Source organism: Oryx dammah, unplaced genomic scaffold (genome assembly GCF_014754425.2).
Source record: "Oryx dammah isolate SB20612 unplaced genomic scaffold, SCBI_Odam_1.1 HiC_scaffold_6, whole genome shotgun sequence".
NCBI classification, from domain to species: domain Eukaryota; kingdom Metazoa; phylum Chordata; class Mammalia; order Artiodactyla; family Bovidae; genus Oryx; species Oryx dammah.
The window spans coordinates 34024527-34166713 of record NW_024070190.1 but is presented as its reverse complement, the minus strand read 5'-3'; the positions used below and the strand labels follow the sequence as shown (position 1 = coordinate 34166713).

General features: G+C 48.4%; 2 protein-coding genes and 1 long non-coding RNA gene across 3 annotated transcripts; 1 reads left to right on the top strand and 2 right to left on the bottom strand.

Annotated features, from left to right (window-relative positions):
• The first annotated feature begins 38763 nt into the window (after positions 1 to 38763).
• Positions 38764 to 109423, top strand: HK1 (hexokinase 1). The gene is made up of 18 exons (XM_040242205.1): positions 38764 to 38987; positions 57175 to 57337; positions 69157 to 69305; positions 74919 to 75038; positions 77017 to 77112; positions 77704 to 77803; positions 77917 to 78100; positions 83764 to 83919; positions 88252 to 88485; positions 90922 to 91226; positions 92134 to 92282; positions 92526 to 92645; positions 94308 to 94403; positions 96206 to 96305; positions 101192 to 101375; positions 103426 to 103581; positions 106730 to 106963; positions 108538 to 109423. The coding sequence occupies exons 1-18, from the start codon at positions 38925 to 38927 to the stop codon at positions 108680 to 108682; spliced, it is 2754 nt and encodes a 917-aa protein (XP_040098139.1). The 5' UTR covers positions 38764 to 38924; the 3' UTR covers positions 108683 to 109423.
• A 1317-nt stretch (positions 109424 to 110740) lies between these two features.
• On the bottom strand, positions 110741 to 122403 carry TACR2 (tachykinin receptor 2). Its single transcript, XM_040242206.1, has 5 exons — positions 121527 to 122403; positions 119773 to 119967; positions 115933 to 116086; positions 115086 to 115282; positions 110741 to 111818 (listed from the first exon to the last, which is right to left on the bottom strand). Exons 1-5 carry the CDS (start codon positions 121916 to 121918, stop codon positions 111602 to 111604), a joined length of 1155 nt encoding a protein of 384 aa, XP_040098140.1. The 5' UTR covers positions 121919 to 122403; the 3' UTR covers positions 110741 to 111601.
• A 1546-nt stretch (positions 122404 to 123949) lies between these two features.
• Positions 123950 to 132551, bottom strand: LOC120865188. Its single transcript, XR_005721328.1, has 3 exons — positions 132503 to 132551; positions 130457 to 130529; positions 123950 to 124715 (listed from the first exon to the last, which is right to left on the bottom strand). It is a non-coding gene; the product is annotated as an uncharacterized LOC120865188 (long non-coding RNA).
• Between the last annotated feature and the right edge of the window lie 9636 nt (positions 132552 to 142187).

The window sequence follows — 142187 nt, the reverse complement described above, 5'->3', positions numbered from 1 at the left end:
ATCTCCAATCTCAGCTCTGCTACTTACTTGCTGTGTGACCTTGGGAAGTTACTTGACCTCTTTGAGCCTCAGTTTCTTCATCTGTAAAATGGGATAATATTACTTATGATATGTTCTTATGAATTAGGGTCTTGACTTATTTGTAGCAGTGCCTGAGAAAGAATATGCTCTCAATAACTGCTAGTTACAATCACCTCCAAGTGAGTTGTTTAAGGGAAAGATTTGAAGTCAATTGATTAGAAGATTCATACTCTCTCATAAAGTCTCAGATGATACCAAGAAAGCATATCTGGAAACCAACAAGGAATCCGATCACTGATATGTGCAAATGAATCGTGGATTTGTTGTTGTTGTTGTTGTTGTTATTAAATTCAGGTAAATGACTTAAATTGACTTAAATTGAATGCCTTAAATTCAGGTAAATGACTCAAGAAATGAAGCATCTGTTTGGAAGTTGTGTTAAGATGTTGACTGTGCCAGGTTTTTTGGGAAGGGCAACTCTCAGTTTACACAGATGCTCTAAATTTGGAGGAGGGAGTTGAAGAGAGACTGTGTGAGTCCCAGAAAGAGGACTAATGGACTTATGGGGTAATGCCAGCTCCTAGAAGGAAGGAGGGTGTGCGTGCTGATAGAACCCCAGTGGGCCAGTGGAAATGCCACCAATTTCCACACGAGCTCTGGGCCTAAGCAGTTTCTTAACAAAAAGAAACACTGCTTTGAGTGACCTTCACACTGAGTGCCCTGGGCCAGTCCCGAGGGTTGCTTTCTCCCCTCATTCCCATCTCCTGGGTAACAGCAGATAGGAAGCCAGCAAAAAAGAGGATGAGAGCATAATCTTCTCGGTCATGTGACAGACCCGTGGTGGCTTTAAGAAACAAATACCAATGGGAAAGATGGACGTTTATTCTGTTAGGTTGCTTTGGTGATCCAGGGTAGTGTTTGAACTAGACTTGGGAAGCTGCCTGAGTATCAGAAAGAGTGCATGTAGAATGTGTTGATGAACTGCTTTGAATGCTAGAGGGCAACTTAGCTCCTGCAGACTCTCCTTGGGGAGGGGCTGGACCTGGGCAGTGTGATTCACTCCACTCCAGCCTTCAGGAGGGTGAGGAGTGAGGAGGCGTGGATGACATAACAGAGACTCTGGAGGACAGGCAGCTTGGGGACGGGGACAAGGTCTCGGGAGTCTGTGAGATCTTCCCCTGTGCCTGCTTCCCTGTGTCCTGCTGTGTGACCTTGAAGAAGTTACAGCACCTCTCTGAATGTCCTCATCTTCTTACAACTGAGTGTCGGTCATATTATCCCCCTTGCAAAAGAAAAGGATCAAAGGAAAAAATGTATAAGAAGTGCGAATATAGCATTATTAATTATTGGAAGGCAAAGTTTCTTTACAGCCAGCTGCCATTCAGGCCATGCTAATAGCTCCCTTGAGGGATACAAGTAGTTGGATGAGATCTTCACAATGACCTACTGAAGTAGACAGGAGAGCAGTTGTGATCAGGTGACACTCTGAGGCTTGGAGGGGTTGAGCATCTTCCCCGAGACCTTTTAGGTAGCAGCTGGTGGAACCAGGCTAGAGGGAGGCAGCTCTCTGACTCCTGGCTCAGCACTCTCCTATTATAGATGCTCTTGGAAGGCTCAGTTATTTATTGTGATGTTATAAAAACACCCCCAGGGACTTCCCTGGAGGTCCTGTGGTTAAGATTCCATGTTTCCACTGAAGGGGGCACAGGTTCAATCCCTGGTCCAGGAACTAAGATCTTGCATGTTATGTGGCATGGCCAAGAAATTAAAAAAAAAAAAAAAAAAAACTTTGTGGCTTACAACAATAAGCTTGAGATTCTGTGTTACAGCAATATAGGCTGGGCTGAGCTGAATGGCTGTAAAAGAAGGTCCATCTCATTTGTGTATCTTCTGCTCACTCCAGACACTTCTGGCCACCAGGTGGGTGGGGTTTCTCTCCCAAACCAAACAATTCCATGACACCAGAATTATAGACCATCCTATAACTTAATTCTGACACCATCTACCAACTCCATGGTCGAAGGGTTCAATTCCACAAGGCTACCTCTCCACCCCCACTTCAACACCAGTCACAAATCCAGGCTGTCATCTGTGCTTCTGACCAATTGACTCTGTAGATCAGAATTTCCCACAGTCCTCTCTTCAAGTTTAAGTTGCTAGAGCAGCTCACAGAACTCAGGGAAACGGTTTACTTATTAGACGACCAGCTTATTATAAAAGGATATAACCTGGGAATACCCTGGTGGTCCAGTGGTTAGGACTCCGTGCTTTCACTGCTGAGGGTGCAGTTTCAATCCCTGGTCAGGAAACTAAGATCCCTCAAGCTGTGTGGCATGGCCAAAAGAAAAAAATTTATAAGAGTGTTCCTCAGGAACAACAAAATGGAAAAGATCCATAGGGAAGGGTAGGTAGGAAGGGGCATCCAGCTTCCTTGCCCTCTCCAGGTACACCTTCCTCACTGAACCTCCATGTGTTCATCAACCTGGAAGCTCTCTGAACCCCCATCCTTTTAGGTTTTCAGGGAGTCTTCAATACACAGACAGGACTGATTAAATCACTGATATTAATTCATCTTCTAGCCCCTGTTCCTTCCCCATGGGTGGTGTGGCAGTGGGATGGAGAGGGGCCTGAAATTCCAATCCTCAACGGGTTGTTTCCCCCTGGCAACTAGCCCCATCCTCATTAACATAAACTTGAAAGGGGCTTGTGAATAATAAGGCACTCCCCTTGATCACTTGAGTTGTTCCCGGAATTGAAGCTATCTGAGGACAAAAGACCAAATATTGTAACAAGAGTCTCCCATTATTTTTATCACTTAGGAAATTACAAGGGTTTTAGGAACTATGTGCCGGGAACAGAGACAACGACCAAATGTATATTTCCTATTGTAAATCGCATTATCACAGTGGTACTGCAGATCTGAGGCACATGTGGCTGGTCTTGGTCAGACTCACTCCTGCATTTCTCCCTGGTTGGCTGGGGGCTGGCCAGCCACAGATACTCAACTGGGATGGCTATTTCTGCCCCACTGTAGCTCCTCATTAGCCAGTAGGCCAGCAGGGGCTTCTTCCCATGACAGCAGTGGCAGGGCTCCCAAGAGCAACAAGAGAAAGCCCCTTATGTGCAGGCACTTTTCAAGTCTTTTCCTGTGGCACAGTTGCTATTGGCCAATTGCCCAAGGCAAGTCATTGGTGAAACCTGGGTCTTTGTGTATGGGAGCTACTCAAGGGCATGGATTCAAAGAAACCTATCCACAGTTGCAACAATCTGCCATGTGTACAGTGATGAAAGGGAGAAGATGAATGCCAGGGCTCCAGTTTTTATTCAACCTAGGATTCTGTGCCATGGGCCAGAGGTTGGTGTTCTTACGCTGAGAAGTCTCCTTGGATTCCTAAAATATAGTTTTTCCCCATCACAGTGCACTACTGTTGGGGGAGTTAGTAATTTCTTCAGTTCTGTCTCGCCACAGCAAAAATTTGAATCGACAGACAGATCGGTGTTACAGCTCAACTTTACTTGGCATGCAAAGGAAAATACATCCTCAAAGCGTGAGGGTGGGCTGACCCAAAAAATGTGAAGAGAAGAGAAGCCCAATTTTGGCTCCTCTTTTTGTATGTTTTTTCCTCCTCCCACTGAGCCTACCCTATGTAAATTGGGCTAGCCAGGAGGGTTGTTTGTTTCACTGAGGTTGGTCCTCCGACCTCCCTTTGTTCTATTTTTGGGGGCTTTTCCTTTCTTTGTCTTTAGCTATCACCATTCTGAACTCCTTTTTCCTATTGTAACTACCTAACATTCCCCCCTCAAGAGATGGGAAGCCCAATTCTTTGGGAATTGGGACATCGAGGTCTCTCTGCCTACTTCCTGCCGAGCTGGGATGGCGAGGGGCATTAGGCCTCCCCTTCTTGCTAGTCTCAAGCCTCAGAGTCCTTATAGCAGTGTCCATCTAAGGCTGAGTGATATTTTCTGCGGTTGGGTGTAGTTTTATATATCCTTGTTAAACTGGCACTGCATGTTTTAGCTTGTTGACCTGGGCAGAGACAAAATGGGTTAAACAATTGATAATATATGGGGCAATCACATGCAGCATCACTATGGTGATAATAAGGATTACTAGAGGCATTCAGTTCAGTTCAGTTCAGTTCAGTTCAGTCACTCAGTCGTGTCCAACTCTGTGAACCCATGAATCGCACCATGCCAGGCCTCCCTGTCCATCACCAACTCCTGGAGTTTACCCAAACTCACATCCATCAAATCGATGATGCCATCCAGCCATCTCATCCTCTGTCGTCCCCTTCTCCTCCTGCCCCCAAACCCTCCCAGCATCAGGGTCTTTTCCAATGAGTCAACTCTTTGCACGAGGTGGCCAAAGTATTGGAGTTTCAGCTTCAGCATCAGTCCTTCCAATGAACACCCAGGACTGATCTCCTTTAGGATGGACTGGTTGGATCTCCTTGCAGTCCAAGGGACTCTCAAGAGTTTTCCCTAACACCACAGTTCAAAAGCATCAATTCTTCAGGGCTCAGCTTTCTTCACAGTCCAACTGTCCAACTCTCACATCCATACATGACCACAGGAAAAACCATAGCCTTGACTAGATAGACCTTTGTTGGCAAAGTAGTGTCTCTGCTTTTGAATATGCTATCTAGGTTGGTCATAACTTTTCTTCCAAGGAGTAAGCGTCTTTTAATTTCATGGCTGCAATCACCATCTGCAGTGATTTTGGAGCCCCAAAAATAAAGTCTGACACTGTTTCCACTGTTTCCCCATCTATTTCCCATGAAGTGATGGGACTGGATGCCATGATCTTCGTTTTCTGAATGTTGAGCTTGAAGCCAACGTTTTCACTCTCCTCTTTCACTTTCATCAAGAGGCTTTTTAGTTCCTCTTCACCTTCTGCCATAAGGGTGGTGTCATCTGCATAGCTGAGGTGATTGATATTTCTCCCAGCAATCTTAATTCCAGCTTGTGCTTCCTCCAGCCCAGCGTTTCTCATGATGTACTCTGCGTATAAGTTAAATAAGCAGGGTGACAATATACAGCCTTAACATACTCCTTTTCCTATTTGGAACCAGTCTATTGTTCCATGTCCAGTTCTAACTGTTGCTTCCCGACCTGCATACAGGTTTCTCAAGAGGCACATCAGGTGATCTGGTATTCCCATCTCTTTCAGAATTTTCCACAGTTCATTGTGATCCACACAGTCAAAGGCTATGCCATAGTCAATAAAGCAGAAATAGATGTTTTTCTGAACTCGCATTAGCCAACTCCAAATTCCCCCTCACCATGAGAAGCATCTCCCAAAGAGAGATTGTAGTCACCCTGAGAATTCTCTAGCTCATTCTTTGAGATCCTGTAGGAATCTGAAGGTTTTTCTTGAGGACTGTGAGGCTTTCTTTAACTTAGTTGGAGGTATTTACCCAGAAACAACACGTCTCATTCAAGATGTCTCAAGTCCTTCCTTGTTCAGGGATCAAGAGATCTCAGTTCAGTTGCTCAGTCATGTCCAACTCTTTGTGACCCCATGGACTGCAGCACGCCATGCTTCCCTGTCCATCACCAACTCCCAGAGCCTACTCAAACTCATGTCCATCGCATTGGGATGCATCTCCTGTCTATTTTGGAGTACAACCCTTGCCAAGCTGTGTTGGCTCTTAAGAGCTACCCTGAGAAATCTTACCCCTAGAAACTTGATTTTAGGGTTGTTCATTAGAATGGCACTCATTTGTAGTCCTGAATAGGTATCTGAGAGCTACCAGGAGTTCACAGGTATGTTGAGTATCCTATTCTGTTTTCTTCCATGGTTTGACTCATGAGTAGTGAATCAAGGAGTTGTGTCCTGGTACCTTGACTGCTGTGGGAGTAGAAAGTTTTACAGGGTAGGGGCCCTTCCATGTGAGCTGGAGTTTGAGCCTTTGGGGACCCATCTTTCCAGACTTTAATTAGGACTTGAGTCCCTGGAACATATAGTGGTGACTCTTTAGAATCTTTCAGGTCCTAGTTGACACCCCACAAATGTATATCTTGTGGAAATTGCCCAATGGGCCATGGTAAAGGCCGGAGGGTTTGAGCCTCTGGATCTAGGAAGAGGTCACTGACATAAACAAAAAGGTCTCCCATATAGCATCTCATCAGAACTAAGACCAACCTGTTCCTTAGGGTCAATATTGGTGTGGAGGAGAGCTATTGGTAAGCCTCCTTCCATCCCAGGGAGGTCTCCTGGGTTATCTTTTTTATCGCTGATTTTAAGAATTCGTTGACTCTCTCTACTTTTCCTGAAGACTGAGGCCTCCAGGCACAATGGAGATAATAAGCAATGCCCAGTGCTTTAGAGACCCCTTGGGTGACCTTAGAAGTAAATGATGTCCCATTGTCACTTTGTAATGATCTGGGCAGACCAAATCTCGGAATGATTTCATGGAGCAGTTTTTTTTACCACCTCCTCAGCCTTCTCAGTCCAGGTGGGAAAGCCTTCAATCCATCCTGTGAATGTATCTATCATGACTAGTAGGGGTTTATAACCTTGAAAAACTGGCATCTGTGTGAAGTCCATCTGCCAGTCCTCTCCTGGGTAGGTCCCACATCATCGGACAGACTAGGCCAGCTGGGGTCTTCGAGCTCCTTGGGGGTTGTTTAATTGGCAAGTGGGACAAGAGGAGACAACTTGCCTTATAGTTGTTTGGAGGCCTGTTCCTCTGAAGGACCTTTCTAGTAGTCTTTGGAGGACCTTTTCCCCTAAATGAGTGGTAGCATGTAAGGAGTAAACCAACCTCCATTGGAGGTTCCCAGGCAGAAAAAGAAGTCCCTTCTTTTGGAACCACCCTGTATGACCTTCTTGAAAGCCCTCACTCTTAGCTTTAAGAGTCTCACCTTCAGTATATGAAAGAGTTTCTGGCAAATTAGTCTGTAGAACTAAGGGGGCAACCCCTGTTAGGTCATGGTTCTGTAATGCTGCTCTCTTAGCTGCCTGATCAGCTGCTTGGTTCCCTCATGCCACTTCCATGCTCCCTTTTTTGTGTCCTTTACAGTGGGAGACTGAAACCTCAGTGGGCAGATGAACTGCCTCCAAGAGCCTAAGGATTTGATCATCATATTTGATTGGGGACCCTCAGGTGGTCAAGTGGCCTCTTTCTTTCCAAATAGCAGCATGTGCATGTAGCACCAGAAAGGCATACTTGGAGTCAGTGTAAATGGCTACTCTTTTTCTTTTTCCCAGCTCTAAAGCTCGAGTCAGGGCTATGAGCTCAGCTAATTGGGCTGAAGTACCTGGTGGCAAAGGTTTAGCCTCTATGGTCTCAAAATTGGGGACTACTGCATATCTGGCTCTTCTTTTTCCATCCAAGACAAAGCTGCTTCCATCAGGGCACCAGATTTCCTCAGGATCAAAGGATCTTCAGAGGATCCTCTGACAATTCCTCTTGGGGTTTTGTTCAGTGGTCCAAGGTTTCTAGGCAAGAGTGAAAGGGGAGAGAGGCCTCAGTGATAGGCAAGAGGGTGGCTGGGTTAAGAACCTCACAAAGGGTTATAGTCAGGCCTGGACTTGCCATCAGAACTACTTGATATCTGAGGATTCTTTGATCAGACATCCATATATGGCCTCTCCCATTCAGGAGTTGTTTCACTTGGTGGCTGATAAAAATAGTTTGCCTGCAAGAGAGAGTTTTAAAGCATCTTCTATCAGGACTGCAATAGCTGCAAGATTCTGAAGCAGAGAAAGCTCTCTTCCCAATAAGGGAATAGGACACTCAGGGACCACCAGAAACTGGTGGGAAAATATTTGTCCATCCCAGGAACAAAGAAGTGCTTGGGTGAATCTTTTTATAACTGTTTTTCCTGTAGCACCCAAAGTGGTACAGCTTTGGGAGGAGAAGGCTCCAGAGTAGGAGGTCAGGACAGAGTAGGTAGACCCTGTGTCAGTCAAGAAATTCTTGGACCTACCTGCCACATCCAGTTGCACCCTTGGCTCCAGCCCCATGATGGTTACCTGTGACAGGCAGGCTGGCTGGAGCGGGCCGCTTCAGTCCTGTTGAACCATCGTGAGGGAAGGCTTGGCGCTTGACCTTGAGGCCCTTGGGTCCTGAGGGCAGAGTGCCACCCAATGTTCCAACTGATGGCATTGGTAGCACATTTTAGGAGACTTGTCACAGTTTGGACACTCAGGCCCAATGTCCTGCCTGTGTACAGATTAGGCCTTTGCCTTGTGCTTTGTCCTTTAAGGACTCAGGGTTTGCCATAGGGCTTCCCTGGAGGGCGTCCAGCATGCTTTGTCTCTTTCCTTCTCTCCCTCTCCTGGCCTTGGCCTCCCTCTCCTGTTCTCTGTTATAAAAGGTATTGGTGGCTGTCTGGATGATCTCATCTAAAGAGGCAGCACAGTCCTGCTACTGTAGCTGTTGTAACTTTTTCCTGATGTCTGATGAACACTGGGACAGGAATTTGTCCTTTAAAATCACCTGTCTGTCATAAGAGTCTAAGTCCAGATTGGTAAACTTCTGGAGGGTCTCTTTTCGCTTTCCAGAAAGGCAATGGGGTTCTAACTGGGCTCCTGAGTTATTGCTGAGCCCCAGGCATAGCTGATTACTTTCTGCTGGGCTGCTTTTAGTCCTGTCTTTACACAGATTACAGAATGATCCCTTTCCCAGATGTTTTCAGGGTCATTATAATCAATTAGGATCTGAGAAGGGTACTGCAGTTTCCCCCACTGGGTATTTATCTCTTGACATGTGAAGTCTCTTGACATGTGAAGTCTCTTGACATGTGAAGCCCCATAGCATAACTTCGGGCTTCGTGTAAGACCCTAGCATGCTCAGGGTCAGATAAAGTTTTACTAAATATGACCGTGATACCCTTCCATGTCAAGTCAAAGGCCAAGATAATGTGTTGGAATGTATCTATATATATGCTTGGGTCATCTGTATAGCTTCACAGGTCTTGTTTGATCTGTCTTAGTTCTAAGAATGAGAAGGGCTTATGACCCTGGTTTGTCTGAATTCTCTAGTTTCAATTAAGGGACACACTCAAGTTGGCTTTCATGGAAGGGGTGCTCCTGGATATGGGGGCACGTTTGGATACAAGGAAGGAGTGCCAGGTAACTCGGGAGCCACGGGAGATGAGCCTTCACGAGGAGCTTCCTTCTCTTGGTTGTCTGTGCCTCACACTGTTTGCCTAGTAGGCTCACTTTTAGGGCAGACAACAACTCCATACTTAAGACAGAGTTCCTTCATATCTCTTAGTTGGAAGAAAATTTGGACATAGGGGATCTCTGTCCATTTCCCTTGTCTTTTGCAGAATAAGTCTAGCTGCAGGAGGGTATTGTAATTTAAGCTCTCATCCTCAGGCCAGTGCTCCTTGTCCCCCAGAGGATACTGTGGCCATGCAGTGGCACAAAAGAATTTTAAGCAACTTCTCCTTGGGGTTAGAGGATCGAACAGCTTCCAGTTATCGAGGATGCATCTCAAGGGCGTCTGTTGGGAAGTGGATGGGTTATTTCCCATCTGAAAGACAGTGATGACAGGCAGGAAAAGAAAAAAGAAAAAAAAATTAATAGGCTTCCTTCTATTTTTATGGGTGGACTTCATTAGGGGTGAGTCTTTCTAAAGATTATCCTACCCAGTACTGTTGCAACCTGAGAACCAGGCATCCCTGGGTCAGGGTGCAGATCCCCAGGTAGGCTGAGGCCTGACAGCCTCCTGGAGATCAAATCCCCAGGCAGGTCGAGGCAGGTCAGCCTCCCGAGAATTGGTTCTCTGGGCAGGTCCAGGCAGGTCAGCCTCCTGGGACCCCTGGACAGGCGGATCCCCAAGCAGGTTGAGTCATGGCAACCTTCCAAGGACCAGATCCCTAGGCAGTTCGAGGCAGGTCGACTTTCTGGGGACCCCGGACTGGAGCTGGGCATCCCCAAGGTCTCCAGCATGACCAGTGCTTGGTGGAATTAAGGGGACATGACTGAGTGACTGAACTGAACAGAACTGAATCTTGACTCATTGCTGGTTTGTCCACTGTGGATGGGAATAGATACCGTGATGGAAAGCAATCCAAGTCTGTGCCCTGAGACTGAGAACCTGGTGAAACAGCCGTAAGCCTTATCCTCTTATTGCTCTGAGGGAATGTAAACCACTGATTTCCTCTCCTAGTCTTCCATAAGAGCAGTTTAGGGTGTATTCAGTGGTAAACATTTCATTGTCATAGACCCACTCTAGGTAATAACAGAAGTAGTGACAAAGGTGTGGGTTATCTGGTCCTGTTAGAGGCATTAAGAGTATTTTAATAATAATCGGGATGGAGCAATGTTACCTACAAGAGGGGAGAGTCCTGGTTGCAGGAGTTAGTAAGTAGCTTAAGAACAAATTGATAAGAGGCAACAAACCAGGTGTTCCATAAAAGTGGAGTGGGGATTTCATCTGGGGGTATGTTTGTAACTTTAGGAGAAGGATCGTAAGGGTCTGGGCCCAAACAGCCTGCAGGGCTAACCCCCAAAAAAGTGGCAAACATTATCCCTTGAAGCCCAATTGCCCTTGAAGGGATGCCACCACCAGATGGACTTCTAGTAGGCATTGTGTGCCTGTCACCCACCCTAGCGGGTTCACTGAGAAATGCTGTTGTTGCACATGCTATAGGAAACATGGAAGATGAAGGCCTGAATAGCTAGAAAGATTGGATATTACACAGTATTTCTCTTGCAAGGGCTAGCTATCTTCTGTTTGTCCATCCAGAAGATTGCAGAGGCAACATTGTGAGCCCAGACAACACTGTGGGCTCAGGAAAAGAGCATGTAACAGGAGGGAAGGGGGCAGGGCACAACCTGTGAAAGAATGACATGGCCCAAGGGCATAACATAAACTGATTAAAATCAAATGGGTTCAAGATGACAAGTCAAATTCAACTAAACCTTGATCCTCAATCTGCAAGCTAAATGACCCACCCAGAGGTGCCAGGACAGTTCCAAGGCACGGTCTAAAGACCAAGGAGTTGGTGGTTCCCCAACTGTTGGGACGGTCCTCCCACTCATTAGCATACGAAATCACCCAGCTTGGAAAAACTAACCATACCACATTCCATGGCCACCACATTCACCCTCTGTGACAGCCCACACCCTGTGCACTGTACTTCTCTCTAAATCCGAACAAACCCACCTCTTACTTATCGCTGTGTCTCTCACTGATTTTTTTTGCAATGAGACATCAAGAGCCTGAGCTTCATTAGGTCTTAAAACCAGGCACCATGGGTTTTGGCCAGGCTCAAGTCTGAGGAGAGAGAACCTGAAGAATGGGAGGAAAAAGCAGTGGGAAAAACGTGCCTAGGAATCCCCTTCATAACCTGCTGGAAAATCTACTAAATACCTGACCTGTGCTCACAGTTTTCATTGGCCTGATCCTTGGCACAAAGAAGATTAAGGACAGAAGCACCCCTACCTGCTTGGGCAACAGCTCCAAGAGCGCAGAGGATAGTGGAGGCTTTGAGACACACTGGGGAGTAGCCTCTCCAGAGTCCCTCAATTGCACCCACGGCCACTCGCCCGTTTGCAGGGGGGTTCAAGGAGACAAGTAACAGGAGATTGTAAAGGAATTAAGATATTGTTAGCCATATGTCCTTCAAGCCACAGGGGCGAGGACGTCTACCCCAACCAGAGGTCTTCTAGAATCTGGGACTGAGCTGCATGCACTTTCTGCTGAGTTTGTTTTGGTTGTCCTGGTTTCCAGCATGCTGGGCTTCTTGTCACTTCCACTGCGCTGAGGTTTCTTTGCATTCAGCTTCCACCACAGGAGCTTTTGCTGATTTGGGCTTCTGCTGTGTTTGGCCTCTGCCTTGTGGGGACCAAGCTGAGTTTGTTTCAGCCAGGTTAAATCCAAGAAACGGCACCACAGATGTCCGGGAAGTTGGTAATTTTCTCCGTTCTGTTTCACCGCAGCAAAAATTTGAAGTCACGGACAGATCAGTGTTACAGCTCAGTTTTATTTGGCAAGCAAAGGAAAATACATCCTCAAGGCGTGAGGGTGGGCCAACCCAAAAGATGTGAAGAGAAGAGAAGCCCAATTTTGGCTCCTATTTTTTTGTTTGTTCTCCTTCCCCTGAGCCTGCCCTATGCAAATTGGGCTAGCCAGGAGGGCTGTTTGTTTTACCTGAGGTCCTCAATCCTGTCCTCAGACCTTCCCTTGTTCTATTTTCACCGGCTTTTCCCTTCTTTGTCTTTTAGCCACCGCCATTCTGGGCTCTTTTTTCCTATTCTAACTACCTAACACTATCAGTGCTCTTTAATTGTTATAAACTCTGCAAGGGCAGGGACTGTGTCAATCTTTTTCACTACAGTGCTCCTAACATCTAGTACAAATAAATACTCAGTGAACGGACATCTTTATAATTTCACCTTTGAGAATTACAGAGAGGTGTTTTCTCATGCTTCATAATGGGGCTATATCTGGCAGCTTGATGCCCACACCTGGGCCTCTCTGGGTCAGAATAATCTGTTGCCCGCTCTGAGTTGGTAAGGGTAAATATAACATTAATAATAATAATGGCCATATTTATTTAGTACTAATAGTTGTCGCTTATTAAGGACTTCTGTATGCCAGGCTTTCCACATTACTTAATCTGCAATGCACATCAGGAGAGCTCCTAGACTCTTTTAAACCTCCAGATTCAAAGACTGCCACAGGCCACACTTGGCCCCATTCTGCATGCAAGACTATAAGACAAGAACCACAACTTGCCTGCAGAACAAGTCTGAGAGCTTTTCTGAAGGAGTCTGTGTAGCAGTTCACAGATAGGAGGAGACAAAATCTCATCAGATAGCAGGATTCCTTTTAGCTTAAAATCTCCCTTCCCCACAGGAGACAAATTCTCTTGTAACAATTCCATGGGGACATCTTCCAGGGTCCCTGTGGACACAGGACAAGAATCACCTCTCTGAGGAAAGCCCAAAGCTATGGCATTCTATCTAGTGTTTATAGTTCCTCCAACCAAGAGCAATCTACCAATCGGGGATAATCTTTATCCTAGGAGATATTGCTTATAAATAAATTTGACATAGTACCCTTACCAGGTAAGTAGGGGAACAGAGCTAGAGCAGTAATTAAGGCCATGTTCTAGTGCAAATAGGAGTGTACCCTGGTGGTTTAGTGGTTGGGATTTAGGCATTCACTCTCGTGGCCCAAATTCAATCCCTGGTGAGAGAGCTCGGGGGCTTCCCAGGTAAATAATCCATCTGCCAATGGAGGAGACACAGGACGCTGGGGTTTGATTCCTGGGTTGGGAAGATCCCCTGGAGGAGGAGATGGTAGCCCACTACAGTATTCTTGTCTGGGCAATTCCACGGACAGAGGAACCTGGCAGGCTACAGTTCATGTGGCTGCAGAGTCAGACACAACTGAGCATGCACACCTGGAAGCATGAGAGAACTGAGATTCCGCAAGGCGTGTGGTGCAGCCAGAAAGAAAGGAGAGAAGGGTCATTCATTCTCACCTATTACAACCTCCACTTTATAGACAAGGCAACAGAGAGAAGTTCAGTAAGTAAAAGAGCAAGGATTGAGCCCAGGTCCTAGGCTGCATTGCTATTTTGTTAGTCTATCTAGCATTCTTTTTATAAAAATTGAATTAAATCATAAATTACAAAGCGAAATGTTTGTTGCCCGTAGGTCATATTTTCTCTGGACTGTGCCAATGATTGGAATGTCATTAGCACTAGATTGATAGAGCCTATTACCTTTTGTTAGTGCCTACTACCGCACAATTGCACTCATCTCACACGCTAGTAAAGTAATGCCCAAAATTCTCCAAGCCAGCCTTCAGCAATACGTGAACCGTGAACTCCCTGATGTTCAAGCTGGTTTTAGAAAAGGCAGAGGAACCAGAGATCAAATTGCCAACATTCGCTGGATCATCGAAAAAGCAAGAGAGTTCCAGAAAAACATCTATTTCTGCTTTATTGACTATGCCAAAGCCTTTGACTGTGTGGATCACAATAAACTGTGGAAAATTCTGAAAGAGATGGGAATACCAGACCACCTAACCTGCCTCTTGAGAAATCTGTATGCAGGTCAGGAAACAACAGTTAGTTAGAACTGGACATGGAACAACAGACTGGCTCCAAATAGGAAAAGGAGTACGTCAAGGCTGTATATTGTCACCTTGCTTATTTAACTTATATGCAGAGTACATCATGAGAAACGCTAGACTGGAAGAAACACAAGCTGGAATCAAGATTGCCGGGAGAAAGAAATATCAATCACCTCAGATATGCAGATGACACCACCCTTATGGCAGAAAGTGAAGAGGAACTAAAAAGCCTCTTGATGAAAGTGAAAGAGGAGAGTGAAAAAGTTGGCTTCAAGCTCAACATTCAGAAAATGAAGATCATGGCATCCAGTCCCATCACTTCATGGGAAATAGATGGGGAAACAGTGGAAACAGTGTCAGACTTTATTTTTGGGGGCTCCAAAATCACTGCAGATGGTGACTGCAGCCATGAAATTAAAAGACGCTTACTCCTTGGAAGAAAAGTTATGACCAACCTAGACAGTATATTCAAAAGCAGAGACATTGCTTTGCCGACTAAGGTCCGTCTAGTCAAGGCTATGGTTTTTCCTGTGGTCATGTGTGGATGTGAGAGTTGGACTGTGAAGAAGGCTGAGCGCCGAAGAATTGATGCTTTTGAACTGTGGTGTTGGAGAAGACTCTTGAGAGTCCCTTGGACTGCAAGGAGATCCAACCCGTCCATTCTGAAGGAGATCAACCCTGGGATTTCTTTGGAAGGAATGATGCTAAAGCTGAAGCTCCAGTACTTTGGCCACCTCATGCGAAGAGTTGACTCACTGGAAAAGACTGTGATGCTGGGAGGGATTGGGGGCAGGAGAAGAAGGGGACGACACAGGATGAGATGGCTGGATGGCATCACGGACTCGATGGACGTGAGTCTGAGTGAACTCCGGGAGATGGTGATGGACAGGGAGGCCTGGCGTGCTGCGATTCATGGGGTCGCAGAGAGTTGGACACGACTGAGCGACTGAACTGAACTAAACTGAGTGCCTGTGGAGCAAACTAAGAGGAACCAGGGATAAAACTAAGCTGGCTTTACACTCCCAGCCAGATGTCTCCAAACTTTTTTGGTCATTCACTCTATTGGTAACATACTTTTGCAGGCACATTCCCAAATGCACGTATTTTAATTATTTTGAGATTGTATACACATATAATTTCACATATGTGGAATGTTCAAAATAGGCAAATCCACAGAGAAGAAAGTAGCTTAGTGGTTGCCAGAGACTAGGGTGGGGAGAGTGAGCGGGGAATACCTGCTGATGGGCACAAGGTTTCTTTCTTTCTTTCTTTCTTTCTTTTTGGCTGCACCAGTCTTCTCTTGGGATCTTAGTTCCCTGACCAGACATGGAACCTGTGCCCTCAGCAGTGAAATCATGGAGTCCTAACTACTGGACAGCCAGGGAATTCCCTACAGAGTTACTTTGAGGGTGATGAAAATATTCTGGAATTAGATAGTGGTGATGTTTGCACAACCTTATGCATACACTAAAACCACCAAAGTATACACATACTTTGAAATGTGAATCTTTTGGTATATGAATTATATCTCAATTTTAAAAAATCATATACATTTAGTAAAGTACTAAAGTAATGCACACATTAAGACTAGCCTAAAAAAGTTACAGGGTGAGATTTAAAAAGTTGTAAATAAAAGTCCTGATAGCATCTTCAGTCACCCCAACAAACTGTCTGGTGTTCCCTGTGGACTTACTTTTTAAAACCATCTCTGAATAGGCTGTGTCCCCTAATTATAAGCCTTTTCTGGCTCTCAATAAAAGCCCTTTCTTCTTTCACAGCTGTTTTGAATTTCAGTAAATTTGCTTATCAATCAACAGGAATGATGGTTAACTAACATATCTTGAATATGCACTAGGTGCCAAGCTTCTAAGTTTATGTACCTCATTTCTATGTGGCTCTATTATTATTCTCCCCATTTTACAGCTGAGGAAACTGAGTCTCAGATAGGCCAAGTAACTTTTCCAGAGTCAAGGCTATTATGTGGCTGAATAGGACTCCAAACCAAGTAGCGCAAACCTGTAGGCTATGTTCGACACCTACTATGTGCCTAGAACCAGGGAATGCACTTGGGAGCTTATCCTTTGATGGAAGAGTTGGGGGGGGGTGCAGTTATCAAGTAAATGTCAAAGGACTGATATTTCTAAATTTTCTGAAGGATATTTGATAGCCAAGTTTGTGTCTTTTCTCTTCCAGAAATTCTTAGGATAAAGGAATTAAGTGTGAACTTTAAATGAAATTTTGTTTAGGTAAACAAATAACAAAGCAACCCCACAAGTTTTGTTTATGCCTCTGAGCTGGGCCAGGGAGGCTTTGGGGTGTCAGGGGTGCCCCAGATATCCTGCCAAGACCAATTCTGGCAGAATTCACATACCCTGAACTGTTGGGATTCAGTGGCTGCATGCCCAGCTTACGCCAGTGTTTAGGAGCTTGGACTCTTGGCTTACCCTCTGAGAACTGAAAAGGCCTCAAATTGTAGGGAGGCTTTGGATTTGCTGCAGCACCCTAATTGTTAGGCAAATCACATTATATTTGTAAGCTGTTCATGATAAGTAGAGATAATAATATTGCTATGAATTTTGACTTTAGGCTATTGAATAAGGATTCTTGAATTAGCCTTTCTGTATACAAATTCTAAATCTCTACTCAGTGTAACCAACAAAAAATGATGAGATCTTGATTATTGTTGTTGCTTAGTTGCTCAGTCATGTCCTACACTTTTGTGACCCCACGGACTGTAGTACAGCAAGCTCCTCTGTCTATGGGATTTCCCAGGCAAGAATACTGGAGAGGGTTGCCATTTCCTTCTCCAGGGGATCTTCCCGACCCAGGAATCGAACCCACATCTCCTGCATTGGCAGGCAAGAAGCCACTGAGATCTTGGTTAATTGACATGAAAAGATTTTCATAATAGAGTATTCCACGGAAAAAAGTAGATTTTAAAAGTATATTATAGCATGATTCCATCTTTGTATTCACATTGGTATGTAGTTATCTGGAGAAAAATATAAGGAAGGGGCAGGTGCCACAATGTTAACAGAGCTTGTTTCCGTAGGAATGAAGCTGATCTAAAATTTTAAACTACTTGTCTGTATTTTCTGACTTTTGTTGTGATAAATGTACATTGCTTTTGTAATTAGAAAATTATTTTTTTACACAGAGATACTCCCTGTGAAAGTTGCTCAGTCGTGTCCGACTCTTTGCGACTCCATGGACTGTACAATCCATGGAATTCTCCAGGCCAGAACACTGGAATGGGTAACCATTCCCTTCTCCGGGAGATCTTCCCAAACCCAGGTCTCCCACATTGCAGGCGGATTCTTTACCAGCTGAACAACCAAGGAAGCCCAGAGATACTCCCTACCCTGTTTGTTTAATTTTTAAAGATTTTTTTTCTTAATATGGACTATTTTTAAAGTCTTTATTAAATTTGTTACAACATTGCTACTGTTTTACATTTTGGTTTTTGGCCACTAGGCATGTGGGATCTTAGCTCTCCAGCCAGGGATTGAATCTGCACCCCTTACATTGGAAGGTGAAGTCTTAACCACCAGACCACCAGGGAAGTCCCTACCCTGTTTTAGACGTGGGAGAAGAATGATACTGTGATGAAGATCATGCTTCTGAAACATTGGAGTTGTCTTGGCTAATTTCCGTTCCTACTTGGTTCCTTCCCCAAAGGAGCACCCAAGACCAGACCTCTTTCTAAGCAGAGGAGGCTGAGGCTGGGATGAGGCACCACCTGCCGACTAGGTTCCTGGGAATTTCTTCTGGGATGATAACCTGCCAGAAACCTCACGACAGTTTACCTTTGGAGACATGGGCCTACACTCAGCCCCTAGTCCTCCGAACTGCCTGTTTAGCATCCCAGCTGGGGAGGACAGGAACGAGGTGACAAGCCCCTGACGCTGCATCCTCTGGGCTTTGCTTTTCTCCAGGTGTCACCGCCCCTGCTGCTGAGAGTGGAAGAGAGGAAAGGACCTCCAGACAGAAAGTGTCCTCTCCACCATGGGGCAGACCTGCCAGCGAGGATGGGTAAGAGCTCCTCTAGCTTTTCTCGACTTCACAAGGTCACATGCACCCCTTCCTGCTCAGCCCACTCTCTCTGGCAGGAGTTACATTAGGATCCATTTTACAATGGAAGCCCCAGACCAAGAGCCCTGCAGGGACTTGTTATGGAACAAGTCAGGAGCCCCTCAGATCCAGCCTTTCTCTGTGCAGTTTAATTTTCACCTGAGCCAGAAATATCCTGACCAAGGCGAGCCCAGAGGATTATTCATGTAACCCCTCTGTTTAATTGCTTCCTAGATAGTCATCTGCAAATTCACAGATGTGTGATGTAAACAAGACTGTGACTTTTTCTATCTAAGAGAAGACTTCCAGGGCTATTTTCTACGTTGCCATGTAAAAGCTGAAGCCCATTCTTGCCTCTTACAGACAGCTTCGCTGTTCCTCTGGATGTTGAAACAGATCCTGGAAGATGTTTACAGGACAATGTTCTGAGTGGGCTGGCTCATTTTAAATTAACTTGTGCTGCAGATGGCCCTCTGGGCAAGGACACACTTGCTCCTTTTCAAAGTTATGGAAATAGAGACACTGCGGGATTTTAAGCCCAACAGACAGTGGACAATTGCAGAGCTAAAGTCTTGGGGACAGAACTCTCTCACACCAGCATCTTACATCTTAAACACGCCTGTGGCCCCAGCACTCCTGGGTGTCAAATTAATTCCCAAATAGTGTTTGAAAGTGGGGAGGGTGTACGAGCTTGTGAACTGCTTTAGCCTCCAGGTGAGGGGCTTGGGCACACAGGAGTGGGGTGAGGTGGGGGCTCTTTCCATCAGTCCTGCAGGACTGGTTTAAAATGCACCCTTCATCATCTCTGAGATGGACTTTGCAAAGTGTAGCCCAGACACATCTTTCCTACCTTGCAGGGTGTTGAGAGAATTGGATTTAATCTCATTTCTAACTCCCAAGTGGAAGCTCCGTCTCTGTCTCTTCTGTGGAATCTGAGGCGCCTGTTAGGTTACAGTCAGAGACTCTGTGGGTCCCTGGTCCTCAACTTCCTTTCCTTCCCTTACCTCCTTTACTCCACAATGAGAACGAGCCAAGTTTCGCCTGCTCAGAGGAGGAGGAGGACCTCCCAACTAGGCGGTTTGTCTGGGGTGTCGTTGCCATCTCTCCTGGTCCCCACTGTCCCTTTCCTGTGCCCCTGCCTGGTTTTGCCAGCTCCAGGCAGAATGCCACTGAGTGTTTAAAACAGGCCAGGCCAGCCTTGGAGAGGGGGCACAAAGCAGCTGGTGTCAGAGGCGTCAGGTGGCAGTCAGCAGGCTTGGCCACTGGCACTTGGAATTTGAGGTCAATCTGTGGGTCTAGGATTGGTCCTCCATGGTACTTGGGGGCCCAGAGAGGGGGACATGGGCTCTGGGGTCTCAAACACAAGCTGAAAACTGCCAATTTGGAGGCTGCTTTGAGCTCTCAAGTAGCCCGGGAGGTGAGTTGGGGTAAGTTGGTGTTGTTGCCCTGTGCTTCTGTGTAAATCCATGATCTTTTCTGCAGCTGCTGCCAATTCAGGAGCAGTACCCCATGCCAGCCACTTCAGTTTACATTCCATTAATTTTCACAAAGGCTCAACAAAGCGGGTATTATTCCCATTTTACAGATGGAGAAACTGAGGCCTGAAGAGGTTAAATTACTTGCCTAATTTTGCACAGCTAGTCAGTGGCAGATCCAGGATATAAATTCAGGTCTCTCTGACCCAAAACCTGTGCTCTTTCTACCTTCACATCAAACTTAAGTCTCAGGGCAAGGCATGCCACTCAAACCATGACTTCCTCAGCACAGTTCTATTTCCAGTTGTTTCAAGCTTAGGGATGTTGTGCTTTGAATACTGAATTCCTACTCTTCATCTAACAAAGGGCCAAAAATTATATGGTTCATTCAGCACAGAGTGGGACACGACTGGAGCGACTTAGCAGCAGCAGCAGCAGTAGTTTCTTTTTGTTTGTTTCCCTGGCTATCCCAAGCCCCAGTCAGTATTTTTTACTGACCGCTCACTCTTCTTTCTAGGCCTACAAATATCTGCAAGATTTCATGAGAGCGCTTTCAAGGGAGCTTGTTCTCATGGAGTATCAATGTAAAACCTAGACTGTTTGGGTCCTGGGCATGCAGAAGACATGCCTGGATTGTCCTGGTCATTTGATGCCTTTTCTTGTTTTCCTAGCTTCCCTAGGACCATGATTTCTTTGTGTGTGTGTTTTTTTTTTTTTTTTTTAGTATTTATTTATTTATTTTATTTGGCTGCAGATCTTTGATCTTTGTTGCAGCATGAGGGATCTTTTAGTTATGGCCTGAGGGATCTAGTTTCCTGACCTGGGATCGAACCCAGGCCCCCTGCATGGGGAGCATGGAGTCTTAGCCACTGGATCACCAGGGAAGTCCCAGGGATGGTTATATAAAGGCTTCTTTGGTTTGGAGTCTGCTTACAAGAGGGCGTGGCTTCTCAATTTATAACCGCAAACATTAATTGAGCACCTACTCTCTACTTGAGGCAGGACAAGAAATGCTGAAAAGATACGGGTTGCCTTTCAGGGGGATGCAGCTTTTCCTGCTGGTTTTCACAGGGACTGGCTGCATGTCTGCTGGCTGCCATGCAACCTTCTAGAAACCTCGGTCTCCTTCCTCGAAAGGAGGATTTCCTCTTGTGCTCTGTCACGCTGGATTCCGTTCCCTCTCACCCACTAAGAGTGAGGTTTGCAAGAGTCCCAACGGCAGCAAGAGAGAGCAGGCCCCAGCACAAGCCATTTTTCAAGTGCTCGCATCCTGTTGCTACTGTCACACAGCCAGTCCCAGTCACTGTGGGCGGAGACAGCACTAGAGCATAGATACAGAGAGGTGAACTGTTCTGGCTGGTTTTTTTTTTGCAAACAATTTACTATTTATATCCTCCTTATCACCTCAGCTGCCATGAGGAAGAAATCCACATGAGCCTGTCTCGTTTGGCAGTTCAGTTCAGTCACTCAGTCGTGTCCGACTCTGCGACCCCATGGACTGCAGCACGCCAGGCCTCCCTGTCCATCACCAACTCCCAGTTTACCGAAACTCATGTCCATTGAGTCAATGATGCCATCCAACCATCTCATCCTCTGTTGTCCCCTTCTCCTCCCGCCCTCAATCTTTCCCAGCATCAGGGTCTTTTCCAATGAGTCAGCTCTTTGGATCAGGTGGCCAAAGGATTGGAATTTCAGCTTCAACATCAGTCCTTCCAATGAAGGACTTGATTGGCAGCAGCTCCCCAAATCTGTTTGGCAGGGGAAATTGTTAGAGGGTTATGGAAGGGCGGGGTGCCAACTCAGCAAATGGTCACTGTTTAATGCCTATAGTTCCTCCACACTCATCCAGGAAGCATCTCACCCTGCAGTCTTGGGGATGCAGTGGGGCCAGTGGTTCAGCAGAGACAGATTCCTGTGTTCCCATGGCTTCCCTACCCACCTCTCTAGCAGCTAGCTCAGCCAGCTGTGCTTTCATTATTGCTGAGCATGTCTGTCTTCTCTCGTGGACTGTGGCTCCCTGAGGGCAGAGCCACTGTTGGTTTTCATCTTTGCATCTCCACCTCCTAGCACAGTGGCTAGCACATTTGTAAATACCTAATAAAGGCTGATGTGAATAAATTCATGAATTGAAGATTTCTGAGCTTGGCTGCATTTCATTCAGAGGCTCATTTGCCGCTATAGGATATGCTTAGGTATTTCAAGGTTATGTGTAATTACTTTCACTTTCTGAGCATAATTGGTTAATTATAAGCACCAATGTGCTGTGAATGCAAGTTGCATGCCTCTATAACACCTTATCTTGTCCTGTCTTTAAGGGTGCAGAAACTGAAAATTCAATCCGGCCCCCGCTTACTGAAAGTAAGGTAAGAGACCTCAATGTTATTTCCATTTCCTTCTGTAATGTTTTCTGTAGAAGAGACTTAGTGTATGGCAATTCCCTTTGGAAATTCTGAACATGATTTTACTGAGAAGCCCTGCAGTGGATTCTGGGGTGAGGGCCCAGACCACCCCCCAGGGCAGAGGCTTTTGGAGAAGACTTTGTTCCTAGGCTACCTTCTTAACCTTTTTTGAATATTATTAAGTTTTACTGGAGTATAGCTGCTTTACACTGTTGTGTTAATCAGCCATGCATATAAATATATCCACTCTTTTTTGGATTTCCTTCCCATTTAGGTCACCACAAAGCACTGAATTAGGGCTCCCTGAACTATACAGTAGGTTCTCATTTGTTATCTATTTTATACATAGTATCAATGGGGTGAAGTGAAGTGAAGTGAAGTCGCTCAGTCGTGTCCAACTCTTTGCGACCCCATAGACTGTAGCCTATCAGGTTCCTCCGTCCATGGGATTTTCCAGGCAAGAGTGCTGGAGTGGATTGCCATTTCCTTCTCCAGGGGATCTTCCCGATCCAGGAATCGAACCCAGGTCTCCCACATTGCAGGCAGACGCTTTACCGTCTGAGCCACCAGGGAAGCCCCATCAATAGGGTATATGTGTCAATCCCAATCTTCTAATTCATTCCACCCACCCCCTTCCCTTCTTGGTGTCCATACATTTGTTCTCTATGTCTGTGTCTCTATTATCATTTTGCAAATAAGACCATCTATACCATTTTCATAGATTCCACATATATGCATTAATATACAACATCTGAGCCCTTTCTTAGAAGCAAAATGCTAAGCATCAGAGCAAAACACGGGGCTCGGCAGCCTTGGAGCTGTGTGGCATCCTGACTGCGGGAGACTCTGGGAGATGGAATGGAAGGGTCTCTTGCCTCTCTTGTCTCTTCCAGTGTGCTGGAGCAGGCTTGTCAGGAAACTGATGCCCACTCCTCCACCCCAGAGGATGAACAGGTCTCAGATCTTCCCTACTGGAATCACCCATGTGCTCCCAAAACAGAATGTTCTGTGCCATTTGAGGTGGACACCCCCCTCTCATTCCCCAAGCTGGCACTGTACAGTGTCTTTAAAATTGCAACAGGGAGTTCCCTAGTGGCCTAGTAGCTATGATTCTGGGCTTTCACTGTCATGGCCTGGGTTCAGTCCCTGGTTGGGGAACTGAGATGCTGCAAGTCATGCTGGTGCAGCCAAAAAAAAAAAAAAAACTGCAACAGAGTAGATCTGAGGTGGATTGCTTCATGCAAAGCTGGTAAATTAGAGCCCTTAAGAGCCAATTTGCTGGAAGAAAATTAGGATAACTCTCAATTTCTCCTGCATCTGGGTCCACTATCTGGTCCTATGTGAGGCTCAAGGCTGGGTTGGCATTCATAGCCACCTCTGCCCTGACCTTTATTCACTGATTGTACAGCTCTATTTTTCTCCTTTCCAAAATAAGTAAGAGTCTCCAGTGTTTGAGGATTTACGGTTGAGAAGTGAAGCTCACCAGAAGAAAGTTACAACATAGGGTGACATGTGACTTAAGAGCCAGATGACGGACTCAGTTGTGTCTTGGGAAGAGAAGGAAGTTTGGATAGAAGAGGTGAGATTTGCAGAGGGTCTTGATTGAGGAAGGAATTTGTAAGGGCAGGATATACATGCCCAGCAGAGAGAGCACAGCCTGTAACCGATGGAAAGGAGACTGGAGAGGCTGTCTGGTGTGATACTGGTGTGGAAGACACAAGGGGAGGCTGATGAAGTCGGGTGGAGCAGGCACTGGGTGTCTGGTTAAGGAACTCTAGCGACTGAGTGAGAAAGCAATGGCACCCCACTCCAGTCCTCTGGCCTGGAAAATCTCATGGATGGAGGAGCCTGGTGGCTGCAGTCCATGGGGTCGCTAAGAGTCGGACACGACTGAGTGACTTCACTTTCATTTTTCACTTTCCTGCATTGGAGAAGGAAATGGTAACCCACTGCAGTGTTCTTGCCTGGAGAATCCCAGGAACGGGGGAGCCTGGTGGGCTGCCATCTATGGGGTCGCACAGAGTCGGACACGACTGAAGCGACTTAGCAGCAGCAGCAGTAGCGACTGGATCCAAAAGATCTTTAGGCTGAGGCATCATGTGATTACATTGTATTCTATCTGGCAGTGTCAAGGAACATGAGCCTTGGGCATCCAGGAAACTCAGACATGGGGATGTGGGGATAACCCGTCTAGGGAGATCCCCAGAGGTGTGTGTGCAAGATAATCCACTCAGAGTAGGGAGAAAATATTACAAAGTCCCACTGTTACAAGTTCCATTGTAACCAATTTCTTGATGGTAACCTTGCTTGGTTAGACTTTCAGATGGTTAGTAGTATCATCTTGCACCTAGGGTCTTTCACAATAAGAAGTGGTTGTTAACGGCCCCTTGCTTTGTTTCCTGAACAATTTTAAGCGTATTATGAGGCTTTATATCTTCAAACTGCTTGGTTGAAGACTTTTTGTTCTTTATTTTTGGTTTTTTCATATGTTTTGTTTTTCAGTTTTCTGGGTAATGTTTTATTTTTATATAATCCCATACTTAAACTAGTTGACATTTTATGCATGATGTTATCTGGCTTTAACTAGACTGACCCTTACAAAACACGCAAGTGGCTGAGAAAGATTTCTATATAGAAACTGGATTAAAGCTAATGAACAGTGAGAGATAAGAGTGCTGATTGCTTTCCTATCTCTAATACAAGCTACTCATCAGTCACACCTTGGGGTTAAAAGAAACAAAAGGTCTGATCAAATAATAATAAGTAATCAGTCGAAAAAATTAAAGTGAGCAAGGCTATTTGAATTCTGTCTCTACTTCATATATCACTAATGATGAGCTAGTCTCTATTTACACAGAAGGCCTTGAAATAATTAGCTAGTGATACGTTAGGCCATAGCCTTTTAAAACGGTTTATTTCATCTTTATCTCTCTATTTTTATTAAAGTATAATTGACTAGCAGTCAAATGCATAAATCCTAAGTGTTAGATCAATATGTTTGAACACGTGTGTGCATCTATATGTGCTTCCCTCACAGCTCAGTTGTTGAAGAATCCGCCTGCAATGCAGGAGACCCCGGTTTGATCCCTGGGTTGGGAAGATTCCCGGAGAAGGGAAAGGCTACCCACTCCAGTATTCTGGCCTGGAGAATTTCATGGAGTGTATAGTCCATGGAGTCTCGAGGAGTCTGAGACGACTGAGCAACTTTCACTCACTCACTCATGCACCTGTATGGGCTTCCAGGTGGCTCAGCTGGTAAAGAATCTGCCTGCAATGCAGGAGACCTGGGTTTGATCCCCAGGGAGGGAAGATCCCCTGGAGAAAGGAATGACAACTCACTCCAGTATTCTTGCCTGGGAAATCCCATGGACACAGGAGTCTGGCGGGCTACAGTCCATGGGGTCCTCACAAAGAGTTGGACATGACTGAGGGACTATTACTCACACTCATATGCACCTATATAACCATCATGAAGTTCAAAATATAGAACATTTCCATCACTCTCCAAAATCTCCTCATGCCCCTTTCCAGTCACTGCTTCCCCATCCCCTGTCCTGAAGTTATCTTTGTTTTGATTTCTAGCACCATAGGTTGGGTTTCTTGTTCTTGAACCTCATGTAAATATAATCATACATAGGTGCTCTTTGGTATCTGGCTTTAATGTTTTTATATTGCTGCATATATTCATTCCTACATGATTTTATATATAGAAGATCCTAAGATCACACACACACACACACACACACACACACCCCAAAACTGTTAGAATTAATGAACATATCCAGCAAGGACAGAAAATCCATACACAAAAATCAGTGGATTTCTATACATTTACAAAGAAAATCCAAAATGAAATTAAGAAAACGATTTCATTTATAATAGCACCAAAAAGAACAAAACGCTTAGGAGTAAACTTAAAAGAAGTGTAAGACTTATACTATGAAAACTACAAAACATGTTGAAAGAAATTAAAGAAGATCTAAATATATGGAAAGACATGCCATGTTCATGTACATTGAAAGCCTTAATACTGTTCAGACACCAATACTCCTCAAATTGATGTATAGATTCAACACAAACCCTATCAAAATCCCAGCTGGCTTCTCTGCAGAAATTGACAAGTGAATCCTAAAATTCATATGGAAATGGAAGGGACTCAGAATAGCCAAAACATCTTTCATAAAAAGAAGAAAGTTGGAGGACTCATATTTCCTATTTTCAAAGCTTATAAAGATAGTGTGGTACTGGTGTAAGGATGGACATATAAATCAATGGAATAGAATTAAAAGTCCAGGAATAAACCCCAACACCTTACAATCATTTGATTTTTGACAGCGATATCAAAACAATTCAATGTGGGTTAAGAACAGTCTCTTCAACAAATGGTGCTGGGACTATTGGATAGCCACATGTGAAAGCATGAGGTTGAATCCCTACCTCATTCCATAAGCAGTTCAGTTCAGTTTAGTTGCTCATTAGTGTCTGACTCTTTGTAACCCCATGGACTGCAGCACACCAGGCTTCCCTGTCCATCACCAACTCCTGGAGCCTGCTGAAACTCATGTCCAGCAAGCCATATGCAAAACTTAATTCAAAAGACCTAAATGCAATAGCTAAAATTATAAAACTCTTACAAGAAAACATAGGTATGAATAGGTGACCTTGGTTTGGCGGTGTTTTCTTAATTTGATACCTGTTATGGACTGAATTGCGACTTCCCTGGTGGCTCAGACGGTAAAGCGTCTGCCTACAATTCGGGAGACCCAGGTTCAATCCCTGGGTCGGGAAGGTCTCCTGGAGAAGGAAATGGCAACCCACTCCAGTATCTTGCCTGGAAAATCCCAGGGATGGAGGAGTCTGGTGGGCTACAGTCCCTGGGGTCACACAGAGTCGGACACGACTGAACGACTTCACTTTCACTATGGACTGAATCGCCCCTGCTGCTTGCTGTTAAGTCGCTTCAGTCGTGTCTGACTCTGTGCGACCCCATAGATGGCAGCCCACCAGGCTCCCCCATCCCTAGGATTCTCCAGGCAAGACCGAATTATGTCTCCACAATATTTATGTGTTGAAGTCTTAGGCCCCAGTACCTCAGAATATAATCATATTTGGAGATAGGGTCTTCAGTAAGCTAAAATGAGCTCTTCAGGGTGGACTCTCATCCACCCTGACTGGTATTTCTACGACGATGAAGTCTGGATACACAAAGAGACATCAGGGGTCTGTGCACGAGAGAGAAGACCATATCAGGAAGCAGCCATCTGCAAGGCAATGAGAGAGGCCCCGGAAGAAACCAAACCTACTAACACTGTGGTCTTGGAAAGTTCTAAAATTTGGAAAGCTTCTAAAATTGTGAGAGGGTGAATTTCTGTTGTTTAAGCTTAACATCCAGTCAGTGATATTTTGTTATGGCAGCCCTAGCTAACTAATACAATACCAGAAGAATCCCTGGAGTGGAGACAACCAGCTGTCTATTAATGATGAGTGGATAAACAAACTCTGATACAGCTGCACAACAAAATATTATTCAGATATTTAAAAGACTGAAGTTCAGGTATGTACTATAACATGCTGCTGCTGCTGCTAAGTCGCTTCAGTCGTGTCCGACTCTGTGCAACCCCAGAGACGGCAGCCCACCAGGCTCCCCCATCCCTGGGATTCTCCAGGCAAGAACGCTGGAGTGGGTTGCCATTTCCTTAGAACCTTAAAAACATGCTAGTACAGAAGAACCTATTTTCAAAACAGAAATAGAGACACAGACATAGAGAATGGACACATGGATACCAGGGTTGGAAGGGGGTTGGGATGAAGTGGGAGAAGGGGACTATACGCACTGCTGTGTATAAAATAGGTAACGAATGAGAACCCGCCATATAGCACAGAGAACTCTACTCAACGCTCTGTGGGGACCTAAATGGGAAGGAAATCCAAACAAGAGGGGATGTATGTATAGACAGAGCTGATTCACTTTGCGGTACAGCAGAAACTAACACAGCGTTGTAAAACAACTATACTCCAAAAAATTTAAGAATGATGAGAAAATTATGGTAAAAAAAAGAAGCCAGTCACCAAAGAGTCTATGAGTCCATTTATACAAAATGTCCAGAATAGGCAAATCTGTAGAGACAGAAAGCAGATCAGAGGTTGCTCGGGGCTGGGGAGTGTGGACTTTGGATGGGAAGGGACAGGTAATGGCTATGGGGTTTCTTTAGGGGATGATGAAAATGTTCTAAAATTGATTGTGGTGAGGATCTCACAACTCTGCAACTGTATTAAAAATCATTGAATTTTATACTTTAAATGTGCATATACGGTAGTCAATTATATCTCAATAATATTGTTACCCCTAAAAAAGCATTTGTTTTTTATACCTGAGAAGTATAATGTATGGATATACTACAATTTGTTTATCCCCTCTCTTGCTCATTGGCATTTGAGTGGCTTCTAGTTTTGGCTATTACTGATAACGTGTTATGAATTTTTGTATACAAATCTTTGTAGGGACATATACCCTAATCTCTCTTGGGTAAATACCCAGGAAAGGTATTGCTGGGTCATGGGGTCGGTGTCTATGAGACTTTATTAGAAGCAACCAAACAGTTCTAAAGTAGCTGTATCGTTTAAACTCTCATCTGTCTCATCCATCTTCGTGTCTAGCATAGACATTTAGGCATGTTTTACAACATACTTATTAGTATGGATATGCATACATATAGGAGTATGCATACAAATAGTAGTAGGCACTAATAGTTGTAAAACGTTTTTACTACATTTGAGATACATGATCAAAACTTTTTTACTATAGGGATTTCTAAACAGATAAGCTCTGTAGCCTGGAGCCAAGAGAGAGTAGATACTGTGCTAAAAGAAATGTATTCATTTCCTAGGGCCACAAGAACAAATTGCCACAATCTTGGTGGCTTCAACAAACAGGAATATATTGTCTCACCCTTCTGGGGGGCCAGAAGACCAAAATCAAGGTGTCAGCAGGGCCAGGTTCCTACCACGGACTCTAGAGAACTTCTTCCACTGCGGGGGGCTCCCGGCATCCTCTGGCTGGGTTTCACATGGCATCTGCCTCTGCCCTCACATGGCACTTTCCTTTCTCCTCTGTATGTCTTGTCTTCTGCCTCTCAATGAGGACAGTCACGGGATTTAGGGCCCATCAGTAATCCAGGATAATCTTGAGATCTTTAATTTAATTACACATGCAAAGACCTTTCTTCCAAATAAGGTCACATTCACAGGTTGTGGGGATCAGGCCATGCCTTGGAGGGAGGGGGGTGCCATTCAACCCGCTCCAGTCCTGCTCCGGCAGAATGAATCAGAAGGAGAAGATGGATTCCAGAGAGTCTGTAGGTTTGATTTGTGTTGTGTTTGTTCTCAAGACCCAAGTATAAGTAGACTTGATGGGGTTTGGTGACAGATTAGATGTGGGGCATTTGGGAGGGGAAAGAGCTCAAGGATAGTGTTCAGGTTTCCAGCTTGGGTGGCAGGGAGTTGGTTCTGTCTGGAACATTCTTTTCCCAAGAGAGAAGAGAAAGCGCAGGCATGGCATACTCCCTCCTTTTATTCTGGTCTCTGCTCAAATGTCACATATTCAGAGAGGCTTCCCGTATCCATCCTATCTAAAATGATACTCAGATTCTCTACGGTTTTCTATTATAATTTAGTTTTTCTCTTTCAAGCTCTGGAAATCTGGAGGCTGTCAGTGTAGGGCTGATATGGGGTCCCTGGGTGAGAGGGAAACAAGCTCTATTTTATTTTGTTGCTTGGTTTTGTATGGCTGCCATTCTCAAGGTTATCTCTTAATCCAAGACAGTTCCTGGATCTCCAGCCAGTCTGTCTGTAGTTCAGCCAGCAGGAGGAAAGGAGGCGCAGGAATGGCTCAGGGAAGCTTCCATGAGATGCTCTCACTTTCTTTTTGTTACTGATGGAACTTGGGTCCTACCATCTGATGTGTAGCAAAATCAATCTACAGATACCGGGCCGGTGGTAGTGAACAAATTGCCGAAGTACAATCTGTACAATATTTACTCTGGGGCACCCAGGGGCAGCTCATGCACTACAGACTTTCAGGCAAGGGTTTTTTGTTTTTTTTTTTTTTCCAGGCAAGGGCTTTTTTAAAGGGAGCATTAGGGGTAAGGGTCGCAGGGTGTGTGATTGGTTAGCAGACATTCTTCTGATTGGTTGGTGGTGAATGAACAGATGTTTTCAAGAGTCCTATTCATCAGTCTTTTAGTTCCAATCACTCTGCGGTCTACACGCTTGGGGTCAGCAAGTTACCACCCTCCTCTGAGTGGGGGTCTTACTTTCTGCAGAACTGCTCAAAGATACACACACACATCAGATGTTATCTTGGTCCCTTCAGGAAGCCTGGGACCATTGTTCTGATCATTAGCTCCAGGAGTTGGTGACGGACAGGGAGGCCTGGTGTGCTGCCGTCCATGGGGTCGCAGAGTCAGACACAACTGAGTGACTGAACTGAACTGAACTGAAATACTTTGGGGGGCTCAGGGAAGGCCAAACAAGAAGGCAGATGGGGAGCGGGGAGCATGGAAGGATTTCTGCCTGGGAAGAACCTACAGGGTCCCGCTCAATTTCAGACCCCTTTTCTGGGATATTCCTCAAGCCTGAGGGGAACAGGGATGGGGGAGGAAAGGGAATCAACTTTTGCATAGAGAGGTTAATCATAAACTTGGCAGGAATCTCAGTTTCGGGGGACTCAAGGACAAGGGGAAATAGAAATTGTAGGAGGTAGTTGTGTGGCCAACACTTTGCTTTATTTTTCCTCCTACCACCTGACATAAGGTACCTTTAATTTGTGATTTGTTTACTGTCTCTCCCCACAGAATGTAGGCGGAGACTCTGTCTTGCTCATCTATACGTTTCTAGTGAGCTAGGAAGTGCAGGGCACCTTAAGTGCTTCACAAGTATTTGTTGAGTGAATAAATGACAAGGAGAGGAATCAAGAAGAAAATAAATTTAAGAAGAAATGACTGTGATGGGAGACAAATTGAGTTTTAGGTGCCTGTGGGAGCAGGCAGTTGGAAATATGAATCTGGAGCTCAGGAGAGGTGGGGGCTGCAGCTCTTGACAAACAAGAGTGATTCTTTGGGTAGGGCAGGCTGGGATGCACCCAGAGGAGACTCAGAGAGCAGGGAACACTCAGCTCCTTTGACCAAAGTAGATGCCCCACCCCCACCGCACTGGGAAGGGCCGCTGCTTTCCTAACCCCCCTACAGGCCCCTCTATCACTGGATTGGCCTCAGCACTTGGTCTGAAAATGCCCTTTATAAAATGGCTCTGCAGAGCCAGGCTCCACGTGCTGTGTTTTATACATCTAACCAAAAATGGCTCAGTACACTAGGGGAGACAGGCTCCCCAACTCAAGGGCTTGGACCCAGCTGTGACTGAGCCATCACTGGGCTTGGGTGAAATAAGAGAAATAAGGACAATATGGTGAAGTGAATATTTCACCTTCTTAGAGCAGCAGGGTGGTCTTGAGTCAGACTGCCTGGGTTTGGATCCCAGCTCTTCCATCAGTAGCCCTGTAATCTTGGAGAAGTCACTTAATCTCCCTGTGACTTGGTCTTTGCACCTATAAGATGAGGATAAAATTGGTTTTTACCTCATTGGATTGTTCTGTGGATCAAGCATGTTAACATATGTAAAGATTATAGAACAATACCTGGTATGTAGTAAATCCTGCCTAAACACTATTATTATAAAGGGGGCTTCCCAGGTGGTTTAGTGGTAAAGAATCTGCCTGCCAAGCAGGAGATACAGGTTGGATTCCTGGGTTGGGAAGATCCCCTGGAGAAGGAAATGGCAACGCATTCCAGTATTCTTGCCTGGGAGAATCCCATGTACAGAGGAGCCTGCTGGGCCACAGTCCACAGGTTGTAAAGAGTCAGACATGACTTAGCAACTGTGTGCGTGTTAGTCGCTCAGTTGTGTCCGACTCTTTGTGACCCCATGGGCTGTAGCCCACCAGGCTCCTCTGCCCATGGGATTTTCCAGGCAATAATACTGGGGTGGGTTGCCATTCCCTTCTGCAGAGATCTTCCTGACCCAGGGTTTGAACCCAGGTCTCCCACATTGCAGGTAGATTCTTTACCATCTGAGCCACTGGGGAAGCCTCAATTTCATGACTAAACAGCAGTAAACATTATTATAAAACCAAAGTATTTGATTTAAAAAGCAGCCCTTATTTTTACTTCTCTGGGCTAAAATATATTTTCCTTTAGGATATTATGGTGAGAGGAGATGGAAATTACAATGAAAAAAAAATCTTTCAGCAAAACAAAAAGCCAGTGCCTAAGTTTTGTTTGTGTTTAATTTGCTGGCCTGTGCAGTCCCACAGGTGGGGGACCCTGCCTAGGTGTTGACATGGACTCTCCTATGTGAGCATTTTCCTCTATATTTTGGAGCTAATTCCAAGAGGCAGGATTGAGAAACTGTTTTTGGACCCTTGAGGGTGGTTTGTGTGGGGGCACTGGGGAGAAATAGCCCAGGAAACTCGGGGTAGCCAGCAGGGTGATTTAAGATTGCTCTGTTCCAACACGATATGGGTGTCCTTTGGGGAAGGAGCTGGCCTCAGATAAGGAGCAGGCCTGAGGCCAGCCAGGCCTTGGCATTCTGGTTAACCCTTCTTCCTCCAGGCCATTATTCTTTAAGCACAGGAGGCTTGTCAGGTTCAGAGGTAATGGGAGGAGGATGGGGTGTTCAGGGATTGACAAGGCTGGATTGGGCTTCCCTTGGCATCCCTGAGGGAGTCATCCTTAAAGAATAGAAGCCTTTTGGGGACAGAAGCGGAACAAGGTGTCTTGGAGTCGGGGTGGGGGGGGGCGGTGGCGGTGGTTTCAGGCCCTTTCTGAACCAGGTAAACAAGTCAGAGGTGAACAGAAAGCAGGCATGCAGGGACCTGGATGACACCTGAGAGGGCTGAGACTTGCGTGAAGCAAAAGAGGCGCTAAGAGTAAAGAGTTGGAGATGACAGAGCGACTGAGCATGCATGCACACATGCAGGGTGCAAGGCCTCTCTTACTTCATCTCAGTCCCGGCTCTGATACCTGGGGCCTTGGGTCTGTAAATTCCAGTTATCAGCTGAAAGTTGAAATGCCTACTGGGGCCAGTCAACTGTGTGTACCAGTGAAGCAGGTGGACAGGTGGGGTCTGGGGCAAGCTGCAGTACCTCAGCCTTGTCTGAAGGGGGCAGTAGTGCTCAGTGCCAGCTGATTGTTGCCAGTAATAACACGGGCTCTGTGAGGCTAGACTTTCTGGGACTTCCCTGCTGGTCCAGTGGGCACACCATGCTTTCAACATAGGGCATGTGGGTTCAATCCCCAGTGGGAGAATTAAGATCCCGCAAGCCAGGCAATACAGCCTAAAATTTTTTTAAAAAATAAGGTGACATCTCCTAATTTTCAAGGGTTTACCCATACATATGAAACATTGCGGATGTGTGCTCAGTCATGTCCGACTCTTTGCACCCCTTGGACTGCAGCCCACCAGGCTCCTCTGTCCATAGGATTTCCCAAGCAAGAATACCGGAATGGGTTGCCATATCCTTCTCCAGGGAATCTTGCTGATCCAGGGATTGAACCTGTGTCTCCTGCATTGGCAGGCGGACTCTTTATCTCTGGGCCACCAGGGAGGCACCTAAAACATGAGGTGGGTCCAACACAATGTTTCAGCCTGGCAGTTGCCAATTTGTAACTTCTGTTTTGAGGTTGTTGGAAGGCAGCACTTTAGGCAAATGAAGGAGGAAGGGAGGCAGGCTGAGGTGATTTTACGACCCCAGCCACTCCTTACCCTTCTCACGCAAGAAGCAGAACTGTGCAAAGTTGATGAGAAAGGCACAATGAACATTCATCCCAGTGTTCTCCAGATTGACAGGATCACTAGGACCCTGGAGGAACCATGGCCGGCAGTGTCTGAGGGAGCCTGCTAAAAGTATTACTGGTCAATTCATTTCAGACAGTTCCTCCAGAGGTCCCCTTAGAAAGTTAGGGTCTAAATCAGTCATTCTCATTCCTGACAGTCCCTGGCATTCACCTAGGGAACCTTTAAAAGGCTGTTTGGACTGCACCCCAGATCAATTCAGCCATCATCTCTGGGATTAGAGCCAGGACATTAGCATTTATAAAAGCTGTCCAGGTGATTATTATTATTTTTTGCTGCACTGCCTGGCTGGAGGGATCTTAACGTTCCCCAACCAGGGATCGAACCAGGGCCCACGGGAGTGAAAGTGTTGAGTCCTAACCGCTTTCACCACCAGGGAATTCCCTCCAGGTGATTCTTTTATACACCCAGGTTGAACACCACAAATCTAACTAACAGAAACACTGGGTCAGTCTCCCCTCCTGGTGGTGCTTTTCAGAATGCGTTGTGCGTGCATGACAGGCCCCCCACTGTCAGTATTCCAAGATGCTGCCCTAGTGTGGGTTTTCTTTCTTCGCTTTCTCTTTCTCTTTGGGACCTTAAACAAGTCCTATAAACCCATAACCCTCATTGATTAAGGGGGGGATAATGATATTTGCCCTTCTAACCTCACCAGCCTGTTATCAGGAGAAATGAGGCAATAAATGAGAAACTACTCTGTAAACTGTCAACATTACCCAAGCATTGCTGTTACAAGTGTGCTGCCAGATGCTGGGGTACAGCTTTGTTCCTCTGCAGAGAATTTCTGGGGTAAAGTTCCTAGTGCCCATGGGGCTGATGCGAATGGTTTCATTCTGACTTCGCTGCAGCCCTCACTTTCTTACCAGCAGGGGTGTTTCATGGCTTGATAGTCCAGCAGTCTGATCCTCTACCCCCACCCCAACTTGAACAGAGAAACCCAGCAGACATCCAAGAGGAGGGGGCATCTAGAGAGGAGGCCTGTGGAACTAGGCTTCTTATGGTCCAGATCTTTGCTGCTCTTCCTCAGCAAAGGGACTTTGCTGGGGTCCAAGAGATCTGTGACAGCAACAAAAAAAGAGGCAGAATAATAAAGAAGTACAAGGGGTGATAAATGGCATGACATAAGGGGGAAATTCTGAGCCTAGTATGGGACACAGCCATGCAGCATGGGCCCTGGCTTCAGGAAGCTGTCTGATTGGGGCAGATAAGGCCACCCACCCCCAGAAGACAGCCAACAGTATCAGGCAGACTGTCATGACTCAGCGTTACTTATCTGTGGGCCAGGCTGACAGGGAGGTGGTGGGAAAGGATGAACAGGACACTGGCTGGGCATCAAGACTGGGTTTGAGTCCCAGCTCCAAACTCTACCACAACCTGACGCTGGGCAAGATGGTCCGCCTACTGCTCCTCACGTTCTTACTCTGTAAAGAAGAGCCTTGGTCTAGACCTAGATGGACTCTAAGCACAGTCCGAGTTTGTCCTGTGGAAGTGCTGAGGCCTGGGAAACTTCAGTGAGTAGCCATGGTCAGGGAAGGCTTTATGGGGAGGGTGGGAGAGCTGGGTTTCCAGTGAGAGGGACACTGGTCAGGTGGAGGTGAGTGGAGAAGGCTGAGCAAGCAAGGAGATAGTGCAGGGACTTAAACAGGATGGACCTGGTGCGGGCCAAGGACAGGGGGAAGCGGCCTCCTTGGGGTGGAGAAAAGATAAGTGGGGAAGAGTGGAGTCAGATTACGTAAGGCCTCAGACACCAGGCAGAGATGTTTGAATTGGCTCCATCAGGAAGGAGGGGGCCATCAAGGGATTCGGGGCACGGTTATGATGTGATTAGGCTGCTTTTTAGCAGGAATAATGTGGCTCAGACCTCAGAATGACTTGGATGGCAGGAAGCCAGGAGCCAGGAAGGGCAGCTAGAAGACTTGTAATATTTCTGGCATGGGCTGATGAGGACTGAGGGTTGGGAAAAAGCAGTGAGGCAGGCCTAGAGATATTTCTCAGGAAACCTCGATAGGCCTTGGGACCTGGCTGCATTCTGGGGATGGGGAGGAGTGAGTCCTCTTAAGAAGCAGACTCTCTCTCAAAGGCAGCAAAGAGAAAGTACTGGCAGCCTCCCTGCCTGCAAACAGAACATCTCAGGGTAACCTGGCCAGTGGAAGGGTTAGTTTTCCTCTTGCTTTGGCTCAGATAAACATCTCAGTTGTAGTGGGGGCTTGGTGATGTTGCTGGCTGGGCCTGGGTAAAAGGGTATGTGTACTCCTGATCACTGCCCTGGACTCATTCCATCTTTGAGTGCCAGGCCCTGGGCTGAGTGTGAGACAGAGCAATTAACAAAGCACAATTCTTGGTCCTTGTGAGTCTGGCAGAATTACATTTGCAAGACTTGAATGGCACTTGAGAACAACCAAATTGTTCTCATCCTCCCAATTTTGCTTTATGGAATTGCAGGTGGTGAAATGTTTGATGGCTGCCAAGAGACCTCTCTGTTCCTGGCTTATAAGGATACTATCCAGGGGGTGAGGCTTTCCTGATGGCTCAGCAGGTAGAGAATCTGCCTGCAATGCAGGAGACACAGGAGATGCGGGTTTGATCCCTGGGTCAGGAAGATCCCCTGGAGGAGGAAATGGCAATCTACTCCAGTATTCTAGCCTGGAGAATACCATGTACAGAGGATTACAGTCCAAAGAGTTGCAAAGAGTCAGAAAGGACTGAGCAACTGCGCACACATCTAGGAGGCAGAGCCAAGTTTTGTGAGGCTTGTAGCTTAAACAATTTGGGGGAACCTCTTTGGAAAATAACTCAAAATTACAAAATAAAGTTGATGGGTCCTCTCAGGGCCTGCTGCTGCTGCTAAGACACTTCAGTCGTGTCCGACTCTGTGCGACCCCATAGACGGCAGCCCACCAGGCTCTGCTGTCCCTGGGAGTCTCCAGGCAAGAACACTGGAATGGGTTGCCATTTCCTTCTCCAATGCATAAAAGTGAAAAGTGAGAGTGAAGTCACTCAGTCGTGTCTGACTCTTATGGACCCCATGGACTGCAGCCTACCAGGCTCCTCCGCCCAAGGGATTTTCCAGGCAAGAGTACTGGAGTGGGTTGCCATTGCCTTCTCTGTCTCAGGGCCTAGACTCAGGGAAATGTGAGCAAGAAGCCTCAAAGTGTAAACCTCATCAGCTTCCAAGTCAATCTTATAATACCCACCATTTATTATTTGCATATTATAAGCAAGTGTTTTATTTGTACTATTTCACAGCAACCAAGGGAGGTAGGTGCCATTAGTATCTCCATGTTATAAGATGAGAAAGCAGGCTCAGAGAGGTGACTTTGGATGCCTCAGCCATAAAGCAAGGGGGTGAGGGCTATGCTCTGGACTGACAGCTCTGGGCTCCAGGGCCAAAACTGAGATCCTCTTCAGTTGATGATGGCAAAAATCATGCCCCTGAGGTTCCTGAGAAGTGTTCTGGTCCTAAACCATCCCCTCCTGACTCCACTGTACCTTTCTTAGGCCTGGCCAGGGGCTCCTAGGATCCAGAGCTCAGGTAGAGGTTATGGGGCTGGACACTGGCCATCTCTGCTGCCTTGGTTCCAGTACCATGGCCTGTTTAGGCAGAGAGGCTACCTACCACTGGGAGGACATAAAATCGAGGGGTGAGCACTGGTTTGAAGACACACAGACTCAAAGTCTAATCCTAGATCTACAGCTTTCTGGTTGTATAGTAAGACACATGGCCTCAGTGAGCCCCCACTTGCTTACCCGCTGAATCAGTAACCACTTCTTTGTATTTTGAGTTCAGTTCACGTCCTCTCGTAAGGCACTAAAGCGCCTGGTGGTGTCTGGCACACAGAAGCAATTAATCTAAGAATCCTATGGCTGCCATCAGTCCTAGTAGCAGCATAAACACCTCTGATTCCGCACCTCCCTTCCGTATTTTAGAACTGAATAGTTTTCCGGGGATTCTTCCCAACCCAGCTAACTTCCTCCAAGATGTGAAAAAGGCGGCATCTAAGAGGGGCGCCTAAACTGTCCCCCACACTCCACCGAGCCTGGGTGCTCGGGAGCCCAGGGGTTGGGGCCAGTGCCTGCAGCTCAAGTCCCGCCCAGCGGCGTGCGGCGTGCGCCCTTGGGGAAGACGGCTCAAAGAACCGGTGACTCAGGGACGGACGCTGTGGGGCGTCGCTCTCGGTTTAGCAATACAAACCCTCCAGCCGGAGGATCAGGCCTGGAGGCGCTGCCGCACGGGCGGGCCAGGGTGGAGTGGGGTGATGCCCCGTCGGTGAGGACCTAGGTGGGGCTCCGCGCTCGGCCCCTTGGGCCCGCGAGAGCTGGCAGGCGTGGGGCCCCAGGGCGAGGACCGCCAAGCCTCCCAAGCCTCTCGCATTCGCCGCCACAGGCCCCGCTCGCTTTTCAAGCCCACTTCTTCGAGTCCCCTTAGGGCGTCTCCCCTTTCCTGGAACTAACAGGGGCTAACCCTAATTTCCGAGGAAGAGGACTGCGTCCCCGGCCCCCGCCTGCCCAATTCCCCAGCCAGCCGGGCCGGGCGATGCCGCCTCCCCGCCTGCGCCCCGCCCAAGCAGGACGCCGCCACGCGTGGCGGTGCGCGCGCGACAAAACCTCCCGCCCCTGCGCCGGCTCCCTACGTGGGGGACGTGCCGGGAGATGCCTGGCCGTGGGGGATTTCGCAGCGTCGCCCGCCCTCTTTCAGACGCTGGGAGGAGCGGCCACCGCGCCCCCCAGGTCCTGGCCCGCCCGCCGCCGCCCGGCGCAGCCGAGGCGCGCGGCAGCCAATGGGCGCCGAGGAGGTGGGCCGGCTGGCGACTGTCACCCTCGCGCGGACGGGAGCGCGCAGACGGGGAGCGCGTGAGCCGGCGCCGCGCTCAGGGTCGTGGGGGAGGAGCCGCCGGAGGAGGAGGAGGAGCCGCGGAGCAGCCGCCGGAGGACCACTGTTCGCCCCGGCTGCGGAGGACAGACGCCGGCCGCCCGCCTGTCGCCCCGAGCCCCAGACCGCCAGCATGATCGCCGCGCAGCTCCTAGCTTATTACTTCACCGAACTGAAGGATGACCAAGTCAAAAAGGTGAGCCGGGGCCGCTGCCGCCGCCCGGCGCTCTGCCCGCAGCCTTGCATTCCGGCATCCGCTCGCCGCCGCAGCCGCCTCCATCCTCCCGCGCCCAGCCTCCCTCAGGCCAGCATTGGTTGGATTGTCGGGCGGTGGGGAAGTCTTCGCCCTTCGATTCTTCCTGGGGCCGTCTGTGTATGTGTTGAGGAAAGACCCTCGAGACTGGGCTGCCTACTGCAGTGTCCTTGAAACGGGCTGTGGAAGTCAAATGGGCCCCCGGGCCATGCGGGGAGGTGGCCATGTGGGGACTGGTGGGCTGGTCCGTAGGGCCTGTTTGGTACGGTCCTAGCGCCGTGGGCGAAGTGATCACAGAGATGCTGGGGAGGTGAGTGCGCGGCAGGCGGGGGTGCTGGCCGGAGGCCAGGCATCCCATATTTGGGGTTCCTGGTGGAGGGCGTCAGGGGTCCGGGAAAACTGTCACCCCCAGCTCTCCCAGCTATTGCGGCTGCTCCCTTAATCTGAGGACCGAGCGACCCGCATGGCTTCCTGAAACAGGGAGGGGCGCGGAGGCCACCGGAAACTTTGCTCATAGGCCTCAGGTCTGGAGCGGTACGTCTGAATGGAATTTTTTTTTTTTTAATCCCTCTACGTGACCGCTCTCTTAAGCTGTAATTTCCAACCAGCCCAAGGGAGCTCAAATAAGAGACTGCTCTTTTGTGTCGGATGGAGGTCTTGACTTGTATGCTTGTGGCGTGTGTGTTCTTGCACAAGGACACATCTCCCTTCCCTGACTTCTAACATAACAAACTGTCAGCTGGCAGGTGTGAAAGGTGTATCTCTCCCTTCTACCAGCTTTGGCACCAAGTTTTAAAGAAACAGCCTAAACTGTAGGGAAAGACGCCCATTTTATCATTGCGGAGCCTGGCAGATGCTCCTGACCCACACCCAAAGTGAGTGACATTATTGCTGGGATAAAGTGGGCTGGAGAGCAAAGTCAACCTGACTTTGGAGTTCCAACAAGGGAGCGCTACCTACAGGTGAGAGGCAGGAGCCTCAGAGCTGTAGCCACCGGAAGTTCAGTGCTCTTCTCTTCCTAATCACCCGGGACAGCCCCCACCTCTGGCACTAGAGGAAACAGGCCTGCTGAGGGTAGTGAGGTCACCTCATCAAGGTCACCCGAGGAGTTAGGGGGAAAGCCAGGGTGTGACCCACGTTTCTGCCTCTCTCCACTAGGAACTTGACGGAGGCTCCTCCTTGAAGTCAGCTGAGGGGGAGGTGCTGAGACAGAAACGATGGAGGATGCTGCTTGGATCTTGGATCCTGTACCAGAGTTGGGTAGTTAGGAGACAGGCCTGGGAACCAGCCAGGGTCCCTCATGGCTACAAGTGGCAGTGACTGGAGCTGTCAAACCATGGGACTCCACTCCCGAGGAGCATCCTGCAGCCTCCTTCTGGCCATTGAGCTCTGGGAGCTGTGCATGCCAACGTGTGCATTTCACCAGTTGTCTGCAGTGGTGTTGTGTATCATTGATGCTCTTCTCATTTCACAGTGGGGAGTTGAAGACATAGATGGGTTCACTGTCCTCTCCCTGCACGTGGTGCCCTCTGTAGCTCAAGACGGCCGATCACCAAGGTGGGGACCCAGATAACCTTGTAAGCCTCCAGCATCCACACCCACCATCATCTGTGGCTGCCAGGGGCCAAGTTGAGTTGAGGTTTGGACTGCCCTTGGTGGGACCCATTTTATCATGCGGGCAGTTTCTAGTGTGGCCAGAGCCCTCCACTCCTCGTGGTGGCCTGACTCACAGTCTATCCATCAGGCTCCTGTATGCATCTGACTGTGTGATTTCTGAATCACTTGATCCTCAAATCCCTCCTCCTCTGAGACTGGCATTCTGAAATTCCTTCTTTGCCTTCCTCTGGCCTCAGAACCTTGCTGGAGGAGGGTCTTGAGGCCAAAGCTTCCACCAAATAATATTATTGGTCAAGGAGAGTCTTAAAAATAAGCTGGCATTCTTGCATCTCATGGAGGAGTTCTCAGGCTGCTTTCTATGGGGAGAGGATGTGGATTCCTGCCAGAGGGTCACCTAGACCTTCATGATGGGCTGTGTGGCTCTTCCATTGTGTGTGTGAGCCTCAGGAAGCTTCCTGGGCCTCCTGAACACATAGTGGGCACTTGTTCTGATAGCCTAGTCAGTTTTCCCAGCCTCTACTTGTGCAGATCCTGAGAGACTGCGTCTGTTCTCCTGAGACTCTGGATTATTAGAGACCACTTACCTTAGGGATCCAAGGTAAGTCCTCCACTTGCAGGACTCCAAGCCCTGTTCTTCCTGCGGAACTGAGCCCTACTTGCAACCCGATGAGGACCCAGTGAAGACAAGCCATGATGATTCAGCCCTCCAGCCCTAGGTGGCCTCTGGAGCACTGGAGACAGCTCTGGCAGCCCCCACTAATCTTCATCCATCTCCTTACCCTCTATCCTGGGGGTGGGAAAGGGGAAGATGGGGATGGTGCCAGCAAAGGTTTATGGGATTGCTTGGGATACAAAAGTGATCATGAAAGGGTATCTCTCCCCATTGCTTATGGGACATCAGTAATTCAACCTCATAAATACATCCTGTGTTGAAATGCACCAAGCATCTGGCTTCCCAGCATGGATCGCCGTTTTCCAGACTGCGTATGCATAGTGTTAGATGATGGGGTGCAGTGAAAAGGGTGCCCTGGCATTAGACTGAAGTACAAGAGTACAAAACACAGATATCCCTTTTACTCTTCTATTGCTTTTGGGAGGAAAAGGATGTGCATTCCATTCATCAGAATTCTAGCACCTGTTAATTCTGCAGCTAGAGCCTGTGTCTTTTGACCTCCGAGCAGCTTTTAACATGCCTCTCCTCTCACCTGCTTCCTCCACTTGGGTTAGCCATTAAGAGCCTGAAGAAAGGTGAAGGACTACATAGTGCTGTATTCCTTCAGAAAAGGCAGATGGGCCCCGCAAGGTTAGAACTTGGCCTCTAAAGAAAGGCTAGACTTCTTTCCTCCAGGGTTGTCAGAATGGTGAACAAATGCCAGTGGATTTTCCCTAGGAGGGATCCCCATGATCTGACGGAATCTCCATAAGCAGGTGAGCAACAAGTGTGATTTGTCCAAAGTCCTCGAGTACTTGGTTCGTGAAGACAGAGGAGAGTATGCTTAGCAGTTACGGGGCTACCGAGTTCTAGTTCCCCGGGGCCCCTGTGTCCCAGTGGCAAAAGCAAGCATTTAAAAAATGCCTGTTTTCTTATTGATTGGGAGTGGAGTGGGGGGCAGTGAGAGAGAAATGATAGAAAACCATCACAGGCACCTTTTGATCTGGTCTTATGCAAATACTCAGGAAGAGCCTCACTTCCACACAGCCCCTGTCTCTCTACCCTTTGGAAGTTCCTTGGAGTTCTCCACCCAGAAAATCCCCAACACTTCCTTTGGTTTCACAGTTGGGGATTGTCTTGAGGGAATAAACTGGGAGTGCGGGTGGGTATGAGGGACTTTCACATCTGGCCATGCCATGCAGTCCCCCCGAACTCCTCCTGTTTTCTGGAGAAAGCATGGGCAGCTTTCTCCTAGAAGGACTGTGTGCCTGCAGTCAGGGGTTCCTGCCTGGTGGAATTAACCACTGGAGTCAGCTCTGAACATGTCTGAGGAGGTCCTAGGGGAGATGCTGGAGAGGCCAACATACACCTCTGCGCCCAGGAAGTAGTCCTGGCTAGACCGCTGGCACCTGCTTAATTGATTTGAGGACATTTAGAATCAAATCCGATCATAGGAGTGCAGTCATTTCTTCAGAAAATGTTTGAGTCCTTTCTTATGTGCAGAGTACTATACTAGGCTGGAGTGATGACTATAAACCTGGACAAAATAGTCCCTGTTTTCTCATGGAGTATAAATGATTATCTGCTGTCTTATGATAAGTGCAAAGCATAGAATGCTATGAGAGCTCTTGGGGCCATGATCAGATCTTTGGGTGGGAAGTCACTAGCCTAGGAGTTGCTTAAAGTCAGGCTCTAGGGAACTCCCTGGCAGTCCTGTGATTAGTACTCCATACTTTCACTGCCAAGGGCTCTGGTTTGATCCCTGGTCAGGGAAGTAAGATTACACATGGGCTGTAGGGGGCGGGGTGGAGGGAAAGCTAGACTCTAAATGTACAAATGGGAATGTTATACTTAGAAACTTTGTAAGGGTGAGTCAAATGGATAGTTACCAAAATGTAGTTTGCCTTCTCTTTTTTTAAATGGTTCTCTTTTTAAAACACCTTCCGGGTGCCATGTGCGTGGGTGCTAAGTCGCTTCAGTTGTGTCCGACTCTTTGTGACACTGTGAACCATAGCCCTCCAGGCTCCTCTGTCCGTGGGATTCTCCAGTCAAGAATACTAGAGTGTGTTGCTATGCCCTCCTCCAGATCTTCCCAACCCAGGGATCAAACCCGTCTCTTAACGTCTCCTGCATTGACTGGTGGGTTCTTTACCACTAACACCACCTGGGAAGTCCTATCAGATACCAATTGGGTATGTAGGTATATATGTCTGTCTATATCTAACAATACACACAGACATACTGACAGCCACAGGGGTATGTGTGTGCTTCATCTGATCTTTCAGAAACCTCAGTGAGGTTGTCATGGCAGGAAGTGTTATCCGTCCCCCTCACTGCTCCTTCCCTGCACGTTCTGCTGTCTTAAGTGTATGGACAGAAGGCAGAGATTTTATTCCCCTTTTAGAAACAGGGACTGGCTGGAGGCCCAGAGGAGATAAGTAACTTTCTCAAGGTCTTAGAAAACCTGGAATGGGATCCAGAGGGCTATTGTTTTTAGTGATTTAACTTGGAATCTGTATTTTAATTCTCTCCCCCCACCAAATCAGTACATAAGAGTTAATTTTTTATTGTGAAATATTCGAGGTGCATAAAAAATATTGAAGCTAATATAACAAACACTTGTGTATCCACTGCATAGCTTGAAAAGTAACAGACACAGTTGCAATTTTATTACAGACACAGCTGAAACCGTTTTTATGCCCGTCTTCAGTCCCATTCATTTCTCCTCCCAGAGGTGACCTCTGTCCTGAATTTGGTGTTTATCATTTCCTGCATGTTTAATATTTTTTTTTACTACATATCATGTATCTATTAAGCAGGGTGTACTGTTACTTTATATGGCTTGAACCTTTTGTAAATGGTGTTACTCTGTTTGTATCCTTCTGCAACTGGCTTTCTTTAAAAGCTCAGCGTTGTATATTTAAGACTCTTCCATGTTGATCCGTGTACCTCCCTTTCATCAATTTAAACTGCAGTATGCTCTTACATTGTGTGAACACACTAAACTAATTTATCAGTTCTTTTGGTGTGCTTTTGAATTTCTGATTATTTAAATTGCAGTGCCATAGTGATCTTCTGTCCACAAAGAGGTTGCTCTAGGCTGTGTTTCTGGGGCTGAAATTACTTGGCAAAAGAGTGTATATCTTCCCATTGTTAACGTTTGCTAGATTGCCTTCGTGATCAGGCTTCCAGTTAGAAGTTTTGTACAGGTTCTGAACTTTTGGTTGCCAGGGGGAGGAAGTGGGGAAGGGATAGCTAGGGACTTTGGGTTGGACGTGTACACACTGCTATATTTAAAATGGCTAACCAACAAGGACCTACTATGTATAGCACAAGGAGCTCTGCTCAATGTTATGTGGCAGCCTGGATGGGAAGGGAGTTTGTGGGAGAACATGTATATGTATAGCTGAGCACCTGAAACTATCACAACATTGTTAATTGGCTATACCCCTATAAAAATAACAAGTTTAAAAAAATAGAAAAAACAAAATAAAAAAAAGTTTTGTACAGGTTCCTGTGGTTCCACAGCCAACCCTTGGTGCAGTAAAACCTTTACAATTTTTAATAGACAATTTTTAAACAGACTGTTTCTTCCCAGACACTTCCACGCACGTGACAGCATTTGAGCTTGGTTTAAAAATAGCCATTTCCTAGTTTGCCTTACGAAGGGAGCCCTTGCTGCCAGAGTGTTACTGACTGAGGCTGAAAACTCACTGTGAGCAGTGCCCGCCTCCTTGGCTGTTTCCACAGTGCATGCGGAGGGGTGCGGAGGGGGTACAGAGACAAGCTTGTGAGGGCTTTCTGTGTCCTCTGTGCTCTAGCGTGAATCCTGTAAACTTTCCTGGGAGGTGAAACACACAAGCATGCTTTTGCCCGTGCATCCTCTCTCTTCCTGGGTGGATCTGGGTGGGCAGGGCTGGCTTATCAGCCCCGTAAACATTTCTCTGTTAGAGAACACTCAAAGCCGGCAGCCTCTCTCAGACTATCTTCCCTAAAAGGAGAGGGTGACTGTGTCCCCCGCGGCAGGGAAACTGAAATGTGGAGTCTGCAGCCCAGCCCTTTGCAATGGATCTTGTGAGCCCTGTGAGAGGCAGAAAATGTCGGATCATGTTCATCCAATTCCACGCTTAGTTACTGGCTTGCAGGCGCTGAGGCGTTGAGGGGACCTTGGAGGGAAGGTTGCACTGAATGCCTACTAGGGGCCCGTCTTTCCTAAAATGGTTCTTATTTAACCGTCAGTAGTGACAATACTAACCGAAGCCAACATGTGATGCCTGTCCTGTTTGCTGCACCGAAGGCATTACATGCCCCCAAGCTCCCCTGTTAGTGGGGATCTCTTAGGATCACTGCTTTTGGATGAGAACCCTGAGCCTCAGGTATAAACAGAAGAGTCAGCATGCAGACCCATTCAGTCTGCTGGCAGAGCCCCTGCTTTTTTTTTCCATTGAGATATAATTCACATACCACAAAACTTAACGTTGTAAAGAGTGCAAGTCTGTGGTGTCTAATACATTCACGAGCTTGGGTAACTGTCACCACCGTCTCATTGCAGAACATTTTCATCAACCCCAGGAGAAACTCTGTATCCGTTAAGCAGTCACTCTGCGTTGCTCCCTACACCTTGGTATCTACTAATCTATTTCTTGTTTAAATGAATTTACTTCTTCTGAACATTTCATATGAACAGAATTGTATAATAATGTGACCTTTGTGTGTGGTTTCTTTCGCTTAGCATGTTTTCATGGTTCATTCATACGTATGTACTCCTAAGTACCTGTACTCCAGTTCTTTTTATTGCTGAATAGTGTTCATGTGTGCTTATCTCCCACGTTTTGTTTACACATTTGTTAGTTCAGGATGTTTGTGTTGTTTTCACTTTGAGGCTGTTGTGATAATGCGGCTGTGAGCAGTTTTCCCTGTATGGACATACTTTCATTTCTCTTGGGTATGTGTGTAGAAGTGGAATTGCTGGAAGAGATCCTGCTTCTGTCCCCCTGAGGAAGGAAATGAGGAAACTGAGGCCCCCTGTGGTGGAGGGACTTGCTGACCACATGGCTCGTGAGTGATAGAGACAGAAACACCGTGAGGTCCCCTAACTCAGAAACCCATGCTCTTTCTACCGTAACACATCCAACTCTCATTTTGCTGTTGAGGGAAACAGATTCAAAGGAGGAAAGACCTGGGGACAAGGCAGACCTGGGCACAGAATCCTCAAAATCCCCCTGACTCCCGTCTCCCCTTCCTCCGCACCCTCCCCAGCACCAGCACCCTGGTTTGTGCCTGCCCATCCCCACCCTCCCCGCCCCCTACCTCTCCACGCCCCACCCCTCCACCCCCATGCTGCTCAGTGTTGACCAACTCCTTCCACCTGGGAAGGAAATTGACCCAATGAAGTCTTTTACAGTGAATGTTAGGGATGTTCTCTGGTTTTCAAATTTCTCTCTGTACCCTTTGTCCTTTTGTCCCCCTCCCTCCATCCTGTTTGCATTTAAAAGAGGACATTTGGGGAGGCCAGCGCTCACCTTGCAAGACCTCCCTATGCTCCCTGTAAGGCATTATCAGTCTAGCTTTCTCTCCCAACGTCTGCCTGGCCCTTCTGTAAGCAGCTGCTTTCCTTGATTGACTGATGCGTGGGGTTTGCCTGCAGCCTTGTTATTCAAGCTGACCTCATTTCTCTGAAGTCCCCCAGTGCCTTCCAGGACCCTGCCTGGGTGGGTGCGATGAATCAAGTAGGAGACTCCAGGCCATCACTGTAACAAAGACACTGCCTCACATTTGCAAACTTCTGTTTCATTTTCAAAATACTTTTACATGCTTGACTTAGTGGAGTTCTTCTGGCAAGCTTGAATGTAGGCGTTTCTTCCTACCTCTTACATGTGGGGCAGGGAAGCCTCAGGAAGTGGAATTGACATGATCTTTGTTGGCCAGAGAACAGGAGAGCTGGGAAGGGGCACAGGTCTGCCTGACGCCAGTGGGTGGCTGCCACTGTCCACGCAGACCCAGGACTTTGGTCCAGGGCTTTCGGCTTCCACAGCAGCGCATGGCGGTGGCCTCCTAGCAGAAATCGTCACTCAAGGCTCCCATGATGGGGATGTGACTGGAGCGCTAGAGCCCTGCTGTCCAGAACAAGAGCCACCAGCCATGTGTGGTGGCTGCTGCTAAGTTGCTCAGTTGTGTCCGACTCTGTGCGACCCCGTAGACAGCTGCCCACCAGGCTCCTCCGCCCATGGGATTTTCCAGGCAAGAGTACTGGAGTGTGTTGCCATTGCCTTCTCCACATGTGTGGCTATTGAACACTTAAAATGTGGCAAGTCTGGTTTGAGATGTGCTGTTGAACATAAAATACAGGGTTTTGAAGACTTTGTATGACAAAGAAGATATATAATATAGCTCATCGATAATTTAAAAGATATTAATTACATGTGGGAATAATAGTTTGGATATATTGGGTTAAATAAAATGTTATTAGAATTAATGTCACCTTTTCAAAAAATGTAGGTACTAGAAAATTTTAAATTACATATGTGCCTTGCATTATATTCCTGCTGGAAGCCCTCCGCTAGAAGTGAATTTTATGGCTCAGAGGTTTGGACAGAGGCACTCTGCATTTAAAGCAGTAGGTTCCTGGGGTCCTTGGGCCTTGATTTCCTCATCTGTAAAACCAGGAGGCTGGAATCCTTTCTCTCTCAAGGATCCCTGTGGCTGAAGCAGTATTGTTAGGCATCAAGCTCTTTGGGTCTCAGTTCCCTTATCTGTCAGATGAGGTGATTTGTGTCTCACTGCCCATTTATTAAATCAGAATGGGTATGGAAACATTGGAAAGTGTCCTGAATTACATAAATGCCAGATGTTATCATTGTTCATCCAGAGCACACCTGTAGGCACCTGCAGAAGGAGCGCAGCTTCCTGGATAACAGAGGGTAGGTGGCCAGACCCCCGAGCTGGGCAGGAATCCTGGGTCCCATTCCGCTTGGATAGGATTCTGAACTCTTGTATTCTGAGGAATCCACAGAGCTCCAGTGCCCACCTATGTGATGACGTGAGGGTAGTTTTCAGTGATGCTCTTTTACTGATCGGAAAAACACAGATGGAAGTGATGTGCCCAAGGTTATAGGAGGAATCCATGCAGCCGGAGGAGGCCTGAGGTCCTTTGCTTTCCAGACTGTTCTGCCCCCACCAATGCAGTACTTTGGAACCATGACTCTGGGGTCTGGATGTCTCATGGTGAAAGCAAAGCTGTCTATACTTCGGATATTCTCTTCCCTTGCCTGGAGGCACCTGAGACATTGGAAACTGTGAGTCTGGAGCCTGGCTCTAGCCCAAGCCATTGACCACGAGGCCCAGAATGAAGCCTGTTGTTCTTGTCCTGCCACATTCCAGGGCTGTTCTGTTCACCTTCAGGGACTGGGTACCTCCTTTATTTTTAGCTAGTTCAGTATGACAGCTGTGTTCTCATCCTGGGCAAGGGCTTGGTCTCTCACCAGCAGAAAGTGCCTCGTAGCAGGAGCCAAGGTCACCAGGAGGACGTTGGGCATGACCTTTGGCCTCCTGCTGTCCTCCTAGCAAGAGGAGTCTGGGGAGCACTGGGTTGGGGTCTCAACCCAGAGCCGCCCTAGATATCCTAGATGCTGGATGTTCGGGCCTTTCCCTTGGCTGTTTGACCCCAGGTTCCTCCCATGTAAAACGGGGCTGACAACGCCCACCCTGCAAGTGTGCTGCTTAGATCAGGGCAAGTTGAAGTGTCCAGCAGGGGCTCCAGTGCTGCTTACTGTTATCTCAGTTCCTAGAACCTCAGTTTCCTCATCAAGAATGGGGATCCCATTTTCCTCCTGATTTGTTGTGATTAAACAGAAGTGTTGTATGAATAGTACATGGTGCTTAATAGATGCTCATGCCCACTGAAATGGAACTAACCGTTCAGAAGCACAAAGGACCGAGAGCTGTATCTGAACCTTGGAAAGGGCCTGGGAAAGGGAGCCTCTGAGGACAGTGTTTGAACCTGCCAAAGGGACCCTGATGCCTTGGGGATGTTTGCACACACAGCTCTCTCTCAGAAGCCTCTAAAATGGAAATTATTTTCCCAAACACGTTTCCTCTCTCAGGTATTCAGCAGCCTCTGGTCACCTTGAATAGTGGAGACCCCTGATCATCTGTAGAGCTTTTGTGTCCCCTCTGGACCCCAGGGTGCAGATGTTGTGTGGGGTAGGGGGATCGGAGAGCGCCTGGAGCAGTCCCTCCCTCACAGAGGGGCTGATGGCTCCACACAAGTCACCGGGAGGCTGAAGTAAGGGGCTGGTGCTGGAGAAGGCCTGTATCATTCAGGGAAGAGGACTCTCCTGCTTTATCTGAGCTAGCAAACCCTTCTGAGATGACCTCCTGGGTTAGGCGTCACTGGAGGCTTCTTTTCACCCAGGAGAGCAGCCATTCAGCCCAGCTGGGAAGCCACCTGAGGGGGTGGGGACACCAGTGGCCTGGAAGTGTGGCCCCTGCACCCCTAGCACTCCCGGTCCGGCGGGAGGCACACGCCATGAACATGTCACTGCGGGGCCCGGGAGGACTCATTGCTGCAGTCCCCAGGCAGGTTGCTTCCTCCACACTGAGCACAAGGGCCAAGGGGATGCTGAGAAGAGCGGCAGCTGGTGCTGGGCGGGCGGATCACCTCGCCCTTTGGAGGAGTGCGCATGGAGAAAGGAGCGGGGTGTTGAGCAGCACTGACGGGCCAAGGCAGTCAAGTGGAAGCGGATCTGTCAGGAAGGACCATCAGTGGGGCAGAAGGCAGGAGGGTGCCCAGGACGGGTGATTCTGCTAGGGAACCCCGGGCGTCCAAAATGTCTCTTTATGGCCAGTGCCCTGTCTGCTCAGGGACCAGCTGCCAGAAGTAGAACAGAAAGGTAGGTTTCCTGGGCCACCACCCTCAATGGTGAGGTGGGGCTGGGCACGCAGGAAGGGGGTTGGACCTGCCAGAGGGGGGCTTGGGATGGTACCCACCATGGCGGAGGGTGCCGTTAGGCCAGGACCTTTGGGTTTGCTATGGCCTTTGAGCATCCTTCCCAGGATGGTGTGAAAGGGAAAGTGAAATGAGCAATGCAGATCGCTGGTGGCTGCTGGGGGGTGAATGAGGCCTCCAGAATAACCAGGCTGCAGGGTGTGCTTTTGTGAGGCAAGGAGCCTGTACGCTGCTTCTGTAGTGGATGGAGTGCTGGCATTAATGCCACCGTTTTCCCACATCTCCCTGCTCTCTGACCCTGGGGCTGGGTTCGCCCTGGGCTGAGCAAGAAGGGTACTGAGGAAGGAGCACAGAACCAAGAACTTGGTGTCCACTCCAGCTTTCTCGCTGACCAGTGATCACCTTGAAAGTGTTCGTCGCTCAGTTGTGTCCGATTCTTTGTGACCCCATAGACTGTAGCCCTCTAGGCTCCTCTGTCCATGGAATTCTCCAGGCAAGAATACCGAGTGGGTAGCCATTCCCTCCTCCAGGGGATCTTCCCGACTCAGGGATCAAACCCAGGTCTCCTGCATTACAGGCAGATTCTTTACCGTCTGAGTCACCGGCTGGTCACCGTGGCCAGTTGAATAACCTCTCTAGACTCTGATTTTTCCTAAGGGCATTGGATGTGATGGCACCTGCCCTGCTTCTCTGGACAGGATAGCGTAAGGGTCAGCACATGAAAGCGCCATGCAAAGTAGAAGGCCTTCGTAGGTCAAAGTCAGGTGAACACAGCCACATTATAGATGGAAAGGCTGAGGTGCCTGCAAAATGGCAAAGCTGGAGTCCGACGTAGGTGTCTACACTGCTCAGCCCGTGCCATATCCTTGAGCCAGGCAGTTTCCTAAAATCTTAAGTTGGCTGTTAGTGTGAGTCTTAGAGAAAGTTCCCAGAAGAAACAGGAATGGAGTTAAGGTTTCAAGGGAGAAACTGTTTATAATATGATTCCATTTTTGTAACAAAATCTAAAAAAACCAAGCTCTGTATGCATGGATGTTTAAGTAGGAAAGCTGCCCTAGAACCTAAAGCTGTATTAGCAAGGACTTCTCTGGGGAGATTGAGGGAAGAACTCAGACTTTTTATTAGTACTTTTATGCCTTGTTTGTGTTCTTTAATAGTAAGTATATATAATTTACTGTTAGTTTAAAAGAAAAGAATAAAACAACCCAAACGTTTCAGAGGACTTTTGTGAGAATCTTTCATTTGCTATGATTTCAGGCAAATGACCACCTGCCTTTCGTTTTCTTTTTTACAAGATGGGTTAGTAATATCTGGTAACCAATGCATTTCTCTAGATATTTAGGTAAAAGGAATTAGGGGCATATGATTATGAGCTAGACAGGTGAGTGAGAGAGATGGATTCCCTTTTGGTCATTTCAGTGGAAGGATGGGAAGAGTTTTTGACACATTATTAAAATTCTCCCAGTAGCTTTCTGAGGTGAAAGTATTGCGTGCGTGCTCAGCCACGTCCGACTCTGCAATCCCATGGACTGTAGCCTGCCATGTTCCTCTGTCCATGGAATTTTCCAGGCAAAAATACCAGAGTGGGTTGCCATTTCCTAATCCAGGGGATCTTCCAGACCCAGGGATCGAACCTGTGTCTCTTATGTCTCCTGCCTTGGCAGGCAGATTCTTTACCACCATGCCACCTGGGAAGCGAAAATATTATTATTCCCATTTGAAAGAGGAAATCAAGAATCAGAGAGATTAAGTAACTTGTCCAAAGTCACACAGCTAATAAATGGCAGGTATGGAACTCGGTTCTCTTCATCCACAGCCCTGGGTGCTTCTCACATGTGAGAAAGAATAGAAATCCAGAAGGAGGAGCCCCAGAAGAGGAGTTGGAAGACCTGGAGTCTAGGTCCAGCTGCCACTTATAAACCACGTGACTGTGTGTGAGTCATGGGTCTCCATTTCCTCAGCTATAAAACGAAGATAATGATATCTTTCCTGCCTGCTTCACTGCCGTATTGTGCTGGGAGAGAGGGAACTGACACACTGAGCCCCCACTTCATGCCAGGCACCCGACATCCACGAGCTCATTTCTTCCCTTTCTATGACATCCAGATGGGATAATATGTGAAAGTCATGTGTGTAAATGGCAGAGTCCTCTGCAAACAGGAGCGCTCATGAAAATAATATTCATCACCCTGGACCCATTCTTTCCTGAGTCAGTCCCCTTAAGAAGGAGAAGTGCATCTGATGTTGAAATCTCTGCTCTGCCCTTAAGCAAGAGTCCTTCTTAACCCTTCCCTGCCTGTTCCCCAGTTTCCTCTGTGAGTAAAACATCTCACTTGGGACGTTCACTTCACAGGCCTGTGCTGAGCCACTTCAGGCACATCTGTTGCTCTGCTGAGAGAGGGAGTGACAAATTTTCCATGGCTGTGCCCCTTGCCATGAGGGGTCAGAGTGCCCGAACCACCAGTAGTTACGGTGCCTCCTGCCACAATTGGCCTATTCACTTGGGCATGTCCAGTCTTGAATTGTTTTTTTTAATGCATGTTTGGGAGCAGGAGGTGGCTTCGGGCACAGATACTTTTGAATTTAGACCAGTGTGGGGCCACTGGGTACTTCTGCTGGCTGAGTGGCTCTGCGGGGCTTGGTGAGGCTGTGTTCTCTTCCAACATCCCCCCCTGCCTCTGAGCTGAGTCTGCAGGATCCAGCGCAGCAGGTGGTGTCTGGGACCTTGGCACCCCTGCCCCCATCTCCTTCCCAGTCTGACCGAGTCCTGCATGCTCGTGTCAGACACCAAGTGTGAACGTGAGCTCTCCAGAGCCCAAGGAGTTCCTATCACAGACTCCTGGGAGCCTCTGTCTGTGTCTGTGATAGACATCCTGTGATAGATGGCTTGCAGCTTGAAGCCACCAGAAGAGGTGCTGTGCCCTCCTGTCACCAAAATGTAGGGCTAGGAGTTGAAGGCACGTGTGGGATGCGTTGGACACCAGCGTTTGGCCAGAGCAGCAGAGTTTGGAGGCAGTATCCTAAGGGAAGAGGAAGGACTGTGGAAATATGAGAGGTAGGGAGAGAGAGTGGGGAGGAAAAGATCTGGAGCTGTTTGGAGAGGGGGCAGAAATAGAAAAACTGAGAGGACCACAACTTTGGCCAAATCTCCCAAAGCCAGAAGTTGTCCTTCTCCAGCCCTGCCTCCCTCATTTTCCCCTCCTGGGCTTCTGGGCCCACCTTCTATAAGAAAAACAGCTCTTGTACTGGGGTTCTTGCAGAGCTCTGGAGCAAACAGGAGAACCCCCTTCCTTTCTACCTCCCCCACCCACTGCCCAGTCCCAGCTTCTTTCCCAGGTGGGACAGAGGGCAGCCCAGCCAGCTGCCAGGCAGGGCTCATCTGATGAACAAGAGGAAAGAGGCCCCTTGTTTGGTGAGGTTCTGGGCGCTCTGGTTCCCACGGAGTATCCTGCAAGTGTCTCTTGACGTGGCTCCAGTGCTTCCTGGGCTGCTAAATGGGCCATAGTCCGTATGATGTGAGTCTGCTGAGCCCTGCACCAGGTGCCTGCCTGGCCGGGCTGTGCTGTTGTTCAAAGGCCCCTCCTGAGTTTCTGAGGACCAGGAAGGTACCACCTGAGATCCTAGGGGCTTCAGAGTCAGTTCCAGCTCTGCCCTGTGCTGTACACTATTTCTGGCCCCGATTTCCACATCTCTGCTGAGAGGAGTCGTACCGTGTGATGATTCATGAACATGAACCAGAGAGGGAAAGCTCTTCTTCCTTCAACACTTGAGGGCCAGGTTGTCTGGCATCTGTTTTCCTAGCCTGCTTTCCTGTATGAGCTTCTTGGCTCTATTTGGCTTTGATGGGCTGTCCTAAAACATCGCGCTTCTGGGATCACTGTCCCTGTACTGAGCTGCACCTTGAGTTAGGAGGCGGGCTGGCTGTGGAGCCCTGTTCTTTCTAGAAGTTTCTCCCTGACCAGCTAGAAAGTCTCAGCAGTTTTGCTTGGGCTTGATGCCTGCACAGTAGAGGGGACTGGCCTTCCCCAAGGGGTGGGAGCGGTGGTAGGCTCCACTTAGCCTCTTGAAGCCTCAATTTCTACAACTGGAAAATGGTGATTAAGAATGTCCCCCTGACAGCGTTATTCTGAAGGTAAAATGACGTATTGGATACAAAAGCACTTGATATACTGTAAACCCTGATATAAAGTATTCTTGCACCCAACATTCGTTGAATTCCTCCTTGGTTCCAGGCAACCAGGTAGTTCCAAAGGTCTACTCGACATGTTTCCTTTCCCTGGGAAACTCATGAGTTATCAGAGGAGACAGGCATGTCAGTAGACAGATGAACGTAAGGAGGGTGAGCAGTGTGGTAGGGAAAACACGTCCAGATGCCAGAGGAGCACTGTGACTGTCTCTTCTCTGTTCCTGCTCACCCGTCCCCTCGCCAGCACGCAGCTTGATCTTTCCAAGACACATCTCACTGTTGAATTGAGTAGAGTCACATTTAGAGTCTAAATGTGTCCACCTGGCTTATCAGGCCCTGCACGCCTTTGCTCCTGACAGCCTTTCCAGTTGCTTCATTCTTGCACTGTGTGCTCCATCATCACACAGACCACCCTACCTGCCTCGTCTTTGGCCTTTGCTCTCGCTTGTGCCCTGATGCGCTCTTGCACTCAGTAGCTGCCCACCACCCCCGTCCGCTGTGCGCTTCTGTGGCTCACGCATGAGTGACTGCCTCTTCCAACCAGCTCGTGGTCGCCGTGACTTGCAGCAAGAGCTGCTGATGGGCGCTGCCAGCCTTGGGGGTAGAACAGAGCACGTCTCCTGGGGCTGTGTCCTGGCCATTTCTATTCCAGCTCCCGGCCGTTTCTGATTGCCCTTCTCTTTCTTACGAAGGGGAAAGGAAAATGTGGTTGTGGTGGAAGAGATGGGGGTGGGGGCAGGGCACAGGCCGCAGAGGATGCTGGAGGACTCCTGCCTTGTCTGTGGGACTGGAGACAGGCAGGGCTGGGAGCAGCAGGAGGCAGGAATCCAGAGCAAGAAGGCTGCCTGAGAGCAAGATATGCAGAAATTACTCTGTGTCCTTGAGTTGAGTGTTTCTAGCCACCCTGAAATGTAAGCATGAGGTCCCATTCTCAGAAGCCAGTCGGCATCAAAGGCCTGTTCAGCAGCCTCAGTGAGTCATAAATCAGCCTCTTCATCGACCGGGAGCTTGCTATGTGTGAGGCCCCTGTGAGGCACTGGGAGGTCAAGGTGGATGGAGCAGACACTGTCCCCACGGCAGGTGTAGCAGGCAGTGAGCCAGGCTGGACCATGTGGAGAGATAAGTGCTGAGGGAGTCATTATCTGCACCCTGAGGGTCTCAGACGTCTGCTGGAGGAAGTGACATTTGACTGAACCTTGAAGGGGAGGTGAGATTTGAGTGGGAAGAGAAGGAAGGGTGGTTTGACAGGAGAGCCCAGGCATCTCCCAGGAATGGTAGAGGTTTGGCTGGAGGTCAGAGAGCCCAGAGCTGCACCTGCAGAGCGTAGGGGCCTTGGACAAGGGAGGCATTGCAAGGTTTTGAGCAGGGGAGTGAGGTGATCAGGGTCCCAGTTTAAGAAAGCGAAATATCCTGGACAAGCCCCCTGCCTCCCGCCCCGCAAAAGGCAAAGTGTGGTCATGGTATAGAAGATAGGTTAGAAAGGGAGAGAAATGGAAGACTGAAAACCATCGCAGTGAATGGGTCAGGAGTCAGGAATCCAGGCACATGGTTATCAGGGCTTCCTAAAGCAGGACGTGGCAGAAAGAATGAGCCAGGAGACAGAGAGACTTCCGGTGAACTCCATGAGGACAGGTGTCTAACCCAGAGCCAGACATGTAGTAGGTGCCTAGTTAATACTTTTGGGGAGAGTCATTGGGAAGATACTATGAAGAAAGAAAAACAAATGACGACAAGGAGGCCTGAGGTTGGGAGCCTGGGATCCTGGAGGAGAGCGGGTAGCCCAGGAAGAGGGGCAGGTTGGTTCGGTCCTGGTTGAGTCAGGGGTGGTCTGATCTGGAAGAGTGGGCACATGGGCCCTGGCACACAAGCATGGGAACTTGGGCTCTTCCAGACCTTTTGGGGGTAGTGAGGTTAAGGTCTCTGTGCTCTGGGCCTGAAGCGGCATGTTCTGAAGGGCTCCGGCCCTTCACTCGCCATTTCCTTTCACCTAGAAGTCATGCCCAAGGAAACCCATCAGCACCGCTGCCTCACGACCCTAGAAATTGCTGATGTCTATTGAGCACTTTTCTGTGTTCCACGGGCTTCTCTGTCTCCTTTGATCTTGTAACATTCCGCGAAGTAGGGTCTGTTTATCATCTCAGTTTTTCAGTTGAGGAAACTGAAATTCACACAGCTGTTAAGTGATGGAGCTGGGATTTGAGCCCCAGGTGATGGCTTTGGAGCCCTTGTTCTGGGGCACTGCCATCCATGTGAGGATGAGCCAGAGGGAAGGAGTCACGTGGAGGCTTAATGTGCCTCTGGCATGTGCTTGGGGATCAAAGGACAGTTTCCATGTAATATTCGAGGGTTGGTAGGGACCTTGGAGGTGTCTCGTTCATTTTACAGGAGAGGAACCAGGGCTCAGAGCATTTGCAAACCTGCTCTGGGCAACATGGTTGATGCAGCTCAAGGATGGATCAGCATGGGTGCTCCAGGGCCCATGGAGCTGTATGGACTTAGATGGGTACCTCTCACTCTAGTGTTCTTGCCTGGAGAATCCCAGGGACAGAGGAGCCTGGTTGGCTGCCATCTATGGGGTCGCACAGAGTTGGACACGAAATGACTTAGCAGCAGCAGCAGCAGATGGGTACCTCACCCTGCCATCCCTGTCCTCCTCCAACCAAACTAGAGCAGAAACGATCTTCCTCAGCCTTGGCCTCACTTTCTTTTCTTCTCATCCTTCCTCCAGATTGACAAGTATCTCTATGCCATGCGGCTCTCTGATGAAACTCTGTTAGATATCATGAATCGTTTCACAAAGGAGATGAAGAATGGCCTCTCCCGGGATTTTAATCCGACAGCCACAGTCAAGATGTTGCCAACATTTGTAAGGTCTATTCCCGATGGCTCAGGTGAGTCTCACACCCAGAGATTGGGCTCTCAGGGCTGAATGCTCTGTGAAACCATCCTTCCAACTTTCATTCATTTGTTCATTTATTCATTTATTTACTCATCCAGTTATCCATCCACTCACCATTCCATCCATCTGTTCTCCCATCCATCCATTCACCTATCCATCCATCCATCCAATGTATGTCTGTTGAGATTCGGTCATGTGATAGGGGACACCATGTTTGGACCAGGCTGACCTCCTCTGATTGTCCTAACTGTCTCGTGACTTATGGAAAGAGAGCATAGTGTTCATGGATCTTCCCGATGCTGTGTGAATCACTCTTACATCTCCAGGACAGGAAAGGTTCCAAAACAAGCCGAGAGTTCATGTTAGGAGAATCTCTCCATCAGGGTACCAGGGCCTCCCTGTACTATCCCAGATAAGCAGCAATCCTAGTGGCCAAGTGGATCTCAGGCCCAGAGGGGAGATTCAGGTCCCCATTTGAACAAATTTCATAGATGCTAAGTCAGGGTAGCCCCTCAAGCAGAGAAATGGTGAGGGGAGTAGGATTGGAAAAGGGAAATTACCCTCTTGGTCTGTATCTCGTGGCTTATGTCCCGCAGTGGGCATTTGAGGGCTTCTTGAGGATTGTCGTTTCCCCGCCCTAGGGGAGTGGCCTCAGTCCCTCCGCTTGGCAGAGTGGAAGCTGAGAGCGCATAGCCTGGCCTTGGCCTGCTCAGTGGAGGTGGTTCTGTCTGGCTGACCCAGTGGTGGATGTTGTGCCTACCCCAGCTTAGCACATGCCCAGGAATCCTGCCTTGAGCTGGGTTCTGTCCTCTAGGCTGGGGTTCACCTGCCATGTGCAAGGGAGGGAGAGAGATTATGAAAGTTAAATTTCTCTTGGGGTTGTGAGTACACACTCCGAGAGTATGGCCCTTACGCTCTCCTGCCATTTCTTCCCTGCTCTGGAGACTCACTGAAAGCTGTGATTTGAGACATCTGATATGCAGCCTTCAAAATGGCCATCAGGAAAACTGCAGCTGTTTCAGCTGATGTTTATGAAAGACGGGCAGGTGCACTGCGTGTTGGAGTGACTGGGCGCGGTGGGAAGGTCCTCTTGTGCCAGCAGCCGGCCTGTAAAGTCCTTCCTGAACGAGACTGGGACACCATGGAAGGGCGGGTGCTCTTGTGTGCCCTGTGGCCACAGGTGGGGTTTACTTCACGCACACACACTGGTACTTGTATCTCTCGTGTTTCCCAACTTTTTAAAACCTACTCCACTTTTATCCTTTTGTTTTCCTTGAGGTCTTTCTCACCAGCAGTTTAGGCTCTTTTATGACTACCGAGGAGACTCTGGCCATCAGAGTGCCCAGACCACAGTGTCCCCTGGGCTTTTTTCTCATATCTCCGGCTTTGTAGTTTGCTCTTACTTTTCCCAACCCTGAATGGCGCCCATGTCCAGAAGCATTTGTGTCTTTTTTTTTTTTTTTTTTTTTAAGCATTTGTGTCTTTACCGGGTTAGTTGAATTCTGCATGTGGCTTTGCATGCTGTCCGCTGAGAGAAGGGGGAAAGGGAGATAAGACAGAGGCGCGGCCCCCCAGGGCCCCCGCTCTGGCTTTGCTTAGATAACCCAGAAGGATGCCTGATGCTCGGGGGACCCCTGATCTTGTGTGACTGGCCCCGTGCTGGCATGTCCCATGAGAGGTTCCTTCCCTTTCCTCCTGAAAGCTGCCTGCAAGCCAGCTTCCCTTCTGTGGCCCATGTGACAGCAGGGGGTGCCCTGCCTCATACCTTCACATTTTTAGGGCTGAGGGACTCAAAGTGTGATCCAGATACAGTAGTAATCTAGCCATTTGAAAACAGGGCTCCACACGCATTCTTATTTGGGAAAAACAATATTTCCAAAGATCCCTCTTAGAGATCCAGAGCAGGGACTTGGTAGTCCCGAGGTTAGGACCCTGTGCTTCCAGCGCAGGGGGCGTGGATTTGATCCCTGGTCAGAACTAAGATACCATATGTTACGTGGCATGGAAAATCAAAAAGAAAACAAAAGAAGAGATTGGAAGCAGATACCAGGGTGCTAAAGGCCCTGAGCAGTCCTGCAGGAGAGAAACCTGTTAAACCTGGCTATCTGCCTTTCCCCCAAACCTGTTTGCTCTTTCCCCCAGTATTTACTACTATATTTCATCTATTTCGAGACCCTATTTTTGTCTTTGTTGTTGAGTCCTCTGAAATCACCAGTGCACTGTGCAGTAGTTGCCTCTTTAACTTACTGTGAGCAGCATTTTTTTCTCTCTTCGCATTACATAAAATAACGATGTGTCCACAATCAGTGGTGTCTTAAATGTGATGATGTAGGTGGTGATTACGCCCATGTTGGGAAATGCTGTCCTAGAGCTTGTGGAACTGGAGCCAGCAGCCTGGGCCCCATGCCTCCTTCTGAGCCTCTCTCGTGTCCAGTGTGAAGTGAAGTGAGTGGGCCCGAACGTTCAGGGCCCCTCGGGAGCACGGAGCCGTGCTGAGAGCAGGAGGAGGAGGAAGGGGAGACGCCAAAGCCCTGAGCCCCCAGGACCCACCCTGAGGCCCTGGCTCCCCTGGCCTGCACGGCCAGCCCTTCCCCAGCTCCACCTCCCTCTGCCCTCCCTGGGGACTGTTTCTTCTGCTCTGTGTTAGTTTCCAAGGCTGCTGTAATGAAGTCCCATGAACCAGGTGGCTTTAAATGAGAGTGATTGTCTCACAGTTCTGGAAGCTTGAAGTCCAAAATCAAGGTGTCAGTGGGGCCGTGCTCCTTCTGAGATGCTGGATTAAGTCTTTCCTTGCCCCTTCCTGGCTTCTGGAGGTGGCTGTCAGCCCCTGACGTTCCTTGGCACGCACCTGCATCTGTCCACTCTCAGCCTCTGTCGTCATGTGGCATTTTCCTCTAATAAGGATGCCAGTCAGACTAGAACCCACACTCATGACCTCCTCTTCATCCGATTACATCATCTGAGACCCTTTTCCAAATAAGGCCACGTTTACAGGTACCCAGGGTTAGGACTTCTGTACCTTTTGGTGGGGATACTGTGCAACCATAAAATATTGTATAGCTCTTCTCTCTCTGATTGTTCCTAATATTCATGGGTGGGCTCAAGTCAGGTGTCCAGGGGGCCCACACTCCTCCTGGAATGGTCCCTCCAGCCCCACATAGACACTGATATTGATGCCAAGGCCTTGGACACCAGTCCAGTCCCTGCCACTTTTTGATGGAAGTGGCTCCAACCACGAGGTCCCTTGGAGGAGCCAGAATGTGGGTCTCCTTCGTAGTAAACCATGGTGCTAGTCTCTTTTTGAGATGTTAATTACTGCTTCACCTGTATAATTAGTCAGTGACAAAATTAGTGGTAATCCCAAACCACCAAAGGATAAATTGGAATCACTGCAGTGGAGAGGTGCCCCTGCCCGTCAAGCAGTGATGTGACTTCCAAGTCAGAGGGAGAAACAAACCTTTCCTTTCCTGCTGACCTTGACCCTGATGACTGGATTACTGAAAACTGTTGGCTTTTGAAACTGTATTGATTTTTTTGAAAATGTTATCAGCCCATTTTTGTTAATTTCCCCCCTTTTGACGATTTTAACGGGCAGTGCTTTTTCTTTAATTGTTCTCAAGTAATCTATACATTAGGTTAAAAAAAGATGCAAAACCCTAAAGTGGCTTTTAGCTGCTGCATATCCTTTTTGCAATGGGAAAGATATGAATAATACATAAAGGAGGAAGATACTGAAGCCTTTTTATGCTGGTGACTTGGCTAAACAAAACCCTTGTTCAGAGGTGCCCAGTTTTGGGGATAGCTGCCCATCTGTATCCAGCTTCTGTCAGAAGGCCTGCCTGGCTTTGATTCTCACTTGGGAAACCTCCCCTTTTTTTCTCATCTTGTCATTTATCCCTCAGGATATTGTAAATATCAGTTAGATTGTAAGCTTCTTGAGGGTAAATTGAGTTGAAGATTTCCTTGTTTCTGCCTTGTGGTTACTTAGTGTGCTCTTCACCCAGAGGATAAGTTTAGAATGTTTGATTTGCGGTGTGGTCCTGGGCTTCCCCTGGTGGCTCAGGTGGTAAAGAATCTGCCTGCAATACAGGAGACCCGGGTTTGATCCCTGGGGCAGGAAGAACCCCTGGAGAAGGGAATGGTAACCCACGCCAGTATTCTTGCCTGGGAAATCCCATGGATAGAGGAGCCTGGAAGGCTACAGTCCATGGGGTCGCAGAGTCAGGCATGACTGGAGTGACTTAGCACACTCACAGTTAAATTGGTGGGGCTTAAGATATACTGCTTTCCAGCCAAAGGAAGGAAAACGTTTCCTTTTCTCACTGCATTTGGGCTGTTTACTTACCTTTCTCTGTCCTTATGTGGGAAGATGTTTGGATTATCTCAGAAATTCTCTCATTTGATGAAATCTCCTAAATGCATAGCATTCCAGTTGGGTTTCTGATGAAGGTGTAAACTCTCATTGGCTAGCAGGATTGCAGACAGGAGGCTTTGTGTCTTGTGTACAGGATTAATTCATGGAGCAGGCAACGGGAGGCATTTCATGAATGCTGAGTTTTGTTTGCCCTGTATTCCAGCACAGGTCTGGACTCAAGAGAGACATCTGTTTCAGTGTTTGTTTTCCATTATTTGCTGGTAATAATGGCTGTCATTAGAAAGTGGAGAGTTGCCAGGGGCCCTTCAGATGTTTTGTTTAATGAGCCTTCTATAGAAGATCAGTTCTTCTTGGCTTCAGTGGAAATGGGAAATGAAGGATGAAGTCTCAGCAGCGACAGGCAGGAAGGTTGAAGCCAAAGATTTGAAGAGGAAGTAAGAAAGGAAGCCAACTGCTGCAAGGAGACTGAACTTGAAACTGAAGGAAAAAATAGAGTTTCAGAGCACGGGATTAATCTCTGGCTCTGCTGCTTATTATCTGTGTGATCTTGGAGAAGTCACTTAACTGCTATAAGCCTCCATTTCCTCATCTGTAAAATGGGTGTGGCAGTCCTGCTGTGCCTGCCTCACAAGGCTGTCAAAAGGATCAAAGTGCTTTGGAAACTGCAGACCACCCTGAGAGTTACAGAGAGTCATTGTTCTGCTGGTCATCATTATAACTTAATAAATGACTTTCTAAGAATTCTTAATGAGCTTCCCTGGTGGCTCCGTGGCAGGAGACGTGGGTTCTATCCCTGGGTCAGGAAGATCCCCTGGAGAAGGAAATGGCAACCCATTCCAGGATTCTTGCCTGGGAAATCCTATGGAAAGAGGAGCCTGGCAGGCTACAGTCCATGGGGTCACAAAAGAATCAGGCACAGCTTAGCAACTAAACAACAACAAAGAATTCTTTGGAAGAATTTCCCGACTTTGGAAGGCCCTTCCCATCTGATGTGGCCAAAGGACCCCTACCCATCAGACCCGAATGTGGAGATCTAGCCCTGGAGGAAAATGTCAGAGCTTTTTAGAATTCACCAGCATCCCTGTGATGTTATGGGAGGGAAGCAAAGGCAGGCTGTCTTACCCCCACCCCAATACCCTCATAATGTGGATGAGCCCACAGACTACAGCTCTGGTTCCTCTGCAGCTGGGTGATTGAACAGAACAGCTCTGAATGGGGGGACCAACTGAGATAAAGGGGAGGATACATCCTTTATGGAGGACAAGTTGGTATTTGGAGCACCCATTGCCTAGTAAAGAATATTGAACCCAGCAGCCTCTGCTTATAACTGAAAGAAATCTAACTTAAAGTCGTATAAGCAAGAAAGGGAATTCTAGGTTGACATAATGGAAAATGTAGTTGTAAGTTTGCTCCTGTAACCAAGGCCTCATCTGTCTCTTAACCAAGGCTTCATTCGTAGGCTGCCTCTCCCTTATAGGGGGCAGAGATAGTCCCAGCAGCTGTAGCTGACACCTCCAAACTAGAGGTCCCGGGGTGGTCTTGGAGAAGGTGGTGATTGGCTGATGTTAGTCACGTGCCCACCCTGAACCAATCACGTTGGCCAAAGCTGGGGACTCTGGATGCCCTTGGGTCACATAGAACAGGCGTTCAACCCCACCTCCAATTCAGATGACAAAACGGGAAGGGTGGTTATCTAAAGAGACACCAGACAGCAAACAAAGCTTTCTGGACACCTTGCCAGAAGTCATTCCTTGGTGTCCTTTGCCTGGCAGAGGATAGGGCTGAACAGAACATGCATTTAACCCAGGTGTTGTAACTGAACTAGCTGCAAACACTTTCTGATTTGCCTACTGTATGTGGGACTCAGTACTGGGGAGACGGAAGTAAGCATGCTAAATTGCCCTTGCCTTCAAATTGCTCATCACCCAGATGAGGAAGGTAAAACTTTTATGTGTATATATGTGTATATATATACGTATTAATGAGCATCCCAGTATTTGCAAGTATATGAGTGACTAAGGAAAGGGAAGGGCCCTGGCCTTGCCACAGGTGTGACCATGAGCAAGTCATTCAGCAGGTTTGGTTGGAGCTACCTTATCCATAGATTGAGGAGGCGAGTTAATATTTGTCCCATATTTCCTGAGCTGCAAATGTGATTTACAGAAGAGATGCCAACTGCCATTTCTTTTAGCAAGCACAAACACACCCTGGAATCAGGGTCACTGCTCAGGAAAGGATCAGGGGCTGCATTGGGCTTAACAGTGACCTCTTGTAAAATACCTTGAGGGAAAGGCCCCCTTCACAAATCATCTCAAGGCTAACTTTTCTGGTCTCCTTCTCTGCCCCTAACTCCCTGAAACCCTACTGACCTGTGTTTGTTGGAAAAAAAAAAAGGAGAAGTGGGGTGGACAGACTGTGGTGGGAGGCTAGGACGGGGCAGGGGTCTTACAGAGCTGCAGAAGTGTGGGCCGGCCCCATGCACCCTAAGGCCAGGTTCTTCCCTGACCTAGAGGCAGATGAGATCATTTAAACTTACCCTGCTTGAAAACTTGAGAGCTGGGGCTTCAGAGGTGCTGCCTGAAACCTGATTCCTTCCTGTTGTGTGTTGACAATGACGCCAATAAGCAAGAGATCCCCCTCCAGCATGTGGAACTTGAGCACAAGAGCCTGCTTTTACTTAGTCCCTTGATTCAACTGAAGATGAGACTTTTGACCTGACCGATTTATCAAGATTTCTCAAGCTATTTTTTAAAGTTATGCTGAAAGCCAGTGCAAAACGTGAAATAAATAACTTTTTATTTTTTTAATTAAAACAGTAAATGAATTAATTAAATAAAAATGTTAGGAAGGAAAAGCTCCCATATTTTCATCCTAGCACAGTGTTCACTTTTGCATGTGTTGTTTCCCTGTATACAAGTGGTTTATAGAGAGATGTAGCCATTCCTGATGTGCTGATCTCCCTCTAATGCCCTCTCTGGGGATCCTTGTTCCTGAGGTCTGTCCAAGAGGCAGTTGTATCCAATGGCTATGAATTTGGGCTCTGGATTCAAATTCTGGCTCTGTCAATTACTGGCTGTGTGCTTGGTCAAGTTCCCTAACCCCTCCTAGACTTTACTTGCTCATCTGCAGAATGGGGATCATAATAGTACCTACTTCATAGAGTGGAGAGGGGTTAAAAGTAAAATGAGACAGAAGAAGTATTTAGCAATTGGAGAACAGAAAGGCTCAATGAATGATAGTAAAGTTAAGTGTTTCTGATGTTCTAGTAATTCATTCTCCTGAGAAGGAACTCTCTCATATCACATTTATTTTTTTTTTTACCCAATAGTAGTGTAAGCACTATAGGGATTAGGATTCTGATGAGAACTCAGGGAAAACCCAAAACTAATTTGAATGACCTATGACATCAGGGTCAGAATTTCTCACAAAGCTGAGACACCTTCTTCCTAGCATTCCCACTTGGCCTCTTTCCTTTGGACCATTGTTGCTCAGTTGCTAAGTTGTGTCCAACTCTGACTGATGGACTGCAGCACACCAGACTTCCCTGTCCTTCACCATCTCCCAGAGATGGCTCAAGCTCATGTCATTGAGTCGCTGATGCCATCCAACCATCTCGTCCTCTGTCGCCCCCTTCTCCTCCTGCCCTCAGTCTTTCCCAGCATCAGGGTCTTTTCCAATGGGTTGGCTCTTCACATCAAGTGGCCAGAATGTTGGCGCTTCAGCATCAGTCCTTCCTGAACATTCAGGGTTGATTTCCTTTAGGACTGACTGGCTTGATCTCCTTGATGTCCAAGGGATCAAAGAGTCTTCTCCCGCACCACAGTTCGAAAGCAACAATTCTTCAGTGCTCAGCCTTCTTTATGGTCCAGCTCTCACATCTTGTACATGACTACTGTAAAAACCATAGCTTGAACTATACAGACCTTTGTTGGTCTGCTTTTTAATATACTGTCTAGGTTTGTCATAGCTTTTCTTTCAAGGAGCTAGCCTCTTAATTTCATGGGTGCAGTCACCATCTGCAGTGATTTTGAAGCCCAAGAAAATAAAGTCTCTCATGGTTTCCATTTTTTCTGTATCTATTTGCCATGAAGTGTTGGGGCAGGATGCTGTGATCTTAGTTTTTTGAACGTTGGGTTTTAAGCCAACTTTTTCACTCTGCTCTTTCACCTTCATCAAGAGGCTTTTTAGTTCTTCTTTGCTTTGTACCATTTAGGGTGGTATCATGTGCATATCTGAGGTTATTGACATTTCTCCTGGCAATCTTGTTTCCAGCTTGTGATTCATCCAGCCTGGCATTTTGCTTGATGTACTCTGCATTCAAGTTAAATAAGCAGGGTGACAAGTAACCTTGACATACTCCTTTCCCAATTTTGAACCAGTCCATTGTTCCATGCCTGGTCCTAACTGTTGCTTCTTGACTTGCATACGGGTTTCTCAGGAGGCAGGTAGGGTGGTCTGATATTCCAGTCTCTTTAAGAATTTTTCTACAGTTTGTTGTGACTGTAGAAGCAGTTTTAAAACAGCAACATCATGTGGTATATCCGTACTGTGGAATGTAACTTGTCACAGAAAGGAGTGAGGTACCGGTATATGCTTCAATGCAGGTGAACCTGGAAAGCATTATGGTACATGAAAGAAGTCAGCCACAGGGGACCATGTACTGTATGTGTCCATTGTAATGAAATGTCCAGAATAGGGAAATCTCTTGAGACAGACAGTGAGTTAGTGGCTGTTAGTGGATGAGGCGGTTTGGGAGGAAATGGGGAGTGACTGCTAATGGGTATAGAGTTTCTTTTGTGGATGATGAAAAATTTCTGTAATTAGATAGTTGTGATGTAAATATACTAAAACTCACCAAACTGTACACTTTAAAATGTGACAGGTGGAGACTTCCTTGGTAGTCCAGTGGTGCAGTTAGGACTTCACTCTTTTATTGCAGGGGGCATGGGTTTGATGCCCACACCCCCTTGAGCCATGTGGCACGGCCAAATAATAAAAATAAAATCAAATATGATATTTTAATTATTTCCCATAAAGCTGTTGCTAAGAAAACAAACAACCAATCAGTGGTATAACTGCTTCCTGTGTAATGATCAAGAAGCCAAACTTCCTTGAATGAATGAATGGGCCACCAACCCTTGTGATCAAGCAGCTACCAAGCACTTATTGAACTACCCTGGGTACCAAGGGCAGATGTAAAGAATCCTAAGTTGTAATTTTTCCCTCAAAGAGCTTGAGAGGATAAGAAAAGAAATTCAGTTGTAAATGTCTTTGGTTTATTCCTCGATTCCTTTGCCACCCTCATTAATTCAAGTATTAATATTGGTTGTATTCATACTATATGCCAAACAACCATTCTAAGTTCCAGAAATAGAGCAGTGTGTCAGAACCTAAAGTTTGTTGGAATCAAATACAAAGAAGGTGTCAGTTTATAAAAAAGAAGTTAAAAAAACCCAACAATCCATTACTTAAAAAAAATTAAAATTCAAGGGGCTCAAAATAGTGAAAACAATGTTGCAAAAGAACAGGGTTGGAGGACTTTCACTTCCCAGTTTCAAATTTTCGGAAGCAGTCAGGTCAGTGTGGTACTTCTATTAGGATAGATATACAGACCAATGAATCAGAATTGAGTGTTCACTATGTCAATTACATCTCAAAATGGGGGAAAAAAAGAATTGGGAGTTCAGAAATAAATCCATACATTTATGGTCACTTGATTTTTGACAAGGGTGTCAAGACTTTTCAGTGAGGGAAAGAATAGTCTGTTTAGCAAATGGTGTTGCTATTTGACAGTGCCTGCCTGGTAAAGAATCTGCCTGTCAGTGCAGGAGACGTAGGAGACGTGGGTTCCATCCCTGGGTCGGGAGGATCCTCTGGAGAAGGAAATGGCAACCCACTCCAGTATTCTTGCCTGGGAAATCCATGGACAGAGGAACCTGGGGGGTTATAGTCCATTGGATCACAAAAAACATGACTCAGCAACTAAGCAACAACCGTCCACGTGCCAAAGAAGGAAGCTGAACCTCTACTTCAGACCATATAGACAGATTAACTCAAAATGGACCAAATACCTCAATGTAAGAACTAAAACTATAAAACTCTTAGAAGGAAACATAGGTATGAATCTTTGTGACCTTGAATTTGGCAATGGATTTTTAGATATGACACCAAAAGCATTAGCCACAGAAGAAAAAAGATAAGTCACACTTTATCAAAATTATAAACTCTTATGCTTCAAAAGTCATCATCAAGAAAGTAAGGTGATGGTGAGACAGTGATAAGGTAGCATCAGAAGTAAAATGAACAGATTTTCATTGATTTTGGAGGGGATAGAGGATGCTGGGTGGAGGCTTAGTGGTTTGGTTTCTCATCATGGCCACCTCCACTGGTGCCCTGTGGTGGTCTTGACACACAGGCCTGTTGTCTTTCTCTAACCCACTGAGGTCCACCCCAATCACTGCTCACATTGGTCATGAGGAATAAAACCGGTTCAAGCCAGTTTACCCTTGTGTGACCAGGAGGGACTTCTGTTAAAAACATCCTCTGGGCAGAAACAGCAGGCGTGTCCAGTATCTGATGAATGGATACACATACAATGAAATATCACCCAGCCTGAAAACAGGAGTGAACTACTAATATAGGCTATAACATGGATCAACCCTGGAGACTTGATACAATGCGAAATAAGCCAGACACTAAAGGACAGATACTGTGTGATTTTGTTTATGAGAAATATCTAGAATGGGCAAATTCATAGAAATAAAAAGTAGAATAGTGTTTGCCTGGGGCTGGGGACAGGGGAAATGAGGAATTACTGCTTAACTGTTATAGAGGTTCTGTTTGGGATGATGAAAATTTTTGAGAATGGTGGTGGTAGTTGTGTAACATTGTGAACATTTTTAATGTCAATGGGCTGTACGCTGAGAAATGGTTGCAGTGGAAAATTTTATGTTATGTATATTTTACTACAATTTTAAAAAAGATCCCCTGGGGAATCAGTGGAGGTATGGACTGGCTGGAATTGGTGTCTCAGCTGATGGGGAAGGAACTTAAGGCATGGAATAGACCTCAGATGCAGGGTTTGCTCTGAGTTGAAATGCTGTTTTTATTTTTACGTTATGGATAGCATAGCCATTTGTGAGAAGGGGTAAAGAATTGGAGAACGATGGTTGATACTTTAATGAAGTCCATACTTTCGTTCTGCAGTTGGGACTGAGTGGGACTGTGTGAAGCTGTCTGCCTAGGGATGCCCGGCTGGGAGAGGGCTTCTCTTGCCCACTCTTCCAGGTGGGGCTGTGGTGTGATGGGGTCTACATGACTCCTGTTTTGTGGCCGAAAGCACAGTGAAGTGGGGCCAGACCCTGTTGAGAAGTGGGTGAAGCGTGCAGCCTTCCCAGGCACTTGAATCTGATGTGATGTTATTGTCTCCCTAACAGAAAAGGGAGATTTCATCGCCCTGGATCTTGGTGGATCTTCCTTTCGAATTCTGCGGGTGCAGGTGAATCACGAGCAGAACCAGACTGTTCATATGGAGTCTGAGGTTTATAACACCCCGGAGAACATCATGCATGGCAGTGGAAGCCAGGTGGGTCTCTACTTCCCTTCTGACTAGCCCCTGTGGCCTAAGCATCAGGCTCCAGGGTACCCCCAGGAACCAGCCCCAGAGCAGTGGTGGGCCGAGCCCCTGGGCGAGTCCATCATAGGCATACATAGAGAAAGACTCCCTGGTGGAATCCTCACTGTGTGAATGAGCTGGAGGATGGGAGGGGGCTACTGGTCCTTTCAGCTGCTGGGCCTTTCAGCTGAGGGGTGTAAAGAGGAAGCCCAGCGGGTAAATGCATTCATTCCCTAAGGATCCTGGGGTGGTTCCCCAGAAGAGGGAGCGCAGAGCCCTGGGTGAAAGTCCTTCTTCCAAGTCATTGTCCTCCTCACCCAGTTCCCCCATGGCCTCGGCCTCGGCAGTTGTGGCTGTCACCTGTGGGACAGCAGGAATCTGAGTTCAGAGCCCCAGGACTATTCTAAAGGGCTCCTGGCTTCCCCACTGAATAGTCTCCTACGAGACCTTGGCATGGAAAGCAGCGAGGGCAGGGCCTTGCCTGGAAAGTCACCATCCCTTCCTCTCACACTTGTAACCCCTGCCAATGGAAGGGCTGCCTTCGTTTGCTGGCCGAGGCCATGTGCATGCTCAGAAGGGCCTGACCACCCTCCTGCTTCCCCATCTGGTGGTGGTGGGTGGTAGGCTGCAGGCTCACTGAGGACCCTGTGATCAGGTTGTGGGCAGCCCTTGGCAGGCTTGCAGTCATTTCTGGTCCTGTTCTGCTCCTCCCCCTCTCCTGCAGATGTTCTGACCCCTCCCCTCCCGTTTAGAGCTCGCCTCTTAAGTCATGGCTGTTGTCAGGATATGTATTATTCAGAGCTTGCCAAATATTTGTTTTAGGGAGGGTGTGTTCACAGCAAGGTTCATGACTAAGTTCTGCAGAAAACCTAATGGCTCTGGGCTGGACTTTGGGATGAAGCCCAGCGCCTTCTCTTGACTCCTCTTTGTTCGTAAATTCCCGTGGCTGGGACCTAATGCAAACTCCACCTTTTCCTTCTACCAGAGAAAAGGGCTAATCCTGGTCTTTCACCTGCTGCCGAGGAGGGGCGGGGGTTGTGTTCTGAGCTTTTCAGACTGTGAGCATTGATGGGGACACTGTCCTTAGTCCACTTTTTTATCAGCCACTGAAACGGGTGCATCGCTCATCGGATGCCTCTGTCTGGAGGTCTCTCTGCTGTCCCTCCATAACAGGGCTGCAGAGATTGGCTCATTCATTCAGTGTGTGCATGAAGGTGTGTGCACGAAGGCTGCCAGCGAGTGGGTCTCCTCACCCTGCCCAGTGCTCGCCACATTGCTCCTTTCTGCAGGTGGCCAGCAGCCTCCAGTTGGCATCTTGCTCCTTCTATTTGCCAACAAACACTGATTAGTCACTCTTCCCCATGGCCCTTGGGAGGAGCCACCTCTGCCTCCTGCCTTCCCCTTTGGGACTTGCCCCCCATGCCGTGGACATTCCTGTGAGTCTCGGCTTGACTTTTTAGGAGCAGGGTTTGTAAATTAAGGGGATGCCCTCCTTCAGGTACACGCTTGCTGCATCACTTCTGCCGTGACTTCTTTTTTAAAGATTTTTAGAAAAACATTTATTTCTTAAAAGTTAACACATGCATACTAGGAAACCAAAAAACACAAGAAGCAGAAGACACAGTCATCCAAAATCATGAGCAGTTTACCGGTTGATGTGTCCTTCTAGGTCTCGTTTGTGTATTTACACAACTAAACATCCATTTCTATGTAATTAAGATCATACAGTTGCGTATCACGCTTTCTCACACATCACGAATATTTATTGTTTCAGAGTTCCGAAGCTAACGGCTCTTCTAATTGCTGCCCCCAGGACCTTGTCTATCCCAGCCTCTGTCCCCTTCTTCCCAGCTCCAAAATTACTTTGTTTCCAGCTGTTTCGGCAGCTGCCCCTTTCAAGCAGTTTGCAAAGATGTTGATGTTGATGAGGATAATGATACTGTTATATTATTAGAGCAAATACTTGCATAGAACTTGTTATGTATGTCACTGATACAAGCCCCTTATACAGATTAACTCATTTAATCATCATTACAGCTCTGTGGGTAGATATTATTCCTGTTTCACAGATGAGAAAATTGAGGTTCAGCTGTTAAGTGATCAGCCCCTTGGGTCACACAGCACATAAGTGATAAAGCTGGGATTTGAACCCAGGCAGTCTGGCTCCAGTGTGACAGTTTTAGCAATGTGGGGCACTCTTAGACTGGGTATTTGTTTTTAATTAATTAATAAATTAATTAGTATTTTTACTAAAATTTTTTGATAGTGTAGAAATGTGTGGGCAAGGAGGAAGGTTCAAGTGATTGAGGGAGGAGAGGATTGGCAGTTGAAAATTGGGATGAAGTGGTAACCTCTTGTCTAGAAGTTTGGTGTGAGGTTAGCAATAAATATTGGTGGTCCATTTTTCTGATATCTCTTTGTTGACCTATAGAATACTCTAGTCCACAAAGGCCCCCATTTTGCCCATGAAGCAGCTCAAAACTCACAGCCTGTGAACTGCGCTGAATTCTTGGGGCTGTGATCTCATGTTCGAACATAGGCAGGAATTTTTGATAGATTTTAAAACCTTATAATTTTAAACTTTCAGAAAAACTTTAAGATAAGCACAAAGAGCTTTTTATATCCTTTATCCAGATTTCCCAAATAACTATTTGTTTTACCCTTTTTTCTCTCTTGCTCTACACACACACACATAACTGACACAGAAACACAAAGTATCTTGAAAGTTTCAGCACAGCTTTAAGCGTTAATAATTTCAGAAACATAATTGCGATCTTCTTAAAACATCACTCATTTAGCTTGGGGAGTTTTGAATACTAAATAAATAAATTTATTTAAATTAAATAAATGTGCGTGTTGTCAGGAAAGAAAAAAAAATGTTTTTTAATCACTAAAATTTTGAGTGCAGAGAGTCTGGGTAACTTCCCTTTCTGGTTGGTTAGACTTGAGTTAGCCTGGGGGAAGTGTCCTGTCTATTCTGAGCAGGCTTGTCACCCCTTCGTTGGGGCATTCCACAAATGGCATTTCCTTTTTAGCAGAGTGCAAAGGGGTGGGTGTGTGACTTCAATCCAGAGACTGCTTCCAGCACCACAGCTCTGTGTAACTCACTTCCCTGCCTCTTCCTGCCCACAGCCTGCCTGCCTTCCGCCCAGCCTGCTCCCCTGAGGGAGCTTCTTCCGGCAGATGACGTGGGGCAAGCCTTTGGGCTTAGTAACGGGTTTACGTCGCTCAGAAATGTAGGTCGCGGGAAGCTTAGCTGGGTTCTCGCAGGGAAGGTGGTCATGTGTCCCCTGGGTCAGAGCTGCCGCCTTCACCATAGCCTCAGTAATAGCGACTCAGGGACAGAGGCTCCCCAGTCAGAACTGACAAGTTTTCCTTTTCTTTGGCAGGAAGATCAGACTGCAGAGCTGGGTCAGGGACGTCTAGGGGAAGATGGGACGGGAATATTGACTTCTGGCCTCCTCTCAAGGAGACTCTCCAGAGTGGCTTGGGGGCAGCCGTGATGCCTGGCCCAGCTCTGGCGGGGCCCTTCCTGGGTTCCTCCTACACAATTCATCCGACGTTTTATTTTGGTTTCCTCTGTCCCCTCAATCTGTCAGGGAGCTCTGACAGAGTGGCCCGGAGTGAGTAGACCGTGGTTTTGGTGAAACTGTCTCTTCTCCCCTCAAACTACGGCCCTAGTGGGGAGAGGAAGTGGGTGCTGCTTGTGGTCTAGTTGTGTTTTATCTGTAGATTCAATCTGGAATCAGAAGGCTGTGTATTCTGGCAAATGGTCCTTGCGCCATTCCCCGACTCCTCCCTGGTCTGGGTTCTTGTTCCTCCATAGCCCTTTATCCCAGGTACCACCCCCACAGCCTGGGGACCAGCCCCCTCCCTGTATAGGTCTCCCCCCAAATCCCTTTAGATGAGGCGGGAAGAGAAGGAGAGAGGAGGGGACCTGCCCCCTCCTCAGGCGTTTGGGAGGGATCTACCCCCATGGACTCCACCCTTTCCCGTGGGCTCTCTCCTCGACACATTTGCTAAAATCAAACCTGAATAGAACTATAAGTTTAATATGGGGAGGGGAAGGACCCTGCAGGCAAAAGCCTTCAGGCAGTTGGCCTTGCCTTGGCTGAATTTGCTTCCTGTGACTGTGTGGTTCGGCCCTGCAAACGCTGCATTCTCTGGGCTTCAAGAAGCTCCATTAGCTGTGTCAATCCCATGTACACGGGAGGCCTAGTGTTAGATGACAGCCACATGAAAAAAAAGAGGGGTTACCTAGACTGTGGCATGGTTGCCAAAAGAGCATATATATGGTTTGGTTATATTAATGGAGGTAGAGAGCTAAGAGACAGGGAGGTTCTTAGTTCAACTAAGCTTTTTTTTTTTTTTTTTAATCAGAGCACATGTGAAATATTATATTCAGACCTGGATATACTTTAGAGAAAGAGGGAGGTATTGGATAAAACCAAAAAGTTGCCTAGGAGGTGATGAGCTTGCCGTCATTGACAGTATTCACACAGAGGCTAGGGAAACAGTGTTCTGACTTCTTTCTAGTGGATTCTAAGATACATATGCATATCCTGGCAACTTGTTGTAGAGCCAGCAAGTTCTACAACATGTCGTAGAACTTAAATTGCAGTTCACTAAATAAATCGTAGTATATTCACACCATAGAATACTGTGCAGCAGTGAGAACCAGCACTGGTTCTCACACAACTACGTTGATGGCCCACACACATAGTGTAGAGGAAAAGAAGGCAGACGCCACGGAGTGCACACTGCTGTTCCTCTTATACATAGTAGACAGCCATGCAAAGGGCGTTTTAAGTCAGAGTGGCTTGCGATTGGCCTTGTGAGTTTGGGTGGCAGCAGTGACTGCACGGGAGGGTGTCTGGGCGCACCTGTGAGAATCCAGTGAACCCTACACTTAGGATGCTAGCACTTTTTTTGCATGCATATGGAACTTGAGTTAAAAGTAAAACATGGATAACTCGAAGATTGTGAGATCACTCAAGTGGCCTAGAGGCTGGGGAATTGCCTCACAGAGCTTCTGGAACTGACAGAGTGAGGGAGAGAGAGATGGAGTTAGAGAGAAGGGGCCAGATGGCCACGCTGCCTGGGTGGCTGCTGGCGGTCCATGGCCTGTGTGTTTTGGAGGATGAACTGTCTTTCTCTTATTTTCACATTTCCTAAATACCCAGATGATACATCTTAGTACCCAGGTGATACCCGAGAGGCCACGTGAAGGCTTAAAAAGGCTTCCTAAGCCGTGCTGGCCCACAAGGCAGGCTATTTTCAAGGGACTCTTCTTTGCCAGTCATGCACTTTTTGGCTTCTGTCTTCCTTTTTTTTTTTACTGCACATCATACATGATCTTAGTTCCTTAACAAGGGATCGAGCCCACATCCCCTGCAGTGGAAGCATGGGGAGTCTTAAGCACTGAGCCTCCAGGAAAAGCCCCGCCTGGCCACCAGGTGCCTTGGGGGTGGGCAGCTAGAGTAGCCAGGCTTCTTTCCACGTTGGGCGGAGAATCCCTCACATTTTTCCTGAAATGCTAAGTCCTCTTTCTCCTTCCCAACTGCTCTCTTGTGCTCCTTCCAGCTTTTTGATCACGTCGCAGAGTGCCTGGGAGACTTCATGGAGAAAAAAAAAATCAAGGACAAGAAATTACCTGTGGGATTCACGTTTTCTTTCCCTTGTCGGCAATCCAGAATAGACGAGGTAAGACATTCTGGGATTATCAGGCTTCCCAGACATCCCAGAGGGGAAATACTAAGGAACCCTTTTCCTTTCCCTTTTCCTTCCTCTGGATGGTCTGCGTGTCTTTTTTTTTTTTTTTTTTTTTAAGAAGCATTTGTAGAATGAATGTAAGGTCATGATAATCATGTTTATTTTTCGGTTGCTTTAGTTATATGTGTATTTTTCATGACAAATCATGGTATTTGTGGCCATTTGGTAGAGAAAACCATTTCTAAACTCAAGCAAGTGAAAGAAAAGAAAGTAGGGTTAGTGGCCTTTCACGAGGACTGTTGTCAGTACTGTTTTCCCTTGGCTTTTGAGAGCTGAGGCTTGACAGCCACACTCCCTGGGCAGAAGACAGGGTGAGACTTCCCTGCTCCCGCCGGAAGAGGCAGGAGATGGGCCGAGAATGAAGCGGCTGCTGGCTGTTTGCTTGTTCATCAATGGCCATGGACTGAGTGCCATCCTTATGGGTTGGGCTAGGCCCTGGGAGAAAGCTGCACACAGATATGGCCTGCCTGGCAGAGGTGCTGTCTTCCAAGAAAGAAGGCATTGCAGAAGTGGATAGGGAACGTCCTCGGGGGCACAAGAGCCCCACAGGGCAGAGCAGAGCAGAGCAGATGGTGCCTGGCAGAAAAAGAGCCAAAAATGTGGCCCCCACCTGCCAGCCTTGACCCTTCTCTGGGGAGGGCTTGCTCAGTCGGGCATGCTGCCTGCTAGGAAGCCAGTGGATCTCAGGATCTAATTACCCATCTGGCGGCCTGTGCCCACTCCTCAAGGCTGCCTGGGACCTTCAAGAGTGTCTAGACCAGCTGCCTTTTCTGACAGATGAACAGAGTCACCCTAAGAGGAATTGGGAAGACTGCCCACGAGGAAATGGACAGAAGTGGTGGGGATAGGATTGATGTCCTGATTTCCAATCCATGTTCTTTCCACATCACCTTTTTTTCCAAGGCTTTGGGGGGCCTGAGCATCAAAGGGGTGATAACAGTGTCTGAGGGCTTTTGGAATGCCTGGTCAGCTGCAGGCTGCTGCCCGCCCTTCCTGATGCATCCTGCATGGAGGCTACCCGGCTTTCGGAGTGCAAGGCAGCCCGGTGCGGACATTTCCCTGTCCCTGTGTCACCCTGGAGACGACGGGGCCTAAATAGCAGCTCTTCCCAACCAAGCCGCATTTATAATGACTTCCTGCACTCGGAGAATAGTCACAGAGAACAATATTCTTTTCTTGGATCCTTGATTTAAAGAAAAAGATACAGAAGCAATATGTAAAACTATTGAAATAATATAAAGGTGTAAAGCGAAACGTGAAATTCCTATGCTTTTATAGTCTCAAGTGAATAACCACTGGATATATGTCCTTAGTGTTTCTCTAGAAATATACACACGGAAATGGATTATACTGTATACACAGAGTCATCGCTTACAAATGGGAGTTACATTCCAAACTTGTGGAAGAGGCATGAATCACAGTTAGTATTATCCTTTAAGCTCAGGACTTGGCTCTTAGAAGCACAGTAGCCAAGAATTTTCTTAGCATTTTGTTTCTCTTCGAAATTTGGCTCTGATGAAAGTTCCTTGGGGCCATGGAAACCAAGGTCAGGTTTGAAAATACAGAAAGCTGATCAGGTAATAACAGCATTTCTCTTTCTAAATGAAGTTGGGCTGTGCAGTTGACGCCAGTTAGATTTGCATGCTGTGTGACCCCACCACACTAGCCAGCCACTGACTATGTTTGAGTGTGAGCTGCAGGGTTTTTTTTTCCCTGTGGCAGCCCCCAGAGAAATCCACTGTGTGGATAGATAAGCAGGAGATAAGAGTCTGGGTCTGTTACCCGATGTGATGTGTCTCCCCTCCCCGGGCCTCGGCTTAGTCACTGTCCTTGAGCAGACTCCCCAGGGACCTGGAGGTTGCGGAGGCCTCCTAGCCCTCTTCCGACCCCTCTGTGCTCTCCTGTGCAGGCCATCCTGATCACCTGGACAAAGAGATTTAAAGCGAGCGGCGTGGAGGGAACTGATGTGGTGAAGCTGCTTGACAAAGCCATCAAAAAGCGTGGGGTAACTTCTCACTAGCCACTTGCCTTGACCACCTAGAGTTGGGGGGTGTGGGGAGAAGGCTGTGTGACTAAGGTTCTTTCGGGGGACAGTAGTGCATGGCCTGTGGCGGTGGTGTGGTGGGTGCGGGTCTTTGAAGACCGAGGCAGGTGAGCAGTGAAAGCTCACACTCTGGAAGGTCGGGGCTGGTTCAAAGTAGAGCTGTCCGAGGTGCTACCAAAGAGCCAAGCTCTTGGGCAGGGGTTAGCCTCCTTTTGACGTGAGGGCAGCTGTGCAGGGAGCTGGCGTGATTGAGTGCAGCGTGCCAGGGTTGCAGCAAATGCAGAAAGCACACGGATGCATTGGGATGGTTTACACAGGGCTGTGGCTCTGTGAGTGAACTCCACACTGAAAAGAATCGTAAGCCAAATAACGAAGGGCACCTTTTTGTCTCCATAATGTGATCACTGGGCTTGAGTCCGGTGAATTTGAGTGCCCGCAGTGATGAGAGCAGCGGAAGCGATGAAGTGGGAGCCCTCCAGCCAGGCCATCTTAAAGGCAGGTGATCGCTGCTCCACATGTGAGTGGGCAGTGACCCCTCTTCTCTCCCTCCAGGACTATGATGCCAACATTGTGGCTGTGGTGAACGACACGGTGGGGACCATGATGACCTGTGGCTACGACGACCAGCAGTGTGAAGTCGGCCTCATCATTGGTAACGCCCACCCTGTCCTTGTCCCTTCCTGAAGCCGGTGTTTCCAGCAGGTGCTGCCGTCTCTCTCATGACGTGGTGTGGTCACGGCTTCTGATCTCGTCTCTCTCTCCAAGGCACCGGCACCAACGCGTGCTACATGGAGGAACTGAGGCACATCGACCTGGTGGAGGGCGACGAGGGGAGAATGTGCATCAACACCGAGTGGGGGGCCTTCGGGGACGACGGGGCCCTGGAGGACATCCGTACTGAGTTCGACCGGGAGATAGACCGGGGCTCGCTCAACCCCGGGAAGCAGCTGTGAGTCCCACCCTTTCTTACTAGTCGTATAGAGGACCTACGGGACACTTAAGGGGAGATTTGGGGTGGATGATGAGAGGGGCAGGAAGCCAGGTGATCACAAAAGGATCACCCATCAAGTGTATATTAGCTCACTTTTTTTGAGACACACAGCTGTGGCGTGTGCAACATTGAAAGCGTATTTTAAATTATTTTCTCCTTATTAATTTTTATTGAAGTATAATTCATTTACAATGTGTTGGTTTCTGCTATACAACAAAGCAAATTGCTTATATTGATACATTTATCCACTCTTTTTTAGATTCTATTCCCATATAGGTCAGTGTATTGAGTAAAGTTCCCTGTGCTATACAGTAGGTTCTTATTAGTTATCTGTTTTATATATAGTAATAACGTGTACATCAATCTCAGTCTCCCAATTTACCCCCCCCACTCCACCCCCAAATTTCTGTTTAATTACACTGTGATTGTGTTCTTGTAAACGTTTTAAAAATTAAAAGCACAGAAGCATTAGCCTGAAGCTAAGGTTTAAAAACATTTCCATATGATGTCCTCAGTAGGGTTTGCTGCTGAGGGTGGGAGAGGCCACTCAGCATGTGGGGTGTCTGGTGAGCAGGGAGAGTGAGCAAGTGTCCATTCATTCTGCACACACTTCTTGAGCACCTGAGATGTGCCAACTCAGTGCTTGGCTCCAGGCATACAGAGTAGCACCTTCCCTTCCGGAACTTAAGGTCCAGTTGGGGAGGGAAGTCACATCTGCAAATACCTGTCATGCAGGGGAGTGGTCGGGAGCCATGTGAGTCATGCAGACTGTGGGGAGACCTTCTTCCATGTCATGTATAAGCCAGATGGGTCACAGCTAATAAAGAACATTGCATCAGACTTCTCTGGCAAGTTGGTCTTGGCCTTGGAGAGCTCTGGCCACAGAAGTATGAGTGATATTATTTAGGCTGGTGTGGGCATTGCTTCTTCCTGTGAGCTCCTTGTTTCCTAAAGTGCATATTCATATTTCCCTGTGATGCTAGCATGCTGCCCTCTTTGATTGACCTCCCAGCAGCCTTATTCTGGAGTTGGGTGTGCTATCAGCACGCTGGGAGATGTTCATTGACCCTGTGAGCTTAATTGCCCTTATCCTTTGCCAGAGAGACACTGTCAGGGAGTTTGTCATTTTGAAATCTGTCACCCAAAAGATCTCAACCCCCCAGGCTGGCTAATAGGCTTTCCACCTGAGTTAATGGAATTGCATAAATGGCCAACCTCCCTCCACTGGGAGTGGTGGTGGTGAATAAATGAGGTCTCTCACTGGGAGAATCCTGAGTTCTTAGACCTAGCATTGAACATCTGCTCTGCATACTGAAACACCAGCTGGGTAATAAAGAGCCCCAGCTCTGATAACCAAAGGTTTTTTCCCCTCAATCCATTGACCTAAACCCCAGTCCTAAAGCCTGACCCCAGCTGCCTTGAAGCTATTTACTTGTGTGTTTATGTCACTGGAGATCTGTGCTTGATTACAGTCCTGCCTCAGGCACCTCTGGAGCTATTCTGTACTATGTGGCATGTATACCATATTACATCTCTAAAATCCTCAAATGTCCACATTCCCAAGCATATGTGACCCCAGGGGTTTCAGATAAGAAATGATGTACCTGTAGTTACTGTCAATCACTGAATCTGAAGTCACCCCTCTCAGCAGAGCAGGTTGGGCAGTTACCTGTGATAACTGAGCAGATAAGGCCCAGGGCCTAGGCTATTTCCTTAGGCTTAACATAGGGATCCCACGCGGCTTGGGTGGAAACCTGGATTGTCTGTCATCCATTTTGATGTAGTTCTGAATTTCTCTAAAGAGTTGAACTGTATCCTCAGGCTGAAATGTGAACTGGCCTCACAGTTGACTTTCAATAAACATATTTGGAATAGTGGATGGATAGAAGATGGACATGCAAAGATAAGTGGATGGATGGATGGATGGATGGGGGTTGGAGGATGAGTAGTGGATAAGAAGTGTGGCTGGGAAATACGTGCGTGTATAAGAGTGAGACAGGTGGGATAAGGTCCATCTCCATCTTCCCTGCTGACTGAACCATAGGGCAGGTCTTGGTAAGAACAGTTCCGAAGAGATGACAGATCTTGAGTTGTATCATATATTGCTAGAAATAGGCTATTGGTCAGAGGGCTTTTTGCCAAAGTTAATGTAGCTAGTCTCCTAAGCATCTGCCTGATTTTGGGGGGCTTCCCTGTGTCTTCTGTGCAATGTCAAGTTCTTCAAAGCTGTTTCGTTTTCCTTGTACCCGCAGGGAAAGGTGTTTGCTCCATTTGACTGACGGGGAAATTAAGGCACAAGGACCCTAGGACAGGGCAAAGCTGGTTTAATTTGGCTTAAGTTTGTGGTTTTCTGTCCTGCTGGAAAGTACATGTTTTTCATAGTGAACTTCCAGAATGTTTTAAGAGCCCTTTCATCACTTATGAGCAAACATTATCATGAATGGTCTAAAGGAATGTTTTTCTTTTTTTTGGCTGTGCTACACGGCATGAGGGATCTTAATTCCCTAGACGAATTCCCCGGGAAGTCCCCTAGAGGAATGTTTTTCACTAGAATTACATTAAAACATTTTTTTCTTTTTTAAAAGGGGAATTCCCTGGTGGTCCAGTGGTTAGGACTCTGCGCTTTCACTGCCAAGGGTCTAGGTTCAATCCCTGTTCAGGGAACTAAGATCCCACAAGCTGCATGGCATGGCCAGAAAAAATAAAGAAGAATTACGTAGAGACCTTTAAAAAACATATTATTGCCTAGAAGTCTTTGGCCTGGATGGTGGTGGCGTAATTGCACCTCTTTTCAAGTCATCCCCCAAACACCTTCATTACTGTTGTTCTGCCTGCTCCATAGACTCTCTCAGCAGTTCTAACCCTCTTTAGGTGCCCACAGACCTCACCTTCCTTCTCTGACCCTGGGCTCCCCGTCGGAGCAGACCCTGGCTGCCAAGGGCATTCCTTGTCAGCATCCAATCCCCTGCCCACCTTTCCCAGACTCCCCCAGGCCCTGTGGGCCGCAGCCCTGCCTGTGCCCACCAGCATGCAGCAAGGCTGCAACACCATGGTGCCACCCACTGGCCCGTGGTCGTAGGTATCTGACTGCTGAGCAGCAGATCACGGCTTGCTGGCTTTCGCTGGAGGCTTGTGAGAAGGGCTGTTTCCTTGTTCTGCTGCTCCAGCTGGGGACTCTAGGGACTGGGAAAGGACAGATTCTTGGCCTCAGGCTTCCTTTATCTGAAAAGGGGGATGGCAGTGTCTATGTGTCTAAGAGACATCATGTAGAAAAGGGAGCAGGTCATTCTGAGTGTTTCCAGAAGGCAGAACAAGAAGCAATGGGTAGGACTTCCCTGCTGGTCCGGTGGTTTAGGAATCCACCTGCCAATGCAGGAGGCATGGTTTGATCCCTGGTCTGGGAAGATCCCACATTCTGTGGGGCAACGAAGCCTGTGCCCCACAACTGCTGAACCCCGATAGCATTAAAGCCCATGCTCTGCAGCTAGAGAGTAGCCCCTGTTCCCCACAACTAGAGAAAGCCTGGGCACCGCAATGAAGACCTGGCGCAGCCAAAAATAAAAAAGAAGAAGCAATGGTAGAGGTGCACAAGGCTGACTGTAGTCCACCTTAAGGGGGAAAAACCTTCTTGCTGTCAAATTTGCCCAATAGCGGGGGCAGGCTGCCTAGAGGAGTGAGCTGGAGGTAGACAAGCAGAGGCTGGGTTGGGCTGGGGCTGATGGCTGCCAGGATGACAGTAATACAGGTGACTTTTAATGATACTGTCCATGGGAGAGACAGAAGAGCACAGTGCTTAGAGCATGGAATCCAAGGCTGGATTTAACTGGATTGAAAATAATCTGCCACTCATCAGCCCTATGACTGTGGGCAAGTTATAACCTTTCTATCCCTCAGTTTTCTCATCTGTGGAATGGGGATAATGATAATGTCTATCTCATAGGCTTTATAATAAGGATGAAATAAGTTAATACAAATAAAGTGCTTAATTAGGTAGGAGACCTAGCAAGGGCCATGGCTCAGTATTAGTCAGGCACTGGAGCATTTTACCTATATCCACCTCTGTCTTTCATACAACAACCTTAGAGGTGGGCCCTGTGTGCTCCCCATTATGCAGGTAAAGAAACTGAGGCCCAAAGAGGTAAGTAGCATAATAAAGTGGTGGGGCTGGAGTTCAAGTCAGGCAGTCTGGCTCCTGTCTGCTCTGAGATTCCAGTTTGGGTGGCACTAAAGCTGTTCCCACAGGTGCCTGGGCCAGGAACTGGGTGGGGCAGCTAGGACTCAGCAGGGTGCCCTCCTGCCAGGGCTTCTCAACACAGCCGGGGCCAGGGCAGTCCTGTCTGGTCCTGTCTGAACAGTGGGACCTAGTGTTTCTCCACTCCTTGATTTTGCGGGGGTGGGTGCGTGCTCAGGTCCCGGCAGCATCCCTGGCTCCCGCGCCGGCTCTGAATGGAGCAGATTGTTTTGCTGTGTCATAGCCAGCCCTGGGTGTGCCAGCTGGGCACCCTCAGAGGAGAGGCCAGCTGCCTGGATGTGGACCTGCCTCTGGTCTGTCTTGCTCTCGGCTTCCTCCCGACCTCTCATCAGCCAGGACTCAGGACCTGGCTTGGGCTCAGGTGTGGCTTCGAGCCCTAGCTCCTGGCTCCCTCTCCCCTGCCGTGTTGGGCTCGAAATGGCTGCTGCAGTCACAGCACTCACACCGCCCACCACACCTCCCAGGGGAGGCAGGAGGGCCGAGCCACTGTGATTGGCCTGTGGCTGAATGTGGCCGGAGCTGTAGGAGGAGCTGCTTGGTTTTAAGCTACTCGGGGAGCCCTCTCCTGGAGTGTAAGGGCAGGTCAGTGGGGAAGGAGTGTGTTGCACAAAGCGTTTTCCTGGAGACCTTTTCTCTTGGTCTCTCTGCTGGAGAAGGAGAACATGGGTGCCAGGAAGCTGACCAGCGACAGAGGTCCCATGGGGAGTGGCTGCATTTCAGCCTTGTCGTCTCGTCTGCACTTTCTGAGCTGGGAACTGGAGAGAATACTTCCTGACCACCTCGCCACAGGAACTGGAGAGCTTCCTGATAGAGGGACAAAGATGAAAGCCCTTTGAAAAGTGCAGTAATTGGAATTCCCTGGCAGTCCAGTGGTTAGGACTCAGTGCTTACACTGCTAGGGCATAGGTTCAATCCCTGGTCGAAGAGCTAAGATCCAGGCAAGCTAAGATCCTGTAAGCCAGGTGGCATGGCCCCAAAATAATAAAAATAAAAAGTAAGCCATAAGGTTTTGCACAAGATGATCATATCCTACTCATTCCTGTCTGGGTCCCTCCTCATTACCCTCCGTCTAAATCCTGATGTTCCCTCCACCTCCAGGCAGCCTTCCCTGACTGCCCCTGCCCTTGGCGCTCTCCTCCTGTTTCCTTCCCTGGGAATGGGTGTGGGGTCTGGATGACCCTGTTCCCCCGCTGTCTGTTCATTGTTTACTCACACAAACGCGCGGTCTTGCCTGCCAGTGAGACTGTGTGCTTGTGAGAACTGAGGCCGTGTCTTCCTCTGCTTTCACGTCTCTCCCACCACTCATGAGATGCCACAGTGGTGAGCACGTAGGAGCGACTGACGAGTGCCTGGTGCTTTTCTCCTGCAGGTTTGAGAAGATGGTCAGTGGCATGTACCTGGGCGAGCTGGTCCGACTGATCCTGGTCAAGATGGCCAAGGAGGGCCTCTTATTTGAAGGGCGGATCACCCCTGAGCTGCTCACCAGAGGGAAGTTTAACACCAGTGACGTGTCGGCCATCGAAAAGTAGGTGCCTCCCCTCAAGGCTTTCCGGGGGGCATGGGGCAGAGAAGAACGACGGGTCTCTTGTTACCTGCTTGAGTCCTGGTTTGCTGGGCTTCTCCTGAGGAGTGTTAGGGCTTTCTGGGCCGGTCTCCCCTCTCACTTGGCTGACCCACCCTGGGCTGCTCTCCCTGCGGGCACCTGGTGGCTGCACATTAAAAAGTTGTCTAGTTAGGGGCAAATGCTCCTTGAATGCTGTGATTACCAAAGATCCCCTTCTTCTTCACTCTCCCCCAGTCCCACATACAGCTGATCCTGGAGGTGAGCAGGAACTGATTGAGCTCAGGCCTGGGTTAATCCCCCCTTGGGATATCAAGGTCTTCTCCAGACAGTGTTCCAGGGAACCCTACGGACCTCAAGATCATTAGGTGTTCCCCCGAAGAAAGGGTTTTGTGGCCACTGGGACTGGGAAATATTTAGAGAAGTATAAGTAATCACGATGGTGTGATCACTCACCTAGAGCCAGACATCCTGGAATGTGAAGTCAAGTGGGCCTTAGAAAGCATCACTATGAACAAAGCTAGTGGAGGTGATAGAATTCCAGTTGAGCTGTTTCAAATCCTGAAAGATGATGCTGTGAAAGTGCTGCACTCAATATGCCAGCAAATTTGGAAAACTCAGTAGTGGCCACAGGACTGGAAAAGGTCAGTTTTCATCCCAGTCCCAAAAAAAGGCAATACCAAAGAATGCTCAAACTACCACACAATTGCACTTATCTCACATGCTGGTAAGGTAATGCTCAAAATTCTCCAAGCCAGCTTCAGCAATACGTGAACCGTGAACTTCCAGATGTTCAAGCTGGTTTTAGAAAAGGCAGAGGAACCAGAGATCAAATTGCCAACATCCTCTGGATCATCGAAAAAGCAAGAGAGTTCCAGAAGAACATCTATTTCTGCTTTATTGACTATGCCAAAGCCTTTGACTGTGTGGATCACAATAAACTGTGGAAAATTCTGAAAGAGAAGGGCATACCAGACCACCTGACCTGCCTCTTGAAAAACCTGTATGCAGGTCAGGAAGCAACAGTTAGAACTGGACATGGAACAACAGACTGGTTCTAACTAGGAAAAAGGAGTATGTCAAGGCTGTACATTGTGACTCTGCTTATTTAACTTGTATGCAGAGTACACTATGAAAAACGCTGGGCTGGAGGAAGCACAAGCTGGAATCAAGATTGCCGGGAGAAATATCAATAACCTCAGATATGCAGATAACACCACCCTTATGGCAGAAAGTGAAGAGGAACTAAAAAGCCTCTTGATGAAAGTGAAAGAGGAGAGTGAAAAAGTTGGCTTCAAGCTCAACATTCAGAAAACGAAGATCATGGCATCTGGTCCCATCACTTCATGGGAAATAGATGGGGAAACAGTGGAAACAGTGTCAGACTTTATTTTTTGGGGCTCCAAAATCACTGCAGATGGTGATTGCAGCCATGACATTAAAAGACGCTTACTCCTTGGAAGGAAAGTTATGACCAATCTAGATAGCTTATTAAAAAGCAGAGGTATTACTTTGCCAACAAAGGTCCATCTAGTCAAGGCTATGGTTTTTCCAGTGGTCATGTATGGCCGTGAGAGTTGGACTGTGAAGAAAGCTGAGTGCCAAAGAATTGATGCTCTTGAACTGTGGTGTTGGAGAAGACTCTTGAGAGTCCCTTGGAATGCAAGGAGATCCAACCAGTCCATTCTAAAGGAAATCAGTCCTGGGCGTTCATTATAAGGACTGATGCTAAAGCTGAAACTCCAATACTTTGGCCATCTCATGTGAAGAGTTGACTCATTGGAAAAGACCCTGATGCTGGGAGGGATAGGGGGCAGGAGGAGAAGGGGACGACAGAAGATGAGATAGCTGGATGGCATCACCAACTCGATGGACTTGAGTTTGAGTGAACTCTGGAAGTTGGTGATGGACAGGGAGGCCTGGTGTGCTACAATTCATGGGGTCGCAAAGAGTGGACATGACTGAGTGAGTGAACTGAACTGAACTGTTCATTAGCATATAAAAGAAAGCCTAATTCACTTTGGTTAACTGGTCATTTCCCAAAATCCTTTTGTGCCTGAAGCACCCTCCCCACTCTTCCTACCCCATGCCCCTCTCTGTCTCCCACCCCTCACCCTCCCCATTCTTTCACTTGTTCACAGCCACACATGTTCCTTGGCACAAGTTTGAGAAGCATTGGTTAATAGATGAGATAGGACAGATAGACATAGAAGGACAGAGTCCAGCCAGCAACCTGGCTTCTATCTTTTGACCTCAACATAAGAAACCCAGTCTTCTCTGTCTCAAGTCCAGTCTTCTCTGTCTCAAACCCAGTCTTCTCTGTCTGCAGGCAGGCCTTGGGTGGCTTGATGCCAGGCAGCTTGATGTAGCTGAATGTCTGAAGGGCACCTGTCCTGTGGCTGGTTCCATTTGCCACCAGGTTCTATTCCTGGTTCAGGAGACTCCACGTAGCCACGTGAGGCCACCTGCTTAACGACAGGGTTAGCTTGATGCTAGAAGTGCCCTTTCATCTCTGCATGAGGCGGTCATCCCACTGCCCATGCTGTGGTCCTGGAAATTCAGAACCAGTGGCATCATAGCTCTGGCTCCAGGGAGAAGATGCTGATGTAAGTGGAAAGGGGTTTATCTGAACCTGCTCTTTTCGAGTCCTGACCTTTGTCCTAGGACCTCTCCTTCAGGACCTGCAGCGCTACAGTCAGTAGGGAGCCACACTAATGAGTTTCCAACAGTCTCCCTTCTCAGGTCCCTGCTCAGCTGTTGGGAGGGGAGGGAGCAAGAGATGTGTGGCTTATCTCAGAATCACTGACAAAGTCAGGAAATGCCTGCCTTCCTCTGGGCCTGTTTATGGTGTTGGCTCTTTGGTTACCAAGAAACAAAACCCACTTGAACTAGCTCAAGAAGGCATCTATATTGTAATAAAGCCTATCTCAAAAAAGAAAAAAGAAAAAATCTATTAAAAACATCTTACCAGTGAAGATATATTGGAAGCATTCTCTTTAAATTCACGACCAAGATAGTATCACCTGATTCTTTTTGTTTGTTTCATTGGAGGATAATTGCTTTACAGTGTTGTATTGGTTTTTGCTGTACAGCAACATGAATCAGCCATACGTATGCCTATGTCCTCTCCCTCTTGAACCTCTCTCCCACCCCTTCCCACCCCTCTTGGTTGTCATAGAGCACCGAATTAAGCGTCCTGTGTTAGTATCACCTGTTTCTATTCAGCATTGTCCTGGAGCCTTAGCTCCAATATTTTTTTTATGAAAGAAAAAAGGAAAAGAAATTAAAGGCATAAGAATCCAAAAGAGGAAGTAAAACTGTCATTATTTGCAGATGTATTTGTATGGAATACCAACATATCTAGACAAGTGATTAGAATAACAGAAGAGGTTAGGAATGATGTCTAGAGATAAGATACAAACTTAATTCTATTTCTATGTATTGACAGTAATTAAAATATGTACATACTTTAAAATCTTTTAGACTGTTTTTAGAATTGCAGAAAAACTTCAAAGATAGTGTATACCTCTTACCCAATGTTTCCCATTGTTAACATTTTAATATGGTACATTTAAAATACATGTGTATATGTATTTTTTATTTAAGACAACATCTACAATAGTAATAAAGCTATACACTCCAGGATATACTTTAAATCCAACAAAAGCTATACAAAGCATATATGCAGCAAATTATGCACTTCCCAGGTGGCTCAGTGGTAAAGAATCCACCTGCCAAGCAGGAGATGTGGGTTCGATCCCTGGGTGAGGAAGATCCCCTTGGAGAAGGAAATGGCAACCCACTCCAGTATTCTTGCCTGGGCAATCCCATGGGCAGAGGAGCGTGGCAGGCCACAGTCCATGGGGTAGCAGAAGAGCTGGACACGACTTAGCGACTAAATAACAAAAATGCAGGAAATTAAACTCTTACTGAAAAAATTGTGGAAGAATGTGTAAGAATCCAGGGGCATCCTGCAGACCCAAAGACCAGGAGATTCCCTCACATCTCTGAAGCACTGAGCCCTGGGATGGAAGCAGCTATTTCTCCACCTGTTCAGAGCCCATGTGGTCTGGCCTCTCTTCTCTATGTGCCTGACATAACTTAACCATCACAGTTTTTCCTCCTGCTGCTTTCTGACTTCTTACGGAGGAGACCCCGTCTCGGGCATTTCTCCCTTGCCGTACACACATGATGAATGGTCAGTTCACCTCCCCAGGACCTTCAAGCCCCAGTGCTCCACCAGTGCGCTGCCGGCTGTAGTCCTTAACTAACAAGTTTTGGCCTGTTACTTCATAGGAATAAGGAAGGCCTCCACAATGCCAAAGAAATCCTGACCCGCCTGGGAGTGGAGCCGTCTGATGACGACTGTGTTTCGGTTCAGCACGTGTGCACCATCGTCTCATTTCGCTCTGCCAACCTGGTGGCGGCGACCCTGGGTGCCATCTTGAGCCGCCTCCGAGATAACAAGGGCACGCCCAGGCTGCGGACCACGGTTGGTGTCGACGGGTCCCTTTACAAGACGCACCCACAGTGAGTCCCCTTTGCTCTAATTGGCACTCAGTACCTGCCCTGGCTAAGGACCGTCTCCAGAGGTCAGACTTTTGCACCCAGTGAAAGTTTTTGGCAGATAAGACAATATCTAGCTGGACAGAAGGGTCAGAGTTGCCCACTTGGAGAAATATCTGGCTCTCAGCTGATTCCCACTGGTGTTGCTTCTGCGCTGCTCTGGCATCTCTCCTCATTTCATAAGTCTTGTTAGAGACTTCTCTAGCTGCCAGGAGCACTGGGTGGAATGTGTCTGTATCTTCAATTCTCTTACTTGTCTGCATTTAATCAGGGACCATCATCGTCACTATAGTTTGGGTCATACATGTGCTGCCCACATCCCTATGTTAGAAGCTCCTGTGAGTTTCTAAAGCTCCCCAAACACTCAGATAGTAATTTTTAAAAACAGGCAGCTTGTCAACGCTTTGCATCTGCAAGCCAATGAGAGATTAGGTTGTCAGTAGTCCTCACTTAGATGCTGCCTTCTTGTCTGTTGGACTCCTTAGTGTCAGGAGCCTTCTTTGGCCTCAAGAACATGGTTTGTATTTTTTAAAAAAGCTAAAGGTGAATTCTAAGTCTTTAGGTACTGAGTTTTATTTGTTTATTTTAATTAATTTTTTAAAGCTTTTTTTGATGTGGGTCATTTTAAAAGTCTTCATTGAATTTATTACAATGTTGCTTCTGTTTTTTTGGCCACAAAGCATGTAGGATCTTAGTCCCCCATTCAGGGATTGAACACCCCTGCACTGGAAGGTGAAGTCTTAACCCCTGGACCGCCAGGGAAGTCCCTGTATTGAGTTTTAAAAATGACTGCCTATAAGATGTTTTTTTTTTTTTTTTAATACATGACCTCAGATATTTCTCCCATTGTATATATAATGTGCCTGTGAAGTAGCCTTGCAGATACTGTGCCTTCATACCAGGTCTCGAAACAGTTAAATGTAGATTGACTTAAACTGAAATAATTCAGTGTTACTGAGAGGATAGGGTTTGAGCTAGTTAGCTGCTGTTATCTGCCAGGTTCACAAGAGTATTTGTAAAATTCTTGATAATACAATTAGCCATTTAAAAAAAAATTTCTTGGCTAATTTTTGGACAAGAAAGCTTAGGCATTTACATCACATTAAAATAATTTTCTAGTTGTGATAAAATATACATAATATAAAATTTACCATCTCAACCATTTTTTGAGTGTACAGGTCAGTAAATTTAAGTTCATTCATACTATTGTGGAGCCATCACCACCAGCCATCTCTTGAACTCTTCATCTACAACATCATATTAAAAAAAAATAACTGATTAAATACAGATTAAAATACAGAGTAACATATTTTTGGTATAGGAACTTCAAATAGTTCAAAAAATGCCAGAGAGAAGCCATTTTTGATCCCATCCCCTGGAATTGACCATTCTTATCATTTTGGGGTTCTAAATTCCCAGTTTCCTTTGGCAAGCAGCCTTCCATACTTACAACAGATCAGAAACCAGGAGAAAATTCTGTGTCTTACTGAGTCCTGTCCTAAAGTCCTCTTCTAACCACTAAAAAATATCTCAGCTCTTGGGGACTGAGGGAAAGGGCCAAGTGAAAATGAAAAACAAGAGCAATTCTTTATTGAGCCCCTGCTTAGCGCCAGTTATTCATTGAAGCATTTGATGAACTCAGCTGAGTTCCTTCCTCATCATTGTCAGCCAGATGCTGTCATCTGCTTGACTCCAGGATTAAGTAACAAGCTCAGGTCCCCTGGTTGTAGAAGTGGGGACTTTTTTTTTTTAAAGATTTTTTATGTGGACCATTTTTAAAGTCTTTATTGAAGTTGTTCCAACACTGCTTCTGTTTTATGTTTGAGGTTTTTAGCGCTGAGGCATGTGGAATCTTAGCTCCCTGACAAAGGATCTAACCTGTACCCCTTGCATTGGAAGGCAAAGTCGTAACCACTAGACCTCCAAGGAAGTCCTTTCTGGTCTGACTTTTAAACACTGGGCTCTTTCTTAACCAGTGTACTATATTATCTGCTTGTCATGGTGGACAACAGATTTTTGAACCCTGAATTTTCTGTTGTACTTGATACAGTTTTTTTTTTTTGGCTGCATAGTATGTGGGATCCTAGTTCCCTGATCAGGGATCAAACCTGTGCCCCCTGCACTGGAAACATGGAGTCCTAACCATTAGACCACCAGAGAAGGCCCTCGATATTCATATAATAGTGAGAGCCCTCTCTTTTTGTGTGTGACTATGGGTAATTTCAGTTTTCCTTTTTTACCTGTCTGCGTTTGCTGACTTGTCTACAGTGCATGTGTTGTATGACTTGAGTAACGAGGAAAGTGAGTGTAGAAGATGGAATTAAAGTGTGGAAAAAGAAGGGGATCCTAGAGGTCCCTACAGTCTGGCTCAGTCTGTCTACTGTGCGCCCCGCGCCCCAGGTATTCTCGGCGTTTCCACAAGACTCTGCGGCGCTTGGTACCTGACTGCGATGTGCGTTTCCTCCTCTCTGAGAGCGGCAGTGGCAAGGGGGCCGCCATGGTGACTGCTGTGGCCTACCGCCTGGCTGAGCAGCACCGGCAGATAGAGGAAACCCTGGCCCACTTCAGTCTTACCAAGGAAATGCTGCTGGAGGTGAAAAAGAGGATGCGGGCTGAGATGGAATTGGGGCTGGGCAAGCAGACGCATGACAAGGCTGTGGTCAAGATGTTGCCCTCCTTCGTCCGGAGCACTCCTGATGGGACTGGTGAGGACCTGGGCTGGGGCTCACACGTGCCTCCTGCTTCTCATACCAGCGGCCGAATCACTGCGGGGCTGCCGGGAGGTTGTCTTCTCCGGGGGACACATTGACACTGGGATGGGTGGCATGATTTTGGCAAAAGTTAGAAACTCACTCAAACCTCTCAAAGATTTTTTATTTTTATGTAGACCATTTCTAAAGTGTCTATTGAATTCATTTCAATGTTGATTCTGTTTTATGTTTTGTGTTTTTGACCATGAGGGATGTGGAATCTTAGCTCCCCAACCAGGGATCGAACTCACATCCCCTGCGTTAGAAAGTGAAGTGTTAACCACTGGACCACCAGTGAAGTCCCTCTCTTCCATTTTTACCACCGACTTGCTTCCTGCATGTGAGACTCGAGGCAGCTGACCTCCCCTGGTCTGGACTCCCAGGCAGGTGCTGTCTTACCACAGCCCTGACTCCGAATTAGAAAGTATTGTTTAAAGAACAGAGCTGGGTGGATTCTGAAGCACTGAGATTGCTTCTAGGTCCTTTGCTAAACACAGTAAGGCAGAAGGAGGATAAACATTCCCTTCCTAGGTGGAGAGTGTGAGAAGCCCACAGAAGGCCCGGGGAGTTTTACATCCAGGCACACTGGAGCTCAGCATCCAACCTGTACTGTGACCTTGCTGGTCTTGTTGGCTCAACCATGGGGCCTTTTGTCTTCTGGTGTGACTTGGAGACTGTGGTAGTTATGAGTTCATGCCCACCTCTCTGAGCCTGGGCTGTATGCTGAGAAAAGACTTAACAGTTTCTCCCCTGTGTTTAATATGGGGTTTCCTCCCTTGAAAGTTTGAAGTCTTGGACTTACTGGCTGCCAGGAGGTGAAGTTCACTCTTCTTGACCTTCTCAATGTTCTTGACTACAACAGAGAACGGTGACTTCTTGGCCCTGGATCTTGGAGGAACGAATTTCCGCGTCCTGCTGGTGAAAATCCGTAGTGGGAAAAAGAGATCGGTGGAAATGCACAATAAGATCTACGCCATTCCCATTGAAATCATGCAGGGCACTGGGGAGGAGGTAAGATAGCTGGGCCCCAGAGGCTCCATGTGAGACAGGCTGCAGTGCAGCTGGGTCCGAGCAGCCCGAAAGTGTCAGGTACATTCAGCCCGTCTGGGCTGAGGATGCTCAGGCCCCTCTGAAGATCCGAGGGAGGGCAGCTTGCTCTGCCTGTGTCATTGTGTGTGTGTGTGTGTGCGCGCGCGCGTGCACTGAGGGTGTGAACCCAGAGGTGCATGAGTAATCCCTTCTTTTCTTCTAAAGCTGTTTGACCACATCGTTTCCTGCATCTCTGACTTCCTGGACTACATGGGCATCAAGGGCCCTAAAATGCCTCTGGGCTTCACATTTTCGTTTCCTTGCAAGCAGACGAGCTTAGATGCGGTGAGTCTCTTTTTTTCCAGGCCTCAGACATCGGGCAGTGCTGACCGACTGCTGGCCAGTGTGGGTCAGCTCTTGAAGCCTCCTCCAGGCTCTGTGTCACCCCTCGATTCTGGACAATTTAGCCGTCACAGAGGGTTGATATGCCACACCCTCCAAAACATCTTCAGACTCCTCTACTCTTCTTTTATCATTTAAAGCATGTACCTCTTCTGGGAAGCCTTCTGGGCCTCCAGGCAAAAAGAATCTCACCCTCCTTAGTGTTCCCTGTTCTCACGTTGCCTGGTTGTAGCACTTTTTACCCAGTTTTTGTGCTTTCCTGTGTCGTTCTTTTCCTTAGTGTCATTTGATCCTTGAACCAAGGACCTGTGTTCCCCACAGGCCCTGGCCCAGTATGCTAGCAGAAAAGATGCTTAATAAATGTTTATTCAGTAGATGGGATGACACAGGGTTCAAGGTCAAGGCTTGAGCACCTGCTGAGCACTGAGAACCCTGGGCAGGCAGTTCCTGTCCTCAGGGAGCCCCCAGTCTAGTGGAGCATCCCAGCCCTTAGACCAGCAGCTCCAGCGCCACGCTTAGGGGTCCTGGTGGGGCAGGGGGACAGTCCATGTGAAAGGAGCTGACTGTTCAGAGTCGTGCAGGCAGGCCCCGTCCTATTGTTGCGGGTGCCCGTGTTTTCCCAGGTAGGGGTATGGCCAGGGAGGAAGCCGTGGTGCTGGCATCGCATGGCATAGGTCTTAGGCCAGGGTTTGCAGCATATGATTGGCAGCAGTTGAGAGGCTGGATAGGGCCACCTGCCTCTGAAGCCAGTTAATCCAGTCACAGTGCTGACTCAGGGCTTTTTCCCTCTTAAAGGCTTTGAGATCTCAACAGGTGGATCCATGTAAACTTGTTTCTGGCAGTTTTTAAGGGTGGTTTTTCAAAGGTCTGGTGGTTTTCAAAAGCAGTTCACTTGTACCATCATCATAGTGAGTACACAGCTAGCAAGCATATAAACTACAGTCCAATAAAGCCTAAAGTTGACTTTAGGTAGTAACAGAGTTAATAAAAGTTTACATTTCTCCACTTCTGTTTTTGGCAAACTGTTCTTCAGGAGAACTAGTTGGTTACACCAGGGGCAGCACCATTAACTTTCTATGCCCAGTTCAGTTCAGTCACTCAGTCGTGTCCGACTCTTTGCGACCCCATGAATCGCAGCACGCAAGGCCTCCCTGTGTATCACCAACTCCTGGAGTTCACTCAGACTCACGTCCATCGAGTCAGTGATGCCATCCAGCCATCTCATCCTCTGTCGTCCCCTTCTCCTCCTGCCCCCAGTCTCTCCCAGCATCAGAGTCTTTTCCAATGAGTCAACTCTTCGCATGAGGTGGCCAAAGTACTGGAGTTTCAGCTTTAGCATCATTCCTTCCAAAGAAATCCCAGGGCTGATCTCCTTTAGATTCTCCATTTGTGAAGTGGCGCTTCTAAACCAGACCACTGTGAGAACTGTGAGAAGGGGTCAGGCCTGGGAGGACTCTTCATATTCTACTCGTTGTGCCTCTGATGTTCCAACGTCATCTCACTGTACTGCTTAGCAGGTGTTTACTCTGGAAGGTGGGAGTGGCATTTTGTGTTCTGCCTGGAAGGATTAATGACACAAGACTCTGTGGGCCCTTCTTGTTGCAGGGTATCTTAATCACCTGGACCAAAGGTTTTAAGGCAACCGACTGCGTGGGGCACGATGTAGCAACCTTACTGAGGGAGGCGATAAAAAGGAGAGAGGTAACTATTAAAAGGATGTTTTAAAAAATCCTTACTACTTTTTTCAGGTTATGTTTTGATTTTTTGGCTGCACCACATAGCATGTGGAATCTTATTTCCCCAAGCAGGAATTGAACCCTCAGCCCTTGCATTGGAAAGTCGGAGTCTTAACCACTGATCTGCCAGTCTTAACCACTGAACTGCTCCTTTCTTCAGATTATAAAAATTGTACTTGATTGGGAATTCTCTGGTGACCCAGTGGTTAGGACTCCACAGTTCCACCGCAGGGGGCATAGGTTTGATACCTGGTTGCAGAACTAAGATCCCACCAGCCACTCTGTACGACCAAAAAAAAAAAAAAGGTTGTACTTGTTTGTTGTATAGAATTCAGTCGATACAGAAGTATGCAACAAGGGTACTAACATTCCCCCCAACTGATGGCAATAAAATATCAGAACAGCTGTGTGTTATTAAGGGATAGTTTAAGGAATGTAAAATCATGGCTCTCCTCTAGCTTGAAAAAGGGAAAAGCAGCTCCTGACTGTGGGGCACAGCCTGGCACTGTTGCAGGGCATAGCCGCCGTCGCAGCCCCCTGTGATGGAATTAGGTGAGAAAGAAGCATTCCGTCATCACAGCAGAACTTGGCACACACTCGGAAATGGCCCTGCCTCCTGACAGCACCCAGTCCAGAGCCAAACCCCACTTCTTGGCACCCTCCCTAAAACCACCAGCACAGGCTCAAATCCTATACTTGTGCTTTCTAACACATTCTGAGTCGCCCCATGGGATGTGTTTGCCCGTGTTGCAGCCAACCAGCCAGGAAGCCCAGCTTTATCCACTGTGGGTGCGTTTCTGTGGGTATGGTCTTTGGCTGGAGGACATTGACAAAATGTAAAATGAAAAATTAGCTCCTTAGTTAATGAGGGAATCAGTAAGAAGTTAAAGAAAAAAATCCACTCAAGTCTCTCTGGTTCAGAAGAGCAGGTAAATACATAGGCAGTTAGGAAAGCTGAAATGAATAGGCATGAAGAGGAGCCGGTTGTTCCTAGAAGAATATGCTGAACAACAGTTAATATTTCATTGAAAAGAAATCTGATGACTCATTTTGCCCATTTCACAAACCTTTAGTGTTCTTCCAATGTACTTTCCATATGTATACAAATATACACACATTTTAAAAATGGGAGTCATTCCATATATACTATATTACAGCTGCTTGTTTTTTTTTTTCCATTTAATATGAAACCAGGAGTCTTTCATGTTACTACATAGAGGCCAACCTCACTCGCTTTCTTGGCTGCACAGGATTCCAGGGTTTGTCTGCGTAGGGCCTTCCATAGCCCCCTTTGATCTGCATTCTAGTTATTTCTCCCGGCTCTCCTGAGTTACGGAGAAAATACGCTTGTGTGTGCCTTTGTGTACTTGCTTGTCTGGACAGATTCTGAGACATGGATTTGGTATTTCCGTCACGCCCTCTGAAGGCTATCATTTTTACCTGCCAAGACAAAGAGCTGCGTGGCCATGATCCCTTGGCTTTTCCCCATCCCACAGCACCCTCTGGGCTGCCTCTCTAGTGCTCAGTGCCATCTTGGAAGTGGGTAGAATGCATTCTTTCTCCCGAGTTCAGGCTTCAGATGCACCTTTAATAGCAGATGTTTAGTGAAGGAGCATCTTGTTACCTTTCACAGGCTGTTAAGGAAACAATTTCAGATGACGCACTGGTGGCTTTCTGACTGGCATGCAGCAGAGTGAACCTGCAGACCTCAAGCCGGGCAGTGCGTGTCCTTCCCCTAAAGCTAAACTTGTCTTTTTCTTTCCAAAGGAATTTGACCTGGACGTGGTGGCTGTGGTCAATGACACAGTGGGCACCATGATGACCTGTGCTTATGAGGAGCCCAGCTGCGAAGTTGGACTCATCGTAGGTGGGTGTCCTGGAAGGTCTTTCTCCGTGGCAGAGAAGGCTGGATTTTCCTGTTTTGTGGGGCCCTGAGTCAGCATCTCGGTGCTCGGTGGGAGACATCGTACATCTGTTGGCACTGTCCCCTTACACCTCCAGAGTTGCATTGTGGACTGAGGCTGCAGGGCTCTCCAGAGGTTTCCCCTCCTAAAACCCACCCCATGAGGCTGTGCACTGACCATGAGCAGACTATCAGAAACTGAACTCTCGGGACTGAGGCTCCTGGTGGCTCTCGTGGCCCCAGTGGACAGGGTGGGAGGGTCTGGAGCTGACCTGCTCAGCAGGGCAACTCAGAGGGCTTGCATGAGGGACTTGGGCAGGTGTTGCAGGGCCAGGTCTGTGGCTGGGAAGGAAGCAGAGCCTGCTCTTTTCCTGAGAAGGGCCAGATACCAGTCTGGATGCCATTTGGCTTTCAGCAGCAGTGGCTTGCCAGCTGCTGAAGAGGGAGGCACGTTACAGAGCCAAAACCTGGGTCTGCTCACCCAGTAAAGCCAATCTACCGACACTGGGATATAGTGAAGGAAAAACCACTTTTTTTTTTTTTTTAATAGAAAAAGAGGTAGTTTATTAGCATAGGATAAAAGTACAGCATTTATTGTAAGGCGCAATACAAGGAACCCAGGACAGTCAGTGCTCAAAAAGTCTGAACTCCCAGTTGGTTTCAGCGAAGCCATTTTAAAGGGCTTCCCTGGTGGCTCAGATGGTAAAGAACCCACCTGCATTTTAGGAGACTAGGGTTTGATCCCTGGGTTGGGAAGATCCTCTGAAGGAGGACATGGCAACCACTCCAGGATTCTTGCCTGGAGAATCCCATGGACAAAGGAGCCTGGTGGGCTAAAGTTCATGGGGTCCCTAAGAAGGCCACGTGAGGGAGGGAGTCCCAGAATGTGATCAGCTCGTGCACAGTTCTCTGACTGGTTGAGGTGAGGCAGCAGCGTGGTGTCACAGGGGTTAACATTATCAATCCTTAGGCTCCAGCAGGCCTGTGGGCTATGTGCCCAAGGTCAGCAAGTAGCTAGTATCTTCCATTTAGTGGGGGTTTTGGCATCTGTAAAACAACTCAGGGAATGTTCTTCAGACGTATTATCTAGGCACTTCAGAGAGGAGCTAAAGCAGACAGTGTGGGAGAAGGGTCTGTCCAGGGACCTGCTTGGTTATAGCCAGAAGGATTATCTTTTGGCTTTTCAGGTTGTTCCTTTATAATCCAAGTAGGGGTCTGGGCCTTGAGAGCACAGAATTCCAAAAGCATCTTGATTTAGGTTGCAAGAAAACCATTTGTTTAACTGATCCTGCTCCTAGGCTCAGGAATGCTGAGAAAAGGCCCGGTTTCTTAGTCAACACCTGCAGACCTCCCTGGGCAGAGAGGGTTAGCACCCTGCTGCGTAGACCTGGGCGATTGGGAGAAGGCCCCCGCAGGCTGCCTTCCTGGTGCCAGGAAGACCTTTTCTTTTATTAATCCACTTTTGGCTTCAGTGGAGATTTAAAAGAAGAGGAGCAGCTCCAGGGGAAGATTGGTTGAGGCCTGACTTTGGGGCACTTTGTTTCTTTATTTCTTTTGCAAAGCTTGCTTTCTCCTCCTGGTCCCTTCCCCTTTCTGCTTATGAATGGCCTTAGGTGTGAAATGCAAAGCTAGAGTGACTCAGCACTTTCTCTGCTTCCGGCCTGAGTCAGACCCACAGATGTGGGGGCAGGGGTGTGGGGGAGGTGTAGGGGGTTTTCTCCTGCCTTCAGAGTCACTTTGCCATCAATTGATCTCTGCAGAACTCCCCCAGCAAGAAGTATGGTTTGCATATTTTGGTTTTCTTTGTACACCTTCCATTTCTGGGCCTCTTCTCTCAATTTTACCCTCTGGTTGAAAGGGAACTGAGAAAGCAAAAGCAATCCAGTGATGTTAATCCAAAACTGGGTTGGCTTCTTGGTGGGCATTGAGCCAAAAGACACAGCCAAACCAAAGATCAGAAGGAGAACACTGGGGATCTTTCCCAAAGCAGTGTCTCCTACAACAGAAAAATTGGGGAACTTTTAAGCTAAGGGTACTTGCATATTCATGAAATACCTTGGGCTTGGGCGGAGGAGAATTCAGTATAGTGTTGGGGCAAAGGTTGACAGAGTCCAGGCTTCATTTGATTTAAGTCACAAGGGTCAGAAAGGTCAAAATCATCATCCCTTCAGTCAGTTCAGTTGCTCAGTCGTGTCCAGCTCTTTGCGACCCTTGGACTGCAGCACACCAGGCTTCCCTGTCCTTCATTATCTCTCTTGGAGATTGCTCAAACTCATGTCTATTGAGTCGGGGATGCCATCCAGCCATCTCATCCTTTGTCGTCCCCTCCTCCTCCTGCCTTCACTCTTTCCCAGCATCAGGATCTTTTCTAATGAGTCAGTTCTTTGCATCAGGTGGCCAGAGTACTGGAGCTTCAGCTTCAGCATCAGTCCCTCCAATGAATACTCAGGACTGATTTCCTTTAGGATTGACTGGTTTGATCTTCCTGCAGTCCCAGGGACTCTCAAAAGTCTTCTGCAACACCACAGTTCAAAAGCATTAATTCTTTGGCACTCAGCTTTCTTTATGATCCAACTCTCACATCCATACATGACGATCTGGCAGTTGAGTGCCTGAGGGGGGGTTTAAAGTCTGCAAAACAGCTCAGGAAAGTGCTTCAGGCTAATCTTTAACATGAAACAGAACTAGGAATCTTTACAACTGATTGTTTTGTTTTTGTTTTTTTTTTGCTATTATTACTTCTCTTGCCTGATAATAGTTTGTTCTTTTGTCTCTTAAGATCATTATTACTGAGACCTGTTGAAGAGCAAGAATTGTGGCCAAACTTAGATCACAAAATGCGTTAGGCCAACATGGCTTCACTAATGTTAATAAAATCATGCCTGTTTGTCTTTCTCCGGGGACCGCCTACCCTATCTGCTTATAGTTATACAGTCAGAAGCATCTGCAAATTCTACTTAAGTTTCTTTAAAGGGCATAAAACAACCTGAGCCCACTTGTCTAGTTGATAAGGGTGTCTTTGTGTCCCTTAATGATGTTGAAAATCCATCTACCTCTGCATCCCACCCAGGGTGGGTCCATGGTGCTCTAGGGCCTTGTGAATCTTACATGTGGTCCATGGACCAGCAACGTCAGCATCATCTGAGAGCGTATTAGAAATGCAGGGTCTTGGGACTCACCCGTCACCTCTTGAATCAGGAAATCCATCTTAACAACTCCTCAGAGGATTCAGGTATATAGAAAAAGATCTGTGTGAGGGACTCTTTGGTTGGTTGATTGGTTTTTAAATTTCCCATCCATTCACTGAGACAAAGCCAACAACCACAAGTTTGATATCTGGCAATTAAAACTGTTATGAAAGTTTTAGAACACTTCCAGCATCTGGACCTAAATCCTCCTGGATGAGAACAGGAAACAGTTTGGGTTCCAACCCTAGTCCTTAAGGGGCCGCACTCTGAGTAGCCCTGTCCTGGGAGATCAGGGATGGAAATCAGAGGCTCCTGACCCCCTGGAAGGCATTTGTGAGACTATGTGTGTACCCTATAAGGGTACACCTGGGGAGATGTCCCTTTTCTCAGGAGTGTGTGTGTGCTCAGTTGATTCAGTTGTGTCCGACTCTTTGCCAGGCTCCTCTGTCCATGGGATTCTGCAGGCAAGAATACTGGAATGGGTTGCCATTTCCTCCTCAAAAGACCCCTATCTTTTACGTCTCCTGCAGTGACAGAAGGGTTCTTTACCACTAGTGCTACCAGTTCCCAGGCCAGGGATCGAACCCCGGCCCCCTGCATTGGGAGCACAGAATCTTGGCCCCTGGACCACCAGGGAAGTTCCTTTCTCAGGAGAATCATCAGAATTTCAAAGAGATCTGTGATAGCAAAATGGTGAGGAACCATTGCTTTAAAAATGCGCCCTGGACATGCTCAGGATGCTGTCCGTCGGTGAACCGACCAGAGGCCTCACCGTAGAACACGCAGGAGAGTTTATTCAGGCAGAGTCCATCACCAGGTTTGATAAGATATATGGGTATATGTGGCTGGATAGTAGACAACACCTCCATGTATTAATAGTATTTTATATATGCATATGTGCTAAGTCGCTTCAGTTGTGTCCTACTCTTTGCGACCCCATGGACTTGCCTGCCAGGCTTCTCTGCCCAAGGAATTCTCCAGGCAAGAATATTGGAGTGGATTGCCATGCCCTCCTCCAGGGGATCTTCCTGACTGATCTCCTACTTTGGCAGGCAGGCTCTTTACCCCCTGGGAAGCCCAATTTATATATATATATAGTGTGTGTGTGTGTGTGTTTGTATCTGTGGCCAGTGTGTTGGGGGGGTGGGGGAAGAGAAATGGAGAAATAATATCCTTTCAATCTGAATGCTGCATAAACCTCCACCACTTTTAAGATGCATCCCTTTGCTCTAACACCGTCTTGTATTAAAGTAAGCATAGCCCTACTTGGTGGAGAAGAAAATGGCAACCCACTCCAGTACTCTTGCTGGAAAATCCCAAGGACGGAGGAGCCTGATGGGGTGCCATCTATGGGGTCAGACAGAGTAGGACACGACTGAAGCGACTTAGCAGCAGCAGCAGCAGCAGCAGCAGCCCTACTTGGACAGGTGAACATTTGAGGCTGTTAGTATTGGTGCCTTGGTATAAAGTGAGTTAATCAAATGTTCTGGGCAGTTTTCACTCTAACTTTCCCATTGTATTTTGACATTTTCCTGGAAGACATCGGGAAAGTAAATGTTCATCTCAGAAGCGTGCCCCGGTGGAGTGCCAGGCCTAGTTGCAATCCCCCTCCCCACCAAGCATGGTGACATGGCCATTCATTCCCCACTTTATGTATTTCAGGGACTGGCAGCAACGCCTGCTACATGGAGGAAATGAAAAACGTCGAGACGCTAGAAGGAAACCAGGGACAAATGTGTATCAACATGGAGTGGGGGGCCTTTGGAGACAATGGGTGTCTGGATGATATCAGAACAATCTATGACAAACTGGTGGATGAGTTTTCTCTAAACTCTGGGAAGCAAAGGTAATTCTACCTGGTAGAGGAGACAGGACAGTGGCGGGGGGGTGGGGGGTGGGGGTGCCTGTGTTTGTTTATTTTTTGGCCGAGTCATATAGCGTGTGGGATCTTAGTTCTCTGACTAGGGATTGAACCTGGGCCCCCCTGCAGTGAAAGCATGGAGTCCTAACCACTGGACTGCCGGGGAAGTCCCCTGCCTGTTACAGTGAAAGAAGTTTCTAGTGGGAGGGGGCTTTGCACAGACCCTGGAGACTGTGGTCCCTCGGATAACTCCTGACCTTTTCTTTTGGCCCAAGGAGAACAGAGAACTTGGGGGTGGCAGCAGCAGATGGTACAGGATGACCCAGGTTGATGTTCTGTCCAGGTGCCTCCTCTGGGTACAGGGTGGCGGTGGTCACAGCAGTCCTCTCAGTGACCATGTTTATTCTGGAACATTGTGGTCTTGCTGTTGCTCTATGTTTCCTCCCCATAGACTAATAGAAACCTCTTGGTCAGCAGGCTGCTCACTTGTTTAGTGGAAGCAGAACACTCTTGACTTGCAGTTGTTAATGGGCAAGGGAAGTTAGGATGTTGCCAGTGGGGGTGGGGATGGGAGTTGGGGGCTCCAGGTCAGGGGTGAGGCTGAGGCCTGCCGCCCTTTAGCCTTCCCAGAGCAGACCTCTTGCAACACCTAGTGGCTATTTGGAGCTTTGCAGCCTGGGTTTCAGGGACCCTCCCCAGTGTTCCCCCTTCCCAGCAAAGAGACAAATGATCTCTTGTCTCAGGCTCCCAGGGATCAGGCCATCCTCTGCCATAGCCAAGATGGGGTGGTCTAAGTCACGTCCCCAGAAGCAGAACGAAGAGCTGGGGTAGTACCTCTCAAACATAAGTGATTCTCCAGCTAACCTCAAGATTTACGTCTTTTCCAAATACCACCTAGGCTGCATGTTTTTCTTTAAATCAGCTTGTATTCTTGAGTTTAATAAGGGAGGAAAAACCAGTATTACCATAAAATGGATATAGTGAAGAAGAGCATTATTTCTGTCCTACCTACTGTGCCCACCAAACGCTCTACAGGAAGACCCTCTTTGTTAAAAGGGAGATCTGTAGGGGTTGGAAGGGGATAGAGCCATATCAGCACCAAACTGTTCCACACCAAGGAGATGTCTCCTTGATGGAATGAGAAAGACTAGGTGAGAATTAAGGATAATTGTGCTATTTCTTTCTTTTTTTTTTTTTTTTCCTGTGGAGCACCCCAGATCTTCTGGAGTATACAGATTCCAGGGGAGTCTTCCCAGCTTAGGGACCCTGAGATATGGGGTGTGTGCATGGAAGCAGTTAAATCCCTTGTCATTTCTTGAGGCCCTTGAGCATGGAGAGGGCAGGAATTAAAAGCCCCCAAAACAAGTGGCCCCCAGGGGTGTGGTGGCTGCCTGGGTCCTCCAGCCCGTGTGGCTTTGTTACTCTGTGGGTGCTTGACCAGCACCCTGAGTTGTGGCAAAATGTTTCAAAAATCGAGTGGAAGCACTCTCCGTGTTGTCCTATCCCTTTAAGCCGCTTGCGAGCTCTCCAGTTAGGTATTGAGCGCTTTTCTGAGAGCAGCACTGTGTTGTGCTAGGCCCTGGGACACAAAACTGAGCAAGGTACTCACACTGTCCCCTCGAGGCTTTCACTGCAAGGATGCCGAGAGGCGGAGGACCCGCGTGTGTTGGGAAGAAGGGAGGGTGCCTGGAAGCTGAGACAGGCAGGTGAACCGTGGGGAGGATAGACCCCTTGGAGCAGTGATGGTTGAACTGAGAGCTAGGAGCTTGAGTGGGATTTCACCAGGCAGAGGCAGGGAGTTGGGTGAGGAAGAGGATGATCCAGCAATGAAGCAGCGCTGGTGGTAGGTATTGCATCTGATCCTGGGAGGGCTGGGGATTCCTCAGTCCTTCCTGGTCTTGCACTTTGCCTCTGCCAGGGAGCACAGGGCTGGGGGCGCGGGGTGGTGATGCCCGTGAGGCACAGGAAGGCGCCCATGGTTACTGCGAGACCAGAGGACTCCTAGAGATGCCCAGCCTCCCTCCTCTTGTTCCAGGTATGAGAAGATGATCAGTGGTATGTACCTGGGTGAGATTGTCCGCAACATCTTGATCGACTTCGCCAAGAGGGGCTTCCTCTTCCGGGGGCAGATCTCTGAGCCGCTGAAGACTCGGGGCCTCTTTCAGACCAAGTATCTCTCTCAGATCGAGAGGTGAGCGGGCAGGGCCTTCAAGTCACAGGTGGACCTGGCCAGGGGGCCGTGATGGGGGTGGTAGGCAATCTAGGGGACATATCAGCCATTTGTGAGGGTTTTCTTCTCTGGAGTAGTATACCCTGAGCAGTTGCATGTTGAAGTTCCATAATTTTACTGTAAATCATTCCCTTTTATTCATTCTGTATGTTAGGGCATTATATTGATTTGTTTGAAATCGTCCTGTGTGTAAGTAGGTTAGATTTCAAGATAGGAAAGGTGCATTGCAGATATTTGAATCGAAGGAGCACTGAGTCCAAAAGAGCCAAGTGCCATTGGTCTGACCTCACCCTCTTCTCCTCTGAAAGGCAGCTTGGGATGCAGGGCTCACCACCCACAGTGTCCCAGCAAGCTGCTTCTGTCTTCCTCCTGTTTTTCTCACATGGAGTGAACATTTCATCTCCAGCATTGCCATCTTGCACAGTGAACTGTGGGAGAAAGTAGGAAAGTGCTCAGCAAAAGCGCTTGTGCAGAAGCCTCCTACATTTTAGGATGGTCATGATAGCGCCAATGAGCCAGGGCCTGCTCCTCACTGTCCCCCAAGCCTGGGTCTGTAACCTGCAGGTGAAACTCATTGCCCACCAGAACCCACGCAGTATAGTGCTTGCTGCTGTAGACAGCAGCCCCGAGGCCCCGACCTTGGAGGCACCCAGAGTGGTGGCAATTCACAGCCTCAGGAGAGGGAGGGGCCGTGATAGGGAACCAAGTTTCCCACTTCTCTCTTCATTCTCAGTTCACCCATGAGCCAAGTGTGGAAAATAGCAGCCAGAAAAGGAGAAGAAAGTATCAGTGAATATTTCTTGTTAATACTTTTTTATCACGGTGAAGTGACAGTCGCTCAGTCGAGTCTGACTCTTTGTGACCCCATGGACTTCTTTACAACTTCCATCCATCCATGGCATTCTCCAGGCCAGAATACTGGAGTGGGTAGCTGTTCCCTTCTCCAGGGGATCTTCCCAACCCAGGGATCAAACCCAGGTCTCCTGCATTGCAGGCAGATTCTTTACCAGCTAAGCCACAAGGGAAGCCCTTTTTATTGTGGTAGATACACATAGTGTTAACTTTATCATTGTGACCATTTTGGTAGTGGACAGTTCAGCGGCATTAAATACATTCACTTTGTTGTCTCACCATCTGCACCATCCATCTCCAGAACTTTTTCATCTTCCCAAACTGAAATTCGTACCCATTAAATACTAACTCTCATATCCCCTCCCCCCAGCCCCTGGCAACCACTGCTCTACCTTCTGTCTATGACTTTGACTCTAGTGACTTCATGTAAGTGGAATCACACAGCATCTGTCCTTTCACATCTGGCTTACTGCACTTAGCATAGTATCTTTAAGGTTCGTCCATGTTGTAGCATGTGTCAGAGTTTCCTTTTTTAAGGCCAAATATGAATAATTCCTTGTATTGTATACACCACATTGTGCTTATCCATTCATCCATCCATGGACGCTTGGGTTGCTTCCACTTTTTGGCTGTTGTGCATAATGCTGCTATGAACATGAGTGTGCAAACACATGATCATATCCCGGCTTTCAATTCTTTTGGGTGTATACTTAGAAGTGGAATTGATGGATCACATAATTATTTTATTTATTTACTTGGAGGAACTGCTATACTCTTCCACAGTGGCTGTACCATTTTACATCCCACCAACAGTATATACAAGGGCTCCAGCTTTATGTCCTCATCAACAATATTTTCTGTTTTTATTTCTTTTAATAAGAGCCATCCTGATGGGTGTGAAGTGCTGGGGAAGGTCTTTTCAAGTGTCATATCAAAGGGAGAAATAATAAAGAGAAAATTGCAAATTTTGGCTGCATGGTTTCTGTAAGTTAAAAACAGTATCAATCATCAAGCTTAAAAGAAACAACAGCAAACCAAAGAAAATATTTGCATTCTATATGATAAGATACAGAGCATGGCATGGTGGGTGAGAGCTTTGGTAGTTCTGGCCCTGAGACCTGCTCTACGTCACTGGCTGTGAGCTCTGGGTGAGTTACTCAATCTCTTCCAGCCTCAATTGCCACATCTTTAAAATGGGAACAGTCAAATGTGGATCAGTTGGCTGTTAGGAAGAGGAATGAAGTAATGTATGTAAATACCTGTCACATAGTGGGTCCTCAAAGAAGGCTCACTGCTCTTGTCACTGTTTTCATCATCACTGTTTCATTGTCAACTCTTTCAATTTCATGAGGAGACAAATATCCCAGGAGACCAAGAGTCAACTTTCAGAAAGGCACTTGCCTTCTGGGTCAAAAGCCCTCCGACCCAGAAATGTATCCTAAAGGAAAAATCTGAGTTGCACACAAAGACTTATAAACAGGAATGTCATCAGAGTGTTACTTTATAGTAGCAAAAAATTTCAAGTTAAATTTCTCTAAATAAATTATGGTCATTCCCAGAATGGAATACTATGGCAGCCTTTTTCAATCCTGGTCTTGGATAAGGAGATAGGAACTCCCTCAGATATATGAAGAAAAAAACAAGAAAGAAAACCATATATAAAGGGCAAGCCCACAATATTATTAATCAACTATGTGAAAGTGAAAGCCACTCAGTCATGTCTGACCCTTTGTGACCCCATGGACTGTCCAGTCCATGGAATTCTCCAGGCCAGAATGCTGGAGTGGGCAGCCTTTCCCTTCACCAGGGGATCTTCCCAATCCAGGGATTGAACCCAGGTTTCCTGCATTGTGGGTGGATTCTTTACCAGCTGAGCCACAAGGGAAGCCCATTAATCAACTATACTCCAGTATAAAATAAAAAGTTAAACATAAATAAACGACAAACCTATTTACATACAGAACAAACGCAGTTTAATGATATTCAAGAAAACTAGATTGGAAGGTAATATATTTAAACCTTAATAGTGTTTTCCCCAGTGTTGGGATTGTAGAGTTTTAATTTTTCTAGAGTTGCCAGTTTTTCTACAATTTAACTTGTAATACTTGGAGGGTCATTTTAAAAATATATATTATTTTGAAGGGAAGAGAAAACCCCATGACCCTTTTCGCGGATAAGCTCCGAGATTTGGGGATGCCCCCTGCTGCTCTCCAGCGGGTTCCCTTTCATCCCGCCTCCTGACTTTCATCCCCCACAGCGACCGATTAGCGCTGCTGCAGGTCCGGGCCATCCTCCAGCAGCTGGGCCTGAACAGCACATGCGACGACAGTATCCTCGTGAAGACCGTGTGTGGGGTGGTGTCCAAGAGGGCGGCGCAGCTGTGTGGCGCAGGCATGGCTGCTGTGGTGGATAAGATCCGCGAAAACAGGGGGCTGGACCGCCTCAACGTGACTGTGGGCGTGGACGGGACGCTCTACAAGCTTCACCCGCAGTGAGTGGGGCTTCCATTGCGGGTGGGCGCGTGGGCGAGGCCCCTTTTGGTTCCGGGACCCCAGAATGTGATTTCCCGCCCCCCAGTAAAATTCCTCACCGGGAACACAGCCGGCCTGCAGGCTGTGCTGTCGGGGCGGGGCTCATTTGGCACGAGGAAGGGGGCGCAGGGCGGAGAAGGGGCTTCACTTGGCCAGTTCACCCTGTGGTCCTGACATTTCCTGCTTGCTGCTCCTCCCGGGCCCCTTGTATCCTGGGCGGGGAGCAGGAAAGCAGGGTGGGCGCGGGCTTACCCATCAGCCGGTGGAGAAGCTGTTTTTTAGAAGCCGGAAGAGGGAGTGAAGGAAAGGGAGAGGCCCCACTGTCTTGTTGATCTGCTACATCAGTCTGTCAAAAGCCTTGGAAGGCAGGAGCAATCGTGGCCCTGGGCTTTGGAGCACGGAGGCGGGCAGGATCAACCTCCTTTAGGCCCGGTGTCCCACATCCCATGCTGGAGGAGAAGGGGTGGGCCCCTCTGCTCTTTGACCCGCCGCAGGTCTCAAAGCTGGGCTCTTACGAATGGAGCGACCTTATTATTGTCAAAACAGAGGTACTTTGGCCAGTCGAGAGGGGGCTACTAATAATTACACTGGGACCGTTCCCAAGTAAACCAGCCATGTCACCCTGCTTTCAAGCAGGCATACCCGACTCATTGTGGACGGTACCTGCTTACCTCACGGCCGTGGCTTGGGATGGAATAGGCTGTCTGGCTGCATCCCCAGCTGTTTCTTCCTCCTTGTCACTGTGTTTAGAGCTAGTCTTTGGAGCCCAACATGGACAGGCTTGGATTTAATCCTGACAGCACCCTTTAGAAGCTGTGCTCAATTGCTTCATCTCTGTCAAGTCTCCTCTTTGCGGGATAATAACCATTGGCAGACTGGACATTACGTATATCACGTGTGGGACACCTAGGAGATACTCAGCAGAGGGCAAGCAGTATTACCTCTAGGAGCCCCACTGCCCTGAGCATTCTCAGCCTGGCCCTATCTCATTTGCAGCACAAAATGCAAGAACCCAGAGTTGCTTCTCATTTAGAGATTATGCTTCATTGGGGTGGAAAGGAAGGCTCCCTCTCAGCTTCAGGTGCTGATGGGCTGGGGTCTCAGAGGGCTGCAGGCTAGGGATGGGTGACGTTTGTTTCCATGAAGCCTGCTGAGCTGAACAGCTGACCCGGCCTGGCGCACCTCAGTGGTCCACGCCCAGGTCTCGACACCCCCTTCTTGGATTTCGGTCCTCTCGGATCCTCAGGCTCTGAGGACAGGAGCTGTCTGGGTGTGTTACTCATGCCATTGCCCTCAGAAGCTGTCCAGAGGAGCTCATTTTGGATTCTCCGCCGTGCCTCCCTGCTGCAAATTGTAACTAGGTTGGCAGTAAACCTGCTTTCCTCCCAGCCATTCTCAATAAGTCTCCGTTGCTTCAGAGCAGCCCCACCCCTCTCACTTCCCTCCTTCCCTTTGGCTGCTTCAGCATCTTCAGGTGGGTCCCGCATCTCTTCTATTCCTCTACCAACCCATCCCTATCTTTTGTCTTTTTCAGCTTCTCCAGAATCATGCACCAAACCGTGAAGGAACTGTCACCAAAGTGTAATGTGTCCTTCCTCTTATCTGAAGACGGCAGCGGCAAGGGAGCCGCCCTCATCACAGCAGTGGGCGTTCGGCTCCGGCAAGAAATGAGCAGCTAAGAGTCCTGACCCCCAGCCTGCTGCCCTTCCAGCACTTCTCTCTTCAAGCAGCGACCCCTTATTTTGCCCAGCGAGCTGTGCTGGGAGATGCCGGCGCCAGAACCCGCCTGCACCACCGCAGGGAGGAAACCAGAAGCCCACTAACGGCGCGTAACGTAGGGTACAAAATAGAGTGTGTGCTGTTGATAATCTCCCTGCCCTCCAGGTCCCTCCTCACCTGCCCTACCACTCTGCATGATTTGATTTCAACCCGGTCGTATGTTCCCCACATGTGAAGTTTAGTGGCGTCCATTTCTAATTTATGCATTCGTCCAACAGTTATTTATTGGCCCAAGATGAAAAGTCACACCATCTGATAGGCCTTAAGGGCCTCCGCTGCCCGTCCCTGGGGACCCATCCCCCATGTGCAATGTATTATCACCAGCAGACACTGCCGGGACTTCTCCTCCCATGGGTGCAGTGGCCGCCGCTTCCTCCCGGCCCCGCACCCACTGCTGTCTGGTGTCCCATCTGGGCATGGCAATGCCACTGAATTATGTGTCCGTGGAACTGGTCATAGCCACATTGTGACAGTCTTGCTTTCTGTCTGTCTTGGGAAGGGGAGGTGGGCAGTCCTGCGGGAAAGTGTCTTGTCTCCATTCAGGTAAAAGGAACCAATCAAGAAACAGTACGCTCATTGAAATTACCCATCGCTTTTGTGAGCCATGTTGTATGACCTAGTAAACTTTGTACCAATTCAAAGACCCGAGTGATGCTTAATGACTGGGGAGTGGGGAGGATATTGGGGAGTGTGGCAGAAACCAAACCCTGGGGGGTTTGTGGCCTTCTGGGTCGGGGGCAGAGGTTGAAATGAAGGCTGTGTTTTGGCTCAAGGACTTCTGTGCTCTCCCCGTGTCTTCTGGCACCTGCCCTCCAGGCTCCCTGCTGCAGCCCCAGGGGCCTGCCTTGGGGAGGGATTCCTGCACCCCCACCTCGACCTCTTTCAGAAGATAAAGGCTTTTGTCTTCCAATAGCCTGCCTTCCTCACCTGTAGCTGGAAGAAAGTAGACGCTTGGCTTGCAGGGGCTGTTTGGGTTTCTCGAGAGGACGGGGCAACACTGGCCCCCGCCACTCCCGCTGTTCCCGAGCAGGTCCTGCCTTCATCATCCTGTCCGCCAACTCCAGGCCAACAGATGAAGAGACCCCCTGCCCTGAGTAGGTGAAGCCTTGCAGCAGCCCTGGGTAGCAGGGTTGTGGTGCTCTCCCCCTGCGGCCCCCCCTCACACACACCCCCTTTGAAAACTAACCCCTTCTATGGGAAACTGGCCCTTGTCCAGCCCTCCCATCCCTGTCCCACCTCAGCCTGGAGGGTGCTCTTCCACTCTGTGGCTGCCATTTTGGGTTCCTCCCCCCAGGCTGGTCAGCAGACCCCACATTAGCCCACATTCTGGTGCCCTGACTGCAGTGCCACGTGAGTCTCCCTGGCCGTGGGCACACCTCTGCGTGGTCTTCCCCAGGACCGACTGCATGTTCACTTGGTTTGGTGAGACCAGGGTCCCTTTATTGGCACTGCCAGTGCCTACCGCACAGTGATTTTATGCAGAACACAGGTAACATTAAACTCTAGGCGTGTGTTTACAGCATTATGTGCTTCTTCTGGAAGGGCCCGAGGCAGGAAGGGTGAGTCAGCAGGCAGAGTGGGGTGTGGACCCGGCTGGGCCTGGAGCTTTCTAGGGGATGGGACGGCTGGTGTTCTCTGCCTGCCAGCCTCTTGAGCAGAAGTAAGGGTGACGGCTGTGTTGCTGACTTGCAGAGGCATTCATGTCAGACGGCTGCCATGGTAGTAATGAAAGTCACGGCTGCTGTTTATCAGGGCTTCCCAGTGACTCAGTGGTAAAGAATCTGCCTGTCAATGCAGGAGACACAGGTTTGATCCCTGGGGAAGATCCCCTGGAGGAAAACACGGCACCCCACTCCAGTATTCTTGCCTGGAGAATCCCATGGACAGGAGCCTGGTGGGCTACAGTCCGTGGGGTCACAAAGAGTTGGACATGACATAGTGACTGAGCACACACACTGTTTATGAAGCACTTAACATGTATTGGGCTTGCTGAGGTATAGGCATCCCTCCCATCATCCTCAGCCTCCCTGCTAAGTAGCTCTGCGACTGAAAGAGGAAGGCAATGTGAAGGTCACTGTCTTGAGACCACCCAGCTGAGGCTCCTTTTGACCCTTAACCACCATCTCCCCTGGGGTGGATCTGGGTTCTTAGATGCTAAAGCAGAGAAGCCCTGGATTGGCTCACAGGTTAGGGGCTTTGCAAAATTAAGAAGCTTCTTTCCTTGTGTCTTTATCCTGATAATAAATCAGTGTCATGGTTGAGTGCCCACGGGTGTGTTTTGTTTGGTTCGTACAACATTTGTAAAAATGTGAGCCAAATTTAACAATTCTGGAAGTTTCATAAATTTGGATTTCTGGCTTCTCTTGAAAGATGTAGAGGATCAGTCACATGGCACCATTTGCCCAGAGCTGATCAGCTACTGTCCCCTTTGGATTCCTAGGCCCTCCAGTTTGCCACAGTCCCCTATTGGCCCAACATTGGAAGCCAGTTATCTTTTATCAATATATCTACAATTTTTCTTTTATACTAGGTTCAATTTACTCATTATGTTGTATGCCCCAGGAAGGCATTCAACCTTGCAACTCCTGGATTAGATAAGTGTTAGCTCACCCTGTCTTCTTTGAATTATTGGATCCCCTGAAGAACTGTCTGAAGGGCTAGCAGGGAGAGGTAGTACCCACTCCAGAGTTCCTGGCCCTGTCTCGTCTTCCCATTGATGTACTGAAGGGTGAGGCATGGACCAAACTTTCAGATGTGGTCCTTTCGACTGGCTACTTCTCAAGGGTGCGGAGCCTCTCCCTGCAGCCAGGCACTAGGCTTCAGGGTTCAGTAGACACTCCAGCCTGGGGGCTTTCAGCCTGCCCGTTGACAGCCTCAGAGGGGGCCACATCCCCAGACATGAAAAAAATCTCTTTAGTGTGACACCTGTTGACCCTCGTGGAGAGGGATGGAGTGTGGGTCAGCTCCATCTTGTCCTCCTCAGTTGGCGTGACCCAGGGACAGCAACGGAAAGCAAGCCGGAATCCAGAGCGAAACCTGAGGGGTGGAGGGTCATCTTGAGAAATGGAGTGAGGCCAAGTTATGGGAACTGCCCTGTGGCTGCCCCACCTCCAGGAGCCGATCTCCCGTCCAGAGGAAAGTTGCTTCAGAAATTCACTCATAAGAGCTCAGGGTCTCTGGAGGACTTACCTGGTGGTTGAGAATCCTGCCGATGCAGGGGACGAGGATTCAATCCCTGGTCCAGGAACTAAGACCTCACATGCCCGTGCAGCTAAGCCCGTGCAGCTAAGCCCGTGAGCACAACTACTGAATCCCGAGTCCCCTAGAGCCTGTGCTCCACAGCAAAAACCCCAGGGCAGCCAAAAATAAAGAGTTTTTTAAAAAGACCTCAGAGACATGTTCTTTAGTGGGTTGGGGTTTTGGAAACAGCCAGAAGTAATCTGGAGCCAAGTCCAAGTTTGAAGTGGGTGATTCAGCTGGACAAGACCATTTGTTATTACAAACATACAAAAACAAACCAAGTACAATTATAACACAACAGATTTTCTTGTTTGATTTGTTAATTGGCTTCTAAAGGAGTATGCAAAGAGGAATCTTAAGAAACTGGGGGTTTGGCAGCGTTGGCTGGAATAAGGATACTCTCCAAGGGGACTGCTTTGAAAGGAAATATCCACATGGAACGACCAAGTTTGGGGACATTTGCTTAAGATTAAGTGAGCTCTCCCCATGGCAGCACAGAGGGTCCCCACGGAAATGAGAGATCAGAGGAAGGAGAGAGTGAGTGGAAGAAAAGAGACAGAGCCGGCAGGAGGTAGACACTGTCCTGTCAGGAGCAGAAATAGATGAGGTCCTGTGTGGTGCAGAGAGGCAGATAACTGAGTGGTCTGTTCCCAGGAGACGCAAGCTTCTGTGCTGCAGAAGCGCGGACCTGACGTTGGTTCCTCCCCTGTAGCTCTAGAGAGTCCACAGTGCAGCGCAATAAATGCCTTTACTATGGGAGCTTCATGACCACTGTCCCTTATACCTACACTCAGCATGTCCCAACCTGAGCTCCCTATCCTCTTCCTCCCATACCCCTGACAGTCCTCCTCATCTCAGCTCCTGATAACTGACCACCCGAGAACCTGGAGTCATCCTTGACTTCCTCTCCATCAAATTCTGTTGACTCTACCTTAGCAATCTCCAGATTCTGACCACTTCTCATGCATCTAAACCCACCATCTCTTGCCTGGTGGGATTACTGCAACTGCCTAATCCTCTCCCCGCTTCTCCCCCTTACCTTGGGTGTTCCCTCTGCCTGGAACTCTTATCCAGACAGCTACCAGGGCCCACTCAGTCCTCAAATCTGCTCAAAAGGCCCCTCAGTAAGGCCTACCCTGACCATCCTGTAAAACTGCAACCTTTATGCCCATTACTTCCCCCATTACTTCCTGTCCTCCCTTACCCAGTTCTTTTTTTTATAGGATTTATCACCTAATACACACTGTGACTCACTGACTCATTAGCTTTGCTTATTGTCTATCTCCACCTGCTCCCCCTAGAAGGTCAGCTTCCTGAGGAAAGGGATCACTGGTTTTGTTCACCAGCATATCCCAAAGGGCCTGGAACAGAGCTGGCACACAAAGCCACTGGAGATTATTTTCTAGAGAAAAGAAGATTGCACCAGAAGGAACAGTCCTACTGCAGAGCTGGTGTCTTCAAATCCTGAACGATCAGAGGTTGTTTCAGGAACTCATAGAGCCCTGGGGTGTTGACTCCCATGGACTATGTCATTGGGTACCAGTGCATAGACACAGAAGGCTGGGGGCCCTCCCTGCTGTGACAGTCCCTGTCTCTAAGTTCTCACTTCTACAACTGCATGGGAGAAAAATGTGTGATGTGGGAATGAGATTACAGACCTTGGAAACACATGGAATTCTTGTTGTATGAGTTTAGGAGAGTCTTCCTTTCTGAGACTCAGTTTCTTTATCTGTAAAATGAGGATAACACCTCCATCCCATTACATGGGTAGCCCTGGTGGCTCAGATGGTAAAGAATCTGCCCACAATGCAGCAGAGGCAGGTTTCTCCCTGGAGAAGGGAATGGCAACCCACTCCAGTATTCCTGCCTGGAGAATTCCATGGACAGAGGAGCCTGGTGGGCTACAGTCCATGGGGTATACTTGCCTGTCAGGAGACAGTGGAGGGTTCTGACGCCTATTAAACATTCAAAAGATAAAAGTCAGTCTCTCACTTCCTTCTGGCCTGTCCCAGGTGGTTAGGATGTCTGAGCAACAAAGGCTCTATTGGCCTTATGAATGGCCTGGATATCTGTGCAGAGAGGTGATGAAAGAGGCCCAGGGTCCATGTCACGCACATCACTGCCTTGTTAAGGCCAGGACTCAGTGTTCACCTCTCACCGACTCTCACCCGGCCGCACCGTCCTGAGGCTGAGTGGCCTGCTCTACAAGGACTCCTGGGCACTGGGGCTCCCGCGGGGCCCAGCATCTCCCACCTGTGCGTATGCTCCAGAGCACATGCCAGTCCTCAGTGAGACTCCGCTTCTCTCGAGGTACGGAGCAGCAGGGAGTGAGAACTGGGCTCCTTCCTCCCTGGCAGTCTCTGCCAAGGTGATTTCACGCCCCTGAAAGCCCCTCCTGTGATCTTCCAGGGAGCAACCCCTTTCCCCTCCAGCCGCGGCCCCAGCCCTCAGGCTGAGTGCTTCATTCACTGCGGCTGGCACTGTCCTCGCCCACAGACAGTCCTCAGTGCCTCCTCAATGTAGAAAGCTCTTAAAAACATCAGTACCTCCCTCCTTTTGGTTTTTTTTTTTTTCTGTCTTTATTGAATTTCTTACAATATTGCTTCTTTATGTTTTGTTTTCGTTTTTTTTTTTGGCTGATTGGCACGTGTGATCTTAGCTCCCCAACCAGGGATCAAACCCACACCCCCTGCGTTGGCAGGCAAAGTCTTAACCACTGGACCACTAGGGAAGTAGCCAAGTCCCTCCCTCCTTTACCTGGCTCCTTCCTTCCTCCCTCTCTGGCTGTCCTTCTGCCTCTCTGCCCCTCCCTCCATCTCTCTGTCCCTCCCTTCTCTCTTCTTCTTGTCCCAGGTGCAGCCCCCAGAGGAAAGAGCAGGAGCAGGCGGTCGTGAAAGCTATGGGCTGGGCACTGGGCAGAGCTTTGGGGAGGGGGCGGGGGCTCAAGCAAGGATTATGCTGGGGGATCCCTGTGAGGATGGCAATGCCATGGGGGTGGGTGAAGCTGTGCAGGGGGGTCCGGATGGAGCCAGGCTGAGGAGAGGGGCTGGGGTGAGGGCTCACCTGTGGTTGAGGCAGCAGTAGATGATGGGATTGTACATGGTGGAGCTCATGGCCAGCCAGAAGAGCGCCAGGTACACCTGCTGGATGAACTTGTGGCAGTAGATGTCCTCCTGGAAGGTGCCCAGGATGAAGTAGAGGTGGTAGGGCAGCCAGCAGATGGCAAACGTCACCACCACCAGCACCATGGTCTTCACGAACTGAGCCAGGAGACACTCTGGTCACTCCGCAGCCCGGATGCCCCAAGACCCACCAGTCTTCCTGAGGGTGAGGGTGGGGCACCCCTCATGCCAGCCTGAGAAGCCCTCAATAATCAGGTCCCCTCTGCGTCCACAGCCTCAGTCCCCCAGAACACCTGCTACCCAGGCAGTCCTGGGCCCTCTACCTGAGGCCTTTTGCTCAGGCTGGTCTCTAGGTTCACACTGCTGTCTTTCCTTCTTAGTCCTCATTCCTCAAAGGGCAGTTCAATGCCACCTTCTGTAAAAGGCGTCCTGGATCATTCTTTGAGCAAAGCAGCTCCCCTTCCTGGAGAGTGGATGAGCTCTCGCTCCTAACCCCATCCTTGGGGAGAGACCCTGCCAGCTATGGGTCCGCAAGACCCCACTCGCTGCAATCTGTGTCTGTCACAACCCAAAGACCAAAGGCAAGTCGGCCGGCCTGGGGAAGCAGGAATGAAGGCTCTGGCCAGAAACTTGGGACAAACGCAAGGTATAGGCGGAGTCTACCCTCCGAAGCGCCCTTTCGCGAGTGGGCCCAGAATGGCCGATGCCGAGGCGTGACCAAACTTCCGGCCCCGCCCTGACCCCGCCCCCTCCGCCCTGACCCCGCCCCCTCCGGCCCCGGAGTTCACCTTCTTCTTGGCCTGCAGGTGGCGCAAGTTGGCACCATGAGCCTGGTGCCTCGGGACAGAGCGTCTCCAGAGCGTGAGTCCGATGACACTGTAGGCGACGAACATCACCACGAGAGGCAGGAAGTAAATGAGGGCGATCACTACGAGATGGTACCTGGAGGGAGAGTCAAGGGCCTGGGCACCTGGCGACTGCCAGGGCTCAGTCCCCAGGACCTTGCGGTGCCCCTGAGTTTTCCTGACAGGCCACCCCGGGGCCACCTCCCAAGACCTTGGTTTAATTTTTTTTTTTTTTTTTTTTTAAGGCAAACCGACTAGCATATGTGCCCAGTGAGGGCTTCCCCTGCCGCAAAAGGGACACGAGTGTAAGCTCTGAGTCCTTCCAAGTGGCAGACAAGTTATCAAACGAGGAAATAAATAGGAATGAAAAAGTTAACCAATACATTTGTTTAAAATTTATAATGACATTAAGCACAAGTGAAAGTGGCTCAGTCGTGTCCGACTCTTTGCGACCCCATGGACTGTCCATGGAATTCTCTAGGCCAGAATACTGGAGTGGGTAGCCTTTCCCGTCTCCAGGGGATCTTCCCAACTCAGGAATCGAACTGGGGTCTCCTGCATTGCAGGCAGATTCTTCACCAGCTGAGCTATCAGGGAAGCCCCATTAAGCACAAAGGAGGAAGTAAAATTACGTATCCCACCCCCACCACTATTAACGATTTGGAATATTTTCTTCCAGAATCATGCATTATATGTGTGTATACACACATGTATTAGATAGATTATGATTATCGTCTATATCTGCATCTGTCTGTCTAAATAGATTTCCTGGAGTTGATATGTTTCTATCCTGCACCAGCATGCCTACCAGGGAATGGGGCAGTGAGGACGGGCCACACTGTTCAAGCTATCGGATCACCTCTTCCTGACTGTGAGCATTGTTGGGAACACGGCTCACATCAGCAGACACACTTTCTGCTGTGAGCAAGTGGCCTGGAACACCACTGATGGTGCTCATCCAGTCCCCATGGCGGATACCCAGGGCTGTGCTGAGGCCCTTTAATTTCCTTTGGGGTAAAGGACATTCATGCTGCCCCTTCTGGTTTCTGAGTGATGCTGCAGTCATGATCCAACAAGACCCAGGCAGGAGCATTTGGTGAGTGGACCCAAGACCCCTGGCCCTGTCATGTGACCTTCTTCTAGGAAAACTGAGGCATTCCCAAGCCACTTCTCTCCTCCACGTGTGCCAGCCTTTCTGGGCCCCTTTCAAGAGGGGCTGCCACCTGGAGGGAGGAGAGCAGATGGGTTCTTCCCTAAATACCTTCCCTAAAACCTGAGTTTAGAATTCAACTTTCTAATTACAAAATGTCTGGCACCTCCTAGACACCCTGATCCCCATCTATCCTACTGTGGAGCAGGTAAGGAGACGAGGAGCAGCGAGTGCCAGGCCCCTGTCACCTTTGACTGTGAGGTCACAGCTAGACCTTGAGGATCCGCTGAGCCATCTGCCTCAGTGTCCAGATCGAGGAACCGAGGCTCAGAGAGGCACAGGAAGTCTGTGTCACATGAAACAGCTCTACAGACTTAACACCTAAATGATTTCCCTTTCGCTGAGAATCAGCCCTGTGGAGTCAGAAGACCTGGGTTCTTGTCCAGCCTCTAATTTAAAGCGTGACCTTGGGCAATCAGATCTCTCCTTCAGTCTCAGTTTCCCCGTTTGTAAAACATGGAGATGATCTCCACCATGCTTCCCGAGTGTGAGTGATGCCCCTTTGTTGCCTCATTCTTTTTTGGGTCGGTGCAGGATGGGGATTCACTCTGGGCTAAGTTCCCACCAGAAGGGAGAGCCAGGGAGCTCTGGGGACCATCTTCTAGGGCCCGCCATTATCAGGAATGGCTTCTCCCACAGCTGAGACTGCCTTTTTTTTTTTTTGCATTTTGATTTTGCAAGTGTATGTTCATTTCCCTGGAGAGGGGATCTGTCATTTTATCAGATTCACACACACAGAATGTGAGCCTGTAAGGATGGAGCCCCCAGTCTAAACCTCAGAAGCTCCCTAACCCAAGAAGGAATAATAAATTCTCACACACAAGAAACCAAGCTTTGGCCCCAATCCTCTCAGAATTCGAAGTATCACCAAAGTATAGCCTCCTAGCCCACCTCTGCCCTCTTGCTTTCTGCCGCCGTCTGAATCAGGGTCACAAATCACCAACCCCAGAAAACTGGGGTACCCTGGTACTGGTTGGTACCCTGAGTTACTACTCCGAGCCTCCAGGAGAAAAGCTCCATGTTAAGGTGGAGAAACATCGCCTCCCAGTGGCCAGTCTCGAAATGTTCTGCTCCCATCCCTTCCCGGAGCCAGGAAGAGGGGCGTGTCCCTACATGGACACCGCCCACCGAGCATTGAATCCTGAGAACGTGGGGGTACAGGGTGAGGCCAAAGACCCGTGGTAGGGCCTGCCCTCGAAACACAGCAGTCCCCAGGAACAGGCTGCTCAGAGGAATGGCGCCTTCTGGCCAGTGCCTGGGACTGGAGGAGAAGTAGGGGCCGGCGCTGGGAGAGGGCTGTCACGGGGGCGGGGAGGGGCCTGAATTATCGGCGAGGGGCCTGAATTATCGGCGAGATCTGGCGGTTCTGGGCTTAGAGCGTGTACAGCCTTCTGCTTGCGGCAGCCAGGCTTTTCTTGGACGAAGTCTGACGGGTTTGTTTTCGTTTGTTCCCGTTTAAACGACCACATACTGGGCACAGGTTCCGCTGCAGGCTCGGTACTACGTGCCTGACAACAACCCCTGAGCAAGGGTCTCTTGCGAATCTCCTTTAGAGAGAAAGAGCCAAAGGCTCAGAGAGGTTAAGTGACTCAAAGGATCCTTGAGCCAGCAGGGGACAGAGCAGGATTCCAACCAAATACTGTCCCCAGAACCTCAACTGATTCTTTATCCTCTATTTTGAATTTCCAAGGTGCTTGGGGGTGACAAAGCCACATGAGAACTAGGCAAACTGAGGCCCAGAAAAGGAAAGGACTTATCCAGGGTCACACAGCAGCTGCACCGAGTCTGAGTTCTGCTTTCTGCCCCCATCCCCTAGCCCATGGTGCCTGCCTCAACTCAAGGCTGTCTCCAGGCTCCTCCTGAAAACATCCCAGACTCCATCATCCGCTCTTTCTTTCTGCTTCAGTACCCTGATATGCCCCTTATTTAAGCAAGAGTGTTGAGGAGACTGGGCTCTGAAGCAGGATTGCCTGGATTTAAATCCTTGATTTACCACTTAATAGCTGTGTGGTCCTAAGCCCTTAATTTTTTTAGTGCTTTGGTTTCCTCATCTGAGAAATGGAAATAATAATAATACATACTCATACTGTTATGAGAATTAAATGAGTTCATGTATGTAAAGTGCTTAGACTGGACCTGACATTCACTAAGAGTCACTTTTAGTTGATCCTGTGCTCACATTGGAGAAGGCGATGGCACCCCACTCCAGTACGCTTGCCTGGAAAATCCCATGGACGGAGGAGCCTACCTACAGTCCATGGGGTCGCCAAGAATCGGACACGACTGAGCGACTTCCCTTTCACTTTTCACTTTCATGCACTGGAGAAGGAAATGGCAACCCGCTCCAGTATTCTTGCCTGGAGAATCCCAGGGACAGAGGAGCCTGGTGGACTGCCGTCTAAAGGACACGACTGAAGCGACTTAGCAGCAGCAGTGCTCACATTATCCCCAGTTCACTCACAGATACCTGTGCACTCACGCTTACACACTGCGCATGTGTACACCATGAATGTGCACGCACGCACACACAGGCGCATGCACACGCACCACGTTCCCTCACCCCCAGGCCTTACAGAAGGAGCATCTTGCCACCGCTGTCTTCAGGCCAGGCCACCACGCACTTGGTGGCGCCCTCGTCCATGGTGATGGTAGAGTAGAAGCACTGGGGGAAGGCGAGGGCCAGGGCCACCAGCCAGATGCCAGCAATGACCGCTCTGGTGCCAGGAGCTGAGAGCCGGGGCTGGAAGGGGTGGACGATGGCCATGTACCTGTGAGCAGAGGGCGGTGTGAGTCGTGGGTGCACTCCCAGCAGACCAGCCTGCACCTCCTCTTCCCCGTCCAGGCCCACACTCTCCAGCCTATTCCCCGCACCCCGCTGGTGACCTGCAGAGAGCTGCCGGGCTGGGGACTGTCTTGTCGACACATGGCACACTAGCACCCTAAACCTCTGTCCACCTCATCACCTCCTTCTGAGTGTGGACATGCTCTCAGAAGGCCACAAGAGGGCAGTGTGGCCACGCCAGCAGTCCATCTGGGGCATTGTCCTACGCCTCCGCCCTGCCGAGTTCCTCTGCAGCACAGCCTCTCTTCTGTTCAGAAAGTCTAACAGCCGGAGGGTCTTCTGCACAAAGCCCAGAGCAGTTGCCCACCAGCTGTCTGCCGTGGAGGAAGTGCTCTACATATGAAGAAATGACCTTCGTCCTAGATGACCCCCCCGAGCCTCCCTCCCTGGGATTAATCTGAACCTTCAGACATGGCCAGGACAAGACAAAGCTCAAATCCCACCCTTTCGCTGATCCTGACACGATATCTGATATACTACCTGCCCCCCGCCAAAACACAAACCCTAGCATCTCGAATCCCCTATCCCCTTCCTAATATTTTCCCATAGCCCTCATGACCTCAAAATACAATGTATAATTTATTTAGTCTTGTGTTTCTATTTAAATTTTCACCAGGGCAGGCATCTTTATCTGTTTTTACCTGAATGTGCAGAACAGTATCTGTACATAGTGGGCACTGAACGTAAGAAGGAATAAAGAAATGAATGGACGAGTCTCCATTATTACCATCCTGACCTGAGCCACCATCTTCCCTCCTGAGTTACTAGTCAACTGCCTCCTGCCTGTCTGGACTCCTGGCTTCCACCCTGCCCTCTACAGTCCATACTACCCACCCCCCAACCTGAGCTTTAAGGCGGAAGTTCCATGAGACCATGCTTTTCCCACTGGTGTATATTCCCCAGTGCTTGAAACAGTGCCTCAGATACTTACTGAGTGAATGAAAAAGTCTTAGGTGACTCAGATCTGCCGACTGATCACTCCTCCAACCTCCTGCCCCCCAACCCCTCCAGAGGCTTGGTCTGCAGCCCCGGAGATACAGCACCTGGGAGGTAATTGGCCCCATCATAATTATGTGGTGACTGCATGCAGTGTTTAATTTTCCCCTCACATCATCTATCTAGGAATAGGAAACAAAATAAGCAATTTCCTTGTAAAAGAAAGAAACCAAAACTAAAATCAACTCCAGAGAAGAACACTCCAGAAGGTCCCTAAAACACTGTTCTTCCCCTGTAGCCTTGAACAGCCATCTAGGGCAAAGTTTTTTCTCGTGTCTAACCTTATCCGTTCTCGTCTCAGTTCCACAGTCCTCTGTGAAACTATTCCAGATGCAGTTTAGGATCATGAACAGGTTAGGAGGCAATTAATTCCCTGGGTTCTACACTTAACTTGCTGTGTGACTGTGGGCGTGGTATCAGCCCTGTCTGAAGCCAACACAGTGAACCGGCTCCCCCCAACTGCCCCACTACCTCGCTGCCCCTTCTTGCCTGTCAGCAGCAATGGCAGTCATGGAGTAGATACTGACGAACATGGCTGTGATGGGGAAGAGGTTCTGGAAGTAGCAGAAGGCACGGCCAAAGTACCAGATGTTGTGGCTGGCGTAGACGAAGTTGAAGGCAGCGTTGAAGGCAGCCATGCAGAGGTCGGCCAGGGCCAGGTTGACGATGAAGTAGTTGGTGACTGTGCGCATCCTCTGATGGGCCAGAATGATCCAGATGACTGTGGCATTACCCATCACAGCCACCAGCACCAGGGCCAGGTAGGCTGCGGTCCACAGTGCCAGCTGCCAGCCGGGCATGGAGAAGGCTGTGATGCCCGTGGCGTTGCTGTCAAGGCCAGACGAGATGTTGATATCGGTCATCACGACACAGGCCCCCATGGCCGCCTCTGAGTCTGGGACAAAGGGTAAGGCTCCTTGGCTCCCTCCAGGCCCTCGTGCCCCGTGGGAGCACACAAATCCTCTCTGAGTGTGGGGAACAGGAGGAGTGGGTGCCGAGCCAGGCGTGCCCAGGGAGCCGGGGGTCACTCCCAAGTCTCAAAACGAGATGAGTTAGGCTGCGCAGACAGCCGGGTCCAGAGCCCTAGGCACTTCAGATTCCCATGTCCTGGCCAGCCTTCTCCAACGTCACGTGGATATCTAGAATCCAAGACGTGGTCTCAGAGTAAGAGGCATCCTTCTAAATCATCAGCCTGCGTCTTCACTGCAGAAATGGAAAAACAGATTACAAGTGGGGACCAGCCCAGGTCATGTAGTAAGCTGGAGATAAACTCGAACCCAGGTCCCTCCTAATGTGGTTCAGGAGACATTAGGGATCAGATGTGCGCAAAGCAGCTGTCTGGATCCCGCAGGTCAGTTGTGCAGCAGGCTGTCTCTCCAGGCGCTGGGGTGCAGGCGGGGAGGCCGTCCCGCTACTCTCCGGGTGGGGCCGTGCAGTGCAGGGCGGGCGAGGGCCTTGGCAGAGGTGCTGTCTTCTCACGAGCTGGGGCTTTGCCTCCGCCCTTTGTCCCACCTCCTGCGTGGATGGCCAGGCTTCATCTCTTGAGGAAAGATTTAGGACTGGCTGCTGAGGCAGGGAGAGACCCAGGGAAAGTTGAGGGGGTGGCAGGGGTGGGGCCTGGCATGGAGGGCACAGTCCTCAGTAGGGTGTTTACATTCAGCGGGGCCGGAGCTACATCTAGAATGTGACTAGGGGCACGGGCTTGGGAGCCTTGGGGACTCCAGGCAAGGACTCCTAAACCTTTCCGAACTTCAGTTTCCCCATCTGAAAAAAAATAGGAACCATACAGTGTGCAACTCACAGTGTATTGGTGAGTTTTAAATGAGATAGTGTATATTAAGTCTGCTTAGCACAGGAGCTGACACATAAAAGGCGTGACAAGGAGTCGCAGCCCTGTGGGAGGCCCCCGGGCCTGCTCAGGGCTCTGTGACCAAGATGGAACGCAAAGCATGTCCAACACGTTCTCGGGTGATGTTAATGCTGCTGGCCCAGGGACCTCACTTTGAGAACCACTGTCTTAGGACAAGGACAGGGCTCACCGCCTCTCCTGTGAGCTCCAGAAAACCCTGAGGGGCGGCCCGCAGACTCCACTCTTGCGCACTGACTGTGTGATGTGTCGGGCACTGCCTGAAGCTGCTGTCTGAGTGACTGTATGTGTGTGTGACTGGCATGTGTAAGCGCATGCACATTTGTGCACCTGTGCACACCCGTCGGGGTGTAGACCATCAAGACCCGCAGCCTCAGAAGGGCAGGGCATGTCCCTCCTTAACGCTTGGAGGGTTCCCAGTCACCAGCATGGGCAGCCCTGCTGTGCCAAGAGTGTGCTGTCTCCTTGGACTCCAGCCAGCTTCCGGGGACCCCTACTCTTCCCATGGGTGTGTATACTGTAGGACCCTGGGCCTCCTGCCCTCCCAGAGTCAGCTTAGGACACAATGGCTCCCACCCCGGCCAGGCCATGGGGCAGAGGGAGGCCTGTTCCCTGTCTGGATTGGGCCACCATCCTCTGTTTGGACAACTGCCTTTTGCTGAACGACCTCTGCCTCTGATGTCTTTTGGCGGGAGAGCCGCAGACACTCCAGTTCGGGGCTTGTTTGTCTTATGCTCCACTGAGCAGGGTTTTGGAGGCAGAATGTGTAGAAATAAGGATGTAAGCTGGGGCAACCTACTCTGTTGGCGGTTCTGCCTCCTCCTTCAGGCTGTCAGAATTTGTTGAGTTTCAGGTACAAGCAGAGTGCAAGGATAGGACACCGAAGCGTGTGTCACCCATCAGAGAAGCCCCAAACAGTACCCGTTTCTCCTCCTCGCCAGCATCCCACCACCTCGTGTTTACGTGAGGATTATGTTTTGGAGCTGTTAAATCTAAGAGTTTTATTTCCCCCTTAAATCATGTGCTCTTGTAGCTTTCTAACTATGTACTGGTGGCCTCGTAGAAGGAGAGGGTGGGGGCCACCCTGGACAGAGGGGCGCGCAGAGCTGGCCTGTGGAGTCCATCACTAAACAATGGCCATGAAAGCCGGTTTTTCTCAAGACAGGAAAACATTCTGAATTCCTTTAGCTCCTCTGCACAAGTCCAGACTCCAGTTTGGTCTTTGAGGATTTGTATGGGAAGTTTCCTCCACCAGGAAGTGGAGGAGATTGCTGCCCATCGGTTCTGTTTGGATGGGCTGAGCAGCAGCACAGGTTGGGTACCCCGGGAGGCTACTCTGGTTCCGACTTTAGAGTGCAGGATGTTTATTAAGGAGCACATGGGATCAACCCCTGGGGAAGGGAGGGGAGAGAAGCAGGTGTGGGCAAAGGGGGTGGCTGAGCAGTGATGGTGAGACAGTGGCCTTGGACAGCCCCAGGTTGGATCACTCTGAGCTAGAAGGATCCATTAGAGTTACCCTCATGGTTTGTGCTATTGTGGTTTTGAAGCTGGAGTCCTGAAGACTAGAATGGGAGAGGAATTGTACTTCAGGGAGTTTGGGGGAGACAGTGGGAGCTGCTGCAGGGGTAAGGGATGGGAGAAAGAAGGGGGTTCCAGGAAGTGCTGTGGCCCAGGTGCCCCTCAACAGTATCCCAGAGATGCCTTTGGCAGTTGCCCGACCATGTCTATGGCTGGGCTTGGACCACCTGGTCACGGCTTCAACGGGTGACATGCGGCTGCAGGTCATCTGGCCACCACGAAGTTCACCTGGGCTGGGCAAGACGAGGACGAGGACAGCACAGTGAGCTGTTTATTTGGGTGCATGAATCCCATTTGAAAAATCAGCCTTCATTCCGAAACTATGCCCTTCTTGCTTTGAGGGTTAAAATATCCCTTTTTTTCAGGAAATAATGGTGATGGCAGATGGTAGTTGCCTCCCGGGTTTTTCGTTTCCTTTTACGTTTCTTACTCAGTGGAATACCTTGCTGATGAGCTGTATGGTTCCCTCAATTAGGTGTTTTGATATTTTATTGGTCCATGAAATTCAAAGACACAGGAGCCCTGATCTAGTTCCTCATTTGGAGAAGAGAGGGGGAGCCCCTGAGAGGAGTAGGCTGGCCTCAGGTCCTCTGGCCTGTGAAGGGGGCTGCTTCCTGATGGCTTCCCTCGTCCTGCACAGTCTGCACTGGCTTGCCTGCCTCCACTCTCACGAAGCCACTTCTTGGTCACCTCCTTGTCACACAGGTGGGGAGCTCCTCAGGGCCTGGGCTGTGTCTAGTTTATATCTTTTGTCCAGGAGAGCAGTGAGCATATCACAGGTACCCTCTCAATGTGGGCTGAAGGAAAATGATGAATCAAATTAAAAATGACTCGGGGTGAGGGATGGTAAATTGCATATTCATCTATTTGTCTATCTATCTATAATACTGCAGCTTAGTGGCTCAGTTGTGTCTGACTCTGCGACCCCATGGCCTGTAGCCTGCCAGGCTCCTCTGTCCACGGAATTTTCCAGGTAAGAATACTGGAGTGGGTTCCCATTCCTTCTTCAGGGGATTTTCCCAACTCAGGGATCAAACCTGAATCTCCCACATTGCAGGCAGATTCTTTACCATCTGAGCCACCATGAAAGCATCTATCTATAATAGGTAGATACATGTCTAATAGAGAGAGAGATACTTGATAGATAGATAGATGTGAAAACCTTAAACTAATGGGATTGGCAGTGATGGGATTATAGGGAACTTTGAGTGGGCAGGGCAGTGTAAAACCTGGCACATTGGCACACAGTAGGTGCTCAATAAATCTCAGATGAATACATGAATAACAAATAATGAATAAAGTTTAGAACATCACTTGGTCAGGGGTGATGGGAGTGGCATTCTTATTTTCACAGAATCTAAAGCTTAAACTAAAAAAACATGTCTGTGTAGGTCAGGCAGAGCTTTTGGAGGATGCTGAGTGTTTCCACAGCATCTTAGGATTTATTCCTCACAGTTTACCCTGCCTTGTCCACAAACCAGAGGGTCCCAAGATGGCCCCTTTAGAAGATAACTCTGGGCCCTCCACCCCCTGGCCTGAGCATCAGTGGCCCAGAATCTGGGACTTCAGCTGGGAAAGGGAGAGTTGCAGTCTGCCAAGAGCACGCGCTGCAGCTGACACCTTTTTTAAACACTGTGAGTGTGATGGGGCGGTGCCTCCCCCTAAAAGCCTGAAGTTTATCTAGCCAGAGAAGAGAGGCCGTGAGTGTTTACATCTGCTGTGGTGCTGGTGTACACAGAGCTCAGAAACTCTTAACACCAAACGGGTTCATTTCCCAACATCAGGCTTCTGCAAAATCTGCCCATCTATGGCAGGCCTCGGAGGAAGTGGGCGAGGCTTGCCTAGGAGGGAGTTGCTAGTTAGATGACTGGAGTCATCCCGGAGGCAGCCTGGGTGTTGCAGACAGAGGGGACTTGGTGTCTGCCCTGGTACTGGCAATTGTGCTGTCGAGTGGGGAACGAATGAGGAAAGGGGGCTGACAGAGGGTCAGGGTTTCTGCTGAAAGGTCTGAGTCCTGGGCCCTGCAGGGGCTCTCAACTGGACTGGGAGTGGAGAGACTCCCTGCGATCGTCTCGGGGTTAGGAGAAAGCATCATCTCTCTACCTTCATGAAGCTTCCAGCCGAGATGGAGAGCCAAATCCTGGAAGAGCAGAGAGAACTTACCACCCCTTGTATTATCTGTCCCTCTCCACTCCATCCTCTGCCACAGTGATCTCTTAAAAACACAAATCTGACCACGCACTTCCTGCTTAATCCCCATTGCTCTCTGGGTTGAGAAAAATAGCCTGATTCCTTTACCGCTAATTCTTTCTCAGGACCACTTGCCCCTTGCTTCTTTTAGCAATAGAACCTCCCCTGTTGTTACCTATTGTCACCTGGCTTCCCAGCTAATGGATTGTATTTCCAAGCCTCCCTTCCAAGCCAGATGTGATCACATGATTAAGATCTGGCCAATAGGATGTGACAGAAGCGATTTATATGTGTATACAGACAACTTCAAAGTCTCATCTGTTTTTTTTTTTTTAACAAACAGCTTTTTTTTTTTAAATTCTAATTAATCAACTAATTAATTTTTGGTTGTCCTGGGCCTTCATTGCTGCGTACAGGCTTTCTCTAGTTATGGCGAGTGGAGGCCACTCTAGTTGGGGTGTGTGGGATTCTCACTGCGGTGGCTTCTCTTGTTGCCGAGCACAGGCTCTAGGTGGGTGGGCTTCAACGGTTGTGGCCCACAGGCCAGTGGTTGTGGCCCACGGGCTTGGTTACTCCACGGCATGTGGAATCTTCCTGAACCAGTGATTGAACCTGTGTCCCCTGCACTAGCAAGCAGATTCTCATCCATAGCACCACCAGGTAAGTCCTCATCTTTTTTTTCTAATTTATTTTTTATTGAGATATAGTTGAGTTACCATGTTGTGCTAATTACTGCTGTACAGCAAAGTGACTCATTATACATATATGAATGTTCTTCTTATTTTTATGTTCTGGTTTATCACAGGATATTGAATTTAATTCCCTGTGCTATACAATTAGACTTCTCTCATTTATCCATTCTATATATACTAGTTTGCATCTGCTAATCCCAAACTCCCAGTCCAGCCCTCTCCCACCCGTCTCTGCCTTGGCAACCACTGGTCTTCTCTCTACGTCCCTGATTCTATTTCTGTTTCACATATAGGTTCATCTGTGCCGTATTTTAGGTTCTACTGATAAGTGATGTCATATGGTATTTGTCTGTCTTCCTTACTTCACTTAGTATGAGCCTCTCTAGGTCCATCCGTATTGCTGCAAATGGCATTATTTCCTTCCTTTTTTATGGCTGAGTAGTATTCCATTGTATATTGTACAACGTCTTTATCCATTCATTTGTTGATGGACATTTAGGCTGTTTTTATGTCTTGGCTATTGCGAATAGTGCTGCTATGAACGTAGGAATGCATGTATCTTTTTGAATTATAGTTTTGTCTGGATATATGCCCAGGACTAGGATTGCTGGATAATATGGTAGTTCAATTTTTAGTTTTCTAAATAGAATCTCTATACTATTTTCCATAGTGACTGCACTCATTTACATTCCCACCAGCAGTTTAGGAGGGTTCCATTTTCTCCATACTCTCCCCAGGATTTGTTATTTGTAGACTTTTTGATGATGGCCATTCTGAAGGTCTCATCTTTAGAGAAGGAGTTGGCTGCTTTCCATTTCCACTCCCCTCTTCCTACTGGGTGGGAAATGGTAACAACGGGAGCTGACATTTTGATTCCAGAGAGGGCAGCCCTGTGTTATGGCTGGCAAAACCCAGGGTTGTTGCATGAAAAAGAAAACAAAGCAAAACAAACTTCTCTCTTATTTAAGGCATTGCATGTTAGGCTCTGTTACAGCACTGAGCCCTTCATGATACACTATCCTTCAATAATTTCCCTGATGATTCCACAGGTCGACTATCTTTGTTCTATACTCCAGTAGCATGTCTGTGCTTTCCTTCTTGTTAATACCCTGACCCATGCTCAGAAATTCACGAGGCCAGGAATCCTGTCTGTCTTGATTATGGTCATATCTTCCTTTCCCCCCATTATGATTGACACACTGTGTACGCTAGATGCTATTTGTTGGTTAAATAAGATGAATGATTGGGCAAACAAATGAATATATTGAAACAGCTTGGGTGTAATGGTGGAAAACTTTTTGCTATAAGCAATAGTGACTTAAACAAATGGGGGCTTATTTTCTCACATAACCAGAAGTCAGGAGGTCAGTGACTCCACGCTATACAGTGCAACAGTTTCAAAGTTCTTTAGGAATTTTTTTTTTTTCTTGACCTTTGCCTCTTGGCTGTTAGATGGCTGCAACAGCTCCAAGTAGCAGTTTCTTACATGACAGCGTTCCCATTCCAGGAAGGGAGCAGGAAGGAAAAGAATTCCCCTTCTAGGCATTTCTCCTTTGTTAGGGAGGGAACTCTTTTTTCAGCACCCTCTGAGCAGATGTCCCTTATATCACATGACTGGAACAAGGTCACATGACCACCCTTAGCTACATGGGCAGTTGGGAGAGGAAATGTTTTCCTTTTTTAAGACCCAGCTGTGTTTTGGTACCGTGGGGCTCGCTGAGGCTGGTAGGAAGAAGCCAGTTCTAAGAGCCCATGCCTTTCCTTAGCCAAATGGTCCTTCCATTTGGGAAGTCCCAGGGACCACAGGGTACCATTATGTGGTCACACGTAAGAGCATCATGCTCTGTGCTTAATGCTTGCTGGAGAACGTCACTTTCTGCCTCTTGAAATTCTTTCCTTGACACTGACCTTCCCAGGAGGCTGAGCTCTGCCAACAAGCTTACCTGTTCCCGTAAAATCCATTGACTGTCATCTCTGTGGCCACAGCAGTAACTGTCCACCCACCATTTGCCCATGTGCCTGGGGACTGAACCAGTGAAATAACCTCTTTGTGCCCCCTCCTCCTTGTTTGTCAAATGGGGGTAGTTATCTCATAGGATTAAATTAGTTAATACATGCAAAGTGTACCTGGTGCACAGGGCTAAGTAAGAGTTTGCAGTTGTCATTTCATTATATCCTCATTTCATACATGAGATTATATGCTCTGCTGCTGCTGCTGCTGCTGCTAAGTCACGTCGGTCGTGTCCAACTCTGTGTGACCCCATAGACGGCAGCCCACCAGGCTCCCCCACCCCTAGGATTCTCCAGGCAAGAACACTGGAGTGGGTTGCCATTCCTTCTCCGATGCATGAAAGTGAAAAGTGAAAGTGAAGTCGCTCAGTCGTGTCCCACCCTCAGCGACCCCATGGACTGCAGCCCACCAGGCTCCTCCGTCCATGGGATTTTCCAGGCAAGAGTACTGGAGTGGGGTGCCATCGCCTTCTCTGGTTAAAGAGCTTGCCCAAGGTCATGCAGCTGGAGGAACCATCAGTCAAGCCTGGTCAGTCTGACTCCAGAGCCCATACCCTTTCTTCTCCGATCACAGGCCTTCTCTGAGATGACAAGTTTCTCCTGAATGTCCCAAGGGTGGGGTGTCTGGCCACAGACACTTTAGGGCCAGGATGGAATGCTACCTCCTTCCAGAAGCCTGCCTGGAGACTTTACTCCTCACTGGCACGTGGCAGCCTTTCTGGAGAACGTGAGAACTGCCACTTGTCTCTTCCTTGGAGGCAGAGGTCAGTCTTGTCCACTGTTGTGATCATCAACACGGATACACTGTTAGTCCTCCAGGAGCACCTCGTCATGGTAAGGACACTGATGCCCAGGTGAGGTGCTCACTGCAGGTCAGACAGCCAGTACTGGCAGAGCCGTGCCTGCAGCTCCCACCAGCAGACTCCCCATTCAGTAGCCCCTGCTCAAGGCTCCTTCCATGAGGTGAGCACTTTGCAAGGACAGCGGCTTATCCCATGGAGACCTTATTCAAGTTGGGCCAAGCATGGGGCTCCCTGGGAGACTAGCCGGAGCACTAAAAGAGATTATCTCTGATCGCTCACCTCCAGCCCCAGTTCCTACCTGGGCCCAGGTCCTGGGTCCATCTCCTGCATGTGTCAACTGACGCCTGAGTGCCTGTAATATACAGATAGTGGCACCAGAGGGCGACATCATTACTTTAATCCTTGTGAGCACAAGGGCTTCAAGCAGCCTCTCAGACTCAGATGAGGAAGATGGTGATGATAACCACGGCCAGGGTTAAGATTTTTTAAGCCAAACCTCTTTGTAATAAGCATGCATCACCTCTAATCAGGAGATCGGTCCTGCGTGCACCCCCTTTCTCCTGCTGTGTTCTGCATCTCAGAAAACGGACCTCATGCCCCCAGTCACCCAAGCCTGAAACCTGGGCACCACAGACAGCAGCTTCTACACTTGCTCCCCACCCAGTATCACTCACTCCTGTCCACTCTACATCCTAAATCTTAACCCATCCACTTCTCTCCATTCCCAGTTTGTTCTCTGCCTCCAATTCCTAGTTCCATCTACAGAGAGCCACAGGCTCTGGCCTCAAGCTTGGTGTAGGTCTGTGGTTCCCAAACTTTGCTGTTCATTAGAACCACCTGGGGAGCTTTGAAAATGCTTGCTGCCACATCACAGCTCAGATGAGTTAAGGCAGGAGGCGGAGGGCATGGTGCCTCCCTGCTGGCTCAGCTGGTAAAGAATCTGCCTACAATGCAGGAGACCCCATTCAATTCCTGGGTCGGGAAGATCCCCTGGAGAAGGGCTGGGCTACCCACTCCAGTATTCCTGGGTTTCCCTGGTGGTTCAGACAGTGAAGAATCTGCCCACGATGCGGGAGACCTGGATTCGATTCCTGGGTTGGGAAGATCCCCTGGAGGAGGGCATGGCAACCCAGAATAAATACTCCAGTATTCTTGCCTGGAGAATCCCCACGGACAGAGGAGCCTGGTGGGCTACAGTCCATGGGGTCACAAAGAGTCGGACAAGACTGAGAGACTTAGCACAGCACGGAGGGCATGGGATGGGAGCCAGGCATCAGTACTTTTTAGAGATCCCTAGGTGGTTCCAGTTTGCAGTCAAGTTTGGGAACCACTCTCCCCTTGTTCTGAGACCCTCTTACACATCCTTTCATTGGGGCAATGTCCACTTAATCTGGCAGGTCTCTCTTCAACATTGCTGCCTCCTGGAAGCCTCCCTGAACACACAGGTCTAAGCAACTGCTCCTTCCCAATGTTGACACTTACCACATTGTGTTGCTATTGCTTTTTCAAATGTCTTTCCCCCACCTTCCCCCACTTACCACCACCTCCTTCCCCACTGAGTGGACACATGCACGCAACTAATCTTCACAACAGTTTTATTAACCTTATGATTCTGAATGTTGCCCAGATTTCTGCCATTTATCTGTTTACAGTGTTTGAAGCACGAAGAAAAGCATTTTCTCTTTAAATGTGGATATAGATACAAAGGGGGCTTCCTAGGTGGCACAGTGGTAAAGAATCCACCTGCCAATGCAGGAAATGTAAGAGACACACAGGTTTGACCCCTGGGTCGGGAAGATATCCTGGAGTAGGAAGTGGCACATAGATGTAAAGATGTCTGTTCTTTGAACTCTTCAAGCCAGTTTTTATCTGTTTTCTATTTGAAATTCCCAAGTTGTGGCTAATAATTACCCAGGGAACTTGAGACTGGGGAAAACACCCTGTATTTAAAACTGATTTGTTATTTCCTTGATTATCTGTTGACATTGCTTCTCTGGTGTCCAGATTCAAGAGCTAAAAATGAAAACTCTAATGTTTGCTTGATGTTTGTGTCTTTTAAGGAAGCTGCTCTCTCTGCTGTAAGACTGTAGTTTTTTCTCTTTTTTTCTGTAGAATTCAGGTATAAATTGACAAATTTATATCAGGTGTCTAAGGGTATTGGTTTTAAATATGATACTCAGTGAGCTCTTTCAGTTTGAAAACAAGTTTTTCTTCACAGGGAAATTTTCTTCTATAAGTTCTTAATTTCTTCTCACATCATGTAAGAATGTAGCAGAACAATTGAGTAAAGAATGACTTGAATAAATAGGTGCTTATTTTCCTTACCCCACAGGGCTCTGGGTAGGCAGCTGCTGACTTGGGTTCTTTTGTTCAAGGAGAAGAGCGCCCCAGCGCGCGGGAGAGACAGAGCTGGCTTTGGCTCTTCTATTTATGTTTATCTCTCCCTGGACCTGTCCTGTGTAAATTGGGCCAGCCAGGAGTGTTGTTTGTTTTACCTGAGGTCCTCACTCTGGTCCTCGGACCTTCTTTTGTTTCATTTTTGCGGGCTTTTCCCTTCCTTGTCTGTAGCCACCACCATTTTGGACTCTTTTTCCCTGTTCTCCCTACCTAACATTCCCCCCTCAAGAGGTGGGAGGCCCAGTTCTTTGGGAATAGGGGCGTCGAGGTCTTTCTGGCTACTTCCTGCTGAACTGGGGCGGCGAGGGGTATTGGGCCTCCCCCTCTTGCTAGTCTCAAGCCTCAGAGTCCTTATAGCGGTGTCCATTTGAGGGTGAGTGATATTTTCTGTGGCCGGCCGTAGTTTCACATCTTTGTTGAACTGGCACTGTATGTTGTAGCTGGTTGACCTGGGCAGAGACAGAACGGGTTAGACAGCTGACAGTGCATGGAATAATCATCAGTATAGCATAACAAGGACGAGTAGGGGCATTAGTCAACTTTAAATTCACATCGCCGGGATGGCTCAAGTCCCTCCTTGCTCAGGGATCAGAAGATCTATCTCTGTCTGTTTTGGAGTACAATCTCTGTCAAGCTGTGTTGGCTCTTTAGAGCTATCTTGAGAAATCTTATCCCCAGAAACTAGATTTTGGGGGTGTTCATTAGAATGGCACTCATTGGTAGTCCTGAATCGGTATCTGAGATCTCCCAGGGGCTCACAGGTGTATTGGGTGTCCTCTTCTGTTTTCTTCCATGGCTTGACTCGTGAGTAGTGAATCCAGGTGTCATGTCGTGGTACCTTGACTGCTGTGGGTAGAAAGTATTACAGGGTAGGGGCCCTTCCATGTGGGCTGGAGTTGAGCTTTTGGGGACCCATCTTTCCAGACTTTAATTAGGACTTGAGTCCCTGGAGCATATAGTGGTGACTCTTTAGAATCTTTTGGGTCCTGGTTTATACCCCACAAGCGTATATCCTGTTCGAATTGCCCAATGGCCATGGTATAAGACTGGAGGGTCTGAGCCTCTGGATCTAGGAAGAGGTCACTGACATAAACAAAAGGTCTCCCATATAGCATCTCATAAGGACTAAGACCAAGCTGTTCCTTAGGGGCAATGCGGGTGCAGAGGAGAGCTACTGGTAAGCCTCCTTCCATCCCAGGGAGGTCTCCTGGGTTATCTTTTTTTATTGCTGATTTTAAGAATTGATTGGCTCTACTTTTCCCGAAGATTGAGGCCTCCAGGCACAATGGAGATAATAAGTAATGCCCAATGCTTTTGAGACCCTTTGGGTGACCTTAGAAGTAAATGATGTCCCATTGTCACTTTGTAATGACCTGGGCAGACCAAATCTTGGAATGATTTCATGGAGCAGTTTTTTTACCACCTCCTCAGCCTTCTCAGTCTGGGTGGGAAAGCCTTCAATCTATCCTGTGAATGTATCTATCATGACTAATAGGTATTTATACCCTTGAGAAACTGGCATCTGGGTGAAGTCCATCTGCCAGTCCTCTCCTGGGTAGGTCCCACGTCGTTGGATGGGCTGGGCCAGCTGGGGTTTTCGAGCTCCTTGGGGGTTGTTTAATTGGCAAGTGGGACAAGAGAACACCACCTGTCTTACAGTTGTTTGGCAGCCTGTTCCTCTGAAGGACCTTCCTCATAATCTTTGGAGGGCCTTTTCTCCTAAATGAGTAGTGCCATGTAAGGAGTTAACCAACTTCCATTGGAGGTTCCCAGGCAGAAAAAGGAGTCCCTCCTTTTGGAGCCACCCCATATGATCTTCTTGAAAGCCCTTGCTCTTAGCTTTAAGAGTCTCACCTTCAGTATATGAAAGAGTTTCTGGCAAATTAGTCTGTGGAACTAAGGGGGCAACCCCTGTTAGGTCATGGTTCTGTAATGCTGCTCTCCTAGCTGCCTGATCAGCTGCTTGGTTCCCTCATGCCACTTCCATGCTCCCTTTTTGGTGTCCTTTACAGTGGGAGACTGAAACCTCAGTGGGCAGATGGACTGCCTCCAATAGTCGAAGAATCTGATCACCATATTTGATTGGGACCCTCGGGTGGGCAAGTGGCCCCTTTCTTTCCAAATAGCCACATATGCATGTTGCACCAGAAAGGCATACTTGGAATCAGTGTAAATGGCTATTCTTTTTTTCTTTTCCCAGCTCTAAAGCTTGAGTCAGGGCTATGAGCTCAGCTAATTGAGCTGAAGTACCTGGTGGCAGAGGCTTAGCCTCTATCGTCTCAAAATTGGAGACTACTGCATACCCGACTCTTCTTTTTCCATCCAAGACAAAGCTGCTTCCATCAGGGCACCAGGTTTCCTCAGGATTGGTCAGAGGATCTTCTGACAATCCCTCTCGGGGTTTTGCCCAGTGGTCCAAGGTTTCTAGGCAAGAGTGAAAGGGGAGAGAGCCCTCAGGGGTAGGCAAGAGGGTGGCTGGGTTAAGAAGCTCACAAGGGGCTATAGTAAGGCCTGGATTTTCCATCAGAACTACTTGATATCTGAGGATTCTTTGATCAGACATCCATAAATGGCCTCTCCCATTTAGGAGTTGTTTTACTTGGTGGCTGGTAAAAATAGTTAAGTTTGCCCCCAAAGGAGAGTTTTAAAGCATCTTCTAGCATGATTGCAATAGCTGCAAGATTTTGAAGGCAGCCTCGGGTAGTTGGATCGAGCTTTTTGGATAAGTAAGCTACAGGCTGGGGCTCAGATCCCAACCTCTGAGTTAACACTCCCAAGGCTATTCCCTCTCTCTCATGGACATAAAGTTGGAATGCCTTTTCTGGGTCTGGCAACCTCAAGGCAGGTGCTTGAGTTAAGGCCTGTTTAAGTGTAGCCTCTGCCTTCTTTGGAGGAGTTCCCCACATCAGCGGGATTGAATCATCTCGTCCCTTTAAGCTTTCATATAAGGGCTGGGCAATTAGACCATGGTTGAGTATCCAGATTCGACAATATCCAGTTAGCCCCAGGAAAGCTCACAATTGTTTTCGAGTCGTGGGGGAGGGCAACTGGAGGATTCCTTGTACCCGATCAGAGGACAGCCTCCTGGACCCGCGTGTAATCTGAACTCCCAGATAAGTGACCTTTGTCTCGACCATCTGTGCCTTAGCACGGGAGACCTTATATCCTCTTTCTGCTAAGCAGTTTAGAACCTGAATTGCATGTTGTTGGGCACTTTTCTCATCTAGAGAGCATTATTAGTAGGTCATCTACGTATTGTAATATTTTCCCATTAGGTCCCAGGTCCAGATCTAGGAGATCCCGGCTAAGGGCCTGTCCAAACAGGTGGGGGTTATCTCTGAACCCGTGAGGTAATACTGTCCAAGTCATCTGTTGGTGTTTTTCTCCTGGGGCCTCCCATTCAAAGGCAAAAAGATATTGGGATTCTTTAGCCAGTGGTATGCAAAACAATGCATCTTTGAGGTCCAAGACTGTAAACCACTTGGTACTGGGTGGGATTCTCCCGTGATTACATAGGGATTGGGTACTGTGGGATGGAGGGGGACCACAGCTTCACTTAAGATCCGGAGATCTTGAACCATTCGCCAGGTTCCGTCTTTTTTCTTTAGAGAGGATTGGGGTGTTACATGGTGAACTGGTGGGGACCAATAGCCCACAAGCAAGGAATTTATTTATTAAAGGCTGTAGTCCCTCTCAAGCCTCTTTTGAGAGGGTATTGTTTCCGGTTAGGAAACCGAGTGGGAATTCGGAAGACAATGATGACTGGTTCAGCTTGGTGGGCTTGTCCAGGAACCCCCGGGTCCCTCACCTGGGGGTTAATTTTGTCTTCCCATGGTTTTTGGTCCCTCTCTATTGAGGTGTAATGGGTTTTTCAGTAGTAACCAGGAGCTGCAGGGCTCTAGGGGCTGAAAAACTTCTCATCACAAGGGTGGTTCCCAGTTTAGTGAGTATATCTCTTCCCAATAAGGGAGTAGGACACTCAGGGACCACTAGAAACTGGTGGGAAAATATTTGTCCACTCCAGCAACAAAGAAGTGTTCAGGTGAATCTTTTAGTAGTTGCTTTTCCTGTAGCACCCAAAATGGTACAGGTTTGGGAGAAGGGTCCGGAGTAGGAGATCAAGACAGAGTAGGTAGCCTCCATGTCAACCAAGGAATTTTCGGACCTACCTGCCACATCCAGTTGCACCCTTGGCTCCAACCCTGTGATGGTTATCTGTGACAGGCGGGCTGGCTGGAGCGGGCCGCTTCAGTCCTCTTGAACCATCGTGAGGGTAGGCTTCGCGCTTAACCTTGAGGCTCTTGGGTCCCGAGGGCAGAGTGCCGCCCAGTGTCCCAGTTGATGGCATTTGTGGCAAGCCGTTTTAGGAGACTTGTCACGGTTTGGACTCTCTTTGGCCCAAAGCCCCGCCTGTCTACAGATCAGGCATTTGTCTTGTGCCTTGTCCTCCAAGGACTCAAGATTTGCCATAGGGCTTCCCTGGAGGGCGGCCAGTATCTGGGCATGCCTTGTCTCTTTCTTTCTCTCCTTCTCCTGGGCCTTGGCCTCCTTTTCCTGTTCTGTTATAAAAGGTATTGGTGGCTGTCTGATCTCACTTAAAGAGGCAGCGGGGTCCTGCTGTTGTAGCTGTTGTAACTTAATTCTGATATCTGATGCACACTGGGACAGGAATTTGTCCTTTAAAATCACCTGTTCCTCGTAAGAGTTTAAGTCCAGATTGGTAAACTTTTGGAGTGCCTCTTTTGGACTTTCCAGAAAGGCAATGGGGTTCTCATTGGGCTCCTGAGTTATTGCTGAGACCTGGGCATAGCTAATTACTTTTTGTTGGGCTGCTTTCAGTCCTGTCTTCACACAGATTAGAAAATGATCTCTTTCCCAGATGTGCTCAGGGTCATTATAATTCCAATTAGGATCGGAGGAGGGGACCGCAGTTTCCCCTACTGGGTGTCTATCACTGGACATGTGAAGCCCTGTTGCATACCTCCGGGCCTCCTTTAAGACCCTAGTATGTTCAGGGTCAGATAAAGTTTGACTAAATATGACCATGATGTCTTTCCACGTCAAGTCAAAGGCCAAGGTAATATGTTGGAATGTATCTATATATTTGCCTGGGTCATCTGTATAGCTTCCCAGGTCTTGTTTGATTTGTCTTAGTTCTAAGAGGGAGAAGGGCTTACGGAACCGGGTTGGTCCGAATTCTCCTCCAGTTTCAACTAAAGGACATACTCGAGCTGGCTTTTGTGAAGGGGGTGCTCCCGGATATGAGGGCACGTTTGGATACAAGGAAGGAGCACCAGGCAACTCGGGAGCTGTGGGTGGTGAGCCTTCACAAGGGGGTTCCTTCTCTTGGTTGCCTGTGCCTAACACCATTTGCCTAGTGGGCTCACTTTTAGGGTGTACAACAATCCCATATTTAAGACAGAGTTCCTTCATATCCCTTAGTCGGAAGAAAATTTGGACATAGGGGATCTCTTTCAATTTTTATGGGTGGACTTCCTTAGGGGTTAGTCTTTTTGAAGCTTATCTTACCCAGAACTGTTGCAACCTGAGGGCCAGGCGTCCCCAGGTCAGGGTGCAGATCTCCAGGCAGGCTGAGGCATGACAGCCTCCTGAGATTGGGTCCCTGTGCAGGTCGAGGCGTGATGACCTCCTGGGACCCCTGGGACTAGCGGATCCCCGAGCAGGTTGAGGCGTGACGACCTTTCGAGGACCAGATCCCTAGGCAGGTCAAGGCGTGATGACCTCCTGGGACCCCCGGACTGGAGTTTGGGCGTCCCCAGGTCTCCAGCGTGACCAGTGCTGGGTAGGATTAGGGGGTTGGATATTATAGAGTATTTCGCTCCCAAGACCAGTTATTTTCTGGTTGTTTCTCCAGAAGATTGTAGAGGCAACCTTGTGGGTCTGGATGGGGCTCAGGAAAAGAGCATGAAACAGGAGGGGAGGGGGCAGAGCACAACCTTTGAAAGAATGACATAGCACAAGGGTATAATGTAAACCAATTAAAATCAATTGGGTCTAAGATGACAAGTCAAATTCAAGTAAACCTTAATCTCCAATCTATAAACCAACAGACACACCAGAGGTGGCAGGACAGCTCCAAGGCACTGTGAAAGAGACGGAGGAGTGGGTGGTTCCCCAATGGCTGGGATGATCCTCACACTCATTAGCATATGAATTTACCCCTCTAGCAAAACCGAGCCAGGCCGCATTCAATGGCCAGTACCCTGTAGAATGCAGTGCTTTTTTCTGAATCTTAACAAATCTACCTCTTATCTATCGCTTTGACTCTCAATGAATTTTTGTAATGAGACCTCAGAGCCTGAACTTTATTAGTTTTGGCCGGGCTTGAGTCCCGGGAAAGAGCTGAAGGACAGGAGGAAAAAGCAGTGGGAAAAACGTGCCAAGGAATCCCATTCATAGCCCACCGGAAAATTTGCTAAATATCTGACCGGTGCTCACCGTTTCTTTGGTCTGATCCTTGGCACAGAGAAGAGAAAGGACAGAAGAACCCCCACCGGCTTGTGTAACAGCTACTGGGGCTCAGCAGATAGCGCCTTTGGGACATACTGAGGAGTAGCCTCTCCAGAGTCCCTCAATTGTGCCCCCTGCCGCCCACCTGTTCGTGGGAGGTTCGAGGAAACAAGAAACGAGAGGTTGTAAAGGAATTAAGATTTCGTTAGGCATGTCCCTCCAGCCAGAGGAGCGAGGACCTCCTACCTTAACTGTAGGTCTTCTGGGATCTGAGACTGGGCCACGTGGGCTTTCCGCTGTCCCGGTTTCCAGCACGATGGGCCTTCCCTGCGCTGGATTTTCTTCGCGTTCCGCTTCTACTGCGGGAGCTTCGCTGAGTTGGGCTCCGGCTGTGCTTGGCCTCTTCCACGCGAAGATTGTTTCAGCCAGGTTATCTCCGAGTCACGGCACCATAGATGTCACGCGAGTGTATGTTCCTCGATTCTTTGTCTTGTCACAACAAAGATTTGGAGTGACGGACGTTAAAGCCCCCTCGGTGAGTCACAGCTCTCAGTCTTGGATAGACCATGTTATAGCTCTTAGACAAATCAGTGTTACAGCTCTATTTTATTTAGAAGATAGCAGGAAAGTCCATCTTTGAGGCGTGAGAGCACGTCGATCTAAAGACACAAGGAGAAGGGGGAGAGAGGGAGAAAGAGCTAGCTTTGACTCTTCTATTTATATGTTTATCTCCCCCTGGGCCTGTCCTATGTAAATTGGGCCAGCCAGGAGTGTTGTTTGTTTTACTTGAGGTCCTCATTCCGGTCCTCGGACCTTCGTTTGTTTCATTTTCACGGGCTTTTCCCTTCCTTGTCTGTAGCCACCGCCATTTTGGACTCTTTTTCCCTGTTCTACCTACCTAACACTAATTATATCAGAAAAGACAAAGAATCTTTCTGGATGTCTATGAACCAGAACAGTCTAAAGCAAGGGAAGCTGGTAATAAGTATATTTCACGTGTCCAGCCTCCACAGTGAAGTCAGAGTAGAAAGGAGGAGGTTGGGAACAGGGTTGAGTTAGTCAGCAGCAGCATCTACCACATTCGTCCTGGACCTGGCCTCCACATCTCTTTATCTTTTTCTTCTAATCCACCTCTTTGTGTTTTTCCTCTGAATTCTGAGATACTTCTTTCTCTGCCTTTCAGACCATTGACTCAATTTGCAGCACAAACTGTCTCTATTGGATTGTTATATTTGAAATTCATACTTTTTAGTTTGCAGGAATCTTTTTGTCTGTGCTCCAACTACATCTTTCCGTGACCCCTTTTTCTTTCTTTGAAGTCCTCTTCTGTCTGTCTTGCTAGTTCTAATTTACAGGTTCACCTAGGGCTTCCTCCCTTTGTTACTGAGTCCTTTTAAGCAAGTGTGATTTTTCACTTGCTTATATTTTTTCCCCTTGGTCCCCCTAGGGGTCAGGCTGTTGACGTGTCCAGAGCGGGGCCAAACCAACAAGTGGTGGAAGACACAGCCCTTTCTGCTCTCCTGGGCCTTTGGCAAAGCAAGGGTCTGGCAAACAGTCATTCCTCCACCGCTGTCCACCCGAGGCATCCTCAGATGTTCACTGGCCGCCTGGGATCCACCAGTCCTCCAGTGCAGTTCCCCTCTGGCCCATGGTGGTCAGCTGGGTGGAGTAGGCCCTCCAGGACCACACACAGCTGGAAGGCAGAAGCAGCCTGCTTCCTGAGAAGAGTTAGGGGTCTACTGCGCGGGGCGGGCGGGGGCGGGGGGCGGCGCGGGGGTTCACCTCTGGGAACCAGGAGTTCCTTTCTACCTGGTGCCAAAAGGAGCTGTGCCTTTTTTCCCACCACTGGTCCTTGAGCTGTGGCTCCGGAGGCTGGGGCCCCAGACCTTCTCTTGTTCTTGGAGATGTAGGGGCTCCCTGTGGCCTTAGATGCTGTTTCCTGCCTTCCTGGTTATTTCACCCAGAGAGTGAGTGGCAGGCAGGGGGAGGGGCTATGCACTCAGTGCTCAATCAAGGCAATCTCAGGATTCACTTGAGCCAAGTTTGTATGGGTTATGCTTTTGCTTAATACCTGGGTAGTCTCTGTATAAACAAATGTTATAATAAATCCAGGTGTAACTTACCTGTTTGCTGAAACAGGCCTGGTAGGACTTCTCCGGAGGCATTTGGTCAGCAGTTTGAATTAGTGATTTCAAACAGTGGGTGATGACTAGTGTTTAAAGGGAGACCATAGAAAATACAGGAATGCATCCTGTGGCAAAGGTGACTTTGTTTCATGCGGCTTTTGCTGAGTTGTGTGTTTTGTACACTGGACTGTAATGTAAAATACAGTTCTGCATCATGTTATAAAAAGTTGTTTAAGCAGGGGAATTCCCTGGCAGTCCAGTGGTTAGGGCTCGGTGCTTTCACTGCCACAGTTGGAGTTCAAGCCCTGGTTGGGGAACTAAGATCCCACAAGCCACTGGGTGTGGCCAAAAAAAAAAAAATTATAAGCAGTGTTGAATTGGAGGATGTTCTAGGGGCAGTTGTTTTGGCTTCACATGAAAATAAAAAGAGAAGAGGATTAGATCCTTTACTAGAAGAATTCCATGACTCCCTCCACCCCAGCTGATTTTAAACACAGGTTCCTAAGACATACTGAACTAACTAGTATTTAGCAGCCTAAATTTTCAGTGTTCTTTCCCCAGCCTCTACTTACTTGACCCTCCAGAAGTCAGACTAGCCTGCTTTCTCTGCAGTTCTTGTGAAGGTTTGGGGTCATTTGCTGGAGGCAGAGAGGAAGCCCGCTTTGCTCCAGTGTTTGGGGGGACAATTGAGGAGGCTCAGCAGGAAGCGGAAACCAGCCCTAGCCTGCGAGGAGCCTGTAGGGCTGCGTGCCTTTGGGCACACACTCCTCATGAATAAAGCAAGAATTATCTTGTCTAGTTTCTCACCCAAGGCTATTCTGATGACCCATGGAAAAGGAAAAAATCCCTCAGTCAACACGTTTGTAACAGAAAATGGAGTTTTGCTAATGGAAAGCCTTTTATTTTCTCTGAGCCAGACAGAGAGGGACTTGGGAACGTAAGACAGAGAGTAGGAGCCGTGGCTGACGCAAATTGCTCAGCAAACAGGAAAGAGGAAGTTGAAACGGCCTACAGGG

Bases quoted from the DNA above. Each gene is read 5' to 3' on its own strand.
- HK1 (XM_040242205.1), top strand. From the start codon at position 38,925: ATGATCGCCGCGCAGCTCCTAGCTTATTACTTCACCGAACTGAAGGAT. The intron at 83,920-88,251 runs GTAGGTGCCTCC...GTTACTTCATAG, and splicing joins GACGTGTCGGCCATCGAAAA to GAATAAGGAAGGCCTCCACA. The intron at 92,646-94,307 runs GTGAGTCTCTTT...TTCTTGTTGCAG, and splicing joins AGCAGACGAGCTTAGATGCG to GGTATCTTAATCACCTGGAC.
- TACR2 (XM_040242206.1), bottom strand. From the start codon at position 121,918: ATGGGGGCCTGTGTCGTGATGACCGATATCAACATCTCGTCTGGCCTT. The intron at 116,087-119,772 runs GTAAGGCCTGGG...CTCTCCCTCCAG, and splicing joins GGTGGCAAGATGCTCCTTCT to GTACCATCTCGTAGTGATCG. The intron at 115,283-115,932 runs GTGAACTCCGGG...CTCCTGGCTCAG, and splicing joins ACCTGCAGGCCAAGAAGAAG to TTCGTGAAGACCATGGTGCT.